This window comes from Silurus aristotelis, assembly GCF_946808225.1.
Source record: "Silurus aristotelis genome assembly, chromosome: 16".
Taxonomy (NCBI): Eukaryota; Metazoa; Chordata; class Actinopteri; order Siluriformes; family Siluridae; genus Silurus; species Silurus aristotelis.
The window spans coordinates 9787290-9931468 of record NC_139589.1 but is presented as its reverse complement, the minus strand read 5'-3'; the positions used below and the strand labels follow the sequence as shown (position 1 = coordinate 9931468).

At 37.5% G+C, this 144179-nt stretch overlaps 7 protein-coding genes and 1 long non-coding RNA gene across 19 annotated transcripts in view; 4 read left to right on the top strand and 4 right to left on the bottom strand.

Moving 5' to 3' along the window:
* myo7ab (myosin VIIAb) overlaps positions 1 to 39037 on the top strand; it is a 50689-nt gene extending 11652 nt beyond the window's left edge. The window contains exons 2-50 of one of the 2 annotated variants that reach the window (XM_083564807.1): positions 294 to 356; positions 1185 to 1298; positions 1430 to 1582; positions 2658 to 2842; positions 4752 to 4873; positions 5263 to 5405; positions 7293 to 7406; positions 7580 to 7618; positions 7935 to 8049; positions 8132 to 8208; positions 10259 to 10378; positions 13773 to 13915; positions 14003 to 14213; positions 15412 to 15547; positions 16671 to 16777; positions 17188 to 17229; positions 18008 to 18145; positions 18523 to 18681; positions 19552 to 19644; positions 19811 to 19905; positions 19998 to 20082; positions 20721 to 20939; positions 21117 to 21434; positions 22206 to 22406; positions 22661 to 22837; positions 24244 to 24333; positions 25134 to 25255; positions 25736 to 25862; positions 25981 to 26100; positions 26346 to 26519; positions 27730 to 27957; positions 28039 to 28209; positions 30731 to 30848; positions 31293 to 31419; positions 32351 to 32520; positions 32615 to 32805; positions 33367 to 33491; positions 33605 to 33759; positions 33909 to 34062; positions 34314 to 34469; positions 34552 to 34657; positions 35783 to 35896; positions 36519 to 36606; positions 36687 to 36793; positions 37098 to 37283; positions 37712 to 37828; positions 38000 to 38083; positions 38625 to 38744; positions 38862 to 39037. In XM_083564807.1, the coding sequence (XP_083420933.1) occupies positions 339 to 356; positions 1185 to 1298; positions 1430 to 1582; positions 2658 to 2842; positions 4752 to 4873; positions 5263 to 5405; positions 7293 to 7406; positions 7580 to 7618; positions 7935 to 8049; positions 8132 to 8208; positions 10259 to 10378; positions 13773 to 13915; positions 14003 to 14213; positions 15412 to 15547; positions 16671 to 16777; positions 17188 to 17229; positions 18008 to 18145; positions 18523 to 18681; positions 19552 to 19644; positions 19811 to 19905; positions 19998 to 20082; positions 20721 to 20939; positions 21117 to 21434; positions 22206 to 22406; positions 22661 to 22837; positions 24244 to 24333; positions 25134 to 25255; positions 25736 to 25862; positions 25981 to 26100; positions 26346 to 26519; positions 27730 to 27957; positions 28039 to 28209; positions 30731 to 30848; positions 31293 to 31419; positions 32351 to 32520; positions 32615 to 32805; positions 33367 to 33491; positions 33605 to 33759; positions 33909 to 34062; positions 34314 to 34469; positions 34552 to 34657; positions 35783 to 35896; positions 36519 to 36606; positions 36687 to 36793; positions 37098 to 37283; positions 37712 to 37828; positions 38000 to 38083; positions 38625 to 38744; positions 38862 to 38954 (6567 nt within the window). In that variant the 5' untranslated portion in view covers positions 294 to 338 and the 3' untranslated portion in view covers positions 38955 to 39037. The remainder of the gene's footprint in view (positions 1 to 293; positions 357 to 1184; positions 1299 to 1429; positions 1583 to 2657; positions 2843 to 4751; positions 4874 to 5262; positions 5406 to 7292; positions 7407 to 7579; positions 7619 to 7934; positions 8050 to 8131; positions 8209 to 10258; positions 10379 to 13772; positions 13916 to 14002; positions 14214 to 15411; positions 15548 to 16670; positions 16778 to 17187; positions 17230 to 18007; positions 18146 to 18522; positions 18682 to 19551; positions 19645 to 19810; positions 19906 to 19997; positions 20083 to 20720; positions 20940 to 21116; positions 21435 to 22205; positions 22407 to 22660; positions 22838 to 24243; positions 24334 to 25133; positions 25256 to 25735; positions 25863 to 25980; positions 26101 to 26345; positions 26520 to 27729; positions 27958 to 28038; positions 28210 to 30730; positions 30849 to 31292; positions 31420 to 32350; positions 32521 to 32614; positions 32806 to 33366; positions 33492 to 33604; positions 33760 to 33908; positions 34063 to 34313; positions 34470 to 34551; positions 34658 to 35782; positions 35897 to 36518; positions 36607 to 36686; positions 36794 to 37097; positions 37284 to 37711; positions 37829 to 37999; positions 38084 to 38624; positions 38745 to 38861) is intronic. The other variant, XM_083564808.1, reaches the window with a different exon arrangement.
* Positions 39038 to 44769: 5732 nt separating this feature from the next.
* Positions 44770 to 55277, top strand: nadk2 (NAD kinase 2, mitochondrial). Of its 2 annotated transcripts, none has more exons than XM_083564910.1 (12): positions 44770 to 46340; positions 47457 to 47545; positions 47627 to 47715; positions 47875 to 47956; positions 48708 to 48791; positions 49340 to 49476; positions 50118 to 50205; positions 51604 to 51747; positions 51827 to 51882; positions 53050 to 53103; positions 53200 to 53323; positions 53825 to 55277. In XM_083564910.1, the coding sequence occupies exons 1-12, from the start codon at positions 46107 to 46109 to the stop codon at positions 53958 to 53960; spliced, it is 1317 nt and encodes a 438-aa protein (XP_083421036.1). In that variant the 5' UTR covers positions 44770 to 46106; the 3' UTR covers positions 53961 to 55277. The 2 variants fall into 2 exon arrangements, with proteins under 2 accessions (XP_083421036.1, XP_083421037.1); XM_083564911.1 differs by having other exon boundaries at positions 44771 to 46340; positions 51652 to 51747.
* A 5496-nt stretch (positions 55278 to 60773) lies between these two features.
* Positions 60774 to 67162, bottom strand: skp2 (S-phase kinase-associated protein 2, E3 ubiquitin protein ligase; the record flags this gene model as incomplete). 2 transcript variants are annotated; one of them, XM_083563489.1, is made up of 10 exons in its annotated part: positions 60774 to 61806; positions 62048 to 62155; positions 62262 to 62313; positions 63758 to 63885; positions 64272 to 64370; positions 64459 to 64593; positions 64686 to 64829; positions 65156 to 65270; positions 65347 to 65585; positions 66987 to 67162. In XM_083563489.1, 10 exons carry the CDS (start codon positions 66998 to 67000, stop codon positions 61605 to 61607), a joined length of 1236 nt encoding a protein of 411 aa, XP_083419615.1. In that variant the 3' UTR covers positions 60774 to 61604. The 2 variants fall into 2 exon arrangements, with proteins under 2 accessions (XP_083419615.1, XP_083419614.1); XM_083563488.1 differs by lacking the exon at positions 66987 to 67162 and having other exon boundaries at positions 61271 to 61806; positions 65347 to 65602.
* Positions 67163 to 68867: 1705 nt separating this feature from the next.
* Positions 68868 to 94156, top strand: lmbrd2b (LMBR1 domain containing 2b). 2 transcript variants are annotated; one of them, XR_014537276.1, is made up of 19 exons: positions 68868 to 69084; positions 70088 to 70303; positions 72686 to 72786; positions 75462 to 75560; positions 80019 to 80186; positions 80629 to 80839; positions 81754 to 81828; positions 82710 to 82823; positions 82961 to 83144; positions 83250 to 83431; positions 84541 to 84674; positions 85100 to 85205; positions 85870 to 85967; positions 88097 to 88200; positions 88358 to 88404; positions 89106 to 89217; positions 89319 to 89442; positions 90546 to 92502; positions 92552 to 94156. XR_014537276.1 is itself a non-coding variant. In XM_083564875.1 (18 exons), the coding sequence occupies exons 2-18, from the start codon at positions 70130 to 70132 to the stop codon at positions 90607 to 90609; spliced, it is 2097 nt and encodes a 698-aa protein (XP_083421001.1). In that variant the 5' UTR covers positions 68868 to 69084; positions 70088 to 70129; the 3' UTR covers positions 90610 to 94156. The 2 variants fall into 2 exon arrangements, 1 of the variants encoding a protein (XP_083421001.1); XM_083564875.1 differs by having other exon boundaries at positions 90546 to 94156.
* A 26-nt stretch (positions 94157 to 94182) lies between these two features.
* capslb (calcyphosine-like b) lies at positions 94183 to 101757 on the top strand. 7 transcript variants are annotated; one of them, XM_083564945.1, is made up of 7 exons: positions 94183 to 94291; positions 94440 to 94468; positions 95449 to 95589; positions 97490 to 97667; positions 98152 to 98361; positions 98658 to 98787; positions 100566 to 101302. In XM_083564945.1, exons 1-6 carry the CDS (start codon positions 94244 to 94246, stop codon positions 98757 to 98759), a joined length of 708 nt encoding a protein of 235 aa, XP_083421071.1. In that variant the 5' UTR covers positions 94183 to 94243; the 3' UTR covers positions 98760 to 98787; positions 100566 to 101302. The 7 variants fall into 7 exon arrangements, with proteins under 7 accessions (XP_083421071.1, XP_083421072.1, XP_083421070.1 ...); XM_083564946.1 differs by lacking the exon at positions 98658 to 98787 and having other exon boundaries at positions 100566 to 101757; XM_083564944.1 differs by having other exon boundaries at positions 98658 to 101302.
* LOC310739232 lies at positions 100433 to 102585 on the bottom strand. The gene is made up of 2 exons (XR_014537298.1): positions 101494 to 102585; positions 100433 to 101275 (listed from the first exon to the last, which is right to left on the bottom strand). It is a non-coding gene; the product is annotated as an uncharacterized lncRNA (long non-coding RNA).
* An 89-nt stretch (positions 102586 to 102674) lies between these two features.
* Positions 102675 to 109708, bottom strand: il7r (interleukin 7 receptor). Its single transcript, XM_083564921.1, has 8 exons — positions 109477 to 109708; positions 108903 to 109014; positions 108650 to 108804; positions 108429 to 108568; positions 108169 to 108334; positions 104764 to 104848; positions 104602 to 104674; positions 102675 to 104502 (listed from the first exon to the last, which is right to left on the bottom strand). Exons 1-8 carry the CDS (start codon positions 109544 to 109546, stop codon positions 104152 to 104154), a joined length of 1152 nt encoding a protein of 383 aa, XP_083421047.1. The 5' UTR covers positions 109547 to 109708; the 3' UTR covers positions 102675 to 104151.
* Positions 109709 to 132460: 22752 nt separating this feature from the next.
* Positions 132461 to 144179, bottom strand: part of myo5b (myosin VB) — a 62842-nt gene continuing 51123 nt past the window's right edge. For both annotated transcript variants that reach the window (XM_083564822.1, XM_083564823.1), the window contains exons 28-39: positions 143603 to 143842; positions 141538 to 141629; positions 139702 to 139900; positions 139359 to 139452; positions 139004 to 139135; positions 138768 to 138919; positions 136884 to 136973; positions 136627 to 136777; positions 136231 to 136516; positions 135190 to 135364; positions 135013 to 135093; positions 132461 to 134735 (exon numbers count right to left, since the gene is read on the bottom strand). In XM_083564822.1, the coding sequence (XP_083420948.1) occupies positions 134583 to 134735; positions 135013 to 135093; positions 135190 to 135364; positions 136231 to 136516; positions 136627 to 136777; positions 136884 to 136973; positions 138768 to 138919; positions 139004 to 139135; positions 139359 to 139452; positions 139702 to 139900; positions 141538 to 141629; positions 143603 to 143842 (1845 nt within the window). In that variant the 3' untranslated portion in view covers positions 132461 to 134582. The remainder of the gene's footprint in view (positions 134736 to 135012; positions 135094 to 135189; positions 135365 to 136230; positions 136517 to 136626; positions 136778 to 136883; positions 136974 to 138767; positions 138920 to 139003; positions 139136 to 139358; positions 139453 to 139701; positions 139901 to 141537; positions 141630 to 143602; positions 143843 to 144179) is intronic.

Sequence of the window (144179 nt, the reverse complement as noted above, 5' to 3'; positions counted from 1 at the left end):
ACAGAAATTCGCACTCAAGCTCAGGTATGCTCATTAGGGGTGGCAAGGAACATGTGATCATGTTATTAGGCCATGTGAATTACTGTACAAGGGCTGGCAGTCTGTGTGCTGATCTACTGCATTTTTTTGTTAGTTAATTAGTTTGGTTGTTTTACATTTTTGACATGATTAAGTCAGGTGTCTCATGTTAATCGTAAAGGTGTGAATAATGAATTTTTCCATTATTGGTACAATTCAGCGTTTTAACAATACAACTCTCTTCTTAGTGTGAATGCTCTCTTTTTTTTATTCAGGACACTCATATGGTGACTAATGCCAAGAAGTAAAAAAACAGAAACATGGTCATTCTGCAACAGGTAAGACTCTGTCCCTATCTGTCAGGAAACACAATATCTGTGTGGTTACAACTTAATCACATGTATTAGCAGGCTTCCCTACCTAGGCCATGACTTAGTACAGTCTAGAAATTGGATCATTAAGTTGTGGTCACAGCTTACTAAAACATGATGAAATAAGAAAATAATTACAAATAAAATAAATAATAAAAATAAAATAAATAAAATAAATAGTTGAATGTGTTGGTTTTTTTGTGTGGTTTTTTTTTATTTATTTTTATTTATATTTTGTTTACATCATAAGGCATTGACAGCTATTATTCAGCATAAAAAAAATTTAAATAAATAATAATAATCTATTTTATTTTATATGTATTAATAGATATAATACATTATTAATAATAAACATTTTTAAAAATAATAAAATTAATAACAAGCTGATTTAATGAAATATTGATTTTTTTTTTCACTTTTTAATAAATAACAATAGAAATACAACATAGCCCATAACACATTTATACTACTATAATATAATATTATAATATACAACTGTATGTAACTGTATACAACTGATGATTTGTTTCAGCCCTGTTTGAGGGGTTGTAAAAAAAAATCTAATCTCTTTTCCCTAAATTATTGATCTCTTTCTCTTATCTTCCTAAATCCTGGCATTATTTCTAATAAGAAGGGCTTTATAGTGTGGTTCTGTACTAATGCTGTTATCTATTGTATTATCTTTGTGTGAATCCTGGGAAAATAGCTGTGTTCTCTGTTGTTAAATGCTGCTAGATATGTCAAAGTGATTTGGTTCATTGAGTCATTGATTGTTTGAGTGATTGATCATTACAGGGGGATTATGTCTGGTTGGATCTCAAGACAGGCGGGTCGTTTGATGTTCCAGTTGGCGCTGTGGTTAAGCTCTGTGACTCAGGCCTGATCCAGGTCTTGGATGATGAGGGTCAGGTGAGGGTTTCAGTAAGACAAAGACAAACACTCCACCATTGCTATCTTGTCACTTGACCTTCAGTGTCACCATATTATCTGTGTAAAGCTGCTTTGGTGATGTAATGTGAGTGTGCTGTGCATGTGTGCAGGAGCACTGGATCTCTCCTCAGAATGCTACAAACATAAAGCCCATGCACCCAACCTCCATCCATGGCGTGGAGGATATGATTCGCCTAGGAGACCTGAACGAAGCTGGCATTCTCCGAAACCTGTTTATTCGCTACAAAGAAAGGGTCATATATGTAAGTGTACAATTACTATGTGTGGGATTAAATCCTTGGGGGGCGCACAGATAGTTTTTCATTTGAGCCATTATCTGTGTTACCTCAGATCCGCCAGTTTTGCTAGAATATGACCTTTCTTTTTGGTTCATTGTCATGTATCCATCAGCCATTTTCACCACTGAAATACTTGATGAAGGACAACATGACCCTTATCAGCTTTAAGTTAACTGAATGTAAAATAACTAAAAATGCTTGTGATATGTCATAATGTTATGTTTTTAATTGAATACTTTCAAAATAGTAAGATCATTGCTTTGCAGTAAGCATCTTTTTTTTAATGGAAAATCATGACACATAATAATCAAGTGAAATATACATATTTTTGTCTGTTAGCTTAATTTCTATACTATTGTAAACAGTATTATGAGGACAGTACTGCTAGGTGATTTCCACAGCAGTCATTGATGGTCAGAAATAATGTAACTACATGGGAATATACCCATAGTGGATCGTTCAGCCCACAGACCCATATTTATATTCTCCTGATCTCCTGAACAACAACTTGACAGCAATATCTCCATTACTTTCATGTGGAAACAGCTATAAGATCTTACTACATTTTAACAAAACAAGTAGAAAAATTGCCATCGTAATGACACATTTTTAGGCAATGTGCTAATAATATTAGAATATTTTAGACTTAATGCTAGGATAACTAACATTTAATAAGTCTTGAAAAAATAACTGCAACATGACCAAGTCTTGCAATGAAATCTACATAAATCCTAAAATTGTTTTTGTTACATGAAAAAAAATGAAAAACACAATTTAATTTCATGAATAATTAATTGACAATTTAGACAAAAATGCATGGTTTCATGGTGCTATAAAATTCTCATTTTGTTATCTTGCTTATTTATGACTTTATGCAATTAAGCAATGCACTGCACAGTATTTTTACTGTTATTGCTCATTATTTTTTAAATTGTATTACAACTTATTTATTACTGTGTTACCTGCATTATGTAGCCCAAAGACACCTAATAAAGACCTTACTGATAAAACACCTTACTAATAAACAGCTTACTTTCAGACGTACACAGGTTCGATCCTGGTGGCAGTGAACCCCTACCAGCTGCTGCCTATTTACACAGCAGACCACATTCGCTTGTACACTAATAAAAAAATCGGGGAAATGCCCCCACACATCTTTGGCATCACTGACAACTGCTACTTCAGCATGCAGAGGAACAACAAGAACCAGTGCTGCATCATTAGGTACCCACAACACTGTGCATGCACTATGTTTAGAATATGTATTAGAATAATGTACTGTAAATGAAATCTACAATGAAATAATAGTAATTTACCTTACAAATACAAAAACAAATTTTTAGGGTTTTTTTAGTAAAGTTAAACATTTTGTAATGTGCTGTTATAGGAAAATCAACAGTCGTGTGATATGATGATGCAGAGTTAATGTTACCACCCTACTCCCCACTTTCACAACAGCAACTTTAAACATGTTTACAGTGTCTGTCAAAAGTGGAAACACCTAGACGTTTATAATTTTTGAAAGACACATGTCTGTAAGTTTTACAAGAGATGCCAAGGGGGTCCGAATGCCAAGGGTGTGTAAAGCTGTTATTCACTCTATAGGAGGATTTTTCAATGAAAATAAAGTTTAACAATGGAACAATTATATATTTGTTTAAACAAATCTTCATACTATTCAATTTCCTTGATTGTTGCTTAAAAAGAACTACATGTGTCTCTCAAAAATGATAAAATTAAGGCTCTGAGCTCTAAGGAAGGTCAGGGGTTCATGCCATAGCACTGCCAAGCTGCCAATGTTGTGCCTAACCATTTCTGCTTGAGATCCTCTGTATCCTGGCTGAGCCTGTGCTCTAGCCCCAGCTTCCTAACAGGTTGGAAATACAGTGGAACCCGGTTATTTCGCCCTCGGTTACCTCGACAACCCTATTAAGTCGACGTTTTTGAAGTGGAACCGCCAAATTCTCGCTTTTTCTAAGCATTTTTTATCGGTTATGTCGATAAATCGGTTTTATGTCGCCGAACCCTGATATCTCGAGCACAAGGGGGGGAAAATTTGCCATTTAACGTCTCGGTGCAGCCGCAGAAGAACTCGCGAAAGTGACGGAAAAATCAAGTCTTACAGCTGCTACAGGTGTTGTATTGTATACTGATGAATCTCTGCTGTTAGTTAGTGCACATATGCCTTTTGTTGTTAAATGTTATGCGATGAACGGGAGACGAAAGCCGCGCTTGGCGACGCGGAACGTGGGAACGTGGGAATCCGCGATGCGCTATGGGAAGAAAAGAGCAGCCGGTGAGAGAGTGCCAGTGGGAAGACACGTACCGGGATACGCATGCGCGATAACAACCACCGCCGTGAACCAACATATACCAACGGACAGTGAGAGTGTGGAAGTTTAAAAAGGAGCTGGTGATGATGCTAAACGAGCAACATATGTGCGTGATTGAAGCCGGGAGCTTCAGAGAAAGCGGCCGAGAAAACACATGACACGCTGAAGGGGGCTGAACAGGGAGTGGCAGGTGGATTCCTGACAGATAAACATGTACTGTATGTATTTTTATAGCATGCCTTCATCAGACAAATCGCGGCAACGCTGTTGTGTAAAAAAAAAACCTTCAAAAACACGTGCATGCACATTCTCATTTATTAACGCACATCATGTACATAAAGAAATTTAAAAGCACGTTAATATACTGCCGCCATTTTGATTTTCGTTTATCTCGATCATCGGTTACCTCGATGCTTTTTGGCGACCCCCTAGGACATCGACATAACCGGGTTCCACTGTATAAAGAAAAATTTTCACTGTGCTGTAATGTACAGAATCTGTCTTACAAGCCAAACCAATAATCCAAAACCAAAAAAATAAACGTAGCTCTACAGATTTAAATGTAACACTAGATGTGCATGAGGACCTCACTGCTAAACTTGTCTTCTGATTGAAAATCAATTTGTCTAGGTTTCAGGTTTATAAAATGCCATATTTTGAACGATAACATTAGACTTATTAGTCAAAAAACTTTCATATTCATTTCATTTTTGGTGCCTGAATTTTTACGTTTTTGTTTGTTTGTTGTTTTTTTTATTAAAAGCAATGTGTGTAATTTGTTGACGTGTTGTTCACTAAAGTGGTGAGTCCGGAGCAGGAAAAACTGAGAGCACCAAGTTGATTCTGCAGTTCCTGGCAGCTATCAGTGGACAGCACTCATGGATTGAGCAGCAGGTTTTGGAGGCCAACCCCATCCTAGAAGGTCAGAAAGAACACTATTTTGCCTTTGATGATGACATAGAGGATTGCCTATCTGCCTTAAATGACATCAGCCTGTTGTTCAGATCTCCATATGGGAGACGATTCTCATTGGAAAACATTAGCAAGCATAAAATTTAATGGTCTTCTGGTGTTTAATAAAACAAACAAACAAAAAAACGGATTTGTTAACTTATTACAGCCTATTTTCAAACAGAAAATGTGTGCTGCGAATACAGTGGTGCAGCAGGACGCCACCAATGTATTCTTTTTCTTTTTTTCTTTCTTTTTTGACAAAAGCACCAACAAAATTGTCCCTGCATGAACAAAAGAGTATTGTACTTCAGTTCAGTAGAATTGATCAATTCAGCAGAAGTATTTTTTTTTCTTCAGCGTTCGGCAATGCAAAGACCATACGCAATGACAACTCCAGCCGGTTTGGGAAGTACATTGATATCCACTTTAACAAAAAAGGAGCTATCGAGGGGGCAAAGATAGAGCAGTACCTGCTGGAAAAGTCAAGAGTATGCAGACAGGTAAGACAACCCGCTGATAAAAAAAAAATAATAATAATAATAAAATTGAATTTGTAATGGTTTTAATGTTAATAATACGAATTGGATTGGCTTTAATGGAAACTGTAATTGTTCTTGTGGGTCTCTACTGATAATTTGTTACCTTGTACTGATTACACTAATAGATGAGTAGGGAGATCATAAGGACATCATTGAACATCCAGATACAAAGAAGTTTAGCAATGCTTTTCTTGGTTTGATGATAATGACTTAATTATTAAACCAACAAAGTGCATAATGTAAACTGGGGTTAATGGTTAAGATGATGGTTGAAATTAATATTTAAGGGAAGAAGGTCCAATTCACATATACAGCATGCTTACTATAATCATTGTTGACAGATCAATTCATATATAATTCATTACATTAACAAGGATTCATTTCTCCCTACATCTTGACAATAAATCAGTTTACGCTGAGCAGTATCATGAGGTATCATTCTTGGCATAATCAGAAAGATGCAAATTATTGCACATGCATATACACTTGAAAACAAGGACTTATGCATGAACGATTTCCCTGTTAGCTCATCTCCTTCTAGCCACTTACATAAACTAAAAGATAGATAAAATTAAGGTATGAAAGATATTAGCCTAAAAAGAGATCTAATTTAGGTGGTGTTTGACTGTGTAATGTCCTATGTTCAACTGCATGAAAAGAAATTAGCCCCAGCTTTACTTCTTCTTACCATTCTGTCTATTTATCTTGCAGCTTTTGGTTGGGCCATTGCTCACAGCTCACCAAAAGCCAGAAGCAATCATCTTAAGGCATTTATTAACAGATATAATCAAATAATTTGATGGGAATTTTAAACGTGAAACTGTACATTGGTGCCTTTTTATCTTTAAAAGCAAGGAGACTTAGCACTGCTAACATATTTATACTGTTTGCCTCAGTCGCTGTAATTCCTGCTTTTTTTTTTGTTGTGATCAATTTATTGACTAATAAATATCTAACACATTTCAAAAATCTCATGTTTTTCTCATGTAAAAAACATGTTTATATTTATAACAGTAATTTCACATTAAGAAATAAAAAGAAAACTTAGAAAATATACAGACAACAACAAAGCACAGACATTGGGATTTAAAAGATTAATAAAATTAGATAAGATACAAGTTCACCATGCCAGAATTTAGATGAATTTCTATGGAAAATAAAAACAAAGTTTTGATAGTCTGGTCCCCATTGGTGTCTAGCAGGTACAAACATGTGATCTGCAATTTGCCAAAGATATTCTATTGATCCTTAATGGCATCCACAAGACATAACTTGCCTCCCATTAAAGGCAACACATTGCCAGGAGAGACACACATAAACATTACAATTTCAATTCAAACCAATTTAATTCCCATTATAAGAAAATTAAGACAGTTTCAAATGAGGGTTTATGAGGGTTTCCACTGTTTTGTTGTTGTTGTTTTTTTGTATAGAAAATTACCACCTTCTGACCAATCAGAATCAATCAAAAACATTTAACATTGCTGTGTTGTAATAAGGTTTACTTTACACTTTGACAGATAATAAATGAGTGAATAAATGAGAATAAATCTGTGAATAAATCTAGATTCGAATGACTTAATCTTAATACCAGCTACTATACTGTACCTAGCGTAGCATTTGTAAAGTGACAGTGAATAATGCCAATAAGCCTTATAGTAAAAAAAACCCTAAAGTTTCTTGCTGTTTGCACACAGATGCGAGTGGTTCCAACTGGTATATTGTGTATATTCATCGTCATGTGCTAGGCTCCTTTTAAGTCATTTTTAAATGTCGGTTCTTTTTTAATGTTTACATATAAAAAGATCAATTCTTGAAAATTATTAACTCAGAAAGTCTTCCATGCAGGCTCCAGATGAGAGAAACTACCACATTTTCTACTGCATGCTGCAGGGTATGAACCCAGAGCAGAAGTCTAAGCTGGGATTAGGTCAGGCTTCAGACTACACCTATCTGACCATGGTGAGGGACTGCAGACCAAACCACTAATTACTGTTGCTACCTAAAACTGTTTAGTTGCATTTTTCAGGAAAGTTATGATTTTCTTTTATGAATACAAAGATCATGATAGTTATCTCTTCTGTGTCCTTCACTGTGTCCTTCTCTGTGTCCTTCCATCTTTGTCTGTCTTGTAGGGCAACTGTACAGAATGTGACAGCAGGGACGACATGAATGTAAGTGACATATTGGATAAAAGATGGTTTGGTCATCTTTTATTTATGGAGCTGGGGGATCAAGTTTATTGTATGTACTGTACAGTGAGTATGTATGTATGTATGTATGTATGTATGTATGTATGTATGTATGTATGTGTGTATGTATGTATGTATGTACTGTATGTGCTCTTGTGATCCGAACAGAATGCAGAAAACTAATACAACAATACATAAAGAAGATATTTATCTAAGTTATTGGGACATTCATGCCACATTATATGTACCCATTAACAGTTTTATAATAATTGATGTATTTGGTGGATTTTGAATAAAGGAGTACTCCAGCATCCAGTCAGCAATGAAGGTCCTGATGTTTACAGACACTGAGAACTGGGAGATCTCTAAGCTGCTGGCTGCCATCCTACACTTGGGCAACCTGTGCTTTGAGGGTACACAACAGTGCACAAACGACAGCGTTTAAATCACTTTAGATTTGCGTAGTCAAATAATGTTTCGTTCCTTTTTTCACAGCTAGGATGGTAAAAAACCTGGACGCTTGTGTAATTGTGTGCTCTCCTGATCCAGCCAAAGCAGCAGCTCTGCTAGAGGTGAGGGGATGATCTATCTATCTATCTATCTATCTATCTATCTATCTATCTATCTATCTATCTATCTATCTATCTATCTATCTATCTGTCTGTCTGTCTGTCTGTCTGTCTGTCTGTCTGTCTGTCTGTCTGTCTGTCTGTCTGTCTGTCTGTCTGTCTGTCTGTCTGTCTGTCTGTCTGTCTGTCTGTCTGTCTATCTATCTATCTATCTATCTATCTATCTATCTATCTATCTATCTATCTATCTATCTATCTATCTATCTTAAAATTTCAATCCAATAGGTGTGGCTTAAATCAGACTGGGTTGATGTTCATGAAATTGTTTTTTTACTTGTTTTTAATTATTTGTATTATTATTATTATTTATATTTATATTATAGGATTTCTATTTGTTTCGTTTTTTGTGGTTGTTTTTTATTGTTATTTTTTTTTGCTTGTAAAATTTTCTAACTAGTTTATTTGACTCTGTTTCCTAACTATAGGCCTTACAACATAATACTAATCTAATTCAAAGCACCTCAGCTTTGACCATGAAGTTACTAAGACTTAAGAGTAGATCAGTGCTGTGACTCTGATTACACACTCAGACACAACCTTCATATCTCATCACTCACTTGAGTCCAAGAGATGCATAGCTGACCACATGGTCAAATGAGAGTAAATAAAAGCCCCCTTTTATGTCATATAGTTCCTGATGCATACTGAACCTTCTCAACCCAATCCAGTGTGAACTGTTCTGATAAGCTTTCTCCCAGTATAGTGCACAGTACTGTTGGTAGCTACATCGGCAAATTACTCAAACGAAGAATATCTCGAGTGCATGGCTGATTTTTTTCAGACTCTCCTTCTTACTGTCTTCACTCTGATTTGCTTCTCTGATTATCCTGGTGGGAGTGAATTCTCAGTGCGGCTAGAGGAAAGGAGCAGAGAGAAGTTGGAGATAAATGCAGTCATTAGTGAGACTCAGATGGTGTTATTAGAGCATGAGCACAGCGTGGGTAAAGCCTTCGCTCTGCCGGCTACAGCTCTTCATCTTTTCTCTGTCAGCCGTGTGAAAGTCTGAATCCAAAGTCAATGTGCTCATGGAATGAAATGGTGCATCTGCCCCCTGGTGGCAAAAGACACGTTTGCGTGAACAATTGTGTGTGTGTATGTACAGTATATGTGTGTGTGTGTATGTGTGTGTGTGTGTGTGTGTGTGTGTGTGTGTGTGTGTGTGTGTGTGTGTGTGTCTTGATAAGAGCACTGAAAATCTACAACCAAATCTACAAACCTAAATATTTTAAAAAGATCTGAATTATTTTGTATGAATGTGAGGATGCTCATGACTCGAGTGTAATTTGAAAATCTTTTCCTGTAATACTTATACATTTTGATGATCTATGATTTCGCCTGGGGTAAAAGAAGAAAGAAATAAAAATGAAAATCCTTTGAAAAATAAGGCTTACAGCTTTATGTCTCTCATTATAGAGGTCACTGGATAGCTGTATTAGGTATTAGTAGATAGGTAATATAGGTATTAGGTATTGTACAATACACATTATTGTTTCTTATTGTACTGTATATTCATATATTCATATTTATATTAAAATAAAAACGATGGGAACCAAAACCTTTAGTTATATATATATAGGCCCTCAGTCAAGTTAGATTTTTGGCTCTTCATAGAAAAAAGTTTGGGCACCTTTGCTCTAGATGCATATGTTCTTTTTCAAAAACATAATGAAACAATTAAATCACCAACTGAACTCCTCTTTTTCCATACAACCTACCCTCATTGACAACAGTCATAATTCAAGGCTTATTAGGAGACTCCCAGGCGCTTATATTGCTTATTAGAATCTCTGGACAGTTCTCTAACTGTAAGCAGGGGTATTATACAAATAGCTTATATACGCTGTTCCTCCAAAATTAGATCAAGAAAAGACCAAAGAAAATATTGCATTCTCTATGCAATACATCTTTATTTTCTAAAACATGGTTTATAACGCTTACATTTTTTTAGTTTATACGAATGACATTTCTGTTTCATTTCTCTTTGATTGTATAGGTGGACCTTCAGGATATTATGACTTGTTTGACCACACGCACACTTATCACTCGGGGAGAGAGTGTATCAACTCCGCTCAGTATGGACCAGGGGTTTGATGTGCGCAATGCTTTTGTCAAGGTTGGAAACCTTCTTCTGCTGCTGCATTTCTTTAGCACAAATCTGACCTCACATTAGGAAACAAAACAAGGGCATTTTGTTATATGAAAATAGTCAGCAATACAAAACTGACTGACTGACCCTAAATTTGACTTTTTTCCTAACAGTATTTCTTAAAATGTTTCTGTTCTCCTGTTTACCAACAATTAAAATTTTCTATGAATTAAAGAAAAAAACACACACACACACACACACACACACACACACACACACACACACACACACACACACACACACACACACACACACAAATGTTAATGTACTTTTGTATTTTATCAGGGTATTTTCATTGTTGGAGCATTTAATTAACCCCAAAATTATTATGTAATATCTTACTGTTTACTCCACAACATTCCAGCCATTCCGTTCCTCTCTACATTGAAGTGGATACATTAATTGTATTAAATGAGAACCTGTCTTGGGAATACAGCTGTATCCACATGGTTCTTGTGAGAGTTGGTATGGAATAAGGGTACTCCCACTGTGTGCCTGTAACAGTAGAAATCTCTCTGCGTTGGAGAATGAAATGCCGAATTGCATACATTTTTAAAATATAGTTTTCATAGATCAGTACTTTTGATACTTTAAAATTCAAAAGCAAGGACTTATGTATTTTTCCACAATTAGGATTGTAAAATAAGTACATTGTACTTTATGAGGAGCAGTGTACTTTATCCACTACCGCATTTTCTAAATTTGAAGTTACAGTTATTGTTGTGGATCATCCATGAACATCAATGACTCCACTAATTTCGTTTCTATGATCACTTACCTTATAGCAACTATAAACAGTCATTCTGTCAACAGCTCCTCTTTTTTCACATTCTTGAAGTTAGTAAGACAAAAGAAGTTTGTTATGTTATGAAGAATCCGGACAGCACAAAGTTCTTAAGATTACCCCTGTGATTAAAAAATGGACTGACTGCTACAATTGTTCAAATGTTAAAATGGTCAACAATTATATACTTTTTCTTTATTAAATAGCAATGTTGTTGTTTTAAATGCTTTTAGACTTTATTGAAATGATGTGGATCATCCACCATACAAGCAGAAGTGGCAAAAGGACACACACATGCTTCACTTAAGTAGAAGTACAGATACTGATGTTTTAAAAGACTCTGGTAAAACTCAAGTTAAAGTAAAGAAGTTTGAGCTCTGAAATGTACTTAAGTAAAAAGTAGCCATTTTTACTACCTGTTTTAGTGTCACGCTGTTAACTGGACCTCACATCATATTAATATTAGGGCTGTCAATCGATAAAATGTTTAATTGTGATTATTAGCATGATCGTCATGAGTTAACTCATGATTAATCGCAACTTAATTGCAAATTTTTATCTGCACTAAATGTACCTTTAATGAATACTTTTCAGGTTTTTAATTACTCTAATAAACATGGGCATGGACAAATATGGATGCTTTATGTAAATGTATGTTTATTATTAATGAAACCAAACTCAACATAAAGCAAGAATACAAAATATTCAAGTAAAAATTTTATTATAGTGTTTTAAATTACGTAAATCATCAAGATACCAAATGGAACCTTTGCTATGTTTCCACACGGGCGGTTAATGCGGTGATACCAGAGAAACTGTACCTCTTCTAATTTTTATACGGAATTACATAATCATAGAATATTTGTATTGGTTTATATAAAAGTAGACATTTCAAGCTTTATATTAATATATTTATTATGTCTGTGAGGAAGTATTTACTGAGATTCATGTTGTTTTACTTATGTGTCTGTAAAGAGAGATGACAGAGACGGCATAGAGCGCCCCCTGTCTGTTTTCTTTATTTGACAAAAGCACAGTTTTGTTGTTATTATAAGTGTATGCAAATAAAAGTAAACACTTTACAGATTCGAATGATGCCAGAGTACATTAAATGTTGACCCCATAGGCTTAATTGTGTGCATTATGGCGGATTTTGGTGCCGATTTGATACTTGCCGCATCAGTAAAACAAATGTTTATGGATTAGAAAAATGTATTTATGGATTAGAGTTTATTTATTTATTTATTTATTTTTTATATCTAAGTGAAGAAAGGACGTTGTGAATAAACGTGTGTTGCGTTGAAGGTTTCAATTTCATCTCTTTTATATTTATTAATTTATATTTGTTAAAATAATTCTCAAACAAAAATGCGCGGAGCAATAAACACACGTAAAAAAAAAATTGTGTCGTTAAAATGAATTTGCGTTTGCGCGTTATTAACGCGTTATTTTGACAGCCCTAATTAATATGTTAATCCAAAATGAATTTCAAATTCTGTTACCTAATGAATGTATCCAGGCTGAACATTTACATTTTACATTTACATTTTACGCCATTTAGCAAACGCCCTTGTCCAGAGCGACGTACAAAAGTGCTTTGAGTCTCTAGCAATGAATAAATCTACACTGGTACGCTAGATTACTAACTTAATATAAATATAACTATTAAATTCCACAAATTAAACTTGAAAAGTGATAATTTAAGTGTTTCAGGAAGAGGTAGGTCTTCAATCGTCGCTTAAAGATAGCCAGGGACTCCGCTTTCCGGACATCTAGGGGAAGTTCATTCCACCACCTCGGTGCCAGAACAGAGAAGAGCCTTGAAGTGTACTTACCTCTTATTCTGAGAGAAGGTGGTACCAGTCGAGCAGTGCCGAACATCCACCATATAGAGCACAAGCAAAGCAAATATAATGATAACCAGGTGATCAGGAATGTCTCTGTTCTCAGTCATGTTACATCACTGACTCCCTCTGTCTTATCCACGTTAACCCCGTATTTCTTATTGCATTCGGCCCTGCTCATTCTGAGCTTCGTAAACTAGCCTACATCTGTGGTGTGTGAGAGCCAGGAAATGATACACCAGTGGTGGATTGCAAAAACACGCGATGAGAAGAAACAGGTTGATGGGCTGAAAACTGCACACAATAAGAAGAAAAAAATATGAACATTTCACCAAATAGATTTAAACTAAAGTAACGAGCCTGTTTTGAAAATGTAAGAAGTAGAAAGTACAGATATTTGTGTAAAAAATTGTGAGTGAAAGTAAAAAGTTGCCAAAAAAATGTATAGTAAATTAAAGTACGGATAGTAGAAAAATCTATTTAAGTAGAGTAACGAAGTATTTGTACTTCATATTCCCCACCTCTGCATGCAAGTCCCTGTGTAAGCGTATAAAAAGTATTAGTTATTAGAACAAGTGCATTAATATATTACTGTGATTTAAATCAATACCATCTGATTCAATAATTCATCAGCTCTGTGCTATTAAGCTTAAAAATCCACACTGTCGGCTGAATAACAATGAGAGAATCATTTGAAAAGAAGTGTATTAGTCTATGATACTTTCTTTACTAGGGAATATATGGAAGGTTATTTGTGTGGATAGTGGACAAAATCAACGCTGCAATCTACAGAGCACCGACTAATAAGGACAGAGTCATCCACAGATCCATCGGGCTGCTTGACATCTTCGGATTTGAGAATTTCAACATCAACAGGTGTGCGGCACTTTTTTTTATTCTGCCATGATGTTCGAGCTTCTAATCCTCACTCTAATCGCTGTTTTGTCTTGTTGTTTTGGTCAGCTTTGAGCAGCTGTGCATCAACTTTGCCAATGAGAATCTGCAACAGTTCTTTGTGCAGCATGTTTTTAAGCTGGAGCAGAAGGAGTACAACTTGGAGCACATCAACTGGCTGCACATCGAGTTTACGGATAACCAGGATGCTCTGGATATGATCGCCAACAAACCTATGAACATCATTTCACTTATTGATGAGGAGAGCAGGTTCCCCAAGGTAAGTATGGGAAAGCACAATTAGACAGGCTATGAGTTGAAAAAATACAAATAAATAAAGGTAACAATATATAACCTCAGCTACCTAACATAAGTATATGAACACCTTATGTCCTTAAGGCAAATCAATCAGCTTGTGCTTTAATGTGATTTTACTTAGAGTTTGTTATTTCAGCCAGGTCTGACACAACCATACACGTTTTTTGGAGTATACAATACGGTGAAAAAGATGTACAGTGTCAATTATACAGTAAATCAACTTTTCAATAATCATGCTATTACATTGGACCTCATGGCTTTACTGATTCTGGGATTTTTTCTGGATATTTTTTGTACCCAGATTCATTTTTTTATTGTTCTTCAAGGTTTTAAAACATTTCCAGAGCATATTTCAATAGGGAATAGAGAATCTAAGTTGTTAAATAAACATGTAAATATTCTGTAACAATGCACAACTTACATTTAAAACCCCTTCAAATTTTCAATGACTCTCTGATTTATTAATATAAATGGATATTAAAATGTTATCAAGATACAGGTTGTTTTAGAAATGTTGTGATTAAAAAAATTTTATTTTTTATTATTAATTCAATATTTTCATACCTTAACAGAGGGTTATAATTCAATTACTGTACCTTTTTTTTCCTTTACTGTCAATGCTTAAAATATTCCATTATCACAATGATACTGACATAAGATGTTCATAAATATCAAGCCATTGCTGCTGGTATGTGTGTATTAAATACCATCTAACAAACATTTTTTTCTTTAAAAAAACTTCTCATCACATTGCAAATTCATACATGTGGCTCAGAATGTACAAGTAGATCAAAATGTGCAAAGAAACAATTTAAAAATAAGGTACAGATTCGGTAGCATGGTAGTGCACATGCCAGATGTGCAAACAGCATTAATAATGTACAGTGCATAGTAGTTTTTTAACATAGATCATAGTAGAAATGTTTAGTTTACTGTCTGTGATCAGGATGGAATAATAGTGGTTGTGCATTCTTCAGCAGTTTAACAAGACACATGATGGATTGCCAGTGATTCAATCAAAAAAATTAATCATTAAAAAAGTTGATATAGGAAAAATGTATACTGATGCATGTGTTCAAATGTATGACACAGAAGGTTATTTGGCACAAATGTGTGATGTGGAAGTCAGATTTTTTGCTGTTTTATGTGTGTTTTTTTAGGGAACTGATGCCACCATGCTGCACAAACTGAACTCCCAGCACAAATTTAATGCAAACTACGTCCCTCCGAAACACAGCCACGAAAGCCAGTTTGGCATTCAGCACTTTGCTGGTGTGGTCAACTATGAAACCAAAGGTACTTCCCAGGCTCGCTAATCCTTCTGTTATTTTGGGGGAAAATACTATCTATGATCCTACTGAACTCATTTTGAAATGTTATCATGTTATAACTCATTTATTCTGGTTGGTTTTGGAGACCTTATATAACACTTACATTAAATAACATAACATAACATAACATACATACAAGACATAACATACATACATAATCTCTCCTCTTCTCTCGCATTATGGCGACCAGGAATAGTTAGCTACAATATTTCTCCCTTATATGCTAGCAACTGTATATACGTAAAATTTATAACAAATAAATTTGTGATTCTCATGGTAGATTTGAAGAACCTTTAGTTTTAACCATAACACTTTTAGTTATAGAAAAAATTATGAACCATTACTTTTACCCACCCATCTCCCAATAGTTTTTCTTTGTTCTATAACAGCTTGTAATTTTTTTTTTATCATTTCTGTTATTCATTTGTCTGCTATTTATTAATCAACAACAAATGTTAATGTTTGTCCATTTATAGTTACTTGTATTATTGTGGATTGCCCCAAAACTAGGCCCTTGCATAACTTATTTTATAGAAGCTGTGAACAGTCATTTTCTCTCTAGTCTCTATGCATTTTTTCTTGAAGATAATAAGGCCAACACACATACACACACACACACACACACACACACACACACACACACACACACATATACGCACGCACAAACGCAAACACACACACACACACACACACACACACACACACACACACACACACACACACACACACACACACACCTTGGTATTTTGCTGTGTGCTAAAAAAAAATAACAAATCCTTCTGTAAATGTATTATGTCCCTCACCCCATCAATGCCCCTCTATGGAGCATCTGTCATACAAGAAATGTATTTCAAAAAGAACATTAGTAGAAATGACTATCTAGAAACCACTTCCAGACCTGTTTTTATAGAACACCTACTGAGTATCTTTTGTGTAAAATGACATATTATAGGCTACTTTTGATTCTATTTTAAATGTTAACTTTCTATTAAATGGTTAAACACTGTTTATGTGGGGTACATCACAGCATTACCCTTTTATCATGCACCTCGGTGTCTGTTTATCAGAGTCTGTTTCTACTTTGACAGGTTTTCTGGAGAAGAATAGAGACAGTCTCCACAGTGACATCATCCAACTGGTGCACTCTTCCAAAAACAAGTTCATCAAACAGATCTTTCAGGCTGACGTCGCCATGGTGATGCCCTTTTCTGACACTAAATCCCTGTTTATCCTGCATTAATGTGCCTCCATTAACTCCACTTTGGAAACACATCAATCACACCGCAGTCAGGCCTAAGTTCATGTTGACTAGCTGGTGAAAGATTGAATATTACTGTTTTTTTCCTTCAAACTATTCCTAACTAGTTCTTTAGATTTGGCCGTCTCTCTATCTCCCACAGTAACACTCAACTTGGTGATGCCATGTTTCATTTGTTTGTGTGCTTATTGTTTATTGTTGTGTGCTACATTTTGGCTGTAATCGCTTGGCAGAGACTCTGTCTATTCAGTTTTTCTAGATTTTGTAAACACCAATCAATTCACTTTCTCTTTCTTTTTATTATTCTTATTATCCATTTTTAACTCTTTCATTCCGTCGGCCTTCAGTATCTCTGTGGCTATGTGCAGACCACTGTGTCCCCTCAGAAGGTACTGTAAATCACTGCTTGTATCCCTGTACACTCCCCGTCCTTAGTGCTATCTCTGTACCATTTATCCACCACACTCTCTCTCAGCGGTCTCTTTCTCGCAAATTCATTCCTGTGGTTGTTTTCTCAGTGGAAAACAGCTCTGGCAGAGTAGAAGCATGATTTATTAACCCCAACAGTGGCATTCAGTAGAGTGATACTTACTGGGGAAATGTTAGTCATCAACTGGAAGTAATAGAGGCAACAACGTTTCTGGTTCTAGTTCAAGTGCATTGTGGTCTTTTTTTTTTTTTTTTGCTTTTTTCATGATACTTTGCTAAGCAGAAACTGAGTTTGCTTATGACTTTCCTGGCAGAGTAAGCTAGAGGAGGGGAAAATCTTTAAAAAAAACTAAGTTTGGCTATTTTTTAAATGCTGTATCTGGCATTTGTGTCTTTTCTCCATTATGCTAACTCAAAACTTGGAGAAACACAGACAGAATCTCAATGAGTCCAATAACAGTAAAAGACAGAAAGACAAATATGAGAAGAGGAAAGCATAAAAGGTTTCTTCGCATAAGACAAAGGCAGAAGCTTTGGAGGGCAGGAATGGCTGAGGTGAATTTGAACTCACTTAGTCTTTGCATGTGCTGTATTTGTGTGTTTGTGGTATGTATTTGCAATAATAACTCTACCAGTGATGCAATGCTTTTGTGATTACCTGAATGTTCATCTAAATGTGTGTGTGTGTGTGTGTGTGTGTGTGTGTGTGTGTGTGTGTGTGTGTGTGTGTTTGGCCAGGGAATGGAGACTCGGAAGCGTTCTCCGACTCTGAGCAGTCAGTTTAAACGCTCCCTTGAGCTGCTCATGAGGACTCTGAGCACATGCCAGCCCTTCTTTGTGCGTTGCATTAAACCCAATGAGATCAAAAGGCCAATGGTGAGTCTGCAGGAAAAAAACTTAGATCGGTTGACTGAACAAAACATGTTCCATGTACAAAATGTTGCATCTTTAATTTTTGATTTGCTTTAATGACTGTTTTTAACTCTGGAAAATTCTTTTGTTCCCTTTTAAATAAAACATCCTCACATGGTGTTCAAAAATCATATACTCAAGATTGTTTGAGATACTGAATATCTTCTAATGGTTTGAGGTTTGAGATAGCATATTGCTAAGCAGGTAGTCCAAATACCCTCACCATGCCCTAGCCATGTATCAGCAGTTCAAAACTACAAATGCAACCAAACATGTCTGACGAAAAACTGAGGAAATTGTGTTCAATACCCTTTTAATTCTTTAGATTATTTTCTTTGCAGTTGTTCGATAGGGGTTTGTGTGTACGTCAACTGCGGTATTCTGGAATGATGGAGACGATTCGAATCCGCAGGGCGGGATATCCCATACGTTACACCTTCTTTGAATTTGTTGACCGTTACAGAGTTTTCATGCTGATGACCAAACCTGCCAATTTACAGGTACGTCAGCAGGACAGCAAAGCAAAATAAATGTTCTTACAGGTTCAAGAATATAAACATGCAAATTCCAAATAGTAGACATGACCCCAAATCACATACTCTATATAGACAAAAGTATTGGGTCAACTGACTTCTACAGACATGTATGTCGTTCTGCTATGTGGTTCTTCCACAAAATTGGAGGCAAACAATTGTGCAGAATGTCTATAGATAATGCATCTTTTGTCTATATAACATAAGTCAGGTGCAATGTGTTTTCTGTTCATTACCTATATGCTCCTACCTTCTACTATACATGCAACATAATGTCTGAGACTCTGAACTGCAAATACAGCTTAATACAGTCATACAGCTAATATATACGATATACCACAACACTACTGAATTTTCTATCCGATCAAATGGGTAATTGTCTAAATCATAGGTTTCAATAAATAATTTCATCCTAATATGTTATTGTTTGTATAGTAACATCATCCTAGTTTTTTACAGGAATGAGTATGGAGGTTGCTGCACATACACAGATTTTCTTTTTAAAAGGTTAAATAATTTTAAGTTTGGTGAAAACTTTTCTTTACGAAAACAATTATTTAACATTAATAGCAAAAGACAAAAGAGAAAGAGAAAAAAATTGCGTGCAATAATGCAAGTGATAAACAAAACATGTATTAAATGTGATTAGATATAAATTAAACACGTTGTGCTGTTATTTATTTACATTTCCGTGATGTTAGAAGAAACTAAATCAAGTTAGGGGTGGTAACAATAGCTATGCTTTTTCTTGGGTGCATCCCAACATTCCATCGTTGATTATTTATAACAGAACACCTCCAAATGTCTGTCTATAGTCAAGTATTGACTGATTTATAGGCGGATCTGAGAGAGACATGCCGGAGAATAGCGACAACTGTTCTGGGACATAATGATGACTGGCAGATAGGAAAAACAAAGATCTTTCTCAAGGTTTGATTGATTTTTTTTAACTATTTAATAGTTTTGTATTGGCATCAACAAAATATCTGCAACATCAGGAGTCTTGATATATTCTGAAAAGCCTAATACTGATCAGAATCAGTGGAACAGTTTATGAAATGCATTGACAGATTTTTTTCCTTGCTTTATGTTGTAGGCTCACCATGACATGCAGTTGGAGATTGAGAGGGACAAGGCCATCACAAACAAGGTCATTTTTATTCAGAAATCTGTTCGTGGACGGAAAGAGAGGTAATGAAGTCTAGTAATGGGGATGTTTGGAAGGAAAAACATTTGAAGATATATGTGGTATATGTGACCACTAATGCTTTTTTAACCTCCAGGGCCAATTTCCTAAAGGTTAGAAGATCGGTGATATTGATCCAGAAGATATGGAGAGGCTATATCTGTAGAAGGAAGTATAAAGTGGTATGGACTTTTTTTTTTTATTGTTAATCTAATATGTTATTAACACTGAACACTGAATGATAATTTGAATGTATACTAAACCTGTAGCCAGTTTTTTTTTTGTTTTGTTTGTGACATCACATTTTTAACAACAACAAAAAATCATTAAACAAGCTACAGAACAAAAACCCTTTTGGACAAATATGCATGTCAGACAAAAACTATTAAGATGATAGGATAGGAAAACAAATCCATTAGGAATTAAAGGGAAAGAGTAAACATTCATTCTATTTTGAACGAATTCAGATGTCTGAAACTGAATTAAATCTTAACAGATAACTAAATTTTGTTCAAATTCGGTGAAATTTTCAGCTTTAAGCTCTTTAGGTTTAAAATTAGCAGATTTCTTTTACTGAGCTCTCAATTTGGCGGTTCCACTTCAAAAACGTCGACTTAATAGGGTTGTCGAGTTAACCGAGGTCGAGATAAGAGGGTTCCACTGTATTTTATATAATCATATAATTTCAATAGACTATACCTGGCTACTGTTCAACTCAATTATGTACATGATGGGCCTCCAACCACTTTAAGTTTTCCACCACTTTATCTTCTATAAATGCATTCCCTCACAGTGAAACCTATTTCTGATTACCTGTCAGATGTGCCTGGGTTTCTTGCGGCTTCAGGCCCTCTGGAGGTCCCGGAAACATTACTTGCTCTACAGAGAGCTCAGGAAACACATCATTCTGCTCCAGGGTCAATGTCGAGGCTTCCTGGTGAGGCAAACATTCTGGAGACGCGTAAATGCCATCCGCATTATCCAGGCCTATGCCCGTGGCATGATAGCACGCAGACTGTGCAGGAGGCTCAGAGTGGAGGTACAGCACCACTGTTGCATTTTGCAAATGGACTGGAGCAGGAGATTTACTTTTTATAATTGTTGAAACAATTCAGGATGTCCTGTCACAAGAAAATTATCCTTACACATAGTACAATTTAATCAAACAACTTTTTACTCTCAGGATTTGTGTAAATTTGTCTTTGGGTGTGCACAGAGGGAGCATAGGCTGGAAGCCGAGAGGCAACGTCTGGCTGAAGAAGAGCAGCTGAGGAAGCAGATGACAGCACGCAGGGCTCGAGCTGAGGCTGACAGAAAACACCAGGAGCGCCTGGCTGAGTTGCACCGCGGGCAGGAGGAGAGGAGGCAGGCTGAGCGTGAGGAGGGGCGCCGAAAGAAGGAGCTGCTCGAGCAGATGGAGAGAGAAAAGCAGGAACCAGTCAGCGATTCTGACATGGTGGATAAAATGTTCGGCTTTCTGAGCAGCTCTAGCTCGCTCCTGAACATGGAGGTTGAAGCACCTGCAGGATTTGAGGTGGAGCACTGAGAATCATTTATTAACTCACCTGTTCTTATCATTACTAATTGATGTTCATCTCTGTAGATTTTACAGCAATGTACAGCATTTTATAAAACAATAAAAAAAAAAAAAGGTTTCTCGGTGTTTTGGACTTTTGTAAAAATAAAAAATAAAAAAAATTAAAAAAGTGTATAAAAGAATGACTTGCAATTTTTCCTAAATAGTAGGTCTGATTCGATTTATTTTATTATTTACTTTAATACTTAGTTAATTAAATATATTAGGTTAATTATGAAAATCCATGAATGTGGATTTTTATGTTGTATAAAATCAGATATATAAATACATGTACTTGTTTGATCACAGAGATGCACGTTCTATAAATGTATTTATTTGTCTCTGTATATCATTGGTGATTTTGTTTTCTATTTGGTTAAAGCCAAAGGGCCATAAAAAGGCCAAATATTATAAGAAAATAATTATAAAATTATTGGAATCACTTCATGCTGGAAAAGTATTTAACTTAGTAATAATTAAACTTTTATTTGTATAAAATATAAAATGTATAAAAGAGACATTTTGACCTGAATAAAATCATTTTAGGGATTAATACGTTTAATATGAGGTATTGTTGACTTACATTAAACCACAACAAAGAATTTGTCAATTCATTTTTACTTTCCTGTAAGATACTATATTATTTATTGAGCATATTATGAATTGTAAATGTCTTACTTGTAGTTAATCCAAATAAAACTAATTATTAATCTTATGTTTGTGTGATAGGATCTGGAGAATGTCCACAAAGACTCTGAAGAGGACAGCATTGAGACTCTTCCTCATCCCGATGAGGAACTAGAGGACCTGTCAGAGTACAAGTTTGCAAAGTTTGCTGCTACCTACTTCCAGGGAAACACAACCCACACATATGTGCGTCGGGCTCTGAAGCAACCTCTGCTCTACCATGAGGATGAAGGAGACCAGATAGTGAGAAACCCTTGTTTTATAGTATTTCTCATTACTTTACCAAACATAAACAAATGAATTTACCTTTCAATTTCATTAATTACTTTTCTCTCAACCATACACTCAACATACATTAAAGTTGGGTTAACATTAAACCTTTCCCTAAACCTGTGATAAAATGTACATCATCCAGCATTTTTGAGAGTAACGGACCTATTTGTTATGCTTTGACCCGCCTCTTGGCTAATCATTGTTTGATGTTTCTTTCTTTACAGGCTGCTTTGGCTGTGTGGGTCACTGTACTGAGATTTATGGGAGACATGCCCGAGCCCAAGTATCAAATCAGTGTCAGTGACGGCAGTGAGAAGATCCCAGTTATGACCAAGATCTATGAGACTCTGGGCAAGAGGGCATACAAGAGGGATCAGCAAGGCCTGCAAAGGGCTGATGAGGTAATCACATCAGCATTCAGAATTCAAGCTGTTGTGGTTATTTGTCTGGCCCTCATTTTCCACACAAACCCTTAACCTGGAGTCATTAAAAAAAATTTAATTTTAAAAATTTAAAAACCAGTAAAAAAATTGTGTTTCTAGTTTACATAATCTGGTCATTTTTGGCATATTTTTTGTATAGTATTATAATTTTAGAATGTGAATATGCTTTTAATGACCTCAGTTTTAAATGTGATCACTTATTCTAACCCTGGAAAGGACAAAAAGAAATAAAATCCTCTTGCTAAAAAAGAAAATTCATTTAAATAGGAAAGAACATCATAAAGAAATACACTTCTGTTAATGGTTTGTTTCACCAAAGTCACAGTACAAGTGTATGGGTTGTTTTTGTCCAAAACAACGAAAAAGCTGCTAATTATAATAGCACACAATTACTACAAGTAAACACAGGGCTGTTGTATTCTCATACCTGAATGGCCAGTATATAATAAAAGGTTGTACTGCTTTGTGACAGGTAAAGGGTAAAGTTATGTCCTTGAGTTTTATGCCACATGAGCAAGTTAGGGCAGAAGATTACAGTGTATATCATAACATTAAATATAATTAAAGCTAATTATGCCCTCTATAATCCAATTGATAAAAGAAACAAGAATTTATTCACTGAATATTCCAAATAACTGAATAGATTAAATGCATTAAATGGGTTTAGTTTTTACAGATTGCAATTATTACATTACATTTTACATCACATTTGTGTTAGATTTTTAAAACAATTTTAAATAAAATGCTTTCTTGGTTATATAAAATAATGTTTTTTTTTTTTTATAAAATTAATGCATCCCTGTACCTGGCACAAGGCCCGATGTACTCACTTAAAAGACAGAATCGGCAGTTTCTGCTAACGCATGTGGCTGCTAAATATGCACTGTTTCTTGATACTCTGCTGTTTTTTACACCTGACCTGATCCACAAATGTGGCCATCATACCAGCTGGTTTGTGTCCCTCGAGTCTCTGACGCTTCTACCCAAACGGACATATGGCTCCCTGATACTAACCCATTTCCAGATATTGGTAATGACTGCATTGTATCTTGTTCTAGTGGCAGTGTTGATTCATGTATAGAAGGTCATGATTACAGGCCTGACAGACCTGTATGTGACTCTGTTCTTACAGGCCACGCTGGCCAAAAACAAATAATTCTCTCACAAATTCCTGGTTAACTATGCTCACTTTGTGCACAGGAACATTGTTATGCTGAAACAGGTTTGAGCCGCTTTGTCCAGTGAATGGAATATTAAAAAGTAAAGCAAAAAAAAAGTACATATGTATGTTTATGTTACATAAGATTAGCGTGGCACCATGTTGTGTAATAAATACGCCCTATGTGTTGTTGTTTCTCTTTCAGACTTCTGTTATTGACAGTCAGAAGAAGAACAGCATCAGGCATAAGCTAGTGTCTCTTACACTAAGGAAGAAATCAAAAATAACAGATGAGGTGAGAGCACTGTGTCATTTACAAGGCTGTCCAGTTTAAAATGTCCAGTTAAAGTGTCCAGTTTGGGTAAGCCTGTGCCTCAGATTTATCTTGATTGAAAGGAGTGGGACTCAATATAGTCTTCTGCTATTGTAACCCATCCATCTCAAAGTTAGATTTTTTGTGCATGCTAAGATGCCTTCCTGTTCACCAAAGTTAGCAAATAAAAGTGATTATATGAGTTGCATACTTTTTAGCAGCGTTTTACTCTGACCTCTCTTATTAAGGCATTCTCACTGCAACTCACTGACAGGAAATGTGTATGGAAAAACTCAAAAAATTTTAGGAGCAGTTAATGAAATATTCAAATCAGCCTATCTACTACCAACATGCACATGCGATCAAAGTCACAGAGCTCATGATTTCATCATTCTGATATAGATGTACAGTAAGCATTAACTGAAATTCCTGAACTGTATCTGCATGATTTTATGCACTGTGCTGCTCCCACATAATTCCAGTTAAAGTTTTTGAATGGAATTTAAAGAGTGTTTATATTTACTATAACTGCACTGGAACATTTCACAGTGTGTATCACTGCTTTATGTCTTTGTTACACAGGTAAAATTCTTTATTTATCAGCAATACATTTTCAGGAATTTGGAAGTTTCAAGAATATACCTACTGGCATAAAATATTAACATGAACAATGAAAAAGGAGCATAAATGTTACCCGAGCTGTTCCATTGTTATTTTATAGTGAGATTGCTAGCTGCTAAAAAGATAAAATTACAGTTGTGCAGTGTTTATGTTTTGTTTAGGTGACCAAACACCTGACTGATGGTGATTGCAGTCTACAGTGGATGATGGATGATCGTCCCACTTCCAACCTGGAGAAACTTCACTTGATTATCGGGAATGGAATTTTACGCCCTGCTCTGAGGTAAATTATGACAGATTCATCTTTCTGTCACATATATGATACTCTAACATGGATACACTAATGATATGCTAACAAGACTAATGATTTCTAAAAACCTATATACAGTAATGTATATGTAATCAGCTACTGCTACTATCATAAAGACTGCTCTTTGCTAATCATAGAACTCACGTGCATGTCATCGTCACATTGAGTGTCTTTTCAACTCAACAGTTAGTACCATTTGATTTTCCTCTTTATCAGTCACCCTGGTTCTCTTTAAAATCAGATTTTTATGAAAATGTCTTCCTTGGGCATTTTTCCTTGTTGTTGCTCTTCTGACTTTCTGAATAGGGATTTAAGTCTATTCCTATACTTCTGTAATGTTGCTTAGTGGCAGATGTTAAAAGTGCTTTCAAAATACAATAAAATCAAACAAGTTAAAATACATTCAATGTCATCTGTAAAACTATACATGACCCCCATGTTTGTCTTTAACAGGGATGAAATCTACTGTCAGATCTGTAAGCAGCTGACCCAAAACCCTTCCAAAAACAGCCATGCTCGTGGCTGGATCCTCCTCTCTCTGTGTGTGGGATGCTTTGCACCATCTGAGAAATTTGTCAAAGTAAAGACACTACACCCTCATTTTTTTTTTTTTAGATCAATTTATCTTAAAAAAGACAAATGAAAACTCTTTTAGTCACAAATGTAATACTCTTCTCCCCTCCTATTCTTTTCTGCAGTATCTGCGGACATTCATTATCTCCGGACCTCCTGGCTACGCCCCGTACTGTGAGGAGAGACTGAAGCGTACTTCTATGAACAATACACGAACCCAGCCTCCTTCATGGCTCGAACTGCAGGTGCTGTCACTGTTTTCCCCTGCAGCCATTATGCTCACTCATTTTTCTTCATTTGGCAGACTCTGACAAGGCAGAATTTAATTTAGGCATCTAGCTGAGCAGTTGCTTAAAGGTGCAATGGTAGCACTCTGGTAGCCATCAGATTTGAACACTGCCCAGAATTATAAACATTGTGCTAACACTGCTGTTACCTCAGAAGAAGTAATTGGGAATGCAATATAATTGTATGTTTTTTCTTTCTTTAGGCCACCAAATCAAAAAAGTCCATCATGTTGCCAGTGACCTTCATGGATGGCACCACTAAGACCCTGCTAACAGACTCAGCCACTACTGCTGCAGAGCTCTGTAATGCCCTGGCAGACAAGATCGAACTGCAGGACCGCTTTGGTTTCTCCCTGTACATCGCTCTATTTGATAAGGCATGTTCATCAGCTTCTAGGTGTTATCAATTAAGAACGATGCTAGTACTTTGCTTGTACAACATGATGCACTTTAATGCATTTTGTATTACTAGAGCAAATTTTAATGGATTAGTTCAGACCATGGGCATCATATAGTATAAAGATTTATCGTGTTTGTGAGAGTTTGAGTATTAGAGAGACTGAAAGTGCAACAAAGAATTAGAATAGACGTTAAATAAATAAAGAGGTTTAACATTCAGAGATTAAAATAACAGACGGAAATATAAAGACTTTGAATATTTGAAAGACTTAAAACTTAGAACTAAAGCAATTTAGAAACTTTCAATGTAATTAAGCACTTCAGAAACTTATATTAGGACATAAAATACTCCAGTGAAATGAAAGTTTGCACAAAAGTTTTATCTATAGCCCAAGTCCAAAAAAGTTAGGAAAAAGATTTAATGTATATGCAAACAATGTAATGATTTGCAAATCTCTTGAATCCATATTTTATTCACAATAGAATATAGAAAACATATCAAATGTTTAAACTGAGGAAATTTATCTTTTTAAGGAAGAAATATGGTAATTTTTTATTTGATATGGAAATTATTTTTGGAAATCATGGACACTGTGTCATAGAGAGTAAAGATGAGATGGACCATCTGATTTATCATCAACGCTCAGTTCAAACACCTGCATTGCTAATGTCATGGAGGGGCACTAATGCCAATGGACTGGACTGCTTTCACATCTGAAAAGGCTCAATATATGCTGGAATGTATAGAGAGGTTTTAGAACAACAAATGCTTCCATCCAGACTTTTCACTATTTCAAAACATTCAGATTATCATAAAAATAAAAAAAATATGACAAAGAAGACCTAGCACTATTGAGCAGCTAGTTGTATCAGACACAATTTGGAAAACATTCTTCTTCCAAAATTCCAGCAATTGGTCTCCTTAGTTCCCAGACTTATACAGACTGCTGTTAAATGAAAAAGAGATGCTACACAATGTTAAACATGGCCCTCTCCCCACTTTTTGTGTTGTGGCGGATTTTTTCCCAACTTTTTTTTAAATTGAGTTTGTAAGAATATGCATTAATATACAAAGGGATTCCTTTTTCTTGTAACTGTCATTATCTTGTACAAAATGTATTTTATTTTGCATGTACACACGAGTGTCTAATTTTATTTTTTTCCTATACTTGTGTGCTATTTTCTTAGGTGTCTTCTCTTGGCAGTGGAAAGGACCATGTGATGGATGCAGTGTCACAGTGTGAGCAATACGCTAAAGAGCAAGGGGCTCAGGAGCGCAATGCCCCCTGGAGGCTATTTTTCAGAAAAGAGATCTTCACACCCTGGCACAACCCTGCTGAGGACAGTGTGGCCACCAACCTTATCTACCAGCAGATTATCCGTGGAGTCAAGTTTGGGGAGTACCGCTGTGACCGGGTGTGTAATGTAGTTGGTTTATTCTACAACAAATTAAACAGTGTGACTTTTAAATGCATACTTACTTTGTGATGACTGTAGGAAGAGGACTTGGCTGAGCTGGCTTCTCAGCAGTACTACATAGACTATGGGTCAGAGATTCTTCAGGAAAGATTACTTAGCCTCATCACCTCATACATCCCAGACAGAGAGATCAGTGGCTCCAGAACTGTGGACAAGTGGGCCCAGATTATAATGTCCCTTCACAAAAAGGTAAGCACATTAATTTATGTGTTAAACAGGACGCTAAATCAGAAAGAGAAAAGAAATGAGCAGTGGAGGGCTGTCAGGGCCAGCAAGGCCTATTCTAAACACTATCAGAATCACTGACTTACATTTTTATATATTTTTTCCATGAATATGCATTCAGTTATATCCAGTAGTCTATTCTTTTCACTTCATAGATTTTTTCTTGGTTTTGATGCATTAAGTAGTGTCTTTTTGTGTAAGCGTTTCTATCAAATCAGATTTCATCCGTCACATCACTTGATGCTGAGGTCAAAGAAATATGCATCAAGCCTTCAGAATTAAAAGTGCGGGCGCCTGTAGCGTAAAGTACACGTTGCTTAAAGCTGTGGCTGTAACCAATCAGGTTTCATGTTGACGACACTGGGTCCATCTAGCAGGCATGCAATAACATTGGCATTTTTACATCCAACAATTGGATGGTCAGAGAGCACACCAGTCACAGCTAGCAAACCGCATCTGTCGGAAATTGCACAAGCTCAAATATATTCATATGGTTTTAATAACAAATTTTCATTCCACAGTGGACAGAGGAGAATATTATGATTTGGTCACAGATAAACATACAAAGCCATTTTCAAGAAGGACTTTTTGAGAACCGCTGGACATCATGTGAAAAGGTCAACTAAAACAGTTTAAAATAGTTGTTAATTTAATCATTTATACTTTTGCATTTTCTTTCATGTAGAATGTGCACAAAAATGCACATTTAGCTTTAAATTTAAATCCCCAAGAAAATTGTACTGAACCGATAAATAGCTAAAAAATGTTTAGATATCCAGGGGTTTATTTTATTAGGTTAATATTGATGCTTCTGCTAGAGATAATGTATGGAGCATGGCTGTGGCTGCAGTGAAAGGAGACTTGCTTAATTGGGTTAATTGGGTTTCTTGCTTTAGCAATGGTATTAATTCTAGCTTTATGAGAGACCTGTCTGTGATGCAGTGCTCTGTTATAATGCGTCTCTGTATAATATTTATGCTCTCTATAGCATCATAATGATAATTCAGCTAGCCTAGGTGTAAAATGCACAGGCCGCTCCTGGAAATGAAAGTATAATTTAAACTGTTTCAGAGTGTTTTAAGAATGTTTCAAATTGTATAGAATAATAAAGAGAAGCATAAATGCCAAAGGGCTAATAAGGAGAAATATAGCAAGTAAAGAAAATTATCTTTAAATTATCTTTTAATTACCTTTTTTTTTTTTCATCTGCTTTTTTGAGGAATGCATGCTGATTATGCTAATAGAATTTAATGAAAGTGATTCCAAAGAATCCACTTTCCAATTCTGAGCTGTTCATTAGCTGTTAATTAACTTGGACAGTATTGCAGTGATGTTTGTTTCCAATCATTCAAATCGAACTCTTTAGCCATGTATATACTGTGTCTACATATAATATATTGCTGAAACATGTGACTTGCATGCCCTATTCCATTTTATATATGATCCGCCTGTTTTTACTTATTACAATATTGCAGTTGATAACAGAATGACAATGAGCTGTCTGGAAGTCATCACTGAGTCAAATCCCCTTTTGTTGTTTCGTAACATCACCACAGGCAGAAGGACTTAAATTTGTACTTATGCAGGTTTTTTAGATATGTATATTTTCATGAGTGTAGAATTGTACATGATGTTTCAAGCACTGTCGTATGTGCACAATTTATTACTTAACATGGTTAAAAACTAAATCATTAATTGTACAATTGTTCAGGTATACTGTAGATGCTTCCTACTAACTTAAATTTACGCTTTCTTAATAGACAGAATTCATGTAATACTCCTTGAAAACTGGTTTCCCACAACTGTAAGTGTAAGCTCTCTGAGACACTGTGTTTTCCAAGACACCGGTGCCATTATATCTGTGACTGTTCTGCTGCCCTGCATCATTTAACATTTGGCCATGACCTGTTATCTGCTCTTTGTGTGTGCCAAAGGGTTTTAATTTTATTCTTATCTGCTCCTTATCTCAATGTAATATCAGATTGAATAAATTTATTCTGCTATTTTGTGACCTTAGGAAAAAAAACAAACAAACGGTGAACACCAAAAAACAGCAAATTTGAAGAAAAAAAACCCACACACACACACAGCCTAATATCATTTCACATGACCATCACATTAAAAAAAAGTTTTTAGACTATTTTATCACAAATATGACAACATTATCAAATTTTTCTCACACACACAATGTTAATTTCCTTTAACTTTAAGGAGCAGGTTGTGAATTGACTGATGAGAACTGAGGGAACGTTAATTGCCTTTTCCCTCTTTCAAAGGTGGCTGGTTTAATTAGCCGTCTGCTTTCCGTGGGCCAAAGTGATTGGCATGAATTTTTAACCATGCAGGAAATCTATATTATGGATCATCCCAGCAGATTATTATTGCATTTGCTCATTAGATATAATGCACATTGTAAGATTCTGTGAGGACGGATGGTGACAGCAGAGAAAGAGGTTCTAGTTATTGACCCTTTTAATGACCACAGGGAATCTACATACAGAAGAACTTTGACCCACAAAGAGTGAAGGAGGACGTGGTGGATTTTGCTCGGTTCAAGTGGCCTTTGCTTTTCTCACGCTTCTACGAAGCCTTCAAGTTCTCAGGTATTGTTCTTGTTAAACATAGGCATAGCATGGTCTTTTTTCAGTGACACACATTGACACAGGCAAAGCTGACATTGAACTAGATCAACCACAGTAGTTAGCTTAATGTTAACTAGCTCACTAAAACACTTGGTGCCATTTTTTCAATGAAAATCCTTTATTTAAATTTACAACATACCTAACATTAGTTAGCTTACTGGCCAGCCGCTACTTAAAATGTGATTGCTACAAAAATATTATCAAAGCTAGCTTTTTAACATTAGCTATCATTGTACTGAACCCTGCATTCTATGCTATGCATCATCTTATTGTTAATATGACATTATAAGTTACATTTATGCCCTGCCTTATAGATAAGGTGCCTGAAACTAATACCTGTGGTACTTGAATACCTAAATAAAGACTATTCTTTAAGATGATATTTTCAATGTTGTGAATCTTCAGGACCGAGTCTGCCAAAGAACGATGTGATTGTGGCAGTGAACTGGACTGGAGTTTACTTTGTGGATGAACAAGAGCAGGTCCTTCTGGAACTTTCTTTCCCTGAGATCACTGGAGTATCCAGCAGCAGGTCCAGTAATGGTTTTCATTTTGTTTTTCTCACAACCACGGAACAAGATATTAGAGGTGAAAAAAATGGGCTACAGTTTAATGACAAAACGCTTCATAAAGCATCTTCCATTCTATTGATAATCTCTTAGTAATTATACACTACATTTAACAAAATTTTATTCTGTAACGAAAGATTAAGATTGAATTGATGCTTACTTACATTTCCTTATAATTTTGCATGGCTTTCTTTATGGCTATATGTGTATATACACTGAAGTTTTGTTCTTTAAAGATTTGATTTGTTGTATGAATATAAGCTTAACATTTAACTTTTTAAACAGACAAGCATTTGACAAACAGCGCAGCAGCAAACCTGTTATTCCGACAGAACGGTGCATTAATCAGTGATCCAGAAACATAATAATCCTTTTGCTGGAATTGCTTTTTTGTTCACACAAACATAAAAAGACAATGACGGCTTTGTTTTCTTTCTTTTTTAATTATGTATCTTCTTAATTTCTTTTCATATATGTATATGTTTGATATGGAGTCACCTTTATAATGAGCAATGTGAAAGATCTACAGTATAACAGTGAGACAGTGTGACTAGCATCATTTGAACTGGGATTTCTTAAATTCTTTGCAAATTATTAAATGATTTGTCATAATTGAGAAATGATTACGAACAATAAAGCTTGAAAAGAAGTTTGTGCATCAGAATACTGTACATGCCTAGTAAAGTTATCTTGTTTTGCTAACCTGATAATCCACTGGACAATGTACATGCACAAGCTACAATACAGTCACAAGTGAAAAACTGCAAGAGACACAAGTGTGTACACAGGGTTCCTGAAAAGGTTTCATTATGTGATACATCACACAGTATCAAATATATTTATCCTTGTATTCTGATTTCCCCAATGTTGATTGCATCTCTATTCCCCATACAGAGGAGGAAAGCTCCAGGGACAGAGTTTCACCCTGGCAACTATTAAAGGAGATGAGTACACCTTGACCTCCAACAACGCAGAAGACATTTGCGACCTGGTTGATACTTTTTTAGATGGTTTGCGCAAGAGATCAAAGTTCCTGGTGGCTCTTATAGATAGCTATAACCATGGTAATGCATATGGACCATATCCTAGAGTTAATTTAGAGAATAAAAGTATGCATTTATTTAATCCATGACTTTTGTTATATGCTGCGTTCTGTAGATGGGCATGACTCTTTATTCCTGACATTCTCAAAGGGAGATCTTATCCTGCTTGATGAACATACAGGAGAGCATGTATTGACAAGAGGTTGGGCCCACGGAGTCAACGACAGGACCAAGCAGAGAGGAGACTTCCATGCAGACAGAGTTTATGTGCTTCCCACCATTACCAAACCGCAATATGATATTGTGGTTAGTGGTCTTTTCTTTCAACAAATAATGATGTTACACGATACATCACCGTCTCAGCACAAATACATTTTATGCATGTGGTGATAATTTTATTTGTAAATAAGGTGCTGCTCAATTATTGATACTTTCTATGTGATTGAAGCATATTTATTAGTTTGGCCTAAGTCTTCATATTCTAGTTATGTTGTTTCTTACAGATATTGGAGTAAGGGCCAATGAATATATTTCAGGGAAGCATTGCCACCTCACATCTCTCTCTTTTAATTCTCAGTTTATTGTCTATGTCGTTTTACTTTTTTTCTTTGTGTATACTTGTGAGTTTCGTCTGGGTTCTCTGTTTTCCTCCCACCTCTGATAAATTGATAGATGGATCGGCTACTCTAAATTGCCTTTAATTGTGAGTGAGCATATTAAACGTACTGCATGTTTGTGTTATGCTTTGTCACAGTCCAGTGTGTATTTTCAATTCACAATGTTCCTAGGATAGGCCCTGGATTCACCCTATTCAGGATAAAGCACTTACTGAAGATGAATGTAATTTTTCTTGTTTTCACATTGCAGACATTGGTAAGCATGTCAGCAGAGCAGTGTAAGGAATCAATAAGTTTGTCAGAGCTGAATCTAATGGACGGTGAGAAGAAAGCAAAGCCCTATACATTGGAAGAGTTTTCCTATGATCATTTTAGGTATGCAAACCCTCACTCTTTACGACTTTACGATGATTTCTCATATACATTAGAAGGCTATAACATATTTCTGTTTATGTTTTGTGGTATGTTTTTTTTCCGGTGTCTGGCAGACCTCCTCCTAAGAGCACTCTAAGCCGTGTGATTACAAAAGGCAGGATGAAGGATAAGCTGTGGTGCTGCACTCGAGAACCTCTTAAACAACCTCTGCTGAAGAAGGTCCTTAACTATGAGGAGCTATCACAAGATGCCTGCCTGGCCTTCATTGATATCCTTTACCCACCAAACTTTATGCCATTTGTTTTTTACATTACTAATTTTTCTGGCTGCATGATGTTGTGGTCATTTGATGCTCGAGAATCCAACCATATATATTCACTGTTTATCAGTTGTTAATTCTTGACTCCTTCTCTGTACCTATTATGAAGTATATGGGTGACTACCCTTCTAAAAGAACACGTTCAGTTAATGAACTCACTGATCAGATCTTTGAGGGATCTATGAAGGCTGAACCACTGAAGGATGAGGTCTTCTGCCAGATCATGAAACAACTCACTGAGAACAATGTAATGTAAGTCACTTCATCAGTTTGCTCACAATTGAATATTTGCTTTGTCCTGCTCTTTAAAGACATAGCACAGACTTACAACTGTAGTTTGTGTATCTATAGTTTATGAGCTGAACACTGTTATGGTGACAGCCATCGTGGAATCATGTAATTCTCAAGCCCCCGAAGATCTATGCATTTACATGAAAGATTTTGTGGAAAATTAACTTCAATAACTCTAGACAAGACTGACCCCATGTGTTTTATATACGTAGTTACAGTGAGGAAAAGGGCTGGGAGCTACTGTGGCTTTGCACTGGCCTTTTCCCTCCAAGCAACGTCCTTCTGCCTCATGTGCAGAAGTTTCTCCAGTCCAGGAAGCATCACCCACTGGCCCCGGACTGCATGCAGAGATTGCAGAAAGCCTTACGGTGAGACCTGCTTAAAAAAAATGCAACTAACCCATAGCATGCTGTTTGCCAATAATTATGTTTTTTTGATATATAATGACAGAAATGGCCCCAGGAAATACCCTCCTCACCTGGTAGAAGTGGAAGCCATTCAGCACAAAACCACACAGATCTTTCACAAGGTGTACTTCCCCGATGACACAGATGAGGTCTGTCTTTGTAGAGTTCTGTATTCTTCTTGCATTACATTGTACTGTGTCAAAATATAACATCACATCAGTCAAAACAATATTCTTTAAGGGTATGTTTGCTTAGATTTATACCTGATGTGCCTCTTGTTGTTACTTAACTCACTCACAGTAGAATAAACATAACCTATACAGCGGAATAGAAATAACTGAGAATAGTAATATTTTCATTTCACTATCATATTAATGATCAGTTGTCCAATGTATATAGGAGACAGAAAGGCCATGTTTCCTTCAAGGAGACTGAAATGCAGAGGCATAATTTATATTTTACGGGTATAGACAGGAAAAAAAGTCTTTTTCATTAGGACTGACAGGTACACCTTCTATACTTTTACTTAATGTAATGCTTTGCATGCTTGATGGGGGTTGACAGAGGTCAGGATTCTTTTAATAAGACTAACAGGCACAAGGGCCACACGTTTTTCATAGGTATTGTACCATGCCTACTTCACTAGGACAGACAGATATAAAAGCAATGCCTTTTTCACTAGAACTGACATATACAGAGGCCAGGCCTGTCATAATGGTGCTGAAAGGTGCAATAATATTTGACATTGAAAATTAGCAGAATAAATGCTGTAAGACCTTTACTGTGGCTATTGCATACAAGGACCATGCCTTAGTTAATGTAACTGACTATTATAAGTGTCACAACTCCTTCATTAACATTTAACAGGTACAGGTATAGAGGCTTTCTGCATCTGCCACCTGAACATGGTCTCATTTGAATTTATCATTCATTCTTCGGTAACCTCTTTATCTGGAGCTTATCCTGACAACAGAGTGCACAAGGCATGACAAATCACGTCAGATAGGATGGCAGTAAACAATTCAGACACTTGGACAGTAAGAGATAATTAGAGATTCTGGCGAAAACTCATTTGAGAACATTTAAAACTCCTTAACGACCATACCTGGAGCTCAGGATTAAACCCAGGAGCTTTACCTACTGTGCCACCCCCAAGAATTCAAAAAAATAACTAAACCTTACAGATTATATTAAATTACATACAATTTCAAGATTGAGCTTGACCTTCCTGAGCATATTTTGTAACCATTGTCTAAATCACATCAAAACTGTAGGTTTTTGAAGTGGAATCAAGCACAAAGGCCAAGGAGTTCTGTCTAAACATTTGCAGCAGGATGCAGCTCAAATCATCTGAGGGCTTCAGCCTGTTTGTCAGGATTTCTGAAAAGGTAAATCCAACCTGTGTAAATCTTGGTTCAAAAATGGAGACATAAAAGATATTTCAAAATGGGTTTAACATCTCTAGTATAGTACAATATTTACCATACCATGTGTATGGTAAAGTGTAAAACCTTAGCCATTTATGGCTAAAGTAATAATTATTGTAGCCGATGTAGTCATTCTGTATTCATCCTGACGCAAAATTCCCCTGGCCACCAAAATGGCCCTCCAGTTTTGTACTGTAAAATGAATGAATGTCTGTATGCATTGGACACATTTTCAAAATATACAGTTTTTCTACATCCAAAGCCAAATACATCCGTTGTTACTTTATGCTTCTGGTAACAAATAAGCAGCTTTTATTGTCACAAGACTGAATTTAGAATTTATATTAAGACAAATCAGATACCGTTCATAGCAGAAAAATTGTGAAAAAGTGAATATCAGAGATTCTGTAATGTATCTTAAAGAAAAAATATGTCTACATATAATACAATAAGAGATATTCATTTCAAGAGAGCATGGGCCACTTGAGAAGGCGCTTCAGCCTTGTAATAAATAATACAGGTTGAATCTGTTGTACTGTCTCTATTTTTTGATATCTCATCTTTATCACTTGGCTTCTCTCAGGTCATCAGTGTGCCAGATGGGGATTTCTTTTTTGACTTTGTAAGACACCTCACTGACTGGATCAAAAAAGCCAGACCTGTTAAAGATGGTAAATTACATTTCTCATAAATGCATTATATAATATTGAACACAGTGATGCTTGCATGTGACATGCTGTTTGTCTTTAAGGTATAGTGCCTTCCGTGATATATCAAGTCTATTTTATGAAGAAACTGTGGACTAACACTGTGCCAGGCAAAGATTTAATGGCTGACTCAATCTTCCACTACTACCAGGTAGAAATTCAGTATAGTGTATTTGACAGTATGTTCACTTTTGTGCTGTTGTGTTCCTAAATATGTTCTTAACATGTTGATTGATTTTCTATAACAGCAACAACCTGCTTTTTCCAATTACATTTTAAGCGTACTGTTTTCTATAAGTTTTAGAAATACATTTAAAATTGTAATGCAAATTTTTTTTACGTTCCTCTATTTGCCCAAACCTAACTATATTTGTTCAATAATTATCTGCTATCTCAGGACGAAAAAAAAGCGATTAAACTTTTTGGTGCTGTGCATTTTTTTATGCCTGGTGTAGGAGCTGCCTAAATATCTACGTGGATACCACAAGTGTTCTCATGAAGAGGCTTTCCAGCTTGCAGCTCTCATTTACCGGGTAACATATGGAGAGGACAAATTGCAATTTATTCACTTCCCAAAGATGCTGAAAGAGCTTGTTCCTCAGGATCTGATTAAACAGCTGTCACCAGAAGACTGGAAACGGGTGAGTGAAAAAAAAAGACGTCACACGCGGTCAAATGTGTTTATATTACTTTATTACGGACCAAGACATTTCTTTATATTGCAGTTACACAATTAAAAAACACATTGTGTATCCTTTAATAATATTTAGATTTTTTTTGCAATACACCCAGTGTACTATGCATATTTGTTTTAGTTTGGAATGTATGCTACTCTAGTAGTTAATGGTAAAGTTAATGTGAAGGTTTAATACTTTGTAGCTTGGTGCATTTGTAGAAGAAATGGAATTTTTTGTTAATGCAATAACTGCAAACAGCTTCTTACAAAGTAATTTATTATGTTTCATGACTGTATTGTTGTAACAGTATTTAGTTGCTGAGTTATCAATATGTGTGTCCAATTCTTCAACGCAATGTCCCTGAAAATAGTTAATTTTACTTTTATCTACAGTCCATTTTGACATGCTTCAACCAGCATGCTGGGAAAAGTCAGCAAGAAGCCAAACTCATGTTCCTGAGAATCATCTACAAGTGGTCCACTTTTGGCTCAGCCTTTTTTGAAATCAAAGTAAATGTATTTTTGTTAAAGGCTTGTATTTATATATATATATATATATATATATATATATAAAACTGGTCATGGCTTAGTGAAATACCATTACAGTAAAATACTGAAAAGGAATTTAATATTTATTGACCTGGAGGTGATAGTTTTACTTTATTTATTCATGTTTCATAGCAAACCACGGACCCAAATCTACCAGTGTTTATGCTGATAGCGATCAACAAACATGGCGTTAGTCTGATTGACCCAACAACAAAGGTAAAGCAAAGAGAACATACATGAAGGTTTTTAATACAGCTAAAAAAAATAATGGAAATCAATCAATCGATCAATCAATCAATCAATCAGTCTGTCTGCTTGTCTGTCCATCCAGCTAGCCCACAATTTTTACATGCTTTACGTCGCAATATTTAACTGCATAGTGTTAATTTAAGTAGTACTCTGATATGTGTATTTGTTGCAGGTATTTTCTGAATTTACTAAAGCAGCAGCAAGTCTGGGACATCACTTAAGGCAGTTATTTTGACAAAACATGTTTGATATTGTCCATTTAATACAAGTCTACATACTTTATTAAACTTGTAGCTCTAATGTCTTGTCTGACTGAATGGCATTAGGCAGATATTCTTATCCAGTATGACTTACAACTGAGCAGTTGAGGGTTAAGGGTCTTGTTTAAGGTTCCAGCAGTGCAGCTTGGTGGAGCTGGTATTTGAAATCAGTACTTGTGGGAAAAATATTTTCATTTGCAGTGACTCATTCCATTAGTCTGACGTTATTCACTCTCTGTTCTTTACAGGATATCCTAATGGCGCACCCCTTCACCAAAATCTCTAACTGGAGCAGTGGGAACACCTACTTTCACATCACCATCGGCAACCTGATGCGAGGCAGTAAACTGCTCTGTGAGACGCCGCTGGTGAGTCAGAAAGACGTCAATAATGCTGCCGTCCTCTGTGCTGTTTTTAAGACAAGCTCCAATGAAATCTCGCTACATAATGGGGCACAGTATTCAGCTTCGCATTTCTGTTGACAGGGCTACAAAATGGATGACCTGCTGACATCTTACATCAGTCAGATGATGAGCTCCATGACCAAACAGCGCAGTTCGCGTGGAAACAGCAACTAGCCAGAATCACAAACAAAGAGCCAAACTATGAATGCCTTTTGTTTTCAATCTGTTAAACTGAAAATATATATTTTTATCCCTCATGCTGTTGTCATACTTTTCTACATTGTTTGGGCTCCCAGGTACCCCAGGGCGAATGTAAAAAAATTAATTCATAATAGTTTGAGCATATTAATAGTTTGAGCATATTAATATTGATATAATATATAAGACCATTTCTAAATATATTAGTGTAAAGCATATGTTGTTAATAAACTAAATTAATAATTATTTATTTGTTAAATATGCATTTACCTTTTATTTATAAGACTATATTAGTTGAGCCAATAACGTATTTAAATATTTACAATATTTATAATTAAGAAATTATATTTTTTCCCCTTTAAGTCTAATTGGTTAAGAGCCAAAAGCCTTTATTATATCACAAAATTAGTGCCTGCAGAAATAGAAAAATGTCATTTGAAAAATACTCCAAAAAGTAGATAGATTGACTAAATAGATAAAGATATAAATAAATGCTTCAGGGGACCTGTCATCCCCATTCTGTTGCTTCGAGTCGTTGTATTTTAAAAACTGCAGTACAACTGAGTGTTATGTTCAAAATAGGTTTATATTTCTTCTTTTATTTCTGCACTCTGCCTATCAGAAACTGAGCCAGGCACTAGAGTATTGTTTGGAGTTCAGTGTTATTTATGGTGGTTTCTGTACGGCTGACCTCAAAATGCGGATTAAAATGCATCCATTACACTACACAATTCATTTTTAAATGGGTCCTGCTCGACACCAGTGGTTCTCAACCCTTATGTGTCTGTCTGTGACTCCTAAAACATTTGCATACCTTCTTTATTATTTAAGATATCTGCTACTATTTTATACCTAACTTGATGTTTGGTTTATTAGCTAGTTAGCTATCATACGTTAAACTATACATGCATCTTTTCAAACTGTAGAATATGAATCGATTTAGCTAGCTGGTCTCTCATACAGGTTAGATGCTAATATTTCTATAGGCTTATAGTATTAATTTGCATAATTTGCAGGTCAATATCATTTAGTTACTTTTAAAGCATTAAGACTTAAGATTTTAATACCCTGGGACAAAAACATTTATCTGTCTTTATTGTCACAGGCGTTCTGCTGCCTACTAGGCATTTCGCTTCAAAACATAGACTTGAAGCAAAGCACATAATGCTCTACTAGGATCAAATGTATTTTAATTTTGGTAAATACATATAGCAAAACTAAATATTTAACTTTTTACAAATGCAAGCAGGAATACAGTAATCTCCCGCGTTACCGCTGTTCGAATCTCGGGCCCCTGATTTATCACGGAATCGCGTTTGCCACATAATTAATTTGTTTCGCTGATTTTCCCGGCCTCTCGTGGATAGCACGATAGACCAAACAACATATAGGGAATTGTTTTTATTGAGTTTTATGTTGAAATAATGAAATGTATTAATAAAAGTATAATTATTAATTATAAAATGAAGTTAAATGTTAATACTGTACAGTACATGTACTGTACAGTACATGTACTAAATGTGATACAGTGTACTGTATTTCTACAAATTTACACAAAATTCATTACTATATTCTTCCAAAGGTTTTCTGTGTGTGTTTAAAGTGTGTGGGAGGATAATTTAAACAATAAAAAAAGCATTTTTGGGGTGGTGTCCGTTTATTGCGTTTTTTTCGTTCATCGCGGGCGGTTTTGGAACGTAACCACCGATAAACAGGGGATTACTGTACTGCACAATAAAAAATGCTACTCAAGAAAAGCAGCATTAAAGTGAACCAGGTACTCAATCACTGCGAAAAAGAGTACTGCAGATAACCTTTCCTCTCAATGACTTTTCTAACCATATAAAGATAGCATAATAAATACAAACACACACACATGTATATATATATATATATATATATATATATATATATATATATATATGTATTCTCAAAACTACCTCTTTAAATAAGCAAAGAAAATGAGGATTGGACCTTTTTGCTTATTTTCTTCTATCCTTTGGGTTTTTGTTAGGATGCATGAAGTTCATGTTTCTATAATTGAAATACAAAATAATTTTTTTATAAAATAAATTCTATTGTTACAGGTGCACAATGAACCCAGCCATTAGGGGGGCACAAGCCAGTGTACTCTTAGTGCCGGTCCCAAGCCCGGGTAAATGGGGAGGGTTGCGTTAGGAAGGGCATCCAGCGTAAAACATGTGCCAAATCAAATATGCGGATCACAAATGAGAATTTCATACCGGATCGGTCGAGGCCCGGGTTAACAACGACCGCCACAGGTATCGTTAGCCGACAGGGTACCGGTGGAAATTGGGCTACTGTTGGCCGAAGGAGGAGAAGAAGAGGAGGAAGACGTCTACAGAGACGGCAGGAAAAGGAGCAGTGTAGGAGAGTAGAGGTTCGGGTTGGTACTTTAAATGTTGGTACTATGACGGGTAAAGGGAGAGAGATAGCTGATATGATGGAGAGGAGAAAGGTAGATGTGTTGTGTGTTCAGGAGACCAAGTGGAACGGGAGTAAGGCCAGGAACATTGGAGGTGGGTTTAAACTGTTTTATCATGGTGTGGATGGGAAGAGAAATGGTGTAGGGGTGATTCTGAAGGAAGCGTACAGTAAGAGTGTAGTGGAGGTGAAGAGAGTTTCTGATAGGGTGATGATCGTGAAGGTGGAAGTTGAAGGGATGATGATAAATGTGTCGGTAAATCAGTGCCTATGCTCCACAAGTTGGCTGTGAGATGGAGGAGAAAGAAAGATTCTGGAGTGAATTAGATGAAGTGGTAGATGGTGTACCTAGGAAAGAACGATTGGTGATTGGGGCAGAATTTAATGGGTATGTAGGTGAAGGGAACAGAGGTGATGAGGAGGTGATGGGTAGGTATGGTTTTAAGGAGAGGAATGTGGAAGGGCAGATGGTGGTAGATTTTGCTAAAAGGATGGAAATGGCAGTGGTGAACACGTATTTTAAGAAGAAGGAGTATCATAGGGTGACGTATAAGAGTGGAGGAAGGTGCACACAGGTGGATTATCTTCTGTGTAGGAGATGCAACCTGAAGGAGATTGGAGACTGTAAGGTGTTGGCGGGGGACAGTGTAGCTAGACAGCATCGGATGGTGGTCTGTAGGATGGTTTTGGAGGCGAAGAAGAAGAGGAGGAAAGTAAGGTTTGAAAGAAGAATAAGATAGTGGAAACTGAAGGAGGAAGAGTGTAGTGTGAGGTTCAGGGAAGAGGTCAGACAGGGGCTCGGTGGTGGTGAAGAGGTGCCGGATGATTGGGCAACTACTGCAGGAGTGATGAGGGAGGCAGCTAGAAAAGTACTTGGTGTAACATCTGGAAATAGAAAGCAAGACAAGGAGACGTGGTGGTGGAATGAGGAAGTGCAGGAGAGCATTAGGGGAAAGAGGTTGGCAAAACAGAAGTGGGATCGACAGAGTGATGAGAAAAGTAGGCAGGAGTACAAGGAGATGCGGCAGCAGGTTAAAAGGGATGTGGCGAAAGCCAAGGAAAAGGCATATGAGGAACTGTATAAGAGGTTGGACACTAAGGAAGGAGAAAAGGATTTATACCGATTGGCCAAGCAGAGGGACCGAGCTGGGAAGGATGTACTGCAAGTTAGAGCAATAAAGGATGGAGAGGGAAATGTGTTGACTAGTGAGGAGAGTGTGTTGAGAAGATGGAGGGAGTATTTTGAGCAGCTGATGAATGAGGAAAATCAGAGAGAGAGAAGGTTGGAGGATGTGGAGTTGGTGAAGCAGGATGTAGATAGGATTAGTAAGGAGGAAGTGAGAGCAGCGATTAAGAGGATGAAGAATGGAAAGTCGGTTGGACCAGATGACATACCGGTAGAAGCGTTGAGATGTTTAGGAGAGATGGCATTGGAGTTTTTAACCAGATTGTTTAACAGGATTCTGGAAGGGGAGAGGATGCCTGAGGAATGGAGAAGGAGTGTGCTGGTACCGATCTTTAAGCATAAGGGAGATGTGCAGACCTGCAGTAACTACAGGGGAATTAAGTTGATCAGTCACACCATGAAGTTATGGGAAAGAGTAGTGGAAGCCAGGTTGAGAGAAGAGGTGACCATCTGTAGGCAACAGTATGGTTTCATGCCGAGGAAGAGCACCACAGATGCCTTATTTGCTTTAAGGATGTTGATGGAGAAGTATAGAGAAGGACAGAAGGAGCTGCATTGTGTATTTGTGGATTTAGAGAAAGCGTACGACAGGGTGCCGAGAGAGGAGTTGTGGTATTGTATGAGGAAGTCAGGTGTGTCAGAGAAGTATGTGAGGGTGGTGCAGGACATGTATGAGGACAGTGTGACGGCAGTAAAGTGTGCAGTAGGTACGACAGACTGGTTCAGGGTGAAGGTTGGACTGCATCAAGGATCGGCCCTGAGCCCTTTCCTGTTTGCAGTGGTGATGGACAGGTTGACGGACGAGGTCAGACAGGAGTCTCCCTGGACTATGATGTTTGCAGATGATATTGTGATTTGTGGTGAGAGTAGAGAGCAGGTTGAGAAGAGCCTGGAGAGGTGGAGATATGCGCTGGAGAGAAGGGGAATGAAAGTCAGTAGGAGTAAGACAGAGTACATGTGTGTGAATGAGAGGGAGGGCAGTGGAGTGATGCGGTTGCAGGGAGAAGAGGTGGAGAAGGTGGAGGAGTTCAGGTACCTGGGGTCAACAGTGCAAAGTAATGGAGAGTGTGTTAGGGAAGTAAAGAAAAGAGTGCAGGCAGGGTGGAGTGGGTGGAGAAGAGTGACAGGAGTGATTTGTGATAGAAGAGTATCTGCAAGAATGAAAGGGAAAGTTTATAGGACTGTGGTGAGACCTGCGATGTTGTATGGATTAGAGACAGTGGCATTGAGTAAAAGACAGGAGGTGGAGCTGGAGGTAGCAGAGCTGAAGATGTTAAGGTTTTCATTGGGAGTGACGAGGATGGACAAGATTAGAAATGAGTTTATTAGAGGGACAGCACATGTAGGATGTTTTGGTGACAAGGTGAGGGAGGCGAGATTGAGATGGTTTGGACATGTGCAGAGAAGGGACATGAATTATATTGGTAGAAAAATGCTGAAGATGGAGCCACCAGGTAGGAGGAAAAGAGGAAGGCCAAGGAGGAGGTTCATGGATGTGGTGAGGGAAGACATGCAGGTAGTTGGTGTAAAAGAGGCAGATATAGAGGACAGGGTGGTATGGAGACGGATGATCCGCTGTGGCGACCCCTAATGGGAGCAGCCGAAAGAAGAAGAAGAAGAAGTTACAGGTGCACAATGAGAGTACACTTTCTCCACACACACTCTAGCAGAGAAACATACATTTACAATTGTGATCTTGCTCCAGGTTCTCACTGAACACAAACAATGTAATCATTCAAAGTGGTTAGAAAACGATATATTTTTTCATGTGGTGTAGTAGAAATGCAAAAATTACAAAATAAATATATTGAATATGAAGTCACTGCGTAAATTTAGGCCCATACAGCAATATGTTTGTATTGCATTTGTATTAAATTGCATAACATATTGTGTGTATTGTATATACATTTATACAAATATACAATATTTATTATTAGTATTATATTAATGATTTGTTAATAATAAACAATACAAAATCAAAAATATTGTTGTATAGGCATAAAGTTATGCCACGAAATAAATATTTCTTATAATTATAGCCAGCTTGTTGTTTTTTTTTATGTTTCAGTTATACCGTGAAACCGTGATGTTTTAGATTCGGTTCTGGTACCGTGATCATATCAGACCGCTTCAGCTCTACAGCCAGGGTCTCGTACGTGCAGAGGTGCAGCACGCGCCCTCTTTGTGACGTGCAACGCGCGTGCTTTAAAGATGGCGTCGTGTGTTGATATCGGAAGTAACTTTAGTGGGGGGTTTTAATTATAACTAGCACTGAAACAGAAGTGTAAACTCTACTAAAGTGTTTCGGCTCACTGGGACGGGATCATAAATAGCTTAATTAATAGTAGCAGGATTTGTAAAGGAGCATGCCATAGAGCAGAAGCGGGTTTGCTAGGTGGTTAGCAGTGAGGAGGCTGGGTCGAAACCCGCCCACTGCTGCGACTTTCCTCCGTTTATTTGCATGCTGTTTTGACTGTGGTTCAGTAGTTTGTGGGGTTTGAATGGTAAACTAGTCTCTGGATTAAGACCAGGCTAACAGTTAAATATTAAAACTTTTCCGTAAGGACTGCTAGCTGTGTAGTTTAGCGTAGCTGACAGGTGCATAGTGTATGTGACCTCTGCTGTGGTAACTACTTCCGAGCGAACTAGCGAGAACTTTTCTGTCACTGAAAACAGCACTCTGTGTGGCGAGTTTATTTTGTTATATTTTTTGTATCTTTTCTATTAATATCATGGAGCACCTTGAATTATTCCTGATTTAAAGGCTACTACACTAACACGGTGGTGTTCCTGTAGAACTGGGCGAGCTTTTTGCTAGTTGGTTGGCAAGCTAACAAATTAGCCCGACTGACAGGTGGGCAGCTGTCTGCTTTTAATAGCGGTTCAACCTGCCTTTAAGCTGCTTATCTATATGTACAAATATAGCGTGTTTCACGGCTAAATAAAACCAGTTATTTTGTATAATAGTGCGTATAAAATAAGTTGGGTTTTTTTACCACCCAAGTGAACTTTGTCTAGTTTTGGCTGGGTTTTGGATATTTTACAACTCCTGCTGCATTATTCAGTCTGTCAACATCAGGATCCTGAAAAGCTCCAAGCATTGAATGATTGAATAACGTTGCGGGCTTTGAACACTTTAATGCACAGGGACAGAGTTATATTATATTATTTTCGAAGGAGAATAAATTAATAAAGTAATATAAGGGCTTGGATCATTCTGGCATTTGGAATAATCCGAAGAGACAAGGTTCCTGTATGTAACAACTCCTACAGCAACTAGACACAAGAAATCATCTTGCATCAAAGCATCGAAAAGGTTTTCACACCATGACCGATTAATGCTATTTTCATCCCGGAGAGTTTTTGTTTACTGTGGTCTTGTTGCACCCACTATCTTCTCAGGACCTCTACAGTCCCCCATTTTTTTTTTTTTATTTATGACCGTTTATGACACATCTGGACTGAACCTCTAGAATTGCAACCCTTTTGTCTCTAGAATGACACTCCATACTTTAAGGACAATTCTCTGCTGTCGAAATCCAGTCTTGTTTGTTATCAGTGGGAGCGGTCGCCTGTATTTCCATCAGACCAGTGTGTGTAAAGGGGCTTCCCAAGCTGGCAGTGGTTTCAACCCTTCAAAAGTCGCAGTGGTGACTAAAACCACACGATATGAATTTGAGCAGCAGAGGTATCTCTGTCCTGGATTGTCAGAAGAGGAGCTGAAACAGATGGTAAGCAATGTCTTAAGTGTATTATGTTATCATTAATAATTACGACAAAAATTTCCAGAGTATCGATACCTCATAAGAAACTTATTTGAAACGTTTCTCTTTTGCATGGCGCTCAGAACTAAAGCGCTAACATTTTAAATGTGGATTATTTGCAATAAATTGCATTTGAACTGAACTCTCTCACTCACTCACTCACTCACTCACACACACACACGCACACACACACACACACACAGACAACTGTGTGGCTGATCTGTACAACCCGGATTCAACACACACTTGTACTCACTTCACACATCCATGTCTTCAGTACCACTCACATTACATCACTTCATTACCACAAACTGTTTACATGCCATTTTTGCACATCTTTTCTGAATTGCTGCTATTGCTCTTTTGCACAACATTTTGCATAAATTTTTTGTTACTGTTCACTTTACGTCTCTTACACACCACAGTTTGCAATATACAACAGGTTTACTGGTGGCGCTGTTTTGTAGTTTGCCTCAGCTTTATATGGTTGAAATGACAATAAAAACTTCCTGACTTGACTTGAAGACTCAATTCCAGCTCGCAGATGTTTAGACGGTCCAAATCAGATTATAAACTGAATTGATTAGACTTGTATGTTCACAATCACTGTGTACCTTTCACTGGTGAGAACAGACTGACAAACAACTGTGTTTTGTCACACTGGTTCATTGCACTACGTGATCTTTGTCGAAAGCCAGGCATTGTTATTAAGTAAATAAAAATGTTTCTCCAATAAAAGTTACAAAAGCTGCAGCAACAGTTTTTCTCACACCCAGAATAATATCACTGAGCCAAGTAATGTCTCCTGAAACAAGTGTGATGATAAATACTTGCACTTTCCACAGATTCCTATTCTCATTAGACTCCTTTCTGGTATAAAAAATAGATTAAAAAAAATATTTGATCTTATCTTTTGGAAGTTTGGACAGTTTTTGCACTTTCCCTCCTTACGTTAAAATCAGCCTGAAGCAAAACGCACACTAAAAAAACCTCTGTTTCACCATACCTTACCACTACTGGTCATCACATTATTGCATGTTTCTATCTGTACTTTCTTTTTAATTCTGTGCATTGTACCTCCAGCTAGCCCTGAAGGGATCCAGCTACAGTGGTCTTCTGGAACGGCACAACATCCACACGCACAATGTCGAACACATTGTGGACAATCTGCAGTAGGTGATAGATATTGTGGAGATATTATTGGTGGTGATTTGGTGAATATTGTCTAATGAACAGGTTTGTTTTATTTGTAGAAATCAAGGCATGGAAGTTCGTGTGGTTAAAAGAGGAGAGTATGATGAAGACACAGTCAGATGGGCAGATGCAATTGTGTCTGCTGGAGGTAAGTTGGTTTATGTGCTGGTAAAGCAAACGGGGGAAAAAATGAAACAAACATGCCGCTGTGGCACAGTGACACTCATGCAGTCGTTTCACCCTTACATCAGCCTTTTTACCTCCAGACCTCCTTTACCTCCTTTCATTTTCTCTTTCACCACTTTAGGTGATGGCACCATGCTGCTGGTTGCTAGTAAAGTGTTTGATAAGAACAAACCTGTAATAGGAGTCAACACTGATCCCGAAAGGTAAAAAAAATAGATTTACACCTATAGGACTGTAGTGAGACCTGAAATGTTGTATGGATTAGATGATAGAAAGACAGGAGGCAGAGATGATGGTGGCGGAGTTGAAGATGAAAAAATTATTTTGGGAGTGATGAGGATGGACAGGATTAGAAATACGTTTATTAGAGAGACAGTGCAGGTAGGAGGCCAGAGTGAGATGGTGGGACATGAGGTGTATCTGTAAAAGAATGCTGAGGATGAAGCTCACATGGGTTGGAGTGCTTCAGTGGACCGCTATACGGGTTATGACCTCAACCTTTTTGAACAACTTTGGGATAAATCTGTATGCTGGCTGTTTCCCAGGCCTCCTCACCCTACATCAGTAACTGGATAGAATAAAATAGAACATCTTTTCAGAAGAGTAGAGATTATTATGCAAATGGAGACTATGTGTGAAAAGTGATGTGCAAAAAAAGCACACAAATCTTATGTTCAGGTGTACAAAAAGTTTGTCCATATGATGCACACACTCTTCTCTTTCTCCTTTATGTAGTATTGATTTAGTCTTAATTCAATAAGTAATGTGTTCATTTTGAGATTGCGTTCTTGCTTCAGTTATATGATTTAAAGTGATCAAATTAGCTTAAACAAACATTTGATCATTGTACTTTTGAACATTTTTCTTAAACTTAATTTTTAGAAATTGCTTGCATTCAGTTTGATTATTATTAAAAGTATTTTAAAATGTCATGTTTCCTTTTTACAAATGAAGGTCCGAGGGCCATCTGTGCTTACCTGTTCGCTATACACACACATTTTCTGAAGCATTACAAAAACTGAGACGGGGTGATTTCAGGTTGGTCTTATTATTATTATTATTATTATTATTATTATTATTATTATTATTATTATTATTATATGTATTGTTAAGTCTTTAATCTGTTTGCTAAATAGAATTTTGGCTATATATATATATATATATATATATATATATATATATATATATATATATATATATATATATATATATATATATATATATATATATATATATAATATATATACACTGTGTATATATATATTTCTTTTCTTGTGATTATTACTTATTTTTCCTGGATGTTTGATATATTTATACTGATACAGACAGATAGCAACAATATGTTTGTTACATTTTTAGCCCTGCAGGTCACCTAAAGATGACAGAGTCAATAGTAGTTGTACATAAGGAAAATTGCTTTCAGCTTCATTATGATTGCACACACATATGAATCATTAATGACCACATGCATAAAACATGAAGGAGCTTTGATCTCCTGTTTTAAAATAACAAACATAATATATAAGTAAAGTATAATCTGGGATACAAATTATCCATATCTGTCTTACTGTTTGTCTGTCGCCCAGGTGGCAGTGGCGTCAGCGGATCCGCATTCACTTGGAGGGCACAGGGATCAACCCCACTCCTGTGGATCTGCATGAGCAGCAGCTGAGTTTAGAGCAACACACCAAAGCACACCGATTTACCAATGACTCCCAGCACAGTAAGGCCTCCTCATGCAAACGTCTTATCGTCTTATTCTTCTTACATTTATTATTTATGGAATCATTCTTAACTTAAAAAAAAATGATTTAATAAGGTAATATGGTTTCTTTAAGTAGATACACAAACTATTTAGAATGTTAAAAGTTGTCTCTGCTGAAGATTGGTCTTGATGCTTTTTGGAAACGGAACCTAAATGCTTAGAGTAACATATTATTCAATGTATAGACTTTGATACAAATGTTTTTTCGAGAACCAGAGATACAGAAAAGAAATAATACAATTCTAACAATTTTAAAGTAGAGTAGACTACACTGCTTTTTGAACAGTGTGACTGGCTCCAGTGCAATTCTTTTTAAACATATAAACGATGAAGTAATTATGAGTTAAGTGAAAAATATTATTATTATTATATTTTTTTTAAAGTATGACTTCAATACTTAAAAATAATTTACATTTCTTATTTTAGTAAACACCCTAATATTTTTTCTGCCCAAACCTTTTGTGAAAGCCAACATTAGGCAGTTTCTTTCATAGGCATCGACTCTGAATTTAGTGTTTTCTAAAGAATTGTGAGAAAAAAGAACAACAAAAACATGAGCTTAAATGTGCTAAAAGCTGCTGCTGTTGTTTTGTTGACAGAAAAAACACATGAAACCTACACATTACCGTACCTTCTTCCCGTCCGAGGACTCAATGAAATCTTCATCGGAGAATCCCTCTCCTCGAGGTAAATGAACGAACCATATCACCAAAATTTAAAGGAGACGCCACACTAAAATACATGAAATAGAAATGATGAATGATATGAACTTTATTTATTTGTATGTGAACACCTGTCTATCATACCCAGATGTGTTGTCGAACATTCCATTGCAAAATTATGGGCACTAATATGGCCCTATTTACCTCCAAAATATGCTCAACTCTTTTGGGAAGCCTTTCCACTTACTGTACATGGATATGGTGATTGTGTTTGTTCAGCCACAAGAGCATTATTGTGGCTGGTACTGGTATTGGCTAAAAAGGTCTGGTGTGTACTTTAGTGTTTTTGTTTATTGCAAAGTTCTCATAGACAATTGTGTGATTCGTCTTTATAGCAACATGGTTGGTGTGATTGACAAGAGTCCACAAACTTTAGGCAAAATAATGTTTTTGTGATGTGCATAGAGATTGTGATGGTTGGTTGGTTATTGTTACTCCAGGAAGGAGTTAGTGGTTGTGTGCAGTGCTGAAGTTGTCGTGGCCCATTATTATCAAAAGTAACAAATTAAATAACAGTTAAAATGCCATTTAAAGAAGCAAACTAAGTTTAGGATCCCTGGCTATGGTTATTCAGCAGAACTTAAGCCATGCAGCTTCATAAAAGCAGTCAAAAAACAAGTCTATTCACAACTTTATATATCCTCTTCTGCCCTCTGTATAACGACCATCATTTTTTTTCTAATTATTCCCTCATCTGCCACCAAAATCTTCAAATTCAATCAACTTCGGTTAAATAAAATAATGGTGGTGGAGCCCATTCACCAATATTTATTTTTGAAGGAACATGCGATTCACTTATAGTCCCTTCATGATCCTCTTTCTTGGGATCCGCTTCAAATCCTGGCTGTACCACAATAATATGTTTCATACATTATAGAAACACATTTAAAAAAAAAAGTATAAAAGCACCATAATGTCAGCTGTCTCAAACTATATAATAGTTTAGGTATTAATTAATGGTTAGGTTTCACTGTTCAAAAGAAAAAAAAAAAAAGAAAAAAAATGTGATTGTTTTTGAAAAATCCAATGCAAAATTAGTGTAATGAGTTGTTCTGGGCATATAGAGGCTAAAGCATGGCTACATGGTTCTATTTATATTTAGAGGAAGCAAGGACTACCCCTAACCCAATGCACTACTGTAGGTTCATATTTACAAAAACTATTGTATTATGTAAATTCTAGTATTGATCATATATTATTTGTAAAGATTAATATAAAAGTGATACAGGGTGGATTTTTTTTTTCCACCATTACAACTGTTTTCTTCCAAGCCATTAAGCATGTTGTGTCTCAAACCATCTTCCTACTCACTCCATCTGTCCTTGCCAATTTCCCCTTTTTTGTGGATCTTTATCTGCCACAGGGTGAAGTATAAATCCTTCAAACCCCATCTTACCCTCTCGCTCCATAGGGCTTCCTACTATGAGATTTCCATTGATGATGGACCTTGGGAGAAGCAGAAGAGCTCAGGACTTAGCATTTGCACTGGAACCGGATCCAAAGCCTGGTATATGAGAGCACCTTCCTACAGATTTTCAATTACTAGTGTAAAATACTCTGGTGACTCATTTAATTTTTATGTGCAGGTCTTATAATATTAATAAACTTGTGAAACAGACTGTGGAAGACGTCCTTCAAATAGGTAAAGGCAGAATTAAACTTTTACGAACATTGTTTTTTTTTTTTTTTAGTTGGTCCAGCTTGACTGTTTTACTTCATATTTTGGTGTTTAGTTAGTTTCAGCTAATGCTGACATGAATAAATTCAATAAAAAAATCTAATGTAGAAGTTTTAGTTTTTTTACCAACTGTAATTTTGGTTTCTACGTTTCCTTTTAAAGCTTTGCGCTGAAGTTAATGTTAACTACATCCAAACAGCATTATTACTGATTAGCTACACCAATCAGGGAACCAACCCCAGCCACTCTTAGTGCCAGTCCCAAGCCCGGATAAATGGGGAGGGTTGCGTTAGGAAGGGCATCCAGCGTAAAAACACGTCCCAATTTAAACATGCGGAGGATCCGCTGTGGTGACCCCTAATGTGAGAAGCCGAAAGAAAGGAAGAAAGGGAAGGAAGGAAGGAAGGAAGGAAGGTAGCTAGTACATTTTGGTTTCAATTATTTCCCTCACCTACAAGTAACGTGCAAATTGTGTGTTTTTTAATAACCATTCTTTACTAGTATCAGTTAACTAACCCGCTTATTTATTAGATTAGTTAGACTTTATTAGATTTATTAGACTGTCAGTAAAAAGGAACTAAAATTGGACTAACTTTGATGATGAGGTTATTTGCCCGGATTATAGCTTTTGAGCCAGAAAATCTAAAGTAAAAACAGGATCTGCTTGTGTTACTTGATTAGTGGGATGTCGCAACACGGTGATTCCCCGAGAAGTAGACAAGCTGTTATTTTTCATTTACATTGCCTATTAGATTACATGTAAAAAAGTGTCTACATTAATCAGTGCCTTATCTTTCCTTTAGTTAAGCACTATAGACCTAAAATTAACTGCTGTTATTAGGCATTTAAATAACAATACAATACAAATACATAAAAATAAGAACATATTTACAATTATTTACAACCATCTTGCTTTTCTTTTGGGTTCCACTAAGCTGTTCATCTGAATGTGAAACTACCACAGACCTTAAGTTTTCTCTGTAAAATCCAGTGATCTAAACAAGATGTTGGAGCAGAAACCTGGCCATAGAGAAATGATAGCAGGCCCTGTGGGGTACATTTTACCATTTAACCTCCCTGAGCTAATAAAAATTAATACTCAACAGTCGCTATGTCAAATGTGTTTCATAGGCAAAGGCAAAACTGGTTTAAGTATCCCCCTAAACGAGGAAGTAATCAGAAGTGGTGAGTGCAACTTAACTTCCTCTGCCCTATTTTTTTTTTTTCTCTTCATGGATATTTCAGCATTCTAATGACTGTCATGTTTTGGGTTGTGTTTAGTGACTGATGCGTACAATGAGGCTCTTATATTCAGTCCAGAGGATGACCGAGTTTTCTTTAGCGTCCGAGAGCCCATCGTCAACAGAGTGTTTTCCAACAGCCGCCAAAGAGGATTTGCAAAAAGGTGAGTATTGGGTTTTGTACAGTGACTTTTGGGGGTGGGGCTTATATTTTTTCCATACAGGATTATTTGTAATGTGCCATTTTCTTGTTGCACCTGCTATGACTGATCGGTCTGAATACACTGGAGTAGAATCATGCTGTTCAGCTAGTGTACCCAACATAATTTTTTTTATCCATTTATGTAAATAATGTGCAATGTATGAGAGATTTTTGTTCTCTTAATCACTTACATCATAAAAAGTCATTCCCTCACCGGGCTCTCGTTTTATTTCTCTTTCGAAGAAAAATACAGTAAACTAATTGAACATTACAAAATGCTGACACTGGAGACTCTTTGCAAATAACTGTTAATCATCATATCAATAATAATCTAGTTTATATAGTGTGTACCATACTACTATAGAAACAATAACATTAGCATGAATGCATTCATATAACGTTTCTGATTAGCTAAAAGCTTTTGAAGTCGTTCATGTTTAATGCTTAATTGCATTGCTTTAAGGGTGTGTGTACGCTCGAGGTGCTGGGACGCCTGCATGGTTGTGGACGGAGGAACATCGTTCGAGTTCAACGATGGTGCTATTGCCACTATCAGCTTACATGAGGAGGACCTGCTGAAAACGGTTCTTCTTGACTGAACTCATGAACGCGATTTAATACTGGAACTGTCATCGAGGTCCACTGGGTATTATACTGACTTAAGGTCCAAAAGAAGAAAAAAACAAAAGGTTTACCATCACAACGTGAAGGCACATCTGTTACAGATCATGAAGTAGAATGAGCTTGTACTTTTATGATTTCACCATCAGGATAAGAGCCTTTGTTGTTAATGAATTCCTGCTGGCTGGAACCCTAACCTAACCCTAACCCCTAATGGACCTTGATATAGTATTTCGGCAAGAAATATCTAAAGGGTTTTTAGCCAGACAGAATGCCATGCATTTGTTGCCATCATTCTCAACTATTAAGAAGAAATCTCTCCACAGATAGATACATTTTGTTTGCACATTTGAATCACTGCCATGCAAATATAAATACAATCAGGATTTATGCAGCTTTATGTATCCAGGGGTGTTTGATTATGGTGCTAAGTTTGCAATTATTCAATAATGATATCTCTTCCAATATCAAAGCAGTAACTATTTCAATACCGAGTCAACTAATTTTTCATTTGCCCACAATAGTTTTCTAAAGACTTTTATAAAATAGAAACAAAAAATTAATGTAAACTAAAGTGACCACGAGAGGTATTTACTGAAAATAAATAAATGAATGTAGTAAACGTGCACATTTGAGCACTGAACTGGGTCTGATGCACTCCTGTGTTAACAAGCATGGCCTTTTTTGCTCTACAAGCTCCACATCTAGTATCATTGGCGTGACTGTTAAAACCTTCTGCGTCCTCAAAGTTTTTGGGTCCTGTCATATCCCAGTGCTGACGGATCTAGTTGACTTTTTCAACGGATCAGTGTTCGCACTGATAATGCGCTATTGTCAAAAAGTATTTTATTGCAATACTGATGTACCATCATAACATCCACCCCTAGTTTTCAGTCTTCCAGATCAGGTTAATGTTTCAAAGTAAATGTAGTTTTTTTTGGAACTTGATTTGAAAAAAAAACAACATCAGGAAATGTGTAACTTTATTTAGTGGAAATGATGAAGCCCTTCAAGTGAGACCCGCAAATACAACTGTGAATAGCTTAAAGTACTAAAATAATACATACAGCTTTATTACACCACTAAGTGGTAAGAAATATAGTATTATATGAAGCCCATGGTATTAACAGATCAAAGCATTTAATTGAATTACTGCACTAAAATGTCCTATGTGGAAAGGGATGTGCCAAGTTGGGTTCTGCATAAAAAACAAAACAAAAAAAACAGCAGTGGAATCTCTAAATGTGTGGCTGGATTCTTTATTAATGAAAATAAAAACTTGTTTTATGTTCTGATTTGAGAGGCCATGAAGCCAAAACCGCAATGTTTTGTGACCAAATTACATAGGACCTAGCACACACACACACACACACACACACACACACACACACACACACTCACACTCACTCACTCACTCGATCTAGGGCTCCACGCAAGATCTCACTCACTCGATCTAGGGCTTCACTCAAGATCTCACTCCGTGGGGTCAAAATGATCACAAGAACGGTGAGCAAAAAATCCCAGAACCATACTTAGTGAATGACCTGCAGAGAGCTGAGCCCAGAGTAACAAAGGTTACCATCAGTAACACACTACGCCGCCAGGGACCCAAATCCTGCAGTGCCAGACGTGTCCCCCTGCTTAAGCCAGTACATGTCTGGGCCTGTCTGAAGTTTGCTAAAGAGCATTTGGATGATCCAGAAGAGGATTGGGAGAATGTCATATGGTCAGATGAAACCAAAATAGAACTTTTAAGTACAAACTCAACTTGTCATGTTTGGAGGAGAAAGAATGCTGAGTTGCATCCAAAGAACACCATACATACTGTGAACATACTGGGGGTGGAAACATCATGCTTTGGGGCTGTTTTTCTGCAAAGGGACCAGGACGACTGATCCGTGTAAAGGAAAGTATGAATGGGGACATGTATCGTTAGATTTTGATTGAAAACCTCCTTACATCAGCAAGGGCATTAAAGATGAAACGTGGCTGGGTCTTTCAGCATGACAATGATCCCAAACACACCGCCCGGGCAACGAAAGAGTGGCTTCGTAAGAAGCATTTTAAGGTCCTGGAGTGGCTCAGCCAGTCTCCAGATCTCAACCCCATAGAAAATCTTTGGAGGGAGTTGAAAATCCGTGTTGCCAAGCGACAGCCCCAAAACATCACTGCTCTAGAGGAGATCTGCATGGAGGAATGGGCTAAACTACCAGCAACAGTGTGTAAAAACCTTGTGGAGACTTACAGAAAATGTTTGATCTCTGTCATTGCCAACAAAGGGTATATAACAAAGTATTGAGATGAACTTTTGTTATTGACCAAATACTTATTTTCCACCATAATTTGCAAATAAATTCTTTAAAAATCAGACAATGTGATTTTTGGGATTTTTTTTCTCATTTTGTCTCTCATAGTTGAAGTGTACCTCTAATAAATTACAGGCCTCTCTCATCTTTATAAGTGGGAGAACTTGCACAATTGGTGGCTGACTAAATACTTTTTTGCCCCACTGTGTGTGTATATATATATATATACAGTGGGTACGGAAAGTATTCAGACCCCCTTAAATTTTTCACTCTTTGTTATATTGCAGCCATTTGCTAAAATCATTTAAGTTCATTCTTCTTCCTCATGAATGTACACACAGCTCCCCATACTGACAGAAAAACACAGAATTGTTGACCTTTTTGCAGATTTATTAAAAAAGAAAAACTGAAATATCACATGGTCCTAAGTATTCAGACCCTTTGCTGTGACACTCATATATTTAACTCAGGTGCTCTCCATTTCTTCTGATCATCCTTGAGATGGTTCTACACCTTCATTTGAGTCCAGAAATTTTTGATTATACTGATTGGACTTGATTAGGAAAGCCACACACCTGTCTATATAAGACCTTACAGATCACAATGCATGTCAGAGCAAATGAGAATCATTAAGGTCAAAGGAACTGCCTGAAGAGCTCAGAGACAGAATTGTGGCAAGGCACAGATCTGGCCAAGGTTCCAAAAAAATTTCTGCTGCACTTAAGGTTCCTAAGAGCACAGTGGCCTCCATAATCCTCAAATGGAAGACGTTTGGGACGACCAGAACCATTCCTAGAGCTGGCCGACCGGCCAAACTGAGCTATCGGGGGAGAAGAGCCTTGGTGAGAGAGGTAAAGAAGAACCCAAAGATCACTGTGGCTGAGCTCCAGAGATGCAGTCGGGAGATGGGAGAAAGTTGTAGAAAGTCAACCATCACTGCAGCCCTTCACCAGTGGGGCTTTATAGCAGAGTGGCCCGACGGAAGCCTCTCCTCAGTGCAGGACACATGAAAACCCGCATGGAGTTCTCCAAGATGGTGAGAAATAAGATTCTCTGGTCTGATGAGACCAAGATAGAACTTTTTGGCCTTAATTCTAAGCGGTATGTGTGGATAAAACCAGGCACTGCTCATCACCTGTTCAGTACAGTCTCAACAATGAAGCATGGTGGTGGCAGCATCATGCTGTGGGGGTGTTTTTCAGCTGCAGGGACAGGACAACTGGTTGCAATCAAGGGAAAGATGAATGCAGCCAAGCACAGGGATATCCTGGACGAAAACCTTCTACAGAGTGCTTTGGACCTCAGACTGGGCTGACGGTTTACCTTCCAACATGACAATGACCCTAAGCACACAGCTAAAATAACGATGGAGTGGCTTTACAACAACTCTGTGACTGTTCTTGAATGGCCCAGCCAGAGCAATGACTTAAACCCAATTGAGCATCTCTGGAGAGACCTAAAAATAGCTTTCCACCAACGTTTACCGTCCAACCTGACAGAACTGGAGAGGATCTGCAAGGAGGAATGGCAGAGGATCCCCAAATCCAGGTGTGAAAGACTTGTTGCATCTTTCCCAAAAAGACTCCTGGCTGTATTAGATCAAAAGGGGGCTTCTACCAAATACTGAGCAAAGGGTCTGAATACTTAGGACCATGTGATATTTTAGTTTTTCTTTTTTAATAAATCTGCAACAGTGTCAACAATTCTGTGTTTTTCTGCCAATATAGGGTGCTATGTGTACATTCATGAGGAAAAGAAATGAACTTAAATGATTTTAGCAAATGGCTGCAAAATAAAAAATAGTGAAAAATTTAAGGGGGTCTGAATACTTTCCGTACCCACTGTATATATATATATATATATATATATATATATATATATATATATATATATATATATATATATATATATATACACACACACACACACACACACACACACACACACACACACACAGGTGCATCTTAATAAATTAGAATATCATTAAAAAGTTTATTTATTTTAGTTATTCAATACAATAAGTGAAAATCGTATATATTATATAGATTCATCACACAGACGGATATATTTCAAGTGTTTATTTCTTTCATTTTCGATGATTACTCACAGCTAATAAAAAAAACTTTAGCCTTTAAATGGAGTCTCAGTCTGGTTCAGGAAACACAATCATTGGGGAAGACTGCTGACTTGACAGTTGTCCAAAAGACGATCAATGACCCCCTGCACATGGAGGGTAAGACAAAAAAGGTCATCGCTAAAGAAGCTGCTGTTCACAGAGTGCTGTATCCAAGTTGAATGGAAGGGAAAAAAATTTGAAAAAGGTGAAACGAAGCCTATTAAAAAAATCATTGGGAGATTCACAAAGAGTGAACTGCAGCTGGAGTCAGTGATTAAAGGGCCTCCACACACAAACGTATCCATGGGCTACAACTGACGCATTGCTTGTGTCGTCACTCCTGAACCAGAGACAACATCAGAGGTGTCTTACCTGGGCAAAAGACAAAAAGGACTGGACTGTTGCTCATGGGGCCAAAGTCGTCTTTTCAGATGAAAAAAAATTTAATTTTGCGTTTCATTTGGAAATCAAGGTCTCAGAGTCTGGAAGAAGAGAGGAGAGGCACAGAATCCAAGTTGCTTGAGGTCCAGTGTAAAGTTTGCACAGTCAGTAGTGGTTTGCGGAGTCTTCTGGTCATCTGCTGGTGTTGGTCCACTGTGTTTTATCAAGTTATCAGGGTCAGCACAGCCGTCTACCAGGGAGTTTTAGAGCACTTGATGCGTCCCTCTGCTGACCAGCTTTATAGAGGTGCTGATTTCATTTTCCAGCAGGATTTGGCACCTGCCCACACTTCCAGCAAGCAGCAAAAGTTGGTTAAATGGGCATGGTGTCTGTGTGCTTGACTGTTCAGCAAACTAACCAGACCTGAACCCCATAGAGAATCCATAGGGTATTGTCAAGAGGAAAATGAGAAACACGACCAAAAAATGCAAATGAGCTGAAGGCCAATGTCAAAGAAACCTGGGCTTCCATACCACCTCAGCAGTGCTTCAGACTGATTTGAGTGCCACACTGAATTGAGGCAGTAATTAAATCAAAAGGAGCCCCAACCAAGTATTGAGTACATATACAGTAAATTAACATACTTTCCAGAAAGCCAACAATTTACAAAAAAGTTATTTTTGATTGGTCTTATGAATTTGTGGTTTTTATTAATTGTGAGCCAAAATCATCAAAATTGAAAAGAAACACTTGGAATATATCAGTGTGTTTGTGATGAATCTGTATAATATACAATTTTTACTTTTCGTATTGAAATAATAAAATAAATCAACTTGTTAATGAGATTCTAATTTATTAAGATGCACCTTTATATATTCATAAGCACATGCTGCCTGGGGAATTATTGGAACTCAGATTAAACTTTTCTTCACCACATAGTAAACTCAGACACTACGTAGAAGCTCTTTTCCTATTAAATCTGTAACCGTAAGGAGTCTCAGTGATGCAGTGTGGTCATTTTTTTTTGTGTAAAAAAAGAGAGCAAAACTAAAGCACCAAACATTTATTTAAAATTGGTGAACATCCAAACAAACGTAAATATCCATAAATATCTCAATAGAGAACTGATTCAAGTTTCCTTGTGTTCATAATTAGTGGAAAACACCAATGGATTTCAATACACCAGGAATTTTGGTCACAAAAACGTCTGACTTATGAATTGCTCAAAAAAAAAAACTGCTACAAATGTTTGAACAGATTAAAGATAAACCAGGAAATATTTGGTAGATGTGCTTTGCAGACTCGAGACTTGTTATTTTGAAGCTATTCACAATGAATATTTCATTAAAACAGTGGAATGTCTGTGTATGTCAACTGGTTTCCTGAATGAACAACTTTAAGGGGTAAAAAGAACATACCTAATCAATTGTATTAACATATAATTTCTCTTTGTTGTAACAGCAGTGTTTCAGATTAGTCAAGACATAAGATGAGGATCAGGGACCAGACCTGTGATTGTCAGCATGGCTACGTAATAGCCCCGTAATTGGTAACCTTTCTTTTCCTTATCCAGTTGGTTCATGTGAACGGAACAGTACGTATTTGTAGTAGACACTCTTGCATGCATAAAACAAAAAACTATATTCAGTGTATACAACATGAAACAGGGATGCACAAATTCGATACAGATCAAGATTGAAACTTTGGACATAGTTCCCCCTCTAATCCACTTTACATATAATAAAATGTAAAAATGCCATTTGGAACTGGGTTATGATCAGAATTGTTCATTTTATAAGTGATCACATACACAGGAGAATAATCAGTAGCTGCTGTACTTTAGTTTATTATTTTCTAAAAACAAACAAAAAAATTAATCCATTCCACTTGTACCAAAGCATTTTTGAAATATGTACACCCCCCAAAAAAACAGTCACATTTTATGCCTTTATCATCGATTTCTTTTCAATAAATGTCTGCAAAACAAGTTCGTTCTAGCAGCTTTATGCAGCCATTTTTTTTTCGCAGAAATTTGTGCAATTCGATCACTTTCAAGTTACAGCCAGCACTCCTGTCTTAAAAAAACCTCACCAATCAGAACTGTGAATAACAGCTCTATGGTATAAACATTATTGCCTGATAAAATGACGGGAACAGATTTTTGAAAAGGACGCAGCATGGTCAGGGTTTGAACCACCAAACTTGTAATTATGGGATACAACCAGTATAGACTACAGTGCCACTCAGCACAGCGATTCTTTTTAGTCTGGATCAGTACTCATAATTCTGATATCTGTATCGTATGGGTGCATCCCTGTCGTTCTCTACTTTATTCAAATGAGGATCTGGAACAAACAAACATGATAACACATCTAGTCTAAAACTAACAGAAAACATTATAAGAACATGTTAAAGCACCTAGAAGTCACAGTTAGGTTGATGGTTTGAAAAGGTCTAAAATTGTCAGAAGTTCAATATTTGCTTCTTTTTTTATTTTTTTTTTTTAAAAAAACCACACACTTGGAAACACTTAAAACAACACGGCAGTGGAGGTCTTTACCCTGCTGAAGCTGCACTTATCACTAGTGGTAACAAAAAAAAAAAGCATGTGAAACCGGTTTCTATCCTCACAGCGACGAGCTGGAAATCAGTTGAATGTGCAAATGATGATACACATGTACAATCTGTACACAATCAATACGAGGAAGGTTTCAACAACATGCTATTTGCTATTGCCACGACAGCAGTGACTTCACAAGGTTATCACTTAAAACTATTTCTTATTTAAAAATATCCTAGAGAAAAAAAAGTCACCCCGGTTAAGGTTTATACACAAGTCGACAGTGCATTCCCCACAGCGTGCGGTCTTTCCGTGCGGCCGCAGTGGGTCGAGCCACGGTCGAGAATGGCTGGGTGTTGATCTGTATCCGTGGCAACCCTTTACTCAGGATGGGCAGCGAGTTGTCCTGTATTAGACCAAACACCTCCAGGTTCTGCAGAGTCTCATACTTCTCAAATTCTCTATAAATCAAAACACAGAATAACACTAACAGTGCACATCTCTTTAAAAATAAATAGAAAAAGGCAGAATAGACAGTCTAACAATAAAATATGCTATATTTATTTATTTTAAAATTCACCCTTTGGCTGAAAGTGTTGAATGATAACGTTCGGAAATAAATTAAAACACAATTAAATATATATTATATTATACATATACATACATAGTGTGTGTGTGTGTGTGTGTGTGTGTGTGTCTTACATGAGGGCTGCTGGGTGAATCTGGTAGCAGCGGCTCAGCGCTAATTGGCTCAGTGAGGAGAGTTGCTGCAAGAAGGGGAAGCTGTCTACGGTCACAAGAACGCTGTCACTGTGGGAAACAGTGGAGTAGCTTTTACTACATGCCTGTTTACAAAAAAAAAAAAAAAAAAGTGATCTCACTGCACTGAAAACCCGTTAAACCCATTCCCCCTTACCTTAAGTCCAAATGCGTGAGGTTCGGACATCTTTCCACCAGAGCCTTTACATCTAAAAAAAGAAAATGGCCGTTATAGCGAGGATGAAATTCAATAACGTCTGATTCAGAAACGACACTAATTTTAATGAGTACTTTTTAAAATCAGAATGTGCCAAGTTTCTTTAAATGCCAGTTGAATGGTCCCCGAGTTACAATGGTTCGATTACGATGCAACAGAAATGTACGAATGTTGATATAGTATATAGTTTTGTGCGACAGACAAACGTAGCAGCATGTGCCACTTGCGAACCGGCGCTCGCCCACACTCCCGCATACATATTTATTCTCTAGTTTTATATATACACATACACTATATGATTGAGCTATACAGACAAATTAATCATAAAATTTGCATTCTTATGGCATGCCTGTGTTCGTCCTCATTTCAGCGAACACTAAACTCGGGCTGAAACGATTCGAGTCATTTAAATGAATATTGAGGCAAATAATTATACTTTGTGTAGTCCATTTAACTACACACGAAGCACTGCGTTTCCCCATGAACCATTATTACTGGCGCACAACCCGCTAAACTCTGGAGCGCTCTGGACATGTGAACACAGAAGATGCGGCAGAATGAAAAATAGAGAAACGGAGAGAAAACAGCCCAGAGAATATTCATAAAAAAAAAAAAAAAAAATTAATAAATAAAAAATAAAAAATTAAGTTTGCAGAATTCAGACTTATTTCTCGCAACTTTGACTTCTTTCTAGCCAATCGCTCAGCATCACCCCCCTCTGTAACACCAGACGGCTTTACACATTTAAAATGAAATGGGCTACAAATCAATAGAATCACATGGTGTCAAACTAAGTCTCCGATCCCTGGAGAGAACTCTGTATCAATCAACTCTGGAGGAGACGGAACAAGAGGAGCCTTGTTTATACACCAAACAGCGTCAAACTTCAGCCCGACAACATGGTTGCACCAGAAATGAGGAAACGAGAAAAAAAAACCAAACATTTTATAAAAATTTTTTTCATGCGGTAAAAACGGGCTTTCATTGATTTAGGCCAAAGAAAACAATGTTTTTAAAGTTTTGGATCATTTTAAACTAAAGCAAAGAAAACACCATACAATTTGTTTACCTTTTAAAAATACAAATATCTGGAATTAATTTAAATATATTTTAATTTATACATTTGTATTTGCATTTGGATGCAATACAGCAATTATATGGATATGGATTAAATGGATTTAGTGTCCAGATATTCTTGTGCAATTGCAGCAATAAAATGTACCTTTTTCTAAAAAAAATAAACAAAATACTTGTTCTTTTTAAAAGAGACCAGTTTTATGTTTTCTAGTATATTTATTTTTAAATCGACGGAATAATCGGCAGAATACTCGCTTACTAAGCCGCAGCCCCGCACTAAACGCTGTGCAAACAGGATCATGCTGAGATGAATTTGTGAATATATAATGAGTTTTCGCTCATGTAGCCGAGATTCCTACCCTCCATGGTGAGGTTTTGTCTGTAGCCGCTGATGTTGAGCTGCGTGATTGTGGAGGGGACGCTGTTAACGACAGCCTGAACGTGTTCGCTGCTGAAGTTACACCATGACACGTTCAGCTCCTCAACCCTGGAACGTGTTGACAATTACATTATCAGACCAACAAATACATAAAGTATTGATACTTTTATCCAAAACACCAGGTGTGAGTTCAACAATATAATTAATTACCAGCAGTTTTTTTCTACAAAACCAAGTTTATGAATTCAGATTGCATAAAATAAAAAATAAAACAATTTCAATTCCAGAATCATTTTTTACATTTCAATTCTTTCCCATTCAGTGAACTGGCTTATCTGGCATTGCTAACCAGAACTAACCCAGTATTGCTATACAGTGTACACATCAAACTATTTTATTTGCATCAGTGAATTTCATTCAAATTATAGCAAAAAAATTTGCATGTCAGATTGCTTATAGTCCCATCCCCTGAACCCCTTCGCTGCCTGTCTTACTTGTTGCAGGATTGAAGCATCTCAGTCAGAGAGTCAGCTGAGAAACCAGTGCAGCCACACAGGTTGAGCCTCACCAGCTCTGTGTTCTTGCTCAAAGATCTGCACAAACAGAACGAAATGTAATGAGCTCGATTCGTTTTGATATTCATTGTGCAAACAATTGCTCGATCAATTTACGTTCACGCACTGGAGGATGGGATCGGAGAGCACAAGACCCTCCGCGCTGAGATTTTGCAGCCGTCTGCAACGTGACAGAATGTCCTCCAGTACAGACGTCTCCACGGTGCAGCTGGACAGGTCCAAATGCTGGATACGCAGGGGTCTGCAACATACTCGATGTTTAATGCCATTAAACATCAACAACCAAACTTCAGTGTATGCACAAAAAAAGAAGACCCAACACACACGACTCACTGTGTGTTCTTAAAGCAGGGGTCGCCGATGCAGGAGTGTGGACAGCGCAGCCTTGATACTCCTGCCGTGAGCACCTGCCCCAGCTCGCCATTCAGCTGTGCTTTTCCTACCAAGTCAGCGCTGTGCCAGAGTGACTCATCAAACCTGTATACACAAACGTTTCAAATTAGATCTGCTTGTCACCCCATTGCTAACTAACCACTGGTCAACCCCATCACCCCTTTGGTTTCTGTGGTATTTTCAGTGCATCAATAACTACAACAATATTAAGCTTTTCAGACAAATATCCTTCCATAGATCATTATGAAATAGATAAAATGCACATCTTGAAGTAATTTTAGGGGGGGTTGCACAAACTTTTGCACTCAACGGTTCCAGTGAAGACTTTACAGCTTTTAGAAACTGTTGTTCACAAAAACATCCTGAAATGGAGAAAGCTCCGACAGAAAAACCATCAGGATGGAACTCACGCCAGTCGATGCCAGCGTTTGCAGACGCGAGATGTTCTGAGAAGGTCTTGTAGTGAGAGACGAGAGAAAATCCTCAACAGCAGCTCGTCTGGAAGCGTGTCCCAACACAACACACCTGCGGATAAACAAACGTCAATATGGCCTGGTTGTAAAAATGTGTCGCAAAACGTCCACAGTGAAATGAAACGGACCTGCTGCGTCTCTGCTCCTCCTGGGGCGTCTGGCGAGCACAAAGCCGTTCTCTTTGCCCTTGGCGCAGGGTCGCGGCTGTTTGCGAGGAGGAGACCAGTGCTGGATGAGCTCGTGAGGAGTGTTTTCAGATTGCAGTCCGTCTCCATACACACATGGTCTTTTCTTTGCTTTTGACTGCGACATGCACAGCAGGGATCCATCGAGATTCTCACTTAGGCACGGCAGCTCCTGGAGAGGCCTGGGACAGGGGAGCATTCAGAAGCATTACAGTACACCAGAATAAATAAACCCTTCAGACATTTTGCACGAAGGGCATCCAGCGTAAAACATGTGCCAAATCAAACGTGCGGAGGATCCGCTGTGGCGACCCCTAACGGGAGAAGCCGAAAAGAAAGTTTTTTTTTATTAGAGCTAAAGAGATGGCTAGAGAGATCAAACTCGGCAACTAAAGAAAATTCAATTAGGGACCTCCAGGGGTCACCAAATCTACTTTAAGAGCCTCAGCTTAAAACTCTGTGAATAGAGTTTTTCTTTACTTCCTAAATCTGGGGTGTTTTAACTTTTTGCTTTTAAATTGTGAACTTAATTTCGAAAAACACTTCCAGAGGTAACCCAGGTGTTCACATTAGATAGTTTCAATGTGTACAATTGGGAACATCTTGGCCATTTATAACAATCCTAACACTTTATTTCTGAACTTTCCCCACTGCAGGATGCATTCGGCTCAGTGGTCTGGTGAGAAGTCTATTGTGGTTTTGATTAAACTATCAGACTAAGAAACTTAATATTAAATTAACTTCCCCCACACACCCACAAAAAAAAAAAGAAAAAAAAAAGGCCATAGTCTCACTAGTGGCTCTAAACCCCACTCATGCACCACTCAATCTCTCATGCACCTTTGTTGGATTAATTAAAGGAGTTGATATAAAAAAAAAATAAAAAAGAGGCAACACTCTACGACATGATGCACTCTATGGAATAGGAACCATTTGGGACACTAGCCCCCTGCAATGTGCACATTCACCTGGAGGTCCTGTTCAAGCATCTACAAAGCTTTGGGTATAAAATAGAAATAATTCAGACAGTAAATGTAAAATGCACAAAATTGCATTTGTATAAAACTTGTACACATGAGTTTTAAAGTTACACCGCGCGCGTTCTGATGGTGCTGCCCGCCATAACTGCCCCCTGTGAGCGCGCGCCTTCTCAAGCGCACCAAGTAGAAGTTTAAATCGGGGGGAAAATGAAACACACGATCAGCCTGATCAGTTGCACCACTCTTTCTTATATTATTAGATCCGTTGTGTGCAATGATTCTATCACTTGTTGATTATCTTTAGCGGCTGTACCACGGCTGTGCGTGAAGGCCGGGGCGCGGGAGAAGCTTGGAGGGAGAAACCAGAGATACTGTTTCACATCTTACAAGTTTCATCGCTCAAGTTTTACTGTTCAACCTGCCATCATTTAATGGAAGCTACATTCAATTATGTAAAAATGATGGTTAAATGAAATACAAAACCAAACCGAGTCTCATTGGAAGCCCAAACTAAAGATCCAACTCAGTGGGTATGAGTACGACTGTCTCAACCACTCACTAATAACATTACAAAACTGTACCCCAATCAGAAGCTGTAATTACCTCTCAGCGGACATTTTTTCTTCTTCCACAGTAGCAGCAGCTTTTCTTATGGATTTATTAGTAAATCCCCGGGTCTGATCTTCTCTTTACTCTAAACACACTGAGTTCAGTTCGCGCGAGCATTTAAACCTGCACAGGGACCGCCTGCCTCCTACCAACGCCATTGGCTCAAATCCGAGTTAACGGAAATGACGCACAAAATTCGGCGGCGGACTAAGTAGTATGGCGATGATGAGTATGCTGACACCTACCGCCCAGGAGGAAACACTGCTGCTCTTTAAAAACAGTTGCACACTAGGACCAACACAGTGACAACATTTTTCTTATTGTTTGATTTTACAAATAGAATACAGGCTGCTTGTGTTCTGATTTATTCATATGCAAATATTATTTCATTGCATTGTTTTCAAAAGTTTTTTTCAAAAGGCTTGTTGTATACATACATTAAATTGAATTCAGATCTCTAAAATGTATTTTAATTGTACAGGGTGGTGCAAAAAGAACACGTTTTTTAAATGGGTAGAAGTTGGAAAGGGAATTTTATGCACAACTGTACAAGGGTCATAGTGTGTATATACAGATTTTATAAAGATATATAGAAAATAATCTATGATTTGACTACAAAACAGGTGGTGGACCTGGAGGTGGCAGAGCTGAAGATGCTGAGATTTTCATTGGAAGAAACGACGATGAACAAGTTTAGTAACACGTTTATTAGAGGGACCGCACATGTAGGACGTTTTGGAGACAAGGTGAGGGAGGCGAGATTGAGATAGTTCGGACATGTGCAGAGGGGGGACATGGGGTATATCGGTAGAAGAATGCTGAGGATGAAGCCACCAGAAAGGAGGAAAAGAGGAAGACCAAAGAGGAGGTTTATGGATGTGGTGAAGGAAGACATGCAGGTAGTTAGTTTGAAAGAGGCAGATGTAGAGGACAGGGGGTATGGAGAAGGATGATCCGCTGTGGCAGCAGAAAGAAGAAGAAGTAGAAGGAAATAATCTATGATTTGCTGTGAACTTACAATAATATACAGTTATAATTATACAAAAATGTTACAGAATGTACAGGTTGGAGTAGAACTACATGATGATTACTGGCAGTAAATGCATTAAAGCATTAATAAGCCGTCAGTGTCCTAGCATTGTGGTATAGAGTTCAGCAGGGTGGTGATGGTAGTTGGAGAGAAGCTGGCCCTAATCGTGCTGGTTCTGGTGTGAATGTTCCTGTATCTGCTTCTGGTATAGAGTTCAGCAGGGTGGTGATGGTAGTTGGAGAGAAGCTGGCCCTAATCGTGCTGGTTCTGGTGTGAATGTTCCTGTATCTGCTTCTGGATTGAAGGAGGTTAAACAGTTTGTGATTGGGATGTGAGGAGTCTCTGATTATGTTGTGTGCTCTGTGTAGACGTGGTGTGGTGAAGGGGATCAGTGGGAGGTAGTTGGGGGCCATTGGGCGGTTTTGACCAAGCTTTACAAGGCTGTCCATTCACACACGTGGAGCTGCCTTGGTGACTATTTATAAAATTAGACCCATTTTGCAGTTGCAATTTTTTTCCATTTTACCATATGAGATGTGTACTTAAACAGAACATGTATAAACAAATAAAACTCGTTTGTTATTATATAAAGTTTCTTGATGGCCCTCATTATACACATATTTCCTCATTATACACAAATTTTCTTTTTTGACGAATGATTCCTAAATATAGTAAGCGTACAAGTAGTAAAGAAAACCACTTTATCTACAATCAGAGGTAAATCTACACGCAAGCGCAGTTTGACTAACCAGTGCGCATGCGCATAAATTTTCTCACAGCTCAGTCCTCTTTAAACCAATCCATGCCCGAAGAGAGCGCAGGATGTGGGCGAGGCCTGCGTTACCCACTCCGCTCATGCGTAATGACGTAGCTACGTAGCTATAGCACACAGCTTCTCGGGATACTGGTCTCTGCCTGGATGACGTTTGAGGTTTTTGTCGACAACATCATGATGACTTTAATTAAAATAAATTTGTTGTTGAAAGCAGTGTCATCCATCATCCGGGACTAGGAGCCGATATTAGCGTTTTTCAACACCGTATTTATCTCATCACAGCGGAGGTAGGAGCAATCTGAATCTCACTTCCTAATGTACAACCCGCAATACGCGATCATAATGGACGCGTTTTAAAGGATAGTCATTGATTATGTAGTGCACTTCGTGCTGTGGGTTTTAGACGGTACGCAGTTTTCATATGTAGTGAGGAAAATGCAGTTTGGGACCGAGCCACGACCGGTCGCAGAACCGATATCATGCATTGAGAGAGCAGTAGTAGTGTTTGGATAATGATCGAGTCTCTGTTTGATTTCCTGTCAAGTTTATTCTTTTAGAGTTCTGTTCAGACACTGGATTATAACTAGATCAATAAATGGACTGCATTTCTAAATATAAATAATAATATGAAACACTTTCAAATGCTTAAAATCTAAGATGTAGACCCATTATGCACTGGCATCTGCATATTGTTGTTATTTTGTTGGAATATGTGAAAATTGCAATCCATGGTGTGAATGAGTTGGAAATTGTTGTATTATCTATAATAAGAAAATAATATAATACTCTTTATAATAATCAGATATAGAATTTGAAATACAATTCCAATTTTGTTGGTACCATCTATCTCAAATTCCAGTTCCTCAAATTCTGATTTTCCAAACACTGCATCTGAGGAACAGCAATGGGGTGTTTTTAAAGGGATTTCTTCTGCACCTAGGTAGCAAATGGAGTGTGATGATCAGCGAAAAGATCATACCGATTCCAGCGATTGACCTAATCCGTGTAAAAACTTTACTCACAAATTCAAACGGAGAAACAAATACAGACTGTAGTCGTGCATCTCTTATTCCAGGTAGTGGTACAGTTTCAGATCTAGGACACTTTGATTGCACTCGTTCTTTCTTGCTCTGCTGAAGAAAAACAAAAGAGTCTTTCAGAGAACACACCGAAGCGCCACGGCGGCTTTTGTGGGAGACCGGCACACTTTGGAAAGTTGTAATGAGTACATGGAAGTCATGCAGTAAACATGTTTCATTCTTTAAGCTTTTCTGTACTTCCTTTTTCCAGTTTTATTTCCCAGGGGTCTGCTGTACACGGTAGAGGAGCAGAATGAGTGGGGCGGCACTGGCCATCGAGATTGTGGTTGTATTCTTTCTGGCTCTTTTCCTCCTGCATCGGTATGGAGACTTTAAGAAGCAGCAGCGTATGGTCCTGTTCAGCACCCTCCTCGCCTGGTATCTGTGCTTCCTTATCGTCTTCATCCTCCCTCTGGACGTCAGCACGGTTTGTACAGGCCACCAGTTTATAGTGTGACACATGTACATGGTGTTAAACGAGTGTTCAAATAGGCCACTTCAGCCACAGGACTTTTTGTGCTTGTTTTTACTGTAAGCATAGCAACACTATTAACACTCTCAACTACTGTCCTGGAGATTAGATTTATTATAATCAATAATAGCACTTTTGTCATAATCAGAGGTGCTGGAGGCAAGAAATCAAAATATCTTGAGCTCCTTGTGTGACCTGACTGTATGCAGCACTGGTTAAAGAGGGACATCACATCACATGCTTGTGAATGTCCCCCAAAACACACACAGATTGTTACTTAACAGTTACTTTAAATGTTGAAATATTGTCAATGAATCATTTTGGATTCTTCATATATTGGAAACTTACATTCGATCACCAATTAAACAAATTGTTTTTGCGTTCTGGTTCCCCTTCAGCTTGTGAGCTGATTGATCAGGAGTCTCAAATGTATCGATCACCCAGAACACCGAGCGAAACGTTCTTCTGGTGGTTTTTACATTAGTTGGAGGCTGGAGAAAATGTAAAATGGCCAGCTTTACCTGAAACACTGGGGGGAAAAAAAAAGGAAATATCTTGAATGTAGTCAAATCGATCTAATATTTCCAAATGTAAGAAAATTAAATAATATTCAATTTCAAGCCTGGAATCGACTTGTTCTATTGGTAGATTGTTTATTTCCAGAAAGAAATCAGCCAAAAGAATAAGAATAAATATTTATTTATTTATTTATATTAGAGCTGTCAAAATTGTGTTAATAACTCATTAACGCAAATTAAAGAAGGCACTGATTTCATGAACTTGCGATTAATGCAGCACGCATTTCTGTTTGACTGTTTTTATTTGATTATAAAAAAGATATATAAAAGAGGCAAAAATTAAAACTAGGGATGCACCGAAATGAAAATTCTTGGCCGAAACCGAAAACCGAAAAAGAGGAAAGCAAGGCCGAAAACCGAAACACCAAAATAAATTATGCCAATTATTCTTAATTATTATTTTTTCAATTGCATAAATTAATATTAAAGTTTTAAAGAATAAATCAATTACAAATTATGAAAATATTTATTTATAGCACATTGCAACAATGCACAGTCAAATAAAATTCAAACAATGTCTGTCGTGAAACTAATTGCTGAAATATCTGCAGGTATACGCTTATGGACGTGAGTTGCAACAACATTAAACAGCTCAGATAAACACACCTCTGAAAAATGTCATCTGCTCGGTATGGCATAACGGGGCTCAATGTGCTCGATCGAAACCTCACATCTTCTACGACGGAGAATGGCTGATCATCTAAGGCAATGAATTCCATAATCTTTTTGTGTAATGACCTTTGCCATGACAATATCACTGGGAAACTTCCTGCATTTTCAAAAACGTCCGCCACAGACGGAGTGCGCATGCGCGGAGGGGTTTTGCTTTTCTGTGCCGCAGTTCCTCTCATATTCAGCATAGCGATCGGGATGTTTGGATTTCAGCTGATAAATTAAACCCGACGTGGAGAAAGTTTTTACAGACGCACCTCCTCTTGAAATTTCGGCATTACATGTTTTGCAAATCGTTATCCGTGGGTCTTTCTCAGATATACTGAAATACGTCCACACATGTTGCTGCAGGCGCGGTTTCTGTTTGCGTCATCACAACAAACTGTTTCGGCCGTGTTGTTTCGGTGATCATAGTCTTTCAGCCGAAAACCGAAAATGCACTTTTGGGCCATTTTCGGCCCAAACTTTTCGGTGGCCGAATATTCGGTGCATCCCTAATTAAAACCTTCAACGAAACACACATTTCACATTATGTTGTCCAAACAATGGATGCAGATGAGTTTAAAGAAGCAAATCTCGAAACATTTGTAAAGTTAATTAGGATTTTGAGTATATTTTTTTGCATTGCTTAACAAAAACAATTATAAATAGTTCTATTGTGCATGTGTGTGTTTGTGCTACATTTTTGTATGGGATTTCTATTTCAATTATTAGCTAAATATGAATGTGTAATATATGTTCATTGATCTAATTCATAATAAATTCCCAATTGTGGTTCTAGTCAGAAGAGAAACTGTGGACCTGGCAACACTAAAGCTCATTTTATTCTGCACGTGTTCAGCTGCGGTCCCTTTGTGTTGAGCTTGTTTTTGGAAGTATAAAGCTGGTTTTAGGAGTGCACTTTAATTATGCTAATCTGGTTTCAATCATGTTTTGTTACTCGTTCCATATGTTAGCCTAGAAAACTGAGAGAACCAGAGAAGTTCTTTGGCTGATTGATTCTTGAATTCTGTCTTGTACATTGTTTTTACACTGTTTTTCTGTATACCTACAAAACCTCATTGGGTGTTTTTATTCTCAATTTCAGACAATATACAGACAGTGTGTAAGCAGCCATCAGGCACCCACTCAAAGACCTCCGATCTCCAACCAGACGACAGGAAATGCAAGTGTTGCACCCACTATTAGGTGAGGATGTGTTGTGTTTTTTGAGTGACATCATCATAATTTGGATGCACAAATATGTTCAGACTTAGAGTAAAGACATTTCTCTAATACACACCTACATTACAGTATTTAGTCAAGAGTCAAGTCAAGTCAAGAAGCTTTTATTGTCATTTCAACCATATATAGCTGACGCAGTACACAGTGAAATGAAACAACGTTCCTCCAGAACCCTGGTGCTACATTTACAACAAAAAGCTACATAACAGAAAACACAGGGTTAAGGGCTAGTAAGTGTCCTCGCCATATAAAGTGCATCATGTGCAACTTGGTGCAAACCGTGCAAGACAGACAGACATGCTGTCTTTTGCACCTTTTGACTGCTGCTGTTTTTTGCACCGCATTGTGTCTGTTAATATCCAGTTATAGTTTTTACAGTTCTCCTCGCACAGTACTGTATATTTAAAGTATACAGTAGGTTTACTCTCGGGTTTGGTGTCTTGTGTTTTCTTGTGTTGTGTTGTCTGTCTGCACTGTCTGTCTGTACTGTTTGCACTAGGTTGCACTCGATGCACTTTACGTAGCTTGTGTTGTGTTGTAGCTCTATGTTGTTTAGTGTAGCACCAGGGTTCCGAAGGAACGTTGTCTCGTTTTTACTGTCTACTGTGTACCACTGTGTAAAGTAGAAATGACAATTAAAGCCACTTGACTTGACCTCTTGACTTGACTTGCAAGACAACACCAGACAGTGTAGGATGAATACACAAAACACACCCAATAGCGCCACCAGTAAACCTGCTGTATATTACACAGTGTGGTGTGTAAAAGAGAACTGAGAACGGGAGTGAACATTGTAATTAAACAAAATCTAAACAAAATGGTATGTGCATTTGGGTTAAAAAAACAAAACAAAACGATTAGGCTCATTTAACATTTACAACATTGAAAAGGAAAGAAAAAAAAATCATTGCTATATACATTTAACAATCAATCTGCTGATTTATTCTGTTGTGAAAATACTAATGATACTCACACTAAAGCTGGATATGAACAGATCTATTTGTAAATGGTTCGAGAGCGGAATTTATACAAGATATGTGGCATTCATGAAATTCCTGTAATTTCTGGATAACGATTGTCTGCGTCCTGTGTGAGCTCTTGAGTGTGTACATCTATTTATGAGAATATTTACAAATTTAAATAGATTTTATATTTCAGTTGCATACAAAAATAGAATGAAAATTTGGTGAAACAGGAACCAAGAAATCAGTTGTTGGTTGTGCTTACAGGGCATAATTTTCTATGCTGTGTAACCCTTTATTTGCCAAATAGTGCTAAGTAACACTAACTGTGGTATGTTTTAAACTGCAATGTTCCATATACTCTCTAGTTTTTCTCTGCCAGACCATTCGTTTTTTACAGACACATGCCCTTCTAGTTTTTTAACAAGGGATCAAGACCTTACGTCAGGATGGATTTCAGGTTGATAGATGCGGGGGCATTTGTTGAATTAAATAAATGAATAAACAAATTAATTAATTAACTGTACATAGCAGTTTCTCAGTCTGATGTGCCTAGTGTTAAAAAATCATTAGGTTGCATTATGTATTTTTCATGTCAGATTATTATTATTATTATTATTATTATTATTATTATTATTATTATTATATACTCTTATTTGCCATAGCTCTTAGTCAGGATTACATTCGTCTATGACTGAAAAAGCATATACACTAAATTGCCAAAAGTATTGGTTTACCTGACCTTTCCTGCTATATGTGGTTCTTCTCCAAACTGTTACCACAAATTGTACAATTGTCTTTAGATGCACTATAATTAAATTTTGCATTTACTTGAACTTGGAAACCCAAACCTGTTCCAGCATGGCAATGCCCCTGTGCACAAAGTGAGATCCTTGAAGATCTGGTTTACATGCTTTGGAGAGGAAGATCTTGAGTGGCCTACTATAGAGCTCTAAACTCATCCCTACTGAACACTTTTGGGATGAATTGGAACGCTGACTGCATCTCAGGCCTCCTCACCTACATCAGTACCTCCCTTTCCTAATATCCTTGTGGCTGATGAACAAAAATATCCATAAGCACACTTCAAAACGACATTATAAAAGGAAATTGGGACTAAATGTGGAATGCAATGCTCAAAAATCACATACCATACTTATGACCAGGTGACCCAATACTTTCGGAAATATAGTGTACCCTTTTTCCCCCCACCTCATTTCAGCTGTTTAAGCTTTGCCTTTTATGGAGTTTTGTGGGCGTAACCAAATGCAAATTAGAAGATGCAAAAGATGTGCTGTGCAAACACCTGTGACTTTACAGAAACTTTATGGAGATTTATTAACATACAGGTGTGAATATGCAAAACAAAATCTGCATTTCTGAATGTTCAATTTACACACAAGTCTGCAAAAATATCATAATCATAAACGAAGCCCAATATCTTTAAAAACTGTATTATAAAGCATTCATCATGTTTTTAATAGAATATTACGTTGCCTTACTGTTATATATAGATACATAAACTTCAATATGTTTACAATAACATGGAAACATAATCAATGCAAAAAAACATTGATTTAGTTCATCTTTTATTTTTTATTATTTTTTATATTTTTTATATTTGAACGAAAAGTTAGCTACATGTTATGAAGTCACACTGTTTTGTGTTTGTCACAGCACTGCGACGGTGTGCCACAAGCCATGGAGCTACATTCCTGATGGGATCATGCCCGTCTTCTGGAGGGTTGTATACTGGACGTCACAATGTCTTACATGGTGAGATGGCAACACGATTCCCTTTTGACTAATCTTAATCCAAGATAAGGTGGACGAACACTTTGCAAACAGTCAGTGATAATTACCTGTTTATAAATCATGTTTAACATAGTAACTACTAACTGATTTACTTCATAGTCAGCAGACACACACACTCAATTCAAGTCAAGTTTATTTATATAGCGCTGTGGCAAGGAAAAACTCCCTTAGATGTTATGAGGAAGAAACCTTGAGAGGAACCTGACTCAAAAGCGGAACCCATCCTCATTTGGGTGACATCAAGAGTGTGATTATAGTCTTTAAAACAATACAAAACACCAGAGAGTGAGAACTAACATGAGCACCGGAATGTAAGATTATGAGTAATGTCATTTCTACAGTCTTATACAGTCAGTTGAGGTTATGGAACCAGGAGCTACTAAGCAACTCATAAAATAGCTCAACATTTTGAGTTCATCATAAATCCAACACCAGCTTCTCCATGCTAGAGCTTTTAAACACTCAAAGAAGTCCAATGTCCAGACTCTACAGGAAGTGAAATCCAAATGGTGCTGGTACGTCTCTAGATGGTTCGGGATAACATAGGTCCTAGCTAGGGATGCGCCGAAATAAAAATTCTTGGCCGAAACCGAAAAAGAGGAAAGCAAGGCCGAAAAACCGAAACACCGAAAGAAATTATGCCAATTATTATTGTTTTTATTATTATTATTATAATAATATTTTTTTTTTTTCGGTGGTCAAAGTCTTTCGGCCGAAAACCGAAAATGCATTTTTGGGCCATTTTCGGCTGAAAATTTTTGGTGGCCGAATATTCGGTGCATCCCTAGTCCTAGCCAAAGCTAGTTCTGCTTGTGTTGATTACTTGTGTTGATTATATGTTTGTATTATACCACCACTGCTGTTCGATTCCTGACTTTTGATTGGTCAGAAAGTGTGGATTCAGTTTCTAGTAGAAAAAAAAAAATTCTAATATTTAATCTTTGCCAGTATGGATGTTCAGGTTGAATTGCTTTCTTAATAGCTGTAGGATGGAGTGGCTGTGAGGAAAAGGGAAAAAGTGCCTTAGAATATGCCGTATAAACCTAAGAATAACAAAAAGATATAGGTACTTTGAAAACATGTGATGGTCTGATCATACACCACAAGCTTAAACACAAGCTGTTTAAAATGACAGCGCTTTTGCTATGAACCAGTTTACTACCAGTGTGTGTTAATAGAGATGGCATGACAATGCAATTTTCTGCATCTGTTTCAAATGGGTGTCTGAAACACTTGATCGTGTCGACCTACGCTTGTGTCCACATGACTAAATTGTGCTTTTGTGACTTAAAGGAGGAACTACACGATTGTTCCCATTTGCTTGTTTCCCACTTGCCGAGTACAAATAGCAAAGCTGTGACACCGGTCAGGTCAGGAGCTGACAATTTTGTAATAAGTACTAGAAAAAAATACCAAGCAAACAGGAAACAAGCAAGTTTTACTAGTTCCAAAGGAATTTAGCTTGACAATCTGTAACAAAATGCTTTATTCTATATGTAGACTTAAGGTCAGCTTTCCTGAGATGCACATACTGTAATATCATTAAAATGGACAGTACTGGATGTATTGGTGCCATTAAATTCAAGCAGCCTATTCACAATGTGCTTTGCTTTGATTTCCATAATGCTTTGTATGGGATATGTGCAAGAAACACCTTCTTGTTCTAAATGACTTCAAAATAATATACAATATGGTAGGGGTGTAACGGTACACAAAATTCATGGTTTTGGTACCATTTCGGTACGGTTACGGTGAAGAGGTTTTTGATTAACGCAGTTCATTATTATTAACATTTGTGATCATCAACATTTTAAACAAGTTAAATTGTCTTCTTGGGTAAATAATATATAAAATAAAATTTCATTATATTTTGTAACAAAAAAACTTAAAACTCAAATTAATGTAATACACTTTTTTTAATTCTTTAGCATTTTCATGCATGTGTAAAACAAATTTTATTTCCAGTACGGAGTGAGTAGCAACAGTGACACTGCTCTAACTCTGGTTTCTGTTTTTATTTTGTCTTCTTTTTATTTTGTCTTCTTTTTATTTTATTTTTTTATATACCCCTGGCATTGTTTTGTATGCTTTCAAGTTTCATAATAATAATAAAAGAAATACACTCAAAGTGCGAGGCGGAGACTAAACAAACTTGCGGTCAACACTTAAGTTACGTAAAAAGGATTGAATTGATCAGAAAGCCCTGTACCAGAACAATTTCAGTACGGATACATGTACCACTTCACCCCTACTATATGGACAAGAGTATTGGGACACCTAACTATTCCAGCCATCTATGGACCTTCTTAAAAATGTTACCACAAAGTTGGAGACACACAATATTAACAGATGTCTTTGGATGCTGTAACAATATATTTTCCCTTTACTTGCACTAGGTGACTAGAGCATTGTTCAAGCATGACACTTCCCTTTGTACTTCCTAGCTATATGGTTGATCTTACCTTAATCCTGTTGAATACCTTTGCAACACTGACTGAACCCCAGGCCTCCTCACTCTAAATCTGTACCTGACCTAAAAGCGCCCTTGTGGTTGAATGAGACAAATTTCTACTACCAGGCTGAGAGAAAAGGTGACCATCTGTGAGCAACAGAATGGTTTTATGCCGAGAAAGAGCACCACAGATGCATTATTTGCTTTGAGAATGTTGATGGAGAAGTATAGAGAAGGTCAGAAGGAGTTGCATTGTGTGTTTAGAGAAGGCGTACGATAGGGTGCCAAGAGAGGAGTTGTGGTATTGTATGAGGAAGTCAGGTGTGTCATAAAAATATGTGAGGGTGGTGCAGGACATGTATGAGGACAGTGTGACAGCAGTAAAGTGTGCATTAGAAACGACAGACTGGTTCAAGGTGGAGGTTAGACTGCATCAAAGATCGGCTCTGAGCCCTTTGCTGTTTGCAGTGGTGATGGACAGGTTGACGGACGAGGTCAGACAGGAGTCTCCATGGACTATGATGTTTATGGATGATCTTGTGATTTATGGTGAGTGTAGGGAGCAGGTTGAGAAGAGCCTGGAGAGGTGGAGGTAAGTCCTGGAGAGAAGAGAAATGGAAGTCAGTTGGAGTAAGACAGAGTACACGTGTGTGAAGAGAGGGAGGACAGTGGAGTGGTGCAGTTGCAGGGAAAAGAGGTGGAGGAGTTCAGGTACCTGGAATCAACAGTGCAAAGTAAAGGAGAGTGTGTTAGAGAAGTGAAGAAAAGAGTGCAGGCAGGGTGGAGTGGGTGGAGAAGAGTGACAGGAGTGATTTGTGATAGAAGAGTATCTGCAAGAGTGAAAGGGAAAGTTTATAGGACTGTGGTGAGACCTGAGATGTTGTATGGATTAGAGACAGTGGCATTGAGTAAAAGACAGGAGGTGGAGCTGAAGGTAGCAAAGCTGAAGATGTTGAGGTTTTCGTTGGGAGTGACGACGATGGACAGAATTAGAAATGAGTTTATTAGAGGGACAGCCCATGTGGGAAGTTTTGGAGACAAGGTAAGAGAGGCGCGATTGAGATGGTTTGGACATGTGCAGAGGAGGGACATGGGGTATATCGGTAGGAGAATGCTGAGGATGGAGCTACCATGAAGGAGGAAAAAAGGAAGACCAAGGAGGAGTTTTATTGGTGTGGTGAGGGAAGACATGCAGGTAGTTGGGTTGAAGGGGGCAGATGTAGAGGACAGGGGGGTATGGAGACCCCTAATGGGAGAAGCTAAAAAAGAAGAAGAGGATAATTCAAAATCTAGTGTATCTAGTGCATCTTTCCAGTAGGGTGAAGGTTATATAACAGAAATTGGGGATCCACAATCCACAAATTTTTGTAAATATAATTTATGACAGACATGTGGGAACAGTTATATCTTCATTTTTTGCTGTTAAAGACTAGAAGAATGAAAAAAAAGCCACGTAAAATCTAGGGTTCTACTCAGACCTATCAGGGGTTTTGTACGGTAATCGGTAAAGTTAGTGATGATAGCATAATTTCTTTTGGACATGAATGAATATAAATTCTCAGCGACATTTATTCCTTGTTTAGGCTTTACACATTGCTGTTGAAAAGAAAACATCAAACTCTCACAGGTTTAAACGAGGACATCAAACCCTGACTATTCAGTTTGTAAACCTGTTCTACAGTTTCGTCAAAATACAGAGTGCATGTGAAATATAAGCGAGAGAAAACAAGAGCTTCTCATTGCCTGTTTACCGTAACATTTTGATGATTATCAAGGATGATCGAACGTGCATTTTTACAGTAAATTACAAAAAAATATGTTACTCATGAAACTTTAAAAATAAATGATATATAACTTTTTTACATATTAGTATTCAGACCATTTAAAAATAAATAAATAACATTATATACTGAATATACCAAAGCCTAGGTGATTTTAATTGAGAATGTGTTTGTGTGTCTTTCCAGGCTTCTTCTGCCCTTTATGCAGTCGTACGCCCGCTCAGGAGGCTTCTCCATCACCGGCAAAATAAAGACCGCTCTCATCGAGAACGCCATCTACTACGGCACCTACCTGTTTATATTCGGTTCCCTGCTCATCTACGTCGCTGTACATCCTCAGTGGAGTCTGTCCTGGTAAGAGCAACTTTCAGTCTACACCAGTGGTTCTCAAAGTGTGGGGTGCATTCCTCTGGTGGGTAATGAAGACATCACAGGTGGGGTGCAGTGAACTGCAGTAATTTTATAATTATTTTGTGCTCTTCATTAATCTTCATTTATGATTTTCTCCATTAAAAATTAAGTCCATACACTCAAAGCAACCACAAACAATCAGGCCAATGATGCAAGTCAATTAAAACAAACATTTTGAACTTAAAGCTGTTTGATGTTATTGATTTTAGAATTTTATTTTCAAATAAATTGAAAAAATTACCATTTTTTTGGCCTGATGGAGGACAGGTGGGGCTTGGAAATCTACCCCATTTAAAAGGGGGGAATGGTAGAAAAAGTTTGAGAACCACAGGTCTGCACATTTTACTGTGGTTCATGACAGAACCTGAACTCATCCTTTGACCAGGTACGAGCTGCAGACGATCGGCATCACGGCAGCCAACACGTGGGGTCTGTTCCTGCTGGTGCTGCTGATGGGCTACGGGCTGGTGGAAATCCCACGCTCTTACTGGGAAGCTTCCAAACAAGGACACCTGCTTATCAAGACTTACTTCAAAGCAGCCAAGCTGATGACTGAGAAAGCAGACGCAGAGGAGAACCTGGAAGATGTCATGGAGGTGGGTAGTGCATGCTAATTAAAGGCATGCATCATGAAACTGATAGATACTGATTTTCTAAAATATGATAATATACAGGAGACATTTGGATTTTTAAAAATCAGGAAGATTATCATTTATTGGTTTCGACCTTAGAGTTTTATGTAGATACATTATCTTATAATAGCATCTCATTTTATTTCTCTTTTCCTAGAAACTGACCCTCAATAATTAAAATATTTGAAAAATTAATGACATGCTATGCTTTTTATCTGTTTATTCTGAATGTCCACAAAATAGGTTTGTTCCTGTTAACACAGTTATAAACAGTTTGCAGTCACCAAGTTCTCTTTTTGCTTTTCTAGAACTTAAAACCAACCTGTCTTTTTTAGACTGTCTCAGCTTGTTCCTAGCATGCTAGCTAACTCACCCATCACTACTCTGTCACAATGCTGTATGAGGTATTACACCACAAGCAGTTGTGCTGTTGAATGATAATGTGAACTGGTGTGTCAAAGTTCATGTGAGTTTACAAAATCATTGGTGTTTCTGCTGAAAATCATATATAACTTGGACTTACGCTTTGACCCGATCAACACAATATTGAATCCAATCCAAAAGGTCTTCTTTTAAGAGTAGTGTCTACAGTGTGTTTGCTGTTTATTCAAATTGAATCACGTTAAGTAATGTATTTATTTTCCTTTGTGTAAATTGTAAAGAAGCATTATTAACGTGTAATTTTCATCAGTTCATTTTTGAAGCCTTAGGGCTGACTGATTTTATTGACCACCTGATATATTGCTCTGGCAATATAGACAAAACCCCACAATCAGACAGATGTAATGTAGCAATTGTGACTTTCCTGACAGTATATTGTATAAAACTGACAGTGTATGAACTGTTAATGATGATGTTCTCTTTTTTGTCTGACACAGGAAGTGAGGAAGGTCAACGAGTCTATCAAGTACAACCATCCGTTCAGGAAGTACGTTGATACGATTCTTAGAAAGGTAAGATGTGTGTAGAAGTGAGTGAAATGAAACAGCATATAAATATACAGAATTTACAGCATTTCCTTTATACTGTTGATGTGTTTTCTGGATTTTCATCAAATTAATTGTGACTTGTTAATTGAGAAAAGAACATCAGGCATGCTGACATTTATGGAATGCATTTCACTGTTATTGAAACAGGAACATATCATTAATTTGTGTTGTCACTCAAATGTCACTCAGTAGTGTCTTTGTGAATGAGTCAGTTCTTGGAGTCAGTCCATTTAGCTGATTGTTGGGCGCTGACTCATTGTCTGAAGTGTCATAACAGATACTTTTACGTTTTTGCAGTGTCCAGTACTCTAATGCTTTTAAGCAGATAGTGTGCAGTGGTCACCATGTTGCATCCAGTTAATTTAATCAACTTAGAGCCATTTCTAGTGCGAATAGTGAGATGTGTGGAATATATTGAGGAGGTGAATATTCCAGGTATAGGAATTTGAACTAACTGAAGGTCAAGTGCACAATACTACAATGTTACAGAAATCTGTGGCTTATAGTAAATACGGTATATTTTGAATCAGAAAGAGTACACTTTTACTGAAGTGCTGAATAGGCAAATGTCAGTGATTTCTATAACAAATCGCAGAGAAAATGATGCTATTCTGGATGCTTTTCCTCCAGGATAGTTTAGTGAGCCAAAAATAGTATTTCTAATTTTATTTCAGAGACTGCAAAAATGCTACAACAACAACAAAAAAATTTAACGTATTGAGATCATATTGAGGTTTTCTCTAAGCAGAGACATTTTAAGGAGAAGTACATTATACTCTAAAAAGGACCTGTTGTCCAAATATAGACTGCAGAATGATTAAATACTATAACTGTATTTCCTTCAGTGCCCTGTTGAATATCAGGAGAAGATGGGCAGGAATATGGACGACTATGAGGATTTTGATGATAAACAGAACACATATCCCAGTGAAAGGAGCTTGGTGAAGCTTCACAAGCAGGTGTGAAATATATGTCTTTTCTACTAACATGGTTGCAGTCCTTTACCTTAGACATTCCGAACCATTTTTAATGAACTTGAAAATCATTTGCATGCACAAGTCATAGTTGTGCCGTGTGTGTTCTTTTGCTCCATCAGGCGATTTACGCTGTGCAGAGACACAATCGTACCCAGGTCCAGTGGCAGATTCTTCTTGATCAAGCCTTTCACCTGGAAGATGTGGCGAAAAATGAGACCAGCTCATCTCACCAGTTCGTCCACAGCTTTGCTCCAACAGAACCTACAAGTTGGTTCACCCGCTACATCTACACACCTACTGTAGGTCAGTACAGGATGAGAATTCTGTAATACATTAAGTAAGTGCATAAACCAGTACATGCAAGCAACCATAGAAATCATACCCTCTTATTTATTTTCTTTTTATTAGAGTGGTATTGGGAATGTTTCCTGAAGCAGTGGTTTTATCGAGTGTTGGCTGTGGTCCTGTCCCTTTTCTCCGTGGCTGTGGTCTGGTCTGAATGCACCTTTTTCAGCACCCGTCCTGTCCTCTCTCTCTTTGCCGTGTTTATCCAGCTCGCAGAACGCGATTATAATTATCTGTACATTGAGGTAAGCCAAGCTTTGTTTGTGTAAAGCCAAAATCAATCATATAGAGAAGATTGTTTAAGTAGTTATTTAAAACAAGAAATTCAGTAACCACTAGATGTTTCATGTTGGTAGTAATACCTTCCCATTGGTTAATTACCGCTAAGCTGGAGTGCAACCCCCTGCCAATCCGATATATATTTCTATCACCATCCCAGTTCATAATGCATTTGGAACTTTGACCTAAAATCGCAATGTGTCTGTAGCTCCATTTGTATTTCATATAGCTCCACTCCTACTGTATATCTCCTATATCTCCTACATCTATCTATCTATCTATCTATCTATCTATCTATCTATCTATCTATCTATCTATCTATCTATCTATCTATCTATCTATCTATCTATCTATCTATCTATCTATCTATCCATCCATCCATCCATCCATCCATCCATCCATCCATCCATCCATCCATCCATCCATCCATCCATCCATCCATCCATCCATCCATCCATCCATCCATCCATCCATCCATCCATCCATCCATCCATCCATCCATCCATCCCTCTCTCTCTCTCTCTCTCTCTCTCTCTCTCTCTCTCTCTCTCTCTCTCTCTCTCTCTCTCTCTCTCTCTCTCTCTCTCTCTCTCTCTCTCTCTCTCTCTCTCTCTCTCTCATATATATATAGAACGAAATGTTGAAATTTTGCCAAATCTTTAATGCATCTGTTAAAACATCCAAATTATTCTTTGCATCTGTTGCTCCACAACAAATTGTGAAGTACATGTGTACAATTTTTATGCACCTGAAGCACAGCCCCTGTTAAATACAGCCCTCTTCAAAAGTATTAAAACACCAAGGCCAGTACCTTTGTCTCTATACATTGAAGGCATTTGGGTTTGATTCCAAAAGATGGAGCAAAAGATGAATATGAGACAATAGGATATTTCCTGATAGTTACATCTATAGGCACTTAACTACTTGGTATTTTGTTGCAATATTTGTGGTCTTGAAGTCTCTTTGAAATGGTAGATTGTGAAATATTCATAACAAAAGCTGTCACGTTCTATGTCATCTAAATGTACATATCAGGTAATGAAACCTGCTGATATTTTTGATTTTTTTCCCCTAGATGGCATGTTTCATCACAATCTTCTTTCTGTGCACCTGCGTGTACTCCACTGTGTTTCGAATCCGTGTCTTCAACTACTACTACCTGGCCACACACCATCAGACTGACGCCTACAGCCTTCAGTTCAGCGGCATGTAGGTCCAAAGAGAAGATGAAAAGTGTTCTTACAGCATAAAAATGTTTTGTTTACAATAAATTTTTGTCTTATCTACATGTAGTTTCATTCAGAAGAAACAGACAGCTACCAGTTTATCACTGTACAAGTCTACACAATCCCATTGTCATTTTAAAAGATATCATTTGGCTTCAAATTATGATAAAAATTTACATGAGCAGTTTTATAAATGAGAACTTCTATGAATTAATATACACCTTTTAAATTGAAACTATTAACCATGTCCCTTATTTTTGTGAGGCACAACATCAAACTAAAACTCGTACCTACTTGCATACTTGTAAGCAACAGTAGCCGAATAGTTAAACTAAACATGTTAAACATATCTGATGAAATATATAGGTGAAGAAAGAAAAACGTTTCATTTTTTTTGTTGTGTTTTAGGCTTTTTTGCCGCTTGACTCCACCCCTGTGCCTCAACTTCCTTGGCTTGATTCACATGGACTCTGCTATCTCTCACCAGGCTAAAGAACAGACAGCTTACACTTCAGTGAGTCTCACCAGCAGCAGCATGCGCCCATTACTGCGCCTTACTTTGTACAATAAAACAATAACACTGGTGTATGGTAACAACAAAAAAATAAGCACAATTTAAGATCACACTAGGGATGGGTGATATCTAAATATTACATTTTTATTAGATTTACACTATAAGGAAAAACTCTTTTGGGACACCTGACTTTTCCAGCCATATGAGTTCCTTTACCAAATCTACTTTCTTACTTTTAAAAGTTCAACAAAATTGTTGTGCACAATTGTATAGAATGTCTTTGGATGCGGTATCATTCAAGTTACCCTCCATTTGAACTATAAAACCCGAACTTGTTCAAGCATGACAATTCCCCTGTGCACAAAGCAAGCTCCATTAAGATATGGTGGAGTGGAAGGTCTGTAGTGGCCTACAATAGAGCTCTGATCTCAACCCTACTGAACACAGTTGGGATGAATTGGCATATCTATTGAATATATTTTAAAATATTTCTGATAATTGATACCATCCTAGACTTTCTACAATATAACATATAACTCAAAATCTCAGTAAAATTGATAGCACTGGTAAACTGCTGTGCTTTAAAGTCAGAGTGGGAGCCTGTATCACAACCTTGTTGCTGGTCATCTTCCAAAAACACACCCTGTCATATTTTATTTTACAGATCATGGGCTCAATGCGTGTCCTATCTTTTATCGCCAATGGATTTTACATCTACTATCCCATGCTGATCGTCATCCTCTGCATTGCCACATACTTCAGGTCTGTCATTTAATTATTTCACCACACTTGTCCATTAGAGCAAAACTTAATTTACTAACAATCATGTATCCATGTATCAATCATAAGACCTTTATCGTCAGTCAGAATAAACCAGTTCCGTAACAGTAAAACTTAACCATAGTAACAACCATATTTCTTTGAATCTACATTATTATATACAATCCTTAACATTATACACAATGCCTAAAAACTGTGCCTATAGTAAGATAATACTCACCCATATACTCCACCAATAAACTCCATACACACACACATTATATATATATATATATATATATATATATATATATATATATATATATATATATATATATATATATATATATATATATATATATATATATATACAGTGAGGAAAATAAGTATTTAAACACCCTGCTATTTTGCAAGTTCTCCCACTTAGAAATCATGGAGGGGTCTGAAATTGTCATCGTAGGTGCATGTCCACTGTGAGAGACATAATCTAAAAAAAAAATCCAGAAATCACAATGTATGATTTTTTTAACTATTTATTTGTATGATACAGCTGCAAATAAGTATTTGAACACCTGAGAAAGTCAATGTTAATATTTGGTACAGTAGCCTTTGTTTGCAATTACAGAGTTCAAACGTTTCCTGTAGTTTTTCACCAGGTTTGCACACACTGCAGGAGGGATTTTGGCCCACTCCTCCACACAGATCTTCTCTAGATCAGTCAGGTTTCTGGCCTGTCGCTGAGAAACACGGAGTTTGAGCTCCCTCCAAAGATTCTCTATTGGGTTTAGGTCTGGAGACTGGCTAGGCCACGCCAGAACCTTGCTATGCTTGTTACAGAGCCACTCCTTGGTTATCCTGGCTGTGTGCTTCGGGTCATTGTCATGTTGTAAGACCCAGCCTCGACCCATCTTCAATGCTCTAACTGAGGGAAGGAGGTTGTTCCCCAAAATCTCGCAATACATGGCCCCGGTCATCCTCTCCTTAATACAGTGCAGTCACCCTGTCCCATGTGCAGAAAAACACCCCCAAAGCATGATGCTACCACCCCCATGCTTCACAGTAGGGATGGTGTTCTTGGGATGGTACTCATCATTCTTCTTCCTCCAAACACGTTTAGTGGAATTATGACCCAAAAGTTCTATTTTGGTCTCATCTGACCACATGACTTTCTCCCATGACTCCTCTGGATCATCCAAATGGTCATTGGCAAACTTAAGACGTGCCTGGACATGTGCTGGTTTAAGCAGGGGAACCTTCCGTGCCATGCATGATTTCAAACCATGACGTCTTAGTGTATTACCAACAGTAACCTTGGAAACGGTGGTCCCAGCTCTTTTCAGGTCATTGACCAGCTCCTCCCATGTAGTTCTGGGCTGATTTCTCACCTTCCTTAGGATCATTGAGACCCCACGAGGTGAGATCTTGCATGAAGCCCCAGTCCGAGGGAGATTGACAGTCATGTTTAGCTTCTTCCATTTTCTAATGATTGCTCCAACAGTGGACCTTTTTTCACCAAGCTGCTTGGCAATTTCCCCGTAGCCCTTTCCAGCCTTGTGGAGGTGTACAATTTTGTCTCTAGTGTCTTTGGACAGCTCTTTGGTCTTGGCCATGTTAGTAGTTGGATTCTTATTGATTGTATGGGGTGGACAGGTGTCTTTATGCAGCTAACGACCTCAAACAGGTGCATCTAATTTAGGATAATAAATGTAGTGGAGGTGGACATTTTAAAGGCAGACTAACAGGTCTTTGAGGGTCAGAATTCTAGCTGATAGACAGGTGTTCAAATACTTATTTGCAGCTGTATCATACAAATAAATAGTTTAAAAATCATATATTGTGATTTCTGGATTTTTTTTTTTAGATTATGTCTCTCACAGTGGACATCCACCTACGATGACAATTTCAGACCCCTCCGTGATTTCTAAGTGGGAGAACTTGCAAAATAGCAGGGTGTTCAAATACTTATTTTCCTCACTGTATATATATATATATATATATATATATATGAGAGAGAGAGAGAGAGAGAGAGAGAGAGAGGCATTGCATTGCATTGCAAATATGTTTGTATATGTATGTATATTTAAAATAACTTTTTAAATTTTATCTGATCCCCATCTTGCTATACACAATAGCCTTGGTACTCGCTGCCTGAACCTTCTGGGCTTCCAACAGTTTATGGGAGATAACGAGCTGACCTCGGACCTGATCGATGAGGGCAGGGAGTTACTGCGCAGAGGTGAGTTCATGTTTATCGTTAGGAGACGATATGGCCATTTCCCTAGGAATCAATAAAGATATAAGAACAAAATGATTATTCAGAGCAACATGACCATCACAAAGACACTTTCAATGATTTTCCCTGCTATTTTTATTAATTTTTTTCTTTGGTGCAGAGAGAAGAAAACGCCAAAGGATAGAGGACGGCGAGAACAGAAGAAGAGTGAGTTTATTTATTATTTATTATTATTTCAGGGAGAGATTATTTTATTTATGTTTTTAAAAGATAAAATCGGACCTAAATTTTTTATATGCAGAATTACTATATAAATAAATATATAAATACATGCATACAGTTGTGCCAACTTGAATTAAAATGACAGGTTTATATAATATATTTCTATAATAGTGTCTGGGACATTTGGAGCAGATGTTGCACATCTAATCAGATTACAATAAGGCACAGTGATTTACTGTGATATTATCTGATATTGTATTCTGACACTGTGTATTACACAGTGATTTTATTTAATATTTATGAGGCTTCTACGCTGTAGAGTTTTTGTGGTCTTTCAATAATAATCTGCCTTTTTCTTAACTTTCAAAAGAAAGTAAAAGAATGGGTGCTTGTACATATTATAAGTGATATCAGGTTTTTATGTTTTTTGCAGAAAATGTAATATAAGGGAAAAAATAATGCTTCGACATTCACTAAAAGAATGATTGTGGTGATGATTCAAATTGTGCTGATGATAATTATTCGTCACTGATAATTATCCTGAAACAATATGTTTTTATCTCACCGATGTTGCAGTGTTCTTCATTGCGAAAACAAAAAATAGTTTTCATGCTGATTCACTGATTAACTACTGATGTGTTGGATATAAGCGAATCAAAACTAATGGAAGTGGTCGCCTGTGACAGGAGTGGCGAGAGCGCTACAGCCATCAGAGAGATGAAACCGGAGCCAGAAACAGGGCCCCTGCTTCTGAAATGAAGGAAACCAATTACTCTGACACACTCAGCTCCAGCAGACGTGAGTTTCATACCCCGACCACTTTTGCCTCTTTTAGATGGGGACTTTTGCTGACATGGCTTTTTATAGCATCTTGTTTATTAACTCGTGCTGTTTCACAGAGGCTAAATACTCTCGGGGTAGAGGAATTCGCTCAGAGAGAGATCACATAGAGCTCCTGCAGGATGCCGAGCCTATGGACTTCAACGCAGAAACAGCCAGTGACGACCCCCTGGAGAGCAACAGGTTCGGTTTCCAGTTTTAATCTTCCATCCCAAAATGGTACCAATGTGGTCTTAAGGGCATTAATATAAATCTTTTATTCTATTGTATTGTTTTGCTTATGTGAGACAGTTTGTTTCTGATGAATCAGCAATATCAGACTAGAAGTTAATACTGGAAAACTCAATGAGATGCAGTATATTATATTGGAATTAAAATATAATTCAATATTTATATGTTTACAAAACCCATGATTTTCAAATATTGTTACACAATTTACAGTTTTCAAAGATTTTATATTTACTATAATTATAAGCATCTTTAAAACTGAATCAACGTGGTCTTAATGTGTTCTCTCAGTTTAAACAGGAATAAACGCCTGATGGCTTTAATCGAAATGATAATTTAATAAATAATAATTTATATAAAAATCTTTGAATCGTTGAATTGTGTTCACATAATAAATCATGTCCTGGTGGGATATTTAGTTAGTGTAATACTGTCCAATGCCAAACAAAGTTACCATTATAACCCTGAAGTTTATTCTTTTAATATTAAATAATTATTAAATAAAAGTCCCAAAGTGATTTTTTCCTTTTACACACCTATTGCCAAGAATACATTTTTATTTAAAGAATAGCTCTTCATATTTTTTTTTTTTTTTTTTTTTTTTATCTGTTTAATAGTAGGAGTTCATTCATCTGTAAACGTTGAAATCTTTCTATGAAACATGGATTAGAAGAGCTGTAGCTCTTCCAGAAAAGTTAAGTAAACATCTCACAGAAAATTGTGTTTTTGACCGATAGGATAATAAAAGTATTTGAACATGGCTATGAATATTAGTAGTGTGAGAGCTGCTGAAATAAATACTTCATCTACAGCTTTTGACCAGTCAGATTTAAGAATTTATCAGTAATGCAGTGTATATAATGGATTTATCTCTGGGGTATTATCACACAGGCAGCTGTTTTTAGCACAGCCATCTTGAGAGCATGCTACATAGAGATGTGTTTATATCGATTCTATTGTGTTGACTTTTATCTTTCTCTCTCTCCCCTCATCCATCTGTCTGTCTGCCTATCTGTCTGTCTGTCCATCCATCCTTCCATACATACGCAACCCTACAGGCACGTAGGAGGACGCTACCTCTCCATGTCCTCATCCCAGAGCAGAATTTTTGATGATGTGTAACCACCTTTTGCCTGGAGTAAAGAGCAGAAAGTGGGGCTGGATTTATCTTCTGCTAAATTCCAACCTCGCGTAAGGAGACATTATTGGACGTTGCGTCCTTCATGATTGTACAATGTTACATTACGCTGAGAATGCACAACATAACGGGTACTCATGTTGTAACCCTGAATGAAAAGTATATCCTTCTATTCCTTTGTTCCTTTGTTGACTTCCCCTGTCCTTCCCCTTGAAAGAATGTTAAACAATCCTTCTAATAATTATTTATTATTATATATGGAGAAGGAAATTGTTCAGAAAGCATTGCAATCTGACCTTTTCAGCGAAGAGAAAAAGTTGTCAGAGGAATGTGGTTATATACAATTCAACCAGTAGCAACCTAAAACTTAAATATTTCATATTTGTTACCACAGGCAAGTTAGCTTGTCAGCTACTGTAGTTCTCTGTGTATATAGTTCAAAGTGCAAATAGCCACAGAAAAGTCATACAGTCGCATAAAGGTTTGATTTGTTATCTATTAGTGCAGAATGAATAGCTGTGTAATGATGTTACTGTATATGTGTTCATAGTTCATGAATCAAAGCAGATTTGATTATCTTTGGCTCCTCCTGGGTGGTGGGTGTTTTAGATGTCATAGTGGGTATAGCTAGTGGGTGGGAATGTGCAAATGATTAAATCATGGAGAAAATGTGGGAATACTAATACTGTGGCGCTACGGTGTTCATTTTAATCACCATGAGCTTTGTATAATTTTTTTTTAATTCTTCACGAACCTCTCAGAGAAGGGGTTTGGAATGAGGTGGTGATACACGTGTCCACTCCCTATATATCCTCCTCCCTTTGTGTGGTGTAGGTGTTCGACATTTCCGAGTCAGCAAAGGCATTTAAAACAGTAGAAAAAAGTGCTTTAATTCTCTTAAATGCTGCATGTCAAAAATGGGATATTTTTTTCTTATTTCTAGTTGTTTGTTTTAACTGGTCAGTTACTGTATAAACCTGAATGACCTGCACATCGAGTCGCCCCAGGCATGGTGCAATTCATATCTACAAGGATTTATTTTGCATTCCTTTTACTGCGAAATGTCCAGAGCCATCATCGACCGTTTATGATTTATATTAATGATTACCGACACTGAATTGTTCATGCTGCGACCGGTGTTGCTGTAGCAAATCCACTTCCAATATTCAGCTTGTCATTTATTCTGAGATGCTTCTGTTGCTTACCAGGTTGAAAAGATCAGATATTTATGTTACCGTAATACTTTTGTGAATTTCACCTCTGACCTCTCTCAACAACATGGCATTTCTGCTCACAGAACACTGCTGGGTGTTTTTTGTTTTTCCACACCACTCCAGGACTTTTGTGTGTGAAAATCCAAGGAGAATTTTTGACTCACCCACAACCATGCTATAAACATTAAGATTGCTCCCTGCATTCTAGTGTGTGATGTCAACAGTAACTGAAGCTCTTGCCTTGCATTTGCATGGTTTTGTATACATTATATATATATATATATATTTATATATGGAGTTTGAGAGTGAGAGTGGACCTTTTAAAGAGGAAAGCTTTATTTAAGGAAATACAAAACTCTACAAAATGAAGTACATATAATTTAATATTCTGTCTATTTGGAACCGTCTATTTAAAACCTGCATAAGCCTGTGAAAGGTGCACATACAGTAATATAAACCTAATATTTATTCTCATTATATACCATGCTGAGTGAGGATAAATATATTTGTTTTTGTGCACAGAGCAGATGGGCTTGTGGCCAGAGCGAAACTCCTAAATTAACTTTGCCAGGTGCAGAGTACACTATTAGGTTTTGTGTGTGTGTGTGTGTGTGTGTGTGTGTGTGTGTGTGTGTGTGTGTGTGTGTGTGTGTGTGTGTGTGTGTGTGTGTGTTTGTGTGTGTGTGTGTGTGTTTCAGTTTAAATTGGAAAGACATTGTTGAATGAGTTTATTAATGATGATTATTTAATGCCAGTGTTTCAGTTTTTTTTTCTTTGAATATAATTGTGATGTGTAATGCAGAGTGACATACTGTATCTTGTTTGTTTGGTTGAAAGAGTTAAAAAAAAAAAAAAAAAAAGTGACCTTATTTTCTAAAATGATGTGTCGGGAAAAAAAAAAAAGGAAGGATTATGTTTCTTGCCATTCATCACTGCACTGCCATCGTGAATGCAAGAGATATTCACACTACTGTGGGGTTTTCTTTTTAATAATACATGATGCACTATAATTCATGATCAGTAGCATCGTTTTCGGTGTCACATGTGAAGCTGATTTAATTCGTTACTTTTAGTCGCTTGTGTTTTTTTGGTGGTGCTGGTGGTGTTGTCATCATCATTATTTCCCTGAGGCTTAATCGTTAAGGAGAGTCAGCATGAGGAACGAGAGGATTATAGAAGTCATGCACACACATGGATATTACCTCAATTTCATCAGTTGCATTCAGTGTAAATATTCATCTTTATCGTGTAATCTTTCAGGAAGGACTTCTTTTTAAGATTGTTCGAGAACGTATATATAAATCCAAATCATATGTAATATATTAAAAAACAAAAACTAATAATGTGTTCTCACTGCAGTCAAATTCTATTTCTTCTTTTTTTTTATTTTATTCTATAAAGGAGTAGTTCAGTCTAAACATCCAGTTTCAAACAAGTTTCCTTCTTAATTAAATGTATGATGCTAAGTTTTGTGCTGCTGGGTTAAATTCACATGCAGTCCCTCTATGTCCTAAACCACATGTTCACACTATCAAGTAACAATCTACTATGTATGTGCACACCATATGACAGTTTAACTTAGATTTTCTCCATTCAAATCCAAATCATTGGCTTAACCAGTTCCTTGGTACAATCCTACAGAGCATGTGGTCCGATGTTTCTTTAATTCCCCACTCACAAATTTACTTCCTACCCGCAATTTACCCCCGAAATGGACAACAAAACCACGATTTCATCTTAACCTGTCATATACAAACAATCCTTAAATATATACAAGAAATAATAATATATACATTTTACCATTGGCTACATTTTTAGAGGAATTGAACAAAAAGCACTAGAAGTCGCTTTCTATTTTAAACATACTACTGAGTTTTATAAATGAATGTTTTGTTATAAAATTGAGTGCATTTTCAGAACAGTATCTGTTGCCCTCCAGGTCAATGATTTCCACTCAAATTGAATATCAGTGTTGTATTAAGCATGGCTTGTTTAAAACAGTTTTTGATTGTTTTCACTCGACTGCTCCTTTAACTCTTAAAACTGTATCACAATATATTTATGGACATGATTATTGGTTTTGGTTTACAGAATCAATAACTGTGTGAATTTCAGTGTTTGATTTCGGGTGCAGTGTGAACTGAAGGCCACACTTTGCTTATAATGCTGGATTGGTGTGATTTTGTTATCTGCTGTTGATTCTCAGTGTTCTTTAGTAGTTTTGCACTCCATAAATAAAATACACTTAGTGTAATAGACTGGGTTGAATTATAATTAAATTGCCAATGAAAGCTCAAATAAAATCTCATTATCTGTATTAGTTGCTTGTTTGTTTGTGTGTGTTTGTTTCTGTTGTTTATTTTTCTTTGCATTAGGATGAAGTCATGTGACAGAACAGAACATCATGACAAAAAGAGTACATCTTTGTTTTCCCCAAAAAGAAATTGAAAAAGTAATTACATTGTTTTTAACGTGTATTTTATAGAACTGGGCGTTTCCGTTTTCTCCCCCGGGTTAGTAGTAGACTTCTCACTCCAAACATTAAAATTGCACACCCCGGAAGTGGTCGAGATGTTGTTGTTTTTTCCCCGTCTCTATAGCAACCACGAGACGCAGGACGCAGCAGGAGGTGAGTAACTAACATTAACCACTACGTTCACCGCAATTTCATTTACTTTTAGATCGAAACTCGGGAATGTAGATAATATTTGTATGTTTTAAGTCATAGTGTTGATCCAGTTTGATACATCAAATAACTGTTTTTATCAGAGTATGTAATGGGAAAAGTCGAAAAATTATGCTACTCCCTGCCAACTTCCGGGTTGGGCACACAGGAGAGTAAACAAGGGGTTAATATTTCAGCCATATGGAAATCACATAAAATATAGATCTCATTATAATTTGTATTTTGTTTTATATACAATAATATTGGATTATTAAGGCTTTTTAAATCATTTAATTCAAAACAAGACGCCACAAATACAAACGATCATTCTAGTCATTTATCATTAAAAAAAAATTAAAATAATATGCATAAAGACATGAAAGGTCTGGACTTGTTTTTTTTAAAAAAGTGAACAAATACAACAGTCAAAAGGTCAGGAAAATGTTTATTCCGCTGTTTTTGTCGTCTTTTTTCTATATTTTTATCTGAAATTTACCAACTTTGATGATGTCTTAAACCCCGCCCACATCAGAATCCTTAATAATTATTCCTAAACATAATTAGAAGAATGTTATAGAGGAAAATCCCAAAATGTTGACCATGTTTGGATTGAAGTTAGATTTTATACTGGAAAAAGGATTTTAAACTAACAAATACATTTTTTTTTTTTTTATATGTATGCAAACATTTGATTACAATTTTAAGGGGGAAAAAAATCTATATAAAAATGATCACCAATCAGCTAGTAAAGATGGGGTGTGATGTCTATTGTTTTTATTTTATTTATTTATTTTTTTTTAATCCTTGCTTAAAGTGTAAACTCATCTACAGCTAGTGAAACAAATCAAAACAACAGTAAATTAGCTTGCTGGTATGTTTACTTAGTGTGTATGTGTATAAAACTCAAATAATCAGTGTGTGTTGTGAATTTGGATTTCAGATAGTATAATGGCAGGCACTTCTCGGCATGACCGGGAGATGGCGATCAATGCCAAAAAAAAGCTGAAGGAGTGCGAAGACCCGGTGGAGCGGCTGCGGCTGCAGTGTCTGTGCCGTGGGTCAGCAGGGATTAAAGGCCTCAGCAGGTGAATATATTGCTACACACATTGGTGCGTCCTACATCACTGGTGCCAAAACAAAAAATGATGATGCCATGTTTCTGCACTTGATTTTTTATTATTATTATTATTATTATTTATTTTTATTTTTTTTTTACAAAATTGGGGAATGTTATTTTTTGATAAAGTGGTAAAGACAAAGACTTCTCAATATGCTATGCCTGGCAGGGGATCTTCTTACTACCTAGACATACTGGAATATAGTTCATGTTACATTATACTGTTGGACATTTACTAAATCTCACAACATAAACATTATTACTGCATATGGAGTTCTTAATATTGATATTAAAACTAAAACATGTATATCTAATGTATTCTAAATGTCTCTCAAGAAAGTACTGTTTAGTAAATATAATATTAATGGTCTATCTATCTATCTATCTATCTATCTATCTATCTATCTATCTATCTATCTATCTATCTATCTATCTATCTATCTATCTATCTATATATATATATATATACATTTTTGTGTACATAAAGTGCCATCATATTCTCACTTCATGCCCAGTGTAGGCTCTGGTTTCAGCACGTGTCTGACCAGCATGAAGCATTTTACTAAAGACGAATGAATGATACATGAAACTTATCACTTTCACACAGTACACAGGCGTTCCAACTGACTTATAAAACATTATTAATCAGTAAAATAAAATATTTCATTTCTATTGCTTCAAATCTGGTATTAGATCAATCAATCGTGGTTTCTCTATGTATTGTGACTGTTCAGCCACAGCTGAGCATGGAGATGGCTAGACGAGGGCGCCCCCAGCTGGAGAAACGATTCACGTCTTTCCATAGTAACATTGGTACAAAGATAAAACAGACGTCACAACTAAAGCACTGATAGAAAAAAACACTGCATACAACTGCCATCAGAACATTTATAATATTAAAAACTAAAGTATGAAGTAGGCTGGGTTAAAGAAAATAATAATATTTAGGAAAAAACTGAGTGTAATATTAACTGTTAACCACAACCTGGGAAATAAATTTAGTGTTGATAAAAGGGCACACCAAATCAGGCAGAAGTTTCAATCCCCCTCTAGGTGTGAACGTCTTGGTTCATGGGCAGGTGTCATGTTCTAGGTGTAGTCTCTCTTTATTCCCACTGTAAACTCTGGTTCCATCACAATCCTGACCAGGATTAATCCTTGAGTAAAGATAAATGGATGAAATTTTATTCCTTTATGTTGTGACAACACTTTTGCCTTTTGCCAAGAAACCTGGCGATAAAGGTCTTACTGGAAAATCTGATCTGGCTATTCTGGTCATTATACAGAGTTGATCAGTTCATTTCTGAAAAGGAAAGGAAAGGGGAAAAAACGAAAGGAAAGAAGGTGGGTGGGTTTGAGCATAGATGCATTTTTTTATTTTTTTTATTTTTTACATATTCAGGCATATTCAATAATTCTTTATCTAAATCTAATAGTTTGTGTTTCTGTACTTTTGGATCATTTCTTTCAAAGCCAAATCTGGATTTATGAATGTTTTTAATAATTCGTTTGAGTACTGGGTGTTACGCCACGAAATTAGATGAGCTCATTATGCCTTTCTTTTCCCCAGAATTTGTTTCCATTACCAGTTCACATGCCTACAGTAGACCACTGAATGTCTCAACAATAAAAACTAGAAAGTTAATGCATAATATTTAGTCAAATTCTTTAACGAATAATTACAAAACAATGTTGACAAATTTAGCAAATTAGAGATTCCTGATTCTTATTTTTACCTTTCCTTCTGATCTTGGAATAAAATAAAATGAAAGTCGGTTTGTCATATTTAATGAAGTTCATGCAGGATCATTATGGTTCATGACTTGTGATTTCTGTTTAAACCCCAGTTTTGCTCTGTTTTTTTTAAGAGCTTTTCGGATTATGGATGACGACAACAGCCGAACCCTGGACCTAAAGGAGTTCATAAAGGGGCTGAATGACTATGGGGTTCTCATTGAGAAAAATGAGGCGATCACACTTTTTCAGCAATTTGACAAGGATGGAAGTGGACAGATTGACTTTGATGAGTTTCTTCTCACTCTCAGGGTAACTACAACATTTTCTCATATTGCCCATAATGAAAATGCATCTGTTCCAGAGGTATGAGACTGGCAGCCTTGACGGCTAAGAGCTGTATTATGTGTAGATTAGCAAAATGCAAAGCACAGCTGAGCAGGCAGTTGAGAACTAGAGGAAAGGAAGCATGTGTCTCAGTCCTGGCAGAACATAAGTGCTCTTATGTACCACAGTTTCTCTGTAAGCTCACTACTCTTAAGAGAAATATCTTTGTGTGTGTGTGCAGTTCATGGCTTATTGTGCTTTTTTATTTTTTATCCAGGATTGCTGATACTGCTTGACTCACCTCAGTTCATGCCTTCTGTTGAATGTACTGTATTAATATCATAAGATGTTTCAGTATGTTTTTGTCATTAGTAAATATGCATGGTCATGCACAGATCCCGATATCGTTATCATGCCTATCATTCCTTATTCCTAGTTCTCTTGATTACGTCTGTGTTTGTGATCACAGCCACAGATGTCCAACGCGAGGAAGGAGGTGGTCATGCAGGCGTTTAGAAAGCTGGACAGGACTGGCGATGGTTTGATCACAATTGAAGATCTGAGAGGAGTGTATAATGTGAAACATCACCCCAAATATCAGAACGGGGAATGGACCGAGGAGCAGATCTTCCGCAAATTCTTGGACAACTTTGATTCTCCTAATGATAAGGACGGACAGGTAGGCTAACAATCCAAAGACAAAATGGTAGGTTGCCTGCATACTTTAATTATATTATATATATCAGATGTATCATATATCAGTGTTAATCAATCTGTTGGAAAATAAATTGTCATTTTCTATTAAAAATGGAAATGGAAATTACAAGAAGGTAAACTTCACACAATTGCTATTTCTCTCTGTACTGTTTTTACTGTATGGAATATTAAATATAATTAATCATTTGTAGTTTCCATCAAGTTTCCATCAAGTTTCCATTAAGACGGTTGCTGATATCACCCTGTTTTGTGCATCAGGTCACTAAAGAAGAGTTTTTAAATTACTACGCTGGTGTGAGCGCCTCCATTGACAGTGACATCTACTTTATTGTAATGATGAAAAATGCCTGGAAACTTTAAACTAACATCTCCAAATATCTGTCCCAGGGTAAAGTGCTACCAGATGAAGCTTTTTCTTCAAGACAAAAATATAAAACCTGAATCAATCAGCAGATGAACAACAGATTGCTAATGTACCTGTCCTGATTCAATCAAAAACCAAAATCAGCAATATAACATTCAGTATAGTATTAGTACTTCCATATAGACCACCACCTATAGATGTTGTGTGTGTGTGTGTGTGTGTGTGTGTGTGTGTGTGTGTGTGTGTGCGCGTATGCTGCAATAGGGTCTGCCTGCAGATTACAAACCAGAAAATGCATGTTTCAGTGGTCATATGACATTTTTTGAATACGCAAAGTTATTGTATGTAGAAATTTTCATAGATTTTGAAAGGGTCAAGGGGTTTTTGCGAGAATTTCAAGTTATATCAGAGACTGTGTTCATTATCATATATATTCCTGATCTTTAAAGCCAATGCTCAAAAGCTTCATAATATAGAAATACCCAACCTTTATAGATAACCTAAGAAAGATTTTTAAATCTTCAGTCTTAAAGGCTAACACTAGCCAACTTGCTTCTATAGTATAAGCTAACCTGTTAGGTCTTCTGAGAACATTTTTATCATAAAAAAATCATAGTCTTAATTGCTAACACTTGCCAGCTTGCTAATATGAACTAACCTGACAGAACTTCTGACAGACCTGTAAGTCATACAAGAAACTATATTTTTTTTATTCGGTTTGCTAACGTAGGCTAATCTAAAAGGTCTTCTGAGAACATTTTAAGTCATACCAGAAACTGTATCATAAAATATTTATAGACTTAAATGCCAACCAAATGCTATCCAGCTTGGTAAAATATATTTTTGACAGAATTTCTTGAGAATGTTTCTTGTATTAATGTTAATCATTTTCAACGCTAATAGTCACAACATAACCTTTACCATGAGCGTACCTAGCATGATGGATTTTTTTGAATTCCTATTCCTAATGTTCTTATTTGCTAAAAACCAGCTTGCAAATATAAACTAATCTGACAGGATGTCTGTGAGAATGTTAATGGACTGCTTATAGACACAAACCTGGCCAGCGAACATAAATAAATGCTCTTTACCCCATCAGAATAAGGATATGAGTGTGCTGGTGTTGATCTGTATTGGGCTCTGAGTTGTACAGTATGTAATCTGTAATAATGGTCAGAAAGCAGCTTGTTGGTGTGTTTTGATTGAATCAGAATCCAGGACTTTGCCTCACAATACTTGTAGCTCTTCTCTTCAATCTTAACCTCTGTTTGATGAATTTCAGCAATTAAAACCGAAAATGACTAAAATCTTTCTATGCTTTGGATTTCCTTTCCTGGGTTTATTGCGTTTCTAAAAACACACAACAGACTAATTCCCAACACAGAGCACTATTTCTCAGTGCAGGCAAGCAGCGGTGTTAACAGCGCTCGCCTCTCTATCTCCATTATCTGAAAAAGGCAGGTGATGTGGCCAACCTGCTCCATTGTGTCTTAATTTCTGTTTAACTTTTGGTTTATTTGACATTTGCACCTGCTCTACGCCTGAAATGAGAAATACACTTTTAATTTTTGCAGTTAAAAATAATCAATCACTCATACAAATGAACATGGACTCTCTTGTATTTCTGTCTGGGTTGTGCTTTTTTTTCTTTTATCTGTTCCTTTTCTTCTTTCCATTCCACTGTGTAGCTCTAACATGGGTGATGGAAAGCTTTTTTTTATCTTTATAATAGAGAAAAGTGTAACCATGTTAGGGGGAATTTTTTATGGCGGTTATCATTTCATCCACTTTCCCCTCTTCAGGTCACGAAAGAGGAGTTTCTCAACTACTACAGTGGAGTGAGCGCATCCATCGACAGTGACGTCTACTTTATTCTGATGATGAAGATGGCATGGAGGCTATGAGAGTTTGAGAAGCGTATTTACTAATTTATATTGGCAGAATTTTTTTACTGTGCACTTGACATTTTGTTTTTATTGTAAGCACTAATCGTATAGAATAGCCAATTGATATTTGTGATTCATGAAGGTTTTGACCTTGATTTCTCACCCTGAGCAGTCATCTCAATTACTACATGCACATGAAGCTGGTTTCACACTGTTCACGGAAAAAGCTGTGGGTGCAGTGAGATACAGGTGAATGGACAGGTTGAACAAAGTTCATATGTTTTAAAGTTTTGCACCTTAACAACCCCCCCCCAGACCCCCTTTCATGCCCACTCATTCACACATTGATTTACAGCTAGTGTCGATTTATCATCACCAGTCTATCTACAGATATGTATTTGTCATGGAAGGAAACTAGAGAACCCAGAGGAAACCCATGTGGAGATGGACATTTAAATGACTGTAACCAAAGCTGAGGATCAAACCAGGTAGCTGTGAGGGAAAAACATTACCCTTTGTACTACCTAATGTTCCTCAGCATTATTTGTATTTTTTTTTGTGTTTTTTTTTTTGTTTTTTAGAATTGTGAAAAATACTGTGGGCAGTTTGAAACCAAATGAATGCAGCTCAAAAATTCCTCATGCATTTACACAGTTCCTGTCATGTTTTTTTTTTTACACTAAACAGCATCTCATCCTGGTTAGATCAGGACCAGGGATTACACTTCCTGAAACAGTATAGGTGTGTTTAACATTCAGTGGAACAGGAGCAAATTACCCTAAAGCTGCAATTTGTTATTTTGCTCAAGTATTCCTAAATGTATAATTCAGGAACCAATGACAACATGTTGAGCAAATAATTTTTTGTTAGGAATTAATCTTAAAAAAATAATAAATAAACTTATATCACCATAATATTGTTTTTTTCTGTGACAGAATTTATCCCTGACCCCAGACACAGTAACGCTGCTCAGCTTTTTCACTTCCCCTTTAAAACCTTAGAAACAGAAACTGAAGTCTCAGGGACTTTTTGGAATGACTTTTAATAATCTGCTTTTGTTGTGCAAATTTCTTTAATAAAGCCAGTAGTATAAATGATTATTGCAATGTACTATACAGTGTACATTCTTTGTGGTAATAAAACAATTTCCTGTTATAGATGTGAGAGGTGGAACACAGTTAAATGTCATACTAGATGTAATAAAGCAGTAACAAGTAAATATTTAAATAGTTGATAACCTGCTATTTTACAGTAGACAGAACACAACAGGCTTCTATTTATCATGCTGGATGTGAACAGATTCATTTGTGAGTAAAGGAAAATGTAGTATTCATCAAAAAATATTAGTATGTCACAAGAGCGCCTGAGTTTTGTGGAAGTTTATCTAAAATTGCTTCGCCTCAAATGGAATCAATAGCAATGAGTTATACATTTCAATTAGACACACAAATGGAGTGGACGTTTGGTGAACCTCTGTCATTTTAATAACATGGAAGGTATCAATGAAAAGCAAATTTATTAGTAATACAAATAGGATTAGCTGTTTAATTAGATTGAAAGTAATGGCACCCTATCAAATGAGAAGTAGATGTTTTTGTGGTAGAGTATGCGTGGTTATGCCTTAGCACACACTGTACTTTCTGTTTAGTCATCTTTTTTTCTCTCTTCATTTTCAACTTCACCGTTTATGTTTTGTGGGCGTCAGCAAACGCAAATCAACTTTTTTCTGTACGTGTGGTAAATTACAAGCAATATGTGAATATGTTTCAAGTTCCTTGTAACCCCTTGGAATTTTATGGCCGTTATATTACCGCTTATAGTTATATACCGCTTTACATTACTTTAAAAGGTTGATAAATAAAAAGAAAAACAAATAAGGAAAAAAAAATTTTTTTTGTACTTGCAATACAAATGCAAGTCATTTATATATATATATATATATATATATATATATATATATATATATATATATATATATATATATATATATATATCTCACAAGAAAATAGCACTTTGTAAAAAAAAAAAAAAAAAAAAAAAAAAAAAAAGTAATGCTATTAAAACCTGTGCTTTCAGTGCAGTTGTGACTGAATATATTCCCTGGTTTACTGAAATAATCATAGACAAGCAAAAGAGGGGATAAATACTATATACTGTCTTGCATCAGTAGTAATTACTGTAATACTGAGTGAGACTAGCAGCTGTATTACTGTATTTAATGTATCATCAGCACTGATGATCAATCAAGTGCTCACATCTGGGAAGGAACACCTGTGAACTCTGAAAATGCTAACAGCAACCGTGTGAAATGCTGTGATCCTGGTTATTAACTGGTTTCAGCATTTCAGTACACAGTTGCAGTTCTTCTTTTTGAAAAACCAGTGGTTTTGTCCAAATTGCAAATCCAAATAGAATCTGAGGTGATGCAATACAGAGTGGTTTCTTGTGCATACATGAAAGTCTTGATACTTTTGTTACATACACTGAAGAGAAATACATGCAGAAATACATCCATTTAAAATGGTAAAGTTGATAAACATACACTTCAAACATTATTAAGATAATTCAACATTCCCTGCTTTTAACACATTGTTAGAAAATAATAATCATTATAATTGGAACTAATAGTATAAAATGCTGGGCAAGCTACCTTAAGTATGCTGTTAGCTTAAACAAATTAGCTGCACAGCAAGCGATATAGTAAAAGTAGCCTGACCAAATTGAAGCTACATTATTGCTGTTAGCATGTCAGCTAGTTTAAAAATAAAGCCGCATGAAAACTGTTTGGTCTTTTGTTAACCGTTAGAAAAGTCTTTGTTTCAAATGCAAGTCATTTACCAGACAAGACCTAGAAACATTTTTGTACCTCAAGAAAATGAAACACTGCCATTATCAGAGCTTTGCAGGTAAACAGATAATGAGCTACTTGTACTTCAACATTGCTAATAGCGTCTCTATTAGCTCTATTGTTATGTGTATCGGTTGCTTGGATAAGCTTTTGAATAGGCTCTGGTGGTTTTACTTACAATGAGTTTCTCTTACAAGAATCAGCATCAACTTTTCATTGCTCTGCAATCCACCCACACAATGATGCTTTAATTTGATGACTCATATTAGTAGTTAAAAAAGCTTGCGTGTACGGCAAAGGAAATCACCCCACAACACTGTTAAACATTCGGAGTTAATACTAGTAATAGTTACTAATAAAGGAGTTTAAATTATTTAAAAGAAATTAGCAGCAAAATAAGACTGTATTGTTTGAACCTGTTGTATAGTTGCCTATACGCTATATCTATTTTTCCTTTTTTTTAATGTAGGATGTCGGCTGTAATGTAGACGTTTACTAGACCTGTCATAGAATCAACAACACAATCTGAATTCTGGGATCTGGTAGATAATTACGAACTGACAGTGTACCATGAGAATAAGAGCAGCCTGATGAAATAAGCAGCTAATAATGAGAGATTTACCTGTCGTATGTGATTTTTTTTTGTATCCCATCTCACTGGGTTTTATAGAGGCTCGACATGGTGACATAGGTCTCATCTTTAGAATGTCTTTGTAGAGCTACTACACTTTGGCAGCCAGCGTTATCTTGTGCAACCTCAGCGGGTTCATGCTCTTCCAACAGCTTCATTTTCATTTGGAATGTCACTGAGTCCAGACTTTGGTTGTCTTCATCCTGCTGCTCACACACTGAAGTGGGACGAGAACTTTTCAACGTTCCATTGCAGGATTCTGTGGCGTTATTTTGATCATCATACTCAGGAGGAAACTGCTTCTCCTCAGTGTACATTACAGGATAGATGTTGATGTCCTTGAAGATTTCCGGGCTGAAACTCATTGGTAAGTGCTGTAACAAAATATGTTCAGAATTTACCATTTTTCGATTGCGATCTAGGACTAAATACTGAATGCAGACCCAGAATGAATAAATCCCAACTTCACTTACCTCCTTTTGTCTATGAATTTGAGCGAGTGTGGCTTTTGGGTCTGGAATGTCAGGGAAAAGGCAGGCCTGTATTCTAGGAGACGCAAAATACACACAAACTCAAGCCATACAATGATGCACTATAAACATTATTTGCAATCTTTGTGTTGAGAATAGACTCACTCTTTCTTCCATCGCACGATCAGAAAACCCATGGCAATCAATCCAAAAGGAGATAAGCAGAGGGGGATGTACAGGAGTGAAGGACCTTGATATGAAAGAAGCAAATCATCTTTATCAAGCATTTAAATTATAAGTCAATCACGTTCCAGTATGAAGTTACAGTATAGAATATTAGTTTTCCAGGGTGATAACTAATATCAATTTATTAACTAGTGCATACTTTTATATATTAGTGTCAGTATATGCATGCATATATATATATATATATATATATATATATATATATATATATATATATATATATATATATATATATATATATATATATATAATATATACTTTTCTTGAGACTGAACCATTCCCCCTATAGCATGCAGGTCTATCACAGAGCACCTTAAAAGCACATTCACACTCATTCAGGCTTAAAAGCAAATCATTATTCAGCAACTGAGCAAAAATGACACAAATGCACTCCTGAGAAGCTCCTGTGTCACCGTTTGCTTTACTTTTGCTGCTACCAGTTTGGGGAAAAAATTAGAAACAGGGGAATTTATTTTTATAGTCTTTTTGCAGGCAAAGATAAAATCATGATAATGTATGATGTTCAACATGTTCTAGACTCAAAACAACTCATCAGCTGCTTGAAGCCATGAACATTGAATAGAACAACGTAAAAAAAATTTCTGTAATAAAGCTGCCTGCAAGTTTATATACAAAATAAATTGAACAATCAAAGGGGAAAACCTACTTAATTGTAAATTGCTTTATCTATTCATTTAATAAATGCTCTTTCCCGAAGGAGAACACATGAAAGTACAAACATGCAGTAACCTGAGCTTAGAGTTGAACCATCAGTTGACCATAAACCTGTAAGGCAGCAACACTTCCTGTTGCCTCACCTTTATTTAATATATTTCAAAATGAAATAAATACATGCAACAAGACTATAATCACTAACAGAAAACAAATATAAGTATTTGTGTCGAAGATTAGCTATGACTGTCAGAACCTCCAGACCTGCTGTAGGTCTTAGAGATTTCTGTGACATTAGTGAGAGTTTAGAACAAAGAGCATCTGAGAATGCTGGGGGCCAGATATTACAGGAGGGAGGAACCAGAGCTGATCAGAGGATATGAAAGTAATGATATCATTCATAAAGAGAGGTGCAAACCTTTTTTTAAAGGTACCTAAGGGTATTTTGTGATAAAAAAATAACTTTAGAAACCTAATATACTAATTGTGTATTTCTCATTTACTTCTATGAATACACATAAAACTTTGTGTGTATTTTATGTACTTCACTTTATTTATTCACAATAATAATTTTTTGTTGTTATACATTCAGAATGTAAAATGTTTTCACCGTGACATGTTGACAATTGAGTACAAATGATGCTCATACATTTGTATAAAAAAACGGTAATTATAATTTAGTGCAAGTAATAGTATATAAACTATGTACAAGTTTTTGTAGATTAATGACAGACATTAGAATGTGCCAAGAAAGAAGGAGGATGAAAATGAGTCAGTTGAAACTTTCATTAGAAGTCATTTGTATAAGCTGGACTTTCTGCTTCTTTGTAAAAACATTCTTTCAGAATCAGCAAAAACATATTTCGAGTGTCAGCCAGCTGATACTTTAGTAACATTACTGAGAGGCAATGAAAGCTCTCACTAGTTTCTCAGAGTTATGTGTGCACATAGCGTGATGTACTTAGTTCTTGTACCACAATTCTGCTAAATTCTCCTTTCTCATTTTATATAACAACAACAAACCCTGGGTTTCAATACATTGTTGTTCTTATATTAATATTCTTACATAAAGGCTTGTATGGAGAACACTTTATACACTTCAAAAATTGAATATAATGAACATGCTGAGCTGTTAATTTAGGACACAACAGAATGTTGAAGTCACAGGCAAAGCTGCAAACAAATAGACACAGGGTAAAAAGTTCATAAGGTTGAAGCACTTGTGTTTTCAAACAAACACTGTGTTACACTGTGTTTTGTTGTATTATTATTATTAGGGCTGTCAATCAATTAAAATATTTAATCGCGATTAATCGCATGGTGGTCACTTAATCGCACATTTTAATGTGCCTTTAATGAATACTTTTCAAGTCTTTAATACTATAATCAACATGGAAACTGACAAAGTGGATGCTTTATGCAAATATTCTTGTAAATGTTTCAAAGTAATTATGGTGTTTAAAATGACGTAAATCATCAAGACACCAAAAGGAACTTTTGCTATGTTTCCACATGGACAATTTTTAATTGGCGAATGTGTGCATCATGTGCATTTTTGGTGCTTTATTTGAGACTTTTTTCTTTTTTTTTAGATCTAAATAAAAAACGACGTTGTGAGTAAATGTGTATTTTTTACTTTAATTTTAGCTCTTTTATATTTAGTTATTTATATTTTTTATAAAAATGGTCAAACAGTAATGCGTGCTGCATTAATCGCATGGTATTAAATTAGCGCCGTTAAAATGAACTTGCGTTAATAATGCGTTGGTTATGCGTTATTAGCGTTATTAACACGTTCCATTTGGCAGCCATAATTATTATATTATAAGAAAATGACTGTTTATAGTTTCTATAGTGTACGCAAATGTATAGTGTATAGTGTTATCAAGAGCAGAAAAATTATTGTTGTGAACGTTCTACAAAATTAAACATAACTAGAAATAGATTTTTAATGATAAATTTATTTTTTTTTTAGTAAAGAAATGCAACCTTTGGGTAATTGTTAAGGTCAGAGAGGAATTGAGCTCTATCATAGAACATTTGCGATGATAAGAGCAAATCTGTTCTGTCAGATCTCTTTACAACCACCTTAAATGCATTTTCCACAGAGCATTTTCCATTTCTTTCCGTCATGATAACATGCCTCTTCAGAGATCTTACAGATATAAGTTATTAAGAATTAAGCCTGAACATTTTGGTTTTTGGTCTGCTGCTGATTGTACTAGTGTGCATGTGCATATATGGGGTCCTTCACCAAACTTTTACCAGAAGGTTAAAAGCACACAATTGTATAGAATGTTTTTGGATGTGGTAGAGTGAAAGTTTCCCTCTACTCGAACTAAAAGGCCCAAACTTGTTTCAGCATGACGATGCTTCTGTGCACAATGTGAGCTTCATGTAGATATGATTTACATGGGTTAAAGTAGAAGATCTTGAGTAGGATGAATGCAGACTGCACCCCAGGCCTCCTTATTCTACATAAGTATCTGACTTCATTAATGAATGAGCACATTGGAACATCTAGGGGAGGTTATTATAACAACAAAATTTGACTAAATATGGAGTAAGATTTTCAAAAAGCACATCAAAATTTATGGTCAGGTCCCCACAAGCTTAGTTTATATAGTGTAGGATCTTGGAGAGGACTCTCACCCTGCACTGTGGTGTGGCTCACTTTGAAGCTCTTCGTCGCGCTCCACTCGGTCCAGCTACCACTGAAAAAACCCACAGGTTGGGCTCTGACTCGTACGTTGTATATCTCACTGTCTTGCAGCTTATCTCCACCTATTCTTATTTGCTGGTAGTTCATTGTTATTTTCTGTCACAAACAATACATTTTATTGTTACTTTGATACCACGTGCAAATTGTTGTACATAGTGATGGGATCAGAAATCAGAAAAAAAGAAGTCACCTCTTTAACAGTGGAATGCTCTTCCCAGAATTCCACTTGGAAAGCAGGCTTTTTGACATATTCATGCTCATAGTTAATGTCAATTACTGCTTCATTAAGCTTATACGTAGCATTTTTAATCTCAGGAGTTGTGATTTTAACTGCAAAGTACAAATTAATTCAACCTTTTTGAAATCGGTGACTCAAAGAAGATGCAAATAAAAAAAATCAATATGACATACCTATTTTTTTTAACAGAATCGATTGCGTTTGGTTTTGTCCTCCTTTTACATGGATGTGCATTTTATAGCTTGATACGGGACTCAGGTCCAAGAACGAGAAACTGTTCTTTTCCATAGTTGTTTTGGAACACATTTCATTTTCTATATTCTCAGTACTGAAAACAGAACAACAGGATGCAGTCGAGTCAGTTTAAGAGCGACCATTTACAAGTTAGAACAGAAGAAAACCAAAACATCAGAATGAAGAGCACACCAAATTGTTGCAACAATCTCACAAATGTCGAGGTCACACTCATTCAGGTGGCAGATTAGATCGCTCTGCTTTAAACTCATCAATGACCAGCAGGTAATGTCAGTAGATTCTCCTGTATTAGGACATGTGGAATAAACAGATCAAGATATACATATTCCATATACAGATTTTCTGTTCCATCACAAAGTCTTATTGTCTTATTTTTAATTTTATTACTAGCCAGTTAATAGCAAATAATGACAATAGTAACAAAATTTGTCTAACATGGAAAAAAAATGTATGCACAAAAAGTCCACTGCGTATCCAGTAAGTATTTATAGAGGAACAGAGAACTGTTAAAAATATATAGTACCACAAAGATATTAAAATAACAGGGTTTCTATGATCATCTACTAAGATACGTACATAATACTCTTAATAACAAATAGGCTTAGTTCACTTTTGCTGCATTATGATGCTTCACAGAACATGTAGATGCTCTAATCAGTCCCATGCTCTACTTTCCCCGAATAATGATGCACTGTACCTGACAATAACCTTTTGATAGTATTTAATTAGGATTGGAACCGCTTACCGTCATCTCCACTTTGAGAGTGAGACACGAATGGATACAGCGTCAAGAGCATCCAGAAAATAGCTGCCATTTGTCAGTCTGTAATATTCACAGAGATAAAAGATTCGTAATGAGGCAGCGCAACATTGCTGTGTTACAGGGTGAAAGTGAGTGAGGAAGCCTGTGCTGTTGCAGTTCGCCTTCAGTATTTATACCACAGAGCAAAGGAAGAGGGTAGAGAAACAGAGAACATACTGTAGAGAGAAAGAGAGAGAGAGAGAGAGAGAGAGAGAGAGAGAGAGAGAGAGTTTGCATATATATATATATATATATATATATATATATATATATATATATATATATATATATATATATATATATATATATATATATATATATATATTTAAAATACACATATGTGTGTGTGTGTAAACAAATTAATAAACACAAATAAATCACCTCTTAGGACATAGGGGTGTATTTTCAGATGTGTTCTGTATTAGAATATGTTCATAAAATCCAGTATCATGCAAATGTTTTGGCACCCATTTATTTTTTTTCAATTTATTTTTGACTTTTTTAAAATGAAAGCTATTAAAACATGTTCTGACAGAAGGAACCTGTATATGTTTCTTATGAACCATCATTCAGATCACTACCAAAGTGCAGGAACCGGTCCAATGTGCAGCTTTGCTTGCACAAACATGATTTGCATGCAAGAGACTTCAGAAGAAAAAACTCTCCTGCAATCTGATCACAAACAGTTGCAACACAGCACATAGATAAGCCAGATACTTTCTGAAATACCCTGCTGTGGTCCAAAAAAATCAAACATTAAACTCTGGGTATAATCATTAAAATCATTTTGTGTGTGTGAAACGGAGGAAGCATGAAAATCGTTTCATGAAAGGAGTTTCATTCCAATTGTTATATATTTAAGTAAGTTCATTATGCTTTGGAAATTTGTGACAGTCAGGATTACTGGAAATGTACAGATACAGAGAAAAATAAATTCCACTAAATAATAAAAAAAATCAAGTCAAAATTCTATGGTCAGTACAGAAACTGAATGGATGAAGAATAAATAGTGCAACAAAAACAAAGATTCAATGCATATCTAAACAGAATCTTAGAAATACTAAAACAATAGAGTTTGGTTTTCGAGTGTCCTTTTTAGTCACAACACTGCTCACCAAAATCTATTGATAGATCTTTAACATGCTCTGCATGCAAAATACAAGCATTCTGTAAGGAAGTACAGGGAAAAGTCCTCAAACACAAAGACTGTTAGCTGAGTAGCAAAACATTTTAGGGCTGCAGATTCTGACATATCGGATGTGACTAAAAACGTGTTACTAAACATTTCAGTTCTGTGAATAAATAATAAGGGTGCATTTAAATGTGCAGAAATATGCCATATTTGAATTTGCTCTCAATCCTGATTGTGTTAGATTTTTCATTTTGATCCTGGGTGTATAAACCTTTACATAAGACACACATTCTTATAGTTCGTTCCTAGCATTTACACAGTTAAGGTGCAGAGAGCTAAAGCAAAAGTGAAATAATAATAATGATATTAAAAAAACAAGTCTCCTCTGAACACTCCAATCTGAAAAACAAAAACAAGCGGTAACCTGCTTCAGCCCACTTCCTGTCACCTCTGGTAATTGGGGTTACATCAGAATGAGGCCAACGTAAAGGGAGGAATTACTCTGCACATCTCTGAGCTTCCAGTGAACAGAACACTGCAAGATATAAGGTGTTGTTGGCATGACAAGTTGTTATAGAAGTTTGAAGTGTGCACTTTGTGAAATTGTCTGAAGGAAAGTCAGTGGTCAAATAAATAAAAAAAAACTAAGCATTAGACATTTTGGTTGATGGCATGCGGAAAGTCGAGACTGTGGTTACGGTTGTATACTTCCTGTGTCAACACAGAATGCTGATTCTTGTTCTTACTCCAAAAACAGAGGAACACATTCGCTGCACTAATCACCATGTAAAGAATAAAGCACTTTGGTGGGTGTGGGGTGTGGGGTGTGATGTGGACAGATGTAAGGAGGATTAACGGATCACTAACACATTACAAGGCTCATTATTTTTCCCCTTCAATGGCATAACTTAAAATGATTATTCCACAGTAACAGTTTGATGATTATTATTCTTATTTTATTTATTTAATATGTGACTTTTTTTTTTCTTCAATTGTAGTTACATTAAACGTTGGGAAACATTCCTTAGAGAAGTCACGTCTTTTCACTTATGCTCCTCGCAACTATTAGAGGCATTTTTTCACAAGTTACTTTTTACTTCTCTTGAACCTAAAGACAAAAACCACACAGCTTGTTATGTTACTGATAAAACCACAAAGCAGATAGTCCATCTCTGACTATCAAAAAACAGTCCGCTTTAATAAATACTGCGTAAACTTTACCATATAAACAATTACTCACTTCCATTCAGAAACGACTGCATAAATACCAACCTGTGATTTGCCTTGAACTATTGCTTGAACTACTATCAGAGCTGCTGCTGTCATAGCTGCTGTAATTGGCAATGATAGACTTAAAACCCTAATCTTCTGATGATCAACCCAGAGCCTTTAACTACTGAGTCACCGGAAATCTTCCAAATAATTCGATTTGAAAATGTTTTCCTCCCCGAGTCATCTTATGCTAAAATCTCTCTGTAATGCATGAGATCTTTCTCATAAAGGGGGCCTGGTGGTGTCCCTGAATGTGTAGATATAGTCACGTGTTTTTGCTGCATGTTTTATCTCTTATTCTGATCAATAGGTTTTACATATTAACATTTGTAAAGAGTAGGTATGAGTGATCTTTATACACTACTTAGCCTTCTGTCTGCTATTCAATGGATTCATTTCATTTCAGCTCAGCATCTGGTAAATGGAAGTTTTGTAAGAAGAATTAAGTCTGCATTGGGAGTGTGGTGCATCAACGTGCACCAATGAGCCTTGACCGCTCGTGACCCTGTCGCAAGTTCACCACTGTTCCTTCCAGTGGTGGACAGAAAGGAAGTAAATGTAATTCATTACTGTACTTAAGTAGCTTTTTATGTATCTGTACGTTACTGAAGTATTTTTTTATTTGGGGAGACTTTACTTTAACTTCACTATATTTACTTTAACTTCACAAATATCGCACGCAGCAAGCCGCCAATCAGTGTCGAGCGAGCGTTCTGTTTTAAATTAGTTTTAATCGGTGCTTGATGGTATTTTCTCATCACCAACATACAGTTCAGCATCAGTTCAACATTTGTGCACATTTTCTGATGTAGTTAAAAAGAAGAATTTGGGCTCACGATCATTTGAATAGATATCAATCAGTGTTTGACTTATTAATAATCATTCTATTAATAGATTAGTGTGCTAAGAGTAACAAAATCTTTTCACATAATCTGGGTTGATTAAGCAAAGAGTCTTGTAACAGAAATAATAGGAACATTATATACATAAAAATATCATAGTACCTTCGATAATAAAGTACATTTGAAGGCAAATACTTTTGTACTTATACTCAAGTGAATTTTTAAAGGGAGCACTACTACTTTTGACTACTTTTTACTTTTACTTAAGTAGATTTTTAGGCCGGGAACTTTACTTGTACTTGAGTAAAATTTTATTGAAGTAACAGTTATTTTAATTAAGTAGAATATTGTATTACTCTTCCCACCTCTGCTGAAGCCAAAGCAACTAGATTGAGTGAAATAACTGGACTTAACTGTGCAGTATGTTCTCTGAGCTGTTTCCTTTAGGGTTTCAACAACAGTGTGGCATTAGTCAGACGAAGGACACTGCAGACTCAGACTGAGATATTTGTCCCTGCACCTTCACAGGAAATAATAGAAAAACTACATGGGCTTGAACAGAGAATCTGCAGCTTTCTGTTTGTTTGCTTTGGTTCAGCTCTGTCCTGTCACACACACATACACACACACATACACATGTGTAAATTTGTTTACATCCTCTAAAGGACCATGCCCCCCACTTACCACGCTATCAAATAATCTTACCCTCAAATTGAAAATTTGTATAATGTATAATGTATAATGTAGTTTTAACAGTACATATGTGATGATATAGACTTTCCCTGGTATTTACAGAATTGCTAATTTAGTTGTTTAGTTGTTATTTAGTAGTTATATTCCCATAAAGTATTGTACTGAAAATGGCTTGATGCAGAAAAGAAAGCTAGCAATTTGTGTTCTCTACAATTTGTGAGCCATTACTGTTTTCTAATATTCTTTTATTTTATTTTATAAAACATTGGGTAACTACCTTCATAACCATTTTGTCTGCCATATTACGGGAATTGTACCATTTAACCACTGAATGTAAACCCATTTTGGGTCAACGTATCTAAAAATATAAAAAAATTTACAAAATCTAAAACAGTAACCCAATTTCCTACATTTTTAGAAACAGTTTAACAGCACACACTGGGGAAAATCATGTATGTGTCTAAGAGACGATGTGGCAGTGCAGGATAATTTTATATATTTCTCATGTCCTTGCACTAAAACTTTCTTTTAGCTTCTCTCATTAGGGGTCGCCACAGCGGACCATCTGCATGTTTGATTTGGGACATGTTTTTACGCTGGATGCCCTTCCTAACGCAACCCTCCGCATTTATCCGGGCTTGGGACGGCACTAAGGCTTGTGCAACCTTAATGGCTGGGGTTGGTTCCCTGACCGGGGATCGAACCCGGGCCGCAGCGGTGAGAGCGCCGCATCCTAACCACTAGACCATTAAAACACTTAAAGAACTATGAAAATTAAGCTCTGATGTCTTTTAAAGCTAAAAAATTACTAAAAATCCCACGATACATGGCCCCATTCATTCTTTCCTTTACATGTATCAGTCTTCCTGGTCCATTTGCAGAAAAACAGCCCCAAAGCATGATGTTTCCCCCCCCATGCTTCACAGTAGGTATGGTGTTTTTTGGATGCAACTCAGCATTCTTTCTCCTCTGAACACGACAAGTTGAGTTTTTACCAAAAAGTTATATTTTGGTTTCATCGGACCATATGATATTCTCCCAATCCTTTTCTGGATCATCCAAATGCTCTCAAGCAAACTTTAGATGGGCCCAGACAGGTACTGGCTTAAGCAGGGGGACACATCTGGCACTGCAGGATTTGAGTCCCTGATGGCGTAGTGTGTTACTGATGGTAGCCGTTGTTACTTTGGTCCCAGCTCTCTGCAGGTCATTCACTGGGTCCCCCCGTGTGGTTCTGGGATTTTTGCTCACCGTTATTGTGATCATTTTGACCCCACGGAGTAAGATCTTGCGTGGAGCCCCAGATCGAGGGAGATTATCAGTGGTCTTGTATGTCCTCCATTTTCTAATAATTGCTCCCACAGTCGATTTCTTCACACCAGGCTGCTTACCTATTGCAGATTCAGTCTTCCCAGCCTGGTGCAGGTCTACAATTTTGTTTCTGGGGTCCTTTGACAGCTCTTTGGTCTTGGCCATAGTGGAGTTTGGAGTCTGACTGTTTGAGGTTTGTGGACAGGTGTCTTTTACACTGATAACGAGTTCGAACAGGTGCCATTAATACAGGTAACAAGTGGAGGCCAGAGGAGCCTCTTAAAGAAGAGGTTACAGGTCTGTGAGAGCCAGAAATCTTGCTTTTTTGTAGGTGACCAAATACTTATTTTCCACCATAATTTTCAATAAAAATTCATTACAAAATCAATGTGATTTTCTGGATTTTCTTTATCATTATGTCTCTCATAGTTGAAGTGTACCTATAATGAAAATTACAGGCCTCTCTCATCTTTTTAAGTGGGAGAACTTGCACAATTGGTGGCTGACTAAATACTTTTTTGCCCCACTGTATATAGTAGTGAAACCTTGATAGTGTAATGGTAATCATGGCATACTATAATGAAATAGTTATTACATGAGTAGTGTAATGTTCAATAGTAAAACAGTGGGAGTGTGTTTCTGTGAGGGATTGAGCTTGTCATTACAGGGAGGATTGTAGGGACAAAGTAAAGACGTAAACCCAGAGTGGACTGTTTACAAGGGGGAAAGTTACCATGAGGTAGCAAAGTTAAACCATGGTAATGTCATATAAAGTGCTATAGTAAAACCATTCTAGTGTAATACTTCTAATTGAGTCCCATACTAAAACCATTATTGAATTAATATTAATAATAAAAATCCAGAATATATCTATAGTAGAATGACGATGTACAATGGTAAAATCATGGCAGCATCCAGAATATTATGTGGTATGCAGCTTTAGGATTATCATAAATAATAATAAAAAAAAGTGCCATAGTAAAACAATGGTAGTGTACACCACACCACAATAAAACTACAGTACACTGGTACATTGGTTCAGTACAGTTGTACATCGGTTACTGTAAGCTACTATTCAGTAGCTAAACCAAAGAAGCATCATGATTATAGAAAGTACCATGGTTACTATTAGTTTCCATAGCAAATATATAGTAGTGTTATAGTATTATATTATATGTTTAGGGGGCATCATTGGCAAAACAGGTAAGGATTTGGGTTACTGATCAAAGAAGATTCAAGCCCGAGCACCAGCATTCTTCTGTTTTGGACTCTTGAGCAAGATCCTTAACCTTCTCTGCTCCAGGGCCACCATTATCATACCTAGCAAGCTGGCATATGCAAAGCAAAGAATTGTATATTTGACAAGTAAATGCTTCCTCTTTTCTAGTAACCCTAAGGCACAGTACCACAGCTGAACCATCATAATTATCATGAAGAACCACAATATATCTCACAACCATTGTAAAGAAACGGTAGTGACATGATTATAATAAAATACCACAGTAAACAATGGCACTTCCATGTTTACCATAATGAACCATAGTAAAATATGATAGTGCCATGGTTTCCCCGAAATGCAATAATAAAACCACAGTAGTGTCTCACTCGCCATGAAATACCACAATTAGCCCAAATAGAGTATCATAGCTAACAAAAAAGTACCACAGTAAAACCAGGGTAATTTATGGTTACCATAAATAATAACCATAGTACCGCATAAAAACACATGGCAATCAAGGTTACTGAAAATGAGTATAGTAATAAAAAAAATAAATAAAAAAAAACATTTAAAACCACAGTATTGTCATAGCCACTGTAAAAATCACAAGTAAAACCACAGTAGTGCTATAGCTTCTATAAAAAATCACAATGGAAACCAATGTAGTATCATAACTACTATAAAAATCACAATGAAAACCACAGCAGTGCAATTGCTGCCATAAAATTCACAATAAAAACCACAGTAGCATCATAGGTACCATGCAAATCACAATAAAAAACAAAGTAGTGCCAAAGCTACTATACAAATCACAAAAAAAAAAATCACACAGTAGTGTCATAGCTACTTTAACAATCACAATAAAAAACACAGAGTAGTGTCATAGCTACTTTAACAATCACAATAAAAAACACACAGTAGTGTCATAGCTACTAAGGTCCCCTGGTGGTCTAATGGTTAGGATGCAGCGCTCTCACCGCTGCGGCCCGAGTGCGATCCCCGGTCAGGGAACCAACCCCAGCCACTCTTATTGCCGGTCCCAAGCCCGGATATAAGGAGAGGGTTGCGTTAGGAAGGGCATCCAGCGTAAAAACGTACCAAATCAAACATGCGGTTGATTCACTGTGGTGACCGCTAATGGGAGAAGCCGAAAGTAAGTTTTAGTGTCATAGCTACTATAACAATCACAGTGAAACCTACAGTAGTGCCATTGTTACTGTATACCATCACAGTGAAAGCCACAGTAGTGCCATAGCTACTATATAACATCACAGTGAAAACCACAGTAGTGCCATAGCTACTATATAACATCACAGTAAAAAACCACAGTAGTGCCATAGCTACTGTATAACATCACAGTGGAAGCCACAGTAGTGCCATAGCTACTATATACCATCACAGTGAAAACCACAGTAGTGCCATAGCTACTATACACCATCATAGTGAAAACCACAGTAGTGCCATAGCTACTGTATAACATCACAGTGAAAATCACAGTAATGTCATGGTTACTGTAAAGTATGAGTAAAACCAGAGTAGCATCGTTTTATCATGAAGTTTTTTAAGGTTATACCACCACAGAATTATTATGATTCTTGTAAAATGTACCATAGCAAAACCATGGCAGAGTCATGCTTGCCTTTAAGTACTCTGGTTAACCACAGCAAACCATGGTTAAACCAGAGTAGTATTACAATTACTGGGAAACACCATCGTAAAACCATGGTAAACCACAGTCAATTCTTTCCTAAGAATAGTACTCATTTGAAGTGTTAAAAGTAGGAATATACATAACTTATGGTAAAATGTACTGCAAACAGCAATATCATACACTTTATAATCGTTTTAGCCTTTATTTGCTGTACAAATGTGCCGTTTGCACAATTCGGTCAATTCCACTTTGGTAGATGCTACACTGCATTTCATTGCTGTGTACCTATACTATGCAATGATAAAGTTGTCTGTCTGTCTGTCTGTCTGTCTGTCTGTCTGTCTGTCTGTCTGTCTGTCTGTCTGTCTGTCTGTCTGTTTATTGCACACAATAATTGAACTAGAAACAATTCAAATTATTCAATAAAATTAAACTGTTGAATTAAATGAGAATCACACATGGGTTGTTGGGGAATATTGGCTTCTACCCCTTCGTCAAACTGTAACAGTAATGATGAGTAAAAACATCAACTTCTCAAGAAGTTTGAAGAAATTGAGTAGGAAAAGCTGTGTATGGGGGTGGGGGAGAAAGTAAAGGGAGGGTGAAGGGGAACGGGGTGAAGTGAGCGGGGTGCGGGGTGACAAGCTTGCGCTCTCGAGTGCGTCCGTGGGCGTTTGCTGTGGTTAGCTGTGCCAAGACGAAAATGTGAGTACGGCAACGAGGAAGAGGGGGTGAAGCACAAGCTTACCTGCCCTGTTCTGGTGTGCTTTGTCATCAGCTTCTGGCAACAAAAAAATATTGCACTGACTGCGTTTTTTTGCTTTTCAAGTCACGGCCGATGCGGTACGTCCCCTGACTACACCGGTGACACAGGGAAAAGTTGTGTAGTGGTGCTTTAAGCACAGAGCACAGTGCTCTACAGAAGAGGTTTCAGATACTGAAAGAGAACGCCAAACAAACCCCCTGAAACCACACACCTATCTCTGGAGGCCCCTATCACACACACCATCTCCGAACAACAGCTTCAGAGCTTGCTTTATCTGCACACAGAACTTGTCTATGTTTGCCATTTGTTTTTTGTTTTTCTCACACTTACTTACAGTCTCTTTTCGTCTTTGCTTGCGGTCATATACGCCTTCAAGCTCGGTAGGCTTCAGGATTGAGAGTGTCCAAGTGGGATGCCAGCATTATAAGTGCTGTTGAGTTCTCAGCTTCCGAATTGTAAAAAAAAAAAAGGTGACTCATTCTAAAAGCCAAATCATAGGGTTGTGTTTTTTTTCTTCAATAGAACACTTTAGGGTTACAGGAACTATTACAGGACACTCCACATAAACACGAATAAGAGTGTAATTTTTGATGTGACGAGATGAAAAAGAGGTAAAGCTGTAGTTTTATGTTTCCTTAAGGAGCATGATGAGATCCGTTTTAGGTGTGTGAGGGGGAAAAAAAGGAATGTCGGGGGCGTGAATGTGTACAGTAGAAATTATTCACTGTGGTTTACAAAATGTAGTTCTGCTTTATTTTTCTGGAATAACTTACCTCAGTCAACAAACCTCAGTCAGGATTCTCTGGTGGGCATAAATATGTTTTTGTTTTGTGTTTTTGGTGATTGGTGTTCTAATGACATTTTCATGAAATGTTGTCTAATGATTAATGCATATCTCCTATGATTATCCAACCCAAAAAAACATGAAAGAACAAAGAAGGCCATATTGAGATCTGGTGGTATTTAACACCACATACGGAAATCTAATATATAGCAATATATGCAAATCACATATACTGCATACATGTTTATGTTTGAATTTCACAGATATAGAAATATATGTTAGATACTTGAACATCTGCCAAATATATTTCAGAATATTAAAAAATGGCAGATTTTATATAGCAATGTTATGTAAACTGATGAACAGTGATTTAAGCTTATGTAATAAATAGATTTTTTTAAATATAAAAAAATAAATGTACTCTTTTACAATAAATTAATATTACTGACTTTATATAACCTTGCATTTTCTTAATTCTATTAAACAAATGGCAATTTTTTTAACTGTAATTGTTTGTTTACAACTGCTTCCAAAAGCAATTGTATTGTAATTGTGTTGGTTTACAATTGCTAACAGTTTTTTTTTATTAAAGCAAGCAGCAGGACATAATCAAGTACTTAAATTAAAGCAGCTGTTTAAAACCTGTGTGCCAACAAGTAACAGAGATCAACAAGCAACCAAATCTAACATTAAACATAATGTAACAAAACTGTAACATTGCAACATTAATCATTATTTTCACATTTTCAAAGTAATATTATGATATTATTGCATGGTATAGTCATCCATTTGCAAAATCAATTCTCCTTGAAACATTGCATTTGAGTGATTGTCCCAAACTGGAATCAGAAATGTTGGAATAATGTCACTACCAAAACTGGATAATAGTTAGATAATAATAGATTTTTTCATAATGAAGTTACAACTCAGCATTAAAATGCATGTTTCTCTTCATGTACACAATTTTTTTTTTCATAAAATCAAACCTTTAAATGTAGATAAGTGTAAGTATAAATATATATATATATATATATATATATATATATATATATATATATATATATATATATATATATATGACATTACATTAATTACTTAATTCATGAATTTTAGTTCATTAATTAATTACTTTTCTTTTCTTTTCTTTCATAGAAGACAGAAAATAGTTCATTCAACCATAACTGCAGTCACAGCAAAACTTAAAAAAATATTTATTAAATCAAGACCGAATAAATCATAAAAATAGGCGGAAAAAGTATAAATCATCTATAATTATAGAAAATATCTTACCTTGTAAAATCTCCACATATTTCATCCAAATCTTCCTTGTTGCTAAATCAGTATTGCAAGAAGTATTCTGCCCCAACTTGCTGCCATTAAGGTTTTTTTAATAGTTATAGCATTTAAAATATATCTTATTTGAATTGTTTGCTTCTATTCAAAGAAGAGCTTTAATAAATTAATTCCACTACATTTACATTTATGCATTTGGTAGATCTTCATCCAACAGCAGAGATGCAGAGATAAGCGCAAGACTGACCTCTGAAATTACTCTCTAGGAGTGTATCAATGTTAAATAATCCCATAAGTAACATCTATGTGACACTATTTTCACATAGTAACGTACAACAGCTCTCATATTATCTTGTACTTTAATGTATCATGAATGTTGTTACACAATATATTAAAGTATATGTATCCTACATATAAATAGAAGCATTAGATGGTAAGTAAAGGTAAAATATATATGGCCATATATCAGATTTCTGTATGGGACCAACTAACACCAATCACCTTTAAGGTTCATTATGTGATAGAGGGTTTTTTTTTGTGTGGTTTTTTTAAGAGGGGTGTCACCAGAATTCTTGCACATAGCAGGATATTAAGCAGATACATACATGGGGAAAAAGACATTTGATAATAAGTTTGGGATAAAACTGATTGAAAGCTGTGAAGCAATTACACAATATTCAGATGTGTCAAAGACTGTAAAATATAAAAGAGCATGTCATGACATGCGTACGATCAGATAACCACATTCTTTCACTTCATGAAGCAATTACACTATTCAGATGTGTCAAAGACTGTAAAATATAAAAGAGCATGTCATGACATTCTACGTTCACAAGGACTTGTGACACTTGTCAGCAAGAAGGCTTGAAAAACAAGCTCAAAACATCTGCGGTGTGTGTGAGAATGTACGGCCCGCCAATCAATTAACAGCAAGGACGCGTGCTCTTAACCGTGACCTTACAGGTTTTGTTTACTTTGTGAGCTTGGAGATAGTTTTGCACAGCTGATGACTTCCTGTTCATTTGTGGTAGCTAACCAAACTGAATATTTGGTGTGTGATTTAGCAACGGGTGTGTTTTTGTGTCTGGAACCGTTAGCATTATGTTTGTGGATGGGAAGGAGTGCAAAGCCACTTTCACAAAAGCTCTGTGAAAAAAAAAAACCACAAACAGGAGTAGAGTGTGTGTGTGTGTGTGTGTGTGTGTGTGAGAGCGAAAGAGACAGAAGAAGAAGTGGAGATTGAGCAAGGAAGATAGAGGTTAAGTGCAGTGCAGATCTGTGTGAACACACTGTGGAGTTTTAGCTTTGTCAAAATGTAGTTTGTGTATTTATATTTAATGGTAACACGGCATTTAAGCAGATTCATTTACCTGTTGCACATTCTGGAATGAAAAACAAGTTATAGGATCAAGAAATATACTGACAAATATTCAATACAATTTCACTTTAGTATACTTTTGGGTTTGTTTTGACCGGGGCTGGTCCGTGGCCCGGGGGCTGGGGACCACTGCTATAGAGTATCTGGCTAATGAGTTGAGTAATTAGATAAGAATATTTGTCTGATTTGTCTCCTGATAGCAATATGTATGTGTATGCGCACTATATGGAAAGAAGCAATGCAAAACCCGACTTTCCCAGCCATATTTGTGTTTGTTCCACAAACCTTTATCACACAGTTGGAGGTACATAATTGTATAGGATGAGGTAGCATTAAATATTTCATAATTTGAACTGGGAGACTCAAACCTGTTTCAGCATGACAATACATCTGTGCATTAGGCCAGCTCCATTAAGATATGGTTTACATGGGGTGAGGCGAAAGCTCTTGAATGGTCTGCTATAGAGCTCCGACGTTAAACGTTCTGAACACAAACACCTTTAGGATAAAATAGAATGCTGACTGCACCCCAGGCCTTCTCATCCTTCACAACCACAAGACAAAATCTAGTGGAACATCTTCCCAGAAGAGTGGACGTTATTATAATAGCAAATGGGAACTAAATGTAGAATAGGGTGTTCAAAAAGCTTTTACAAATCTTATGATCGTGTGTGTGTGTGTGTGTGTGTGTGTGTGTGTGTGTGTACTGTATGTATATACATACATATAAAACATGGAACAAGAACAAGGGATTAAATAAATTGTATTACATGAATTCCAGCTTTAAGACCTTGCATTTTGATTCTCTATGCATGTGTGTGTGTTAGTATGTGTAGTTACATGGTGCATAATCTTGTATTAATGTGCCTGTGTTGTCATAAAACCTAACATGAGCCAATCAGGCTTTATCTTCATGTTGCAGTAGTCTCACGGTTTTGACATGAGGTTTAAATTACCATGCTCCATTTCAAGCCACAGAGTATCAGACTGGTAAAAACAATTCGATCATATCTCGCACCATAAAGAGCAGAACATTATTACAAAACAATAACTGACAGCATTCTGACCAACTGATTTAAACACACTTTCTCACCGTTTCTCATGTTGTAAAACATCCTGCTCGCTAGTCCCACCATGTTCTTAAGCATGTGTAAAACCCTTTTCTTATGATTTATGCTTTCTTATGACGATTTCAAACCACCAACACTTTTTTTTTCTCTCATCTCTCTGTACTCATGTGGTCAAATCGAAAGTGACGGCTGTTTATGCTTCAGCAATTATTGATTGTGCTGCATGCATCAGCCATAAAGGGGAAAAAAAAAAGGTTCAGAGTGAAGAATTATAATTGATAGATTTCAGTTTTATTGAATTTCCCTTATTCCTGAACTTTCTCAAGGCAAAAGTATTTATAGGCTTTAATAAAAATTAAATTCAAATGTTCAGCAAAACAGATCAATAATCATATGAACTCAATACATAACTGTATGTATGTGTAGGTTGTCTTTTCCAGCAGCCTAAAAAAACTGTTCTTGGCAACCTTTAAACTATAATCATGTGAGTAATCCTTATTTCTATTGTGTGTGTGGAAAAGTGTTTGTTCGGTTTTTGTGGTCTTTAAATATTTCAATGGGAAAATGAACAAACAAATGAATAAACAAACCAACCAACCACCTTGACAATAGTTAACACTCTAATATACACTTTATTAGTGTACCAGTAGTTCACTCTATAGGTAAAACTCTGCAGTTTATTTGATCGTAAAACCCAATGTATCCTGAAATAATTGTTGTTTGCTGAAAGAAATAGGACCTGATGTGGTCTTCTCCTGATGTAGCCCACCTGACTTAAGAGATGTTTTTCAGCTCAGAACGCTTATAAAGGACTCTCTAGACTTCTTCTCAGCTAAAACTAGTCTGGCTATTCTTCTCTGGCCTCTTTCTTCAGTCAGAACCAAATCGATTTTAATTGAAAAGGAATTTATCTTGGTAAGTAAATTCAAACACACAACACAAAAATGGTACAAATGCTATGTAGATCTATACAAGGAGTGAGACAATGTGCAGCTGGCATGGGTATTAATATAATAAAAAAGCAGATTTACAGCTGCAGCTTATGATGGAGACTACCTGTGGGGGGAAAGGGTGCTCTTGTTCTTAGTGCTCTGAAGGGAAGCGAATTTTTTGGCAGGGGTGATGGTTTGAGAATTTCCTTTTCAATTAGGTGTTACTACAGAATTGTGTAAACTCTAGACACTGAATGACTCAGACCAGCATGGTTTTAAAAACAGCCTGTTTTAAACTTCTAATGAAATGAACATAGAGCATCTACACCAGAATAAATCTAAATGCAATGCGTGTGTCAGAAAACCACCAGCCACGCCCCCCTCCTTCACTCAACACTCTCGCTCAGCCTCTCACTCCTACTAATCACCCACACCTGTCCCCCAATTACCTGTCCCCTTTATAAGGTCCCTATTCCCCTTCACTCACCGTGCGATCTACAGGTTACTACCATAGATCATTCCGGACTACCTACTGCTCTGTTCCCTGTGGCTACACAAGAAGCAGTCAGTTAAGGGTACCAATAAAGAACATTCTGTGTTACTCTCGGTTTCTTACATTAACCAGTAACGTTCTCTCATTTCACAACCCTTAGAAAGTAAAAACCAAGACAATTGCATTTGAAGATTTTATTTAAATTCCACTGAAAGATGCTCTCATTTCACTTATAATTTAAACAGTTTACAACAGGAAAGCTCATAAACCTGAGGTTTAAAACGACACTGGCGTCATGCAACTTATCGTTACTTTACTCGTCTGCCCTCTGCCTATGCTAAAACCAGTGTGGAAATAATTACTGATTTATACAGAAACTTCTATTGCCTTTTGGTTTGTCTTTTTGTATCAGGCTTTTAAATTATTCAGTAACTTAATTTACTATCGTCTGTACAAAGCAGTGCCAGAGTTACACTAGTAGTGGGCAATGGGCTTGAACACAATACAGTAACTACTCTAATATCATAATGTGTTATCAGATAATTCAACTCAATGTTATTTGTATTGTGCTTTAAACAGTGGACATTGTCCCAAAGCAGCTCTACAGAATAAAATAGATTACGAAAATAAATTTTAGTCATAATTAGTACCTATACATTTATCTATCAGTGGTGGGCCGTCAGGGCCAGCAAAGTCTTCTCTGCTGGCCTTAACACAGTCAGAAGCACTGACCTACATTTACAACCTAAATTTTAATATTTGTTTCATGATATTGTATTAATTTATTCCCAACAGTTTATTCTCTTTATTTCGTAGCGTTTCTCTTGGCTGCACTGCTTCCAGTAGGTGTATGTGGATGTTAGAGTTTTTGTCCAATCAGATTTCAGCCTCTATGTGCTGCCACGTCGATGGCCACGCCCAGGGCCTTTAATGTCAGTACTGCTGGCCTTTATATCTTAGATTATATTATTAATTGGTCTGTTTCTTTAATCAATCAGATTTAAAATTCGCCTTACAGCACCAGCTAGCTGGCCCAGAATAGCATCAGCATTCTTTTGTCCTCTGATTGGTTGGTCAGAAGGAAACTGTTACAGTCATGTTCGTCTGGCAAAACACGTGTGTAGCCCTCTGCACACATGAATACATCAGTGTTAGACTTTTTTTTATGCATTCGGAGGAAGATTTGGTTTTAGACATACTTAAAAATACATTTTCTTGAAAAGCTAGACATCGTAAGGAGAGGTCACCAACCCCGAAGCTAGCTAGCTTGTCTCAGCCCGGGAAAGAAATTGTTCGCCACTACCAGACCAGTGAATACGAGCGGTACCACTGACTTACAGCCTCTGAGGAGCGGTGCAAATTATGAGTCTGCATCTCTGGTGAGTAATTTGTATTTTATTAAAATGTAATTGTTTTTGTCATATTATTAGGCAAATATTGATTCTGAACTTCTCCAGATGATGTTGGTGGCACAGTTGTGGTTGTATTGTAGAGGTTTAGAGTCTTAACTGGGTTTCTTGCTGTAGTAAAATGGTATTCACTTTTCATATGTGAAATTCCTTTCTCTCTGTAATGCCACAACTTGTTATATTGTGTTTTTGTATAGTGTTGATGGTTTCTATAATTGCGACGTGGTATTAAGAGGTGGATTAAGTCGGGTAAGTCCCCACTGAAAGCCCAGGTACCAAATGCACAGCCCACCACTGTTATCTATATTGGGCATAATCAGTGTTGAGGTTCTCAACTGATCACTGATAAACACGAGTATAAACTCGTTCATGGCAATTTTAGCCCAATGCCATTTTGGCAAAACGTTTTTATTAATTATATGACATTTTTAGGCACTGACACATTCATCATAATTGACCAATTAATTTTTTGTTTTATTGTCAACTATTAATACATATAATAATAATAATAATAATAATAATAATAATAATAATAATAATAATAATGTTTTAACCTGATGTTACAGTTATGACTGTGATTATATATATTTTTTTTAAGTACAGACAATTCTGAGACGTCTTAAAAAATTTATCCCAGGTTGATCGCGTTCTGAGCAATAAACTCTATGCTGCTTTCTGCTCCTCATCTTTGTGAGTATTCATATAATGGCTTCATAAGGTTTGAAGGCTTGAACCGTATCCCCAGTGTCACAGTAGGGCGTCATTTTGGTGTAGTCGGCAGGATTATAATTTTCCTACACATTTCTTTTATTTTACAGCAGGTATACCCCAATTTTTTAATGTATCTAATGATAAATACATCATGCTGTTAACCAATTATAATTACAGTAAACTGTGTGTCAGTGTTAAGATTGTTCTTACACTGGTTCACACACATTCCTTTGTCTGTTCAGTGTCTATAGCAGGGGGTCACCAACGTGGTGCCGGTGAGCACCAGGTAGCCCGCAAGGACCACATGAGTCGCCCGCGGGCCTTTTCTAAAAATAGCTGTTCCCTACTTTGTTAAATCATTGTTAATAATTATTATGAGAAATCATTAACATGATCAGTGTCTTCACATAGATGAATATCATTAATTATTAATATTAAAATATAATAAAAGGTAAATTGAGCAAATTTGTTATTTCAGATCAAACTGGTAGCCCTTAACATTCATCGGTACCCAAGAAGTAGCTCTCAGTTTCAAAAAGGTTGGTAATCCCTGGTCTATAGGATATTTGAGTATGTAAGGAACAGGAAGTCTTTATCTGGGCTCACACATCTCTTGTCCAAACAGGAAACAACATCAAACCGAAGAACATTTGCTCCATTTCTGTGTGCTGTGTGATTCTTCCCTGATCAGAAAAGGCACCACGGGCATCGTAGATCGCATGGAAAACCTCTCCAAGAATTATAATAAAAATCTAACACTGTGGAACATCATTATTACTGTCAGGGATTCACCCTGCCACGCCCCCCTCTGTAGCTGTCAGGGATTCACCCTGCCACGCCCCCGTCTGTAGCTGTCAGAGATCCACCCTGCCACGCCCCCCTCGATAGCAGTCACGCTGCTTCCCAAGATTACCGACAGCTGTGGCTCATGAAAGATCAGACTACATAAACTCACGTTCTTGAGTCACAGGCTGTCGGTCGTTATATTGTCAAGCTGGACAATCGCGTGGCTGCTCGACCGCCGGCTGTATATCCGAATTCCACTTCCGACTTGGATTACTCATTGCCGAAGGCTTTATGGATTATGCTGGGGACATTCGAACTCATAGCAGACAACGCGTATCGAGCGGATGTCTTTGTTTGTTGTTTTCAACGGCTTATGAGTGTTTTTGTGTTGTACGGTTGTTGAAATAAAAGGACAATGATCGGACTATATCGGCTTCCGCGTCTGCAGCCTGACAGAACGACCGAACTATACCGAACGCGGATTCGCCATTCCGCGATTCCGACCGCAACGGATCGGCAGCTGAACCCGGCTTCGGATTTCCTCCGGAAGCTCAGTGCCGCTTCTCGCGGTTCAGATCCACAGAAGCCGGATCATGAGAGCGTGGCTGCGCCACGCCCCTCAGAGAGCGCGAGGGGATTACCGGCTCGTTACTCGGGGAAAAAAGACGAATTGGGCGGATTTCTGCAAGGCATCGGCGAGTATGTGGCTGTTAACATTTCCCGGTTTCCTTCCGAACGAGCCAAGATTGCCCTCTGTATTTCCCTCCTGTCTGGAGAAGTTCTTGCCAAAGCCAGCTCACTATGGAGCGCCAAAGGGGGCAAATTCGGCTCACTCGCCGAATTCAGCGGGCTGCTTCTGGGGAAGTTGGGGATAGAGGTGGTGGATCTCCACTACAGTCCCCTTGAGGAGGAAGGTGCTCCATTCCAAGGTTCTCAAGAGCACGCGGCTCCGTGCCGGATCTCCCATGAGCCTGCAGCTCAGCCCGCCACAGAGTCTCCAGGAGCATGCTTTCCCGCCACAGAGTCGTCACGAGAGCGCCGCGCCGCCACAGAGTCTCCAGGAGCATACTTTCCCGCCACAGAGTCGTCACGAGAGCGCCGCGCCGCCACAGAGTCTCCAGGAGCATGCTTTCCCGCCACAGAGTCGTCACGAGAGCGCCGCGCCGCCACAGAGTCTCCAGGAGCATGCTTTCCCGCCACAGAGTCGTCACGAGAGCGCCGCGCCGCCACAGAGTCTCCAGGAGCATGCTTTCCCGCCACAGAGTCGTCACGAGAGCGCCGCGCCGACACCTCCGGTCACAGAAGGCGAAGTGACTCCTCCGAGTCCCTCTCCAGACGACGCCCCATCCCAGAGCCCCTTCCAAGGCGACATCTCGCCCACGGAAAGCTCGGCTCCGCCCCAGGACCTCCAAGAGAGCTCCGCCCAGCTCCAGGTCCCTCCAGAGAGCTCCGCCCAGCTCCAGGTCCCTCCAGAGAGCTCCGCCCAGCTCCAGGTCCCTCCAGAGAGCTCCGCCCAGCTCCAGGTCCCTCCAGAGAGCTCCGCCCAGCTCCTGGCTCCTCAAGAGGGCACGACTCCGCTCCAGGCTCCTCCCAAGAGCTCGTCTCCGCTCCAGGCTCCTCCCGAGAGCTCGTCTCCGCCTCAGTGTCCCAAAGAGAGCTCCACTGATGTCGTGGACCTCCAGGCGAGCCCTTTTCCGCTCGTGGATCTCCAGGCAGGCTTCACCTCATTTCCAGGCTGCTCAGTAGGCTCCGATCTGCTCCTAAGGGTCCCAAGGAGCGCCCCTACGCCCAGGGGTTTCCCTGTGCACTCACCCCGGCTCCAGGACTGCGAAAGGAAAGTTGAACCGCTGCCCCCGGGTTCCACCGACGGCGACGGCTCACCCCACAGTCCCGCAGAAGGCGACGGCTCGTCTCCAGCGCCCGCAGAAGGCGACGGCTCGTCTCCAGCGCCCGCAGAAGGCGACGGCTCGCCCCCAGCGCCCGCAGAAGGCGACGGCTCGCCCCCAGCGCCCGCAGAAGGCGACGGCTCGCCCCCAGCGCCCGCAGAAGGCGACGTTTCGCCCCCAGCGCCCGCAGAAGGCGACGTTTCGCCCCCAGCGCCCGCAGAAGGCGACGTTTCGCCCCCGGGCTCCGCAGAAGGCGACGTTTCCCCCCGGGCTCCGCAGAAGGCGACGTCTCGCCCCCGGGTCCTCTTCAGGGCGAAGGATCGCATCCAGGCTCCACGCAGGGCGAAGGATCGCATCCAAGCTCCACGCAGGGCGAAGGATCGCATCCAAGCTCCACAGAGGGCGACGTCTCGCCCCCGGGCTCCACAGAAGGCGACGTCTCGCCCCCGGGCTCCACAGAAGGCGACGTCTCGCCCCGGGGCTCCACAGAAGGCGACGTCTCGCCCCGGGGCTCCACAGAAGGCGACGTCTCGCCCCGGGGCTCCACAGAAGGCGACGTCTTGCCCCTAGGTCCTCTTCAGGATGACGGATCGGCCCCAGGATCCCCGCATGGCGACGTCGGTCCTCCAGGTCCCCCTGACGGCGACGTCGGTCCTCCAGGTCCCTCTGACGGCGACGTCGGTCCTCCAGGTCCCTCTGACGGCGACGTCGGTCCTCCAGGTCCCTCTGACGGTGACGTCGGTCCTCCAGGTCCCTCTGACGGCGACGTCGGTCCTCCAGGTCCCTCTGACGGCGACGTCGGTCCTCCAGGTCCCTCAGAGGGTGGTACGACGTTCCTGGTCTCCGCCCGGGATGTCCTCCACTCCCCGGTCATTGTCATGGTTGGCGTCCAGTTCCGGTTCCCCGCCATGGAGGTCGCTCCGGCTCCAATCCCCGCCAGGGGCTTTACTCAGCCTCCCGTCAGCACCGAGGGCGTGGTTTCGTTCCGGATCCTCCTGCAAGGTGTTGTCCCATGCCGGCTCTCCGCAGAGGATGCTCACCAGGCCTCCGTTGCTCCCAGGCGTCTAAGGAGGCCTTCCTCGGAGTGCCCTGGCCCGCCTGGCATAGGTGGGTTTTGGGGCGTCAGGTGTCGCCCTTGGAGGGGGGGGTACTGTCAGGGATTCACCCTGCCACGCCCCCCTCTGTAGCTGTCAGGGATTCACCCTGCCACGCCCCCGTCTGTAGCTGTCAGAGATCCACCCTGCCACGCCCCCCTCGATAGCAGTCACGCTGCTTCCCAAGATTACCGACAGCTGTGGCTCATGAAAGATCAGACTACATAAACTCACGTTCTTGAGTCACAGGCTGTCGGTCGTTATATTGTCAAGCTGGACAATCGCGTGGCTGCTCGACCGCCGGCTGTATATCCGAATTCCACTTCCGACTTGGATTACTTATTGCCGAAGGCTTTATGGATTATGCTGGGGACATTCGAACTCATAGCGGACAACGCGTATCGAGCGGATGTCTTTGTTTGTTGTTTTCAACGGCTTATGAGTGTTTTTGTGTTGTACGGTTGTTGAAATAAAAGGACAATGATCGGACTATATCGGCTTCCGTGTCTGCAGCCTGACAATTACCTACTAACCCGGACCAGTCTTCAATTTCTTCTTAAATTGACTTAAATGGGAACACATTCAGGGATACACAGTGGTATCAAAAGTTTCAAGACTGTCTGTTTACAGGAAAATACTTTCTTTATCTACGTTTACACACTTTCACCTTCAAAATAGTCCCCGTGCACAGCAATTTAGCACTTCCAGCGTTCCCGCCTCTTCTGGGATTTTGCCTGGAAGTCTTCTTTTCGAAGCCCATCAAGCACCTACTGCTGGAAAAGGGGTAAGGAATCAGGCAAAATCCACAGGAGCCAAATCTGGTGAGTAGGGTGGTGCAGAAGTGGGATCATGTGCATTGTTCTCCAACGATTATCATGCACAAGTTGCTAAATGGTTTAGACATTTTTCTGGGTTGATCTCGTTGAAGGTCTTCCTGATCTTTTGTTGGGTTTTGATGTTCTTCCACTCTTGACGTGTATGTGCCACTCAAAACACAGTAAACGGAACACGTTTTTACTCCCAACTCGTCACATATCGACGCGTGCGTCAGGATCCCTTGGCGTCACTCTTTTGACACACTGGGTACCCTTTTTGGCGTCATTTATTAACGTGCAGGGATTCCCATGGACTTCTATAGAACTCTGAACCAGAGCCTGCAGCGTTGAAATTTGACGTGTTAGCAGACTGGTCCGAAGTCATATTTATCAACTGTAGCTCTCTAATTGATTTTTGAATTTAGAATTCACTCGCTGTCTGATATCTGTGCCTGCATGTTGCCAAAGTTGGGGTACCTAGTGCATCAAAAAGTGATGCCAACGGATCCCGATGAACACGTCCATATGTGACAAGTTGTTGAAACGTCTCATTGCAGCATCACCGTATGTCAAATGTGCGTCATGTCACATCTCTGTGGCAGATTTGCGCAGTTATACTATTGTTCTAACTTGCTGTTCATGATGAAATCTTGTAACGCATGTGGTCAGAATAGCACCAGTTACACCACTAGTCTCAAAACATTTTGATACCACCTCCTATGTTCAGTCATGTAATATACACCAGTAATGTGCACCTACATTAGTGTAAGAACTGCAAATATAGAAAATGAATAGACACCTTCTGCTTTTACACTCCAATCAAAAGGACAGTATGTAAGAATTTACACAAATAAGTTTCAGTGTCAAAATTTGCATCATGAAAGTTTGCGAATGTTTTTTGTTAAACATTCATGTTCCTCTCGTTAATATGTAACAAATATGTAAAAGGCAGAAACACAAGAGTGAACAGTGAATGATGGAGATGGAGAACAATGTAAACAGACTTCCTCACAGCCAATCATGGAGGTTTGGGGCTGTTTTAGAGTAGGGAAGTTTGGAGACTTATTCCAGGTAAAAAGGAAAACCGACCCAAAATGGCTACCATTCCATACTTCAACCGTGCAACACCGTCTGGAATGCAGCTCAAAGCTCAGTAAGCCTTATGTAGAGCAGTAAGCAGGAGTGTTATCTAACATGGAATGGCCTGCCCAGTCACTACACCTAAATCCGATTAAACTTGGCATGGCAAAGAATTTCAGCTGAATATTTGAAAGAAAGGAAAAAAAAAAGAAAAAAAAAAAGGGTGTTAAGCTGTTATTTAAAATAAGGAAGGGTTTTTTCAATTTAAAAAAATGTTTAAAAGATCACACGAATATAAACCAGACACAGATTTCTATTCATCAGGATATTTAGTATGAACAGATTCATACAGCATTTGTTCAGACTTCATGGCACACATCACTATTACATTATTACACTTCAGGACAAGTGGTCAGGGGTCTGGAAAAATAACAGCCAAGAAAATATATTCCTTAAAATATATACATTTGGGTTTTCTAAGTGTGTGTGTGTGTGTAAAGAAGTACACAATCAGGTGAAAAGGTTTCTCTTTGGACTGTGTTTGTTGTACAGGGAACGAACCTACAGATCGCAATGACGCACATCCTCAGTGAAAAGTGGTCTAATAGTTAATTATGACATGCTGGATGACAAACATAGAGAAGAAAAATTCCTGTGGCACTTGAGATTTTTTTCATTAATTACATGTACGCAAGATTAACTAATATTATTAATCACAGTGCAGTGAACTGAACCTTTCCAAAACCGGACTACCTACTTTATATAAAACTGTATAAAGTAAAAAGCACACAGGAATGAAGACTGCTGTAAAATCTTTTCAAGATCAACTGCGAATAAAAAAAAATTCACAATGTAAATATATCCCATTTTATATTTACATCTGTATAATATATGAGAACACTGAAATCCACACATTGCCTTTTAAATGATATTATATGGTGTAAGTGAGATCATAGCCCCTACTCACGGTAATTAAAGATTACAGCCAGTCCAAATAAACCAAGACCATGACAGATGTGATATTTACACCCCCTGTTATTATGGCACTGTATAAAGAAAAAAAACCAAAACCTGATATTTTGCTAAATAAAATGTGTTGTCAGATTATCTTTCATGTGCCAATATTGAATATTGAGATGAACAGGTATTTTTTATTACATTTACAATAGACTTATGTCACACTTATCAGCCATAATCACGTATAAGAGTCACAAGCAGTGTTTCAAAACATTAATTCAGAATGAAGGCCAGACAAATCTGTAGCCTGGGATGTGATCAGGTTTAAAGACAAAAATAACCCTGACTTTAAACTTAATGCACTTTTTACCATGACAAGTCATTCCATGATGCTGATATAATCATTTTGCTTATTACATATAATCTAAGTTGCTTTTTTTTTTTGCTTTGTGTAATAGGTTTCTGTCCAAACAAAAACAGAGGACTAGGGAAATTTTAGGGGCTGCCCAATGGATTTGTTTCATCTACCCCTGAAAAACAACAGCTTTAGAACACAGATGTTCTGCAAACTTTAACCCCAGCAGATATCTCCGAATGACGCTGTCTACTTTAGGGGTAATAAAGATGTCACACAATGTAAGTAGCTTGTGTGTACAGGAAGTTTTCAAAAAACCTTGATGGTCGATATGAAAGATAAAAAAAAAAAAGAAAGCATGCGAAAGCCTATGTTACAGCAAGACCTGCTTGTTGACAGCCTACTGAGGATTTTCTCTAAATTCCTGCAATTCACTTGCACAAACCTTTTAACACATACAAGTTGCCTATTTACCCCTCATCATACGTGTTGTATCTGGTATGTCCTTTCCTGCCTCTCAGACCTCCCTTCTGTACAACATACTGTATGTACAACTGTCGCTTTTAGGCGTATCTCACTCTCTATCGGTGTGTATTTGCTTCGCTGTTCTAGACTCTGCCTTGCCTTGACTTGACTTCTATTGCCTAGACTCTTGCAGTCAGTACAAGGATCTTGGTTTAGACAGCGGTTGTCTGCAATGCAGTAGTTTTTGGCAGGCAGCTAAGAAAAATTCATAAAAAGTGAAGACCAAATTTAAAACCAGGACTGAGGAGTGAAAATGTGGAAACTAGATCGAAGTTTTGACCTGTAAAGAAACAAATCTGCACTGGAGTTCCAGAGTTCAAACACATTATAACCAAAATACCTGCCCGTTTTACCCCAAACAGTACCAGAGGAAAAATAACCTGGCTCATAGGAAGGTAGCAGGATCTCTACACCTTCTCCGAACACACCGGGTCTCTCACACAGTCTCAACACTGTAATTCTCCTACCAAGACCCTTGCTAGCTGGTCAGGGTGTGTGTTTGCTGGTTGTTGCATGGGACTTGCTCTTCTCTCTGCTCTTAAGCTGACTGGGTGGAGCGCAAAGAGAAAGACGAAGAAAAAGAAACTAAGAGATGTCAGACTCTGACGAGGAAGTCCAGGCTGAGATTGGCAGGGATGTGCAGGGTCTCCAGGCTCAAAGCTGAAGGAGTGTAAGGGAAGAGCACAGGGAACGTGTGCTTGGTATCCACTAAGAGCTGGCTGTTCTCTATACGACCTTGTAGAAGATTCTGGAAATCGAAGATTGTACATAAGTCAGAAAAACTTGGGTAAACACACTTGTGTATTATTCATTCATAATATTTCACATATCAGGAAGTGAACAGAGAATGTAAGTTTGGCACTTGTAAACTGAAACCATAACATAGAACTATTTGTTCTGGTAAAGCTGCAGCTATGGGAAGTTCAACACCATCTCAATAAGCAGATTCAAGTGTTTAACAGAGCTAAAGTATCAAACACAATAAAGTCAGCTACCTTCCATGACTTTTTACATTCTGAATGTACCTGTATGTCTCTGATGAAGGACACAGTAACCCTCTCCTCAAACTCATTCAGGGGAGTGTATAGATTCAGGATCTTCACAATCTGAAGAGGAAGAAAGAACGATTTGAGCTCCTTCACCCATGAATGTGAAGTGTGAATAAATGATAGTGCATGTTTAATAATGCATCTGGCTCTTACCTGTTGTGTGCTGAGAATATTACACATGGAGCAGATGGCCTTGGCATCCTGAGACGTCTTCTTCTTCACCTGTAGCAGCTGGGCAGCCTGGATGAGCGGCTCGATGGTTAACATAACTTCCTTCTGGTGAAGATTTCGTCCCCTCAACCACTCCTCCATCTGACTGATGTTGTACCTGAATCAGCAGGATACAGATCTTTTTTTAATGTTATATCATTATATAAAAAAAAAAAACGATTCAGTACCTGAGCTGCATTATTATGAAATAAGTGATTCAGTATCAGAGCTGTATAATGATGTGACACACGATTCAGTATCTGAGCTGCATTATAATGTGACACGTGATTTAGTACCAGACTTGTATAATAATGTCACACATGAGATACTCAGTATCTGAGCTGCATTATGGAGTGACACATGATTCAGTATCTGAGCTGCATTATGGAGTGACACATGATTCAGTACCTGAGCTGCATTATGGAGTGACACATGATTCAGTATCTGAGCTGCATAATAGTGTGACACATGATTCAGTACCTGAGCTGCATTATGGAGTGACACATGATTCAGTACCTGAGCTGCATTATGGAGTGACACATGATTCAGTACCTGAGCTGCATTATGGAGTGACACATGATTCAGTACCTGAGCTGCATTATAGAGTTACACATGATTCAGTATCTGAGCTGCATTATGGTGGGACACATGATTCAGTATCTGAGCTGCATTATGGTGGGACACATGATTCAGTATCTGAGCTGCATTATGGTGGGACACATGATTCAGTATCTGAGCTGCATTATGGTGGGACACATGATTCAGTATCTGAGCTGCATTATGGTGGGACACATGATTCAGTATCTGAGCTGCAATATGGTGTGACACATGATTCAGTATCTGAGCTGCATTATGGTGGGACACATGATTCAGTATCTGAGCTGCATTATGGTGGGACACATGATTCAGTATCTGAGCTGCATTATGGTGGGACACATGATTCAGTATCTGAGCTGCATTATGGTGTGACACATTGTTCAGTACCTGAGCTGCATGCCGGTGCTCCAGGAGCACATATCTTTGCGCAACAGCAGGTTGTTGAGTGAGACTGCATTGATGCAGTAAAAGAGCTGGCGCACCACTTGCTGGCTGATCTCGGGGTCCAAGCCGTGGTCGCTCATCAGTGTGTAGAACTGACTGAGCTGCTTGATCAGAGCCTCCAGAGTGTAGCCTGACGGGCCTCCACTGTCACAGTCCACACTCGAGGAGCGGTTCCTGTAGCCCAGGGGCTTCACTCCAGTCAGACTCCCGCTCTCTAGCATAGAGGACACTAATGTTGAAAAGAAAAAAAAAAGAGGTCAAGTTAATCGATTTAGGTTTAACATTCAATTCAAATGGAATGCTTATTGTGTCTGATGTTTCACAACTTCTTGCACAAACCGATCATGGGCTGCAGCGTGGTCTCGGCTATTCTAATAAGCTGCTGGTAGATCTGAATGCCCAGGTCACTCAGGACCTGCCGGTACTCAGCCAAGTCAAAGTTCTTTAGGCAGTGCTCGTTCTGTTTGGATGTGTTCTGGGTCAAGAATGCCTGTGGGACAAAAATCGTTCAAAGACTGAAGATCAGACGTGGTGCTTATATGGAAGAACAAATCCAGATAAATTTATCTGTAATAAATTGTAAGTGGTTTTCTTGCCTCCTCTCCGCTGTATTGTTTGAGGCAGTGCAGGAGTCGACTCGTGTTAGCCAGCCAGAATGAAGTCATCTCGAAGTCCTCACTGTTTTTCTGTAGACCAAAGCAAACAATAGACATCGTCAATTACCTGTGAGCTAAAATAGGATCCAAGTCTACTTTGTTTGTTAGTTACAAAAATACTGAAAATGTCATTTGTTTTTATTCTTAAAATTTAAGTCTACTTGGAAATCTGTTGTTGTATAAGAGGAATATAACACGGGGAAATTCTGGGGAAAAGAATCTACTTCAGAGTGGAAACAGTAACACATGGATCTGCAGAACGTCACAATGTCCTTGATTATTTTCTTCAAAACTTTGCACCCCCTAGTGTTCATTTCTCTGCATATTACCAGATCTTTTTTTTTTATTCATTAATTTTTGATCGGTATGTACCTCGATGGCTCGGTATGTACCTCGGTTTTTAAGTCACAGTTTGGTTACATTTCCGCAAAACATAAAATTGCTGGTCGTTTTTTTTAATGCAGAATATTATTTGTAACATTTGGGAAAATCAACAGTTTATATATATATATATATATATATATATATATATATATATATATATATATATATATTTTTTTTTATAAAATGCTGCTGGGTTAAATAATATATAACATTATATATTATAATATTTTCACAAAATAAAAGAATAAATGTAATAAATGCAATACACTTCATTATTAGTGATTAAATTGAGTAATCAATTAAATTGGCACAAATCTAATTGATTAAATAATATTTCATTAGCGGGAAAAGTTAATTGTTTACAGATGTGTGCGCGTGTGTGTGTGTGTGCTTGCGCACGTTTTACATTTATTATTGAATTTTCTCAAGATATGATCTACTCAACTGTTCTACTTATTCAAGCATACTTTAACAAATGTCTCCATCCTTAATTTTTTCCCTCCCTCGATATGCAAAATTCTCAGAATTTTCTCCTTTTAAGAGAAAATTTTGAAGCTTGTCATAAAACAGTAAAGAATCCATCCACTTCCTGGTTAGCGCCTAATGCTAGCTCTATGGAGTCTTTAGCATTTTCATGTATGCACAAAACAAATCGTATTTCCGGTACGGATTGAGTAGCCACAGTGACACTGCATCACTGTATAATCATATTTCTGTATGATTACATGTCCAATTACACCCTTAGTTAACAGCAATTAACCCTCTATGGCTGTTTCCAAAAGTGCGCCGAATTTCCTACAAAAGACACTACAAATGCACTATTAAGATTCTCCACTCTTTAATTCACCCTTATTTATACACTCACCTACTGTATATATTTATATATTACTTTTATTTTTCATAATGCTTATAATGCTGGATAGTATATTCTTCAACTAGAGGCCACTTTGTGCCGCTTGAGACGGTTTCTTATCAACGCCTTGGGTGGTTCCATGAAATTTCAGAGTAAGAACGGGCGTTTTGAGGATGGATTGGACTGTAGTTAATGTCAACAGTCTGCTACACTGACTCAGGAATACAGTTCGCTTCTGATCATCATCACTGTACCCCGCAACATCATATATCTGCAATAAATAGACATTCGGTGCAACTCAGATGAGGATGGGTTCCCTCTTGAGTCTGGTTCCTTTCAAGGTTTCTTCCTTATGCCATCTCGGGGAATTTTACCTTGTCACAGTCGCCACCAGCTTGCTTGTCAGGGACAAACTTACTTATAAAAAACATTCACTTTTAATCCCCACATTATCTGTGTGAAGCTGCTTTGAGACAATGTTTATTGTTAAAAGCGCTATACAAATAAAAATGAATTGAATTGAAATTGAAAAAAAAAACTGAAAGTGGACTCAAAGTTTTTCAGGAATGGACGTATGGATGCTTCACCTTGAGAAGTTTCTTGATAGCGTTAATGGTGGAGGTGAGCAGGGAATGCACTTTCTGGTCATTGTTGATGTAGTCTGCGTGACGGATGCACATGAAGAGGATGTACGCTGGGAGACAAGGGACGGTGGCAGAAACGATCTGGGGCTTCATGTCTGAAATCAACACACACAACATGGGTAGTTTAAGACAATGCTAAAGCGCTGACAAAACTCATCAAGATGCCTCACAATGCTCACCCGTGATAAGCATTCTGATCAGCAGGGCCTCGTCCTCTTTGTAGTACTCCAGCATGCCCTCAAAGTCCTTCTCCTTCCTCTGGACTGTGACCTGCCTGACCAGCTTGGGCCGATTTACTGCTGCCTGACATGCTGCACCACACACACACACACACACACACACACACACACACACACACACACACACACACACACACACACACACACACACACACACACACACACACACACACACACACACACACACACACACACACACACACACACACACACACACACACACACATTATTCATCACTATTAATAGCAACCCAAAGACAAAAATACTAGTCAAAAAAAAGAGAAAAAAAGATAACCTTCAAGTTCTTGAACTTTCTTGATGTAGATCTTGAGCTGCTTTTTAAGCTTCCTCTCATTTTTCTCCAGCTTCTCCATGACCTCTTTCAGGTCCTGGAATTAAAATCAAGATGCTGTTATTAAACATGGCCTGAAATAAAATGACACTTCTGTCTCTTGTCTTGTCTTTGTTCAAATTTTAAGCTTTTATACAGAAATAAATTGAGCGCAAACATTTGCATGAACTTGAGACAAAAAAAAGTATATATACAGTATATCCTTAAAATAACATCTCGCAAGTCTAATTACACATCCATTGCATTTTCTGGATTTCCATAGCTGAAGGAAGCAGTTGTGACTAACCAGATTTTCGTTGGTGAGGCGTGTGATCTCCTGCTGGACGCTGAACTCCACCAGGGCATCGGGGGACAGTGAACTAAAGTGATTGAGCATCTCCTGCTTCTTCTCCAGATCCTCCTTCATCACCTCGATTTGCGTGTGAAGAGCCTCCAGCTCATCTTGGTGCTTCCGGTTTTGCGATTGGAGCTGTGTTTCCAGCAGCCTGACACACACCCACCCACACACACTTCATTACTTGGTTGAAAAGAAAATAGGAATATCCAAATAAATGCTGCATGCACTGAGAAGTCACGCAGATCCAGCAAAAATAGTGTTCGCTACATCACAACAATCATAAAAGAGTGACAAAAGAGATCCCAAGATGCTCATTTTCCATGCACACTACAAAAACAATGTTATGGACATAGATATTACAGTCCAGTGTGTACGTTATCTATTAAATAAAGTGAACTGGAATTAGCTAATGTTAAAGAGGAAGGAAGAAACTAGCAGAAGACAACAGCACAAAAGCACAACCTGGCTACTTGCTTTAGCCCCTGATAGGCCAGGCCAAGCTCCCCATCTTCGTTCAAATACCACCAGTCGTGTCTTATACTGGTGTCCAAGCGGAGAGAGAAGGAGGCGAGGCGAAAGCACAGTGTCAGAAAGCAGAAGAGAAGAAAGAGAGAGAGGGGGGGGGGGAAGCAATTGGTTATTTATAATGGTTATTTAGACAAAGAATGTTTTGTTACCGAAAGGCAAATATTTAGACATTGAGAGAAATTTGATCTGCTTTTATGTTTCTGTTTACATTTATGGCATTGGCAAAATTACATAAACTGACTTACAATTAGCTCATTTAAAGAAAGGGACAGCTAAGGGCCTGGCTAAAGGGCCTTAAATAGCCAGCTGGGTGGAAATTTATGATCAAAGATCCAATTATAATAACCATTGAGCTACTACTGAGTCACCACTCCCAAAATATCCCTGCAGGTAGACAATAAGGGCCTAGTTAACCCCCTCTTCAAAGACCCCACCCGACAAAAAAAAAATCACCTCAACTACAAAAATAAAATAAAAATAAACAGATGATGAGGGGAGAAAAAAAAAATACACTGCCAGAATGTATAGAGGGAAGCAAAGCATTTCAGAAATATTCCTATATTCCATCCATCATTGACATGAATGATGTTAAAAAGGAGCAGTGTTTTGTGTGTCTACATTCTTTGTACAACACCGAGCAGTCTGTCATTTCTGACTAGTTACTGTAGCTCTCGTCTTTCATGTGACAGTTACCCAGGAGCCAAGAAGCACTTCTGATGAAGTGTAAAGCAGTTTTCAGTACTAGAAGCATTTATTTTTCATTTGAGTCCATCCAGGGTGCACGGCTTAAACACTATATAATTAATCCCTTAACTAAATCATGTACATGGTATTTCCTCTCAGCATAATCAATCCAGTGGACTGTGGTGTAGTAAATAATGTTAAAATGACATGTACATGATGAAATACAAAATCTATTGCTACATCTTTCACACCTATTTGTTTTTTTTGTTTTTTTACAAAGAAATGGCAAACATGGAGAGAATATTTTGTAATAAAGTTACACTTTGACAGAAATGTTCCTCTGTATGTAAAGACTTTTAGGAAATCCTGTATTTAGAGGCCAAGCAATTTTATACTAATAAACAAGGCCTTAACGAGGGACCTGCAGCCGCATACAGTACATACTGTACTAAAACTGTGAAGCAGAGACCTCTTTTTAGGACTATGTACAAATTCATTACAGTACACATAATAGCCACGTTCTGTCGCAATTAACCAAATAATAAAGTAGAAAAGAAGAAATATCTTAATCACCTCTTGGATTCACTGAGACCCTGGTAAGCCTGTAAAACCTCCTCCTTCTCCACAGGCTTTTTGTTGCTGTCCCATTCAATGTCGGTGGAGTTCTGGAAGGACAGAATGGCAATTAAATAAGTGTCTGTACCATTTATAAGAAAATGCTGTTAAGGATAATTAGAATACGAAAATACAGCCTTACAAAAATAAAAGCCTTGATCAATTAGGCTTTTATGTGTATATGACAATGTGTATAATGCACTCAAGAAATAGAAATAGTGTAGAAGATTAAAGGTGGTCCACGTACAAATTATTCTTGACCTTAGATGCAGCATATGCATTGTCTGACACTTATTGTACAATTTTCCACAGTCCCTACAATAAACCGGATTGAACAATAACTTGGATCAAATGTTTATTATCTGGTCTTTACTACGTAAGAAGTTCAATGTGATGCTCTTTGCAGGCATGCTACAGGAAAATGTGATTGGTCAGTTGCAATGTCAATTTATTGGCCTTATCTTATTTCGAAAGTGGCTCTTGGTGGTGTTTAGTCATGGAAGAGATCAGGATTGTATTAACAAGTTGAGCAAAAAACACAAATGTGAAGAAGAACTATAAATGAGGGGGAAGAAAATGTGGACAACCAGATGCCACATAGTGCAGAATCTGATATTGTGGGTCCTATTTATTACTGACATCAGCCGTATACTCGACAATGAGTGTCAGTACATCTGCTCTTATCACCAACAAGTCCACAAATTTGTGCAATCTTGCAATCAGTGATGAAATAAATCATACACTACATAAGCCTCACAAACCTTTTGCACTCCAGGCCAACTTTAACTGCAAAAGAAATTGATCCAGCTATTCAAATCTTTCACTCATTATGTCTTTGTGAATAATAATAATATCGTGACAGTTTACTGGAAAATGTTTAGGCTCTAAATAAATTGAGGTTTGGATTAAAGCCATTCAATTCTAGCAAAACAGAATAAGAACTAAAATAAATAAAACTCTAATATCGCTGGTTGGGGTTCACAGACGCGTTGGGAACAATTGTGTTATTCCAGTATGGACTTAAAAAAAAAAAAAAAAAAGTTCTCAAATCTGTATAAAAGTTAGCAAATTGCCCCTTTGCAATTTTACAATGACTTTGCTGACTACACAAAATCTTATCATAATCAAAGAAATATGCCTAAGGAAAGGATAAACGCTCTCTGGGATGAGATGCCCTCATAACCCACACACTAAACATGAAAGCTGACGTGAGCTGTGCAATGTCGCTGTAGTGATGACACACTTTAAGTCTTAGCACTGCTGCTTCTCTCCTCTTTATAGGGAATTTCATTACTGGGCTCCTGATGGTAGGATAATGAACTGCATAATCCCCTGAGAGCTGAGTGACTGGACGTTGATTAAGTATGAGAAATATCGAAGTGGTCACTGCAATCAGAATAGACCCTGTGGTGCTCAAGTGATTTATCAAACTCCATGCCAACAGATGAATGCAGAGTTTAGAGAGGAATGTGTACAGGGGGGAAAAAAAAAATTCAATTAAACAGGAGTACACAATTTTCACAGACTCCAAATCCTATAAACTATTGACCAGACTGGAATGAACGGCTTTCTAGAAACTCAGACATTGTTTGTTGAAAAATTTGTAAATGTGTTCAAAAATGTATATTCTTAAATATCAAATATAATCTGTTATTCAAAAAGTGTGAAGCAAGTTAGAAACTCCCCAAAGATTTTGAAAAACATCATTTACTTGCCAGTATTTCCAGAAATAATGGTCATTTCTTTAATTTCTTCATAATATAATTCTTTCATGATATAAGGATTTCTATTAGGAAAAAAGCTATACGTGTATTAATGTAACTGCCTATGACATCGCATTACAGAAATAAAGTAAACGAGCAAATGAACCTAGAAGAAACAGCCTATATAAACCCGACATTTTGCTAAGAATTTGTTTGACACTGAGGACAAAGATCATGTGGTCATCAACGATCTGATTCAGAGGAGCAAAACTACATCCCGAATAACACTTCAGAAATGATTCCATGCTGTTTAGACTCACGATGTGATTGGTGTTTTCTGAAGGCTTGGTGGTGCTGACGATCTGCGTTTTTAGCAGAAGAACCTCCTCTTTGCGTACGTCCAGCTCCTCGTTGGCTGCTTTGAGTTGATTGAGTAGAACATTGTAGCTGTCTTGCAATTCGTTCGATGAGCAGTTCTCGGAGGCTCGCTCAACCAGAGACTTCCTCAGTTCGTTCAAGTCGTTTTTCAGCTTCTTGTTCTCAGACTCGAGTTCTTGCCTCTGCACATTTAATAAAAAAATAAAAAAATAAATAAATACAGAAGAATTACTTACGTCATACTGTGAAATATTGGTTTGTATACAGTATATAGGTGTGAAAATTTGTGAAAGAAAAGCACCATTGTTAGTATGATGATAGATTTCTGACATAAAAAGCGAAAGGTTGAAACTTTGTAGGTAAACTTGTAAATTATAAACAGAAAAAAACAACCTGAAGTTACACAGCATTCTAGCTGCGGAGTATCTTTATTCATTTTGACAACTGAAAGCGGATTCAGTTTGTTATAAATGCCTGTATAGCCCTTAAGTCAAAATTGAGAACATCCCATTTTTCTAA

What these genes read in the sequence shown, in the direction of transcription:
- nadk2 (XM_083564910.1), top strand. Translation starts at nt 46,107, where the DNA reads ATGACACTCCATACTTTAAGGACAATTCTCTGCTGTCGAAATCCAGTC. An exon ending in TGCAATTGTGTCTGCTGGAG is followed by an intron (nt 47,716 to 47,874) that starts GTAAGTTGGTTT and finishes TCACCACTTTAG; the next exon opens with GTGATGGCACCATGCTGCTG. An exon ending in CGAGGAAGTAATCAGAAGTG is followed by an intron (nt 53,104 to 53,199) that starts GTGAGTGCAACT and finishes GGTTGTGTTTAG; the next exon opens with TGACTGATGCGTACAATGAG.
- lmbrd2b (XM_083564875.1), top strand. Translation starts at nt 70,130, where the DNA reads ATGAGTGGGGCGGCACTGGCCATCGAGATTGTGGTTGTATTCTTTCTG. An exon ending in TGGTGAAGCTTCACAAGCAG is followed by an intron (nt 82,824 to 82,960) that starts GTGTGAAATATA and finishes TTGCTCCATCAG; the next exon opens with GCGATTTACGCTGTGCAGAG. An exon ending in GACCCCCTGGAGAGCAACAG is followed by an intron (nt 89,443 to 90,545) that starts GTTCGGTTTCCA and finishes GCAACCCTACAG; the next exon opens with GCACGTAGGAGGACGCTACC.
- capslb (XM_083564946.1), top strand. Translation starts at nt 94,244, where the DNA reads ATGACAAAAAGAGTACATCTTTGTTTTCCCCAAAAAGAAATTGAAAAA. An exon ending in AGTTTCTTCTCACTCTCAGG is followed by an intron (nt 97,668 to 98,151) that starts GTAACTACAACA and finishes TTGTGATCACAG; the next exon opens with CCACAGATGTCCAACGCGAG. An exon ending in CTAATGATAAGGACGGACAG is followed by an intron (nt 98,362 to 100,565) that starts GTAGGCTAACAA and finishes TCCCCTCTTCAG; the next exon opens with GTCACGAAAGAGGAGTTTCT.
- il7r (XM_083564921.1), bottom strand. Translation starts at nt 109,546, where the DNA reads ATGGCAGCTATTTTCTGGATGCTCTTGACGCTGTATCCATTCGTGTCT. An exon ending in GATTCTGTTAAAAAAAATAG is followed by an intron (nt 108,569 to 108,649) that starts GTATGTCATATT and finishes TGTACTTTGCAG; the next exon opens with TTAAAATCACAACTCCTGAG. An exon ending in ATCGTGCGATGGAAGAAAGA is followed by an intron (nt 104,675 to 104,763) that starts GTGAGTCTATTC and finishes TGCGTCTCCTAG; the next exon opens with AATACAGGCCTGCCTTTTCC.